Source organism: Strix uralensis, chromosome Z, assembly GCF_047716275.1.
Source record: "Strix uralensis isolate ZFMK-TIS-50842 chromosome Z, bStrUra1, whole genome shotgun sequence".
In the NCBI taxonomy this organism is placed as follows: domain Eukaryota; kingdom Metazoa; phylum Chordata; class Aves; order Strigiformes; family Strigidae; genus Strix; species Strix uralensis.
In genome coordinates this window covers 87,984,902-88,129,080 of record NC_134012.1, presented here as the reverse complement: position 1 = coordinate 88,129,080, position 144,179 = coordinate 87,984,902, and the positions used below count along the sequence as shown (strand labels likewise).

At 37.2% G+C, this 144,179-nt stretch overlaps 1 protein-coding gene across 2 annotated transcripts; it reads left to right on the top strand.

Annotated features, from left to right (window-relative positions):
• The first annotated feature begins 74,586 nt into the window (after positions 1-74,586).
• SLC1A3 (solute carrier family 1 member 3) lies at positions 74,587-143,828 on the top strand. Of its 2 annotated transcripts, XM_074855787.1 has the most exons (11): positions 74,591-74,743; positions 75,693-75,926; positions 76,330-76,604; positions 95,564-95,701; positions 121,940-122,144; positions 123,535-123,577; positions 133,482-133,777; positions 135,431-135,664; positions 138,264-138,458; positions 139,884-140,018; positions 141,271-143,828. In XM_074855787.1, the coding sequence occupies exons 3-11, from the start codon at positions 76,424-76,426 to the stop codon at positions 141,473-141,475; spliced, it is 1,632 nt and encodes a 543-aa protein (XP_074711888.1). In that variant the 5' UTR covers positions 74,591-74,743; positions 75,693-75,926; positions 76,330-76,423; the 3' UTR covers positions 141,476-143,828. The 2 variants fall into 2 exon arrangements, with proteins under 2 accessions (XP_074711887.1, XP_074711888.1); XM_074855786.1 differs by lacking the exon at positions 75,693-75,926 and having other exon boundaries at positions 74,587-74,743.
• Positions 143,829-144,179: the final 351 nt, after the last annotated feature.

Genomic DNA, 144,179 nt, shown 5'->3' with positions numbered 1-144,179 from the left:
TTAGTACAGTTTGTCCTTTGCACAAATTTCAGAACATACTATTGGCTCCAACAATAATTGTGAAGTATTTTTCTTTGTCTACACAATTTAAAGTAATAGCTCTATAGTTAGCTGGTTTAAAATATTTGACTAAAAGTCCCACTGAGACTGAAATAATATTTGATCAGTTTGATCTCTGGTTAGATGAAAGTCAGCTTCTTCTTTCCTAACTCTGTATGAAGAATACTCAGCTTAACTGCTTGGATTGATACCACCTGTACTTATCCACATACACAAATGAGCAGAAAGATGACTGAGTTTAAAAACCAGCTTAAATCAGTTAAAGTGGTGTGGAAAAAGAACCGTCCACTGATGTCAGGAAAAGAGAAGAAAGGGGACTTCATTCCTACTGGAGGAAAGGCTGAAGAAGTGGAAAGAAGAGAAATTTAAGAGCATTTGGACAGCCATTACAATGTAGATAATTAAACAAAGAGAACAATGGCAATGTAACCCAGAGCCCCTGACTAGAAGAAGTCTGAGGTCACTGAACAGCAAACAAATAAATTACAACAGGAAAAACAAGACTTCAGGATGCAATCGTGGTTGCTAGAACTCCTGAACCACAGATAGATACAGTGAGCAGGTACAACAGCCAAGGTGGACAACAGATCTAATTGGGAGATGATGCCAGAAGAAAGAAGAATGTGATGAAGATCAGTTGCACATTTAGAGAGAAGGGAAGGGAGAGCCTTTCAACAGTAATTACTATAAACACAGAAATCTCAAGGTGGTTTTGTAAAAAAAATTTTTTTTTTTTTTTGCTGCCTTTGTACTTTAGAGCCAGAAAGGAGAAAAACAGATCAAATATAGCCAATATTCACAAGACAACCATCACTTGATACCTGTAAGGAAAATTTCTAATAAATGTAAAGTAAGAAGCAACAAGAATAAATAATGAAGCCAACTCTGCATCAGGATCACAGTTTTAAAGTACATACCTCATAATTGAGCACCTCCAGATGAAGCCATACTTTGAAGTTTGGCACACTGAATGTTGTGCCATTTTACAGATTTTTTTGCCTGAAAATGCTGTAAATATTATAAGAGTTTTAGGATGCTTGTGGTTTTTAAGTTTTTTTCCTGATGACTTAAAACTTTTAAACAGCTTTAGGTTCACTATCTTTCTAAAATGGCAGGTAATTAGTAGTTCTAGAAGGAAGTTTTATTGAACATCATAATATCTATTTGTAAATTACTTTTATGGTTCTGTCACTTTTTCAGTCTTTTGTCTCACTAAGAGACTAAATCTGTCAATATAAACATACCAATATGATGTAATGAATTATATACAATTTTAATATATACATTTAAATACAGTGACATTCATCCCTAATTACAAATTTTGTTTTAAAAGGACTTAAATCCTATCTAGTTTGAGATTAGGTATAGAACATTTCCTTTATAAATTATTTAAAGCCTAAAAAAAATTTACTCATAATTATTACAGGATTCTTAACAGCCTTATTACAGTCATTTACTCCATCTGATTTTCCTTGTTCATCTGACCATAATCTTGTCCCTTAAAATCCGAAAATGTTTTTAAAATTCAAATAATAAGCTGCTAGACGACTGTAAACTACTCTCTTTACAGAAAGATCAGTTTTCACAGTATTCTTTTAATCAGGTATTATTCTAACTTCCACATATGTCTTTTAAAATTTACAGACAAAATCCAAATTAGTTAGAGAATGTAAACTGGGCAGAAAAATCATGCGTGAAGTGAGGAACTGACTGGATTTTAAACTGTTCAATGGCAGAAACTGGTTTGTTTTAATGTTAAGAGTTTCCAGAAAGGACAAAGTGTTTCTGGGCTTCACTGAAACATGGTATCATACATCTTTGACATGAAGAAGTAGCATGCTCTTGTATGAAAAATATCCTGGCTTTCCATTCAATTTCCTTCGGGAAGTTGAGGATGCAGTGGTTTATAAATGGAATACAGTTTTAATCTCTAATTTATGTACATTTTACTAATTTACATGAAAACTTCTACAATAATGACCAATTTATTTGCTATACTGCAAGGCACATTTTGCTACTATATTGTCACATTGGAGCTTTAATAATAACTTAATTGCAAAGCCCAAAAGAGATTGGTATTCTCCCCCTTCCAGCAGCCAGAGACCTCCAACCTGAAAAAAAGACATCACAACCACTCTGTAACTGTTACTTAAATTCCTTTAAATGTTTCCTACTGGTCTAAGGGAAAGAAGAGAGCATTCAGATATGTAAGCAGTAGATTTTGTATCTGATGATTAATTGCTCCAACTGCATGGTGAGGAACATGTTATTAAAAATCTGAGCAGAGGAAAGTTGTGCTGAATGATGCCAAGATAATATACTCTTTTTTTTAGTCTAAAGATATATATTATGCTCCCACTGAAGTCAGTGGCAATTTTGACTGTGACATCAACTGGTGCAGGCAGGGTAGGTATTCTGTATTGTTCCTACACTTGTCATTATGAGGGTGATAATGATTATTCTGACATCCTGAAACACAAAACTTTTTTAAGGCTCTGATTTACTAAACCCAAAGAAGCCTGTAGAAAGTAGTATGCAATATATGTCTCCAGATCTCCACATTGTTTCATCCCCTGCAGATGTCAATTTGTATTTGAGAATGCAAGAAAGCACATGACAAAGAGCCTTATACTGCTCTGTGAAAAGGCTTCACTTAATTTTGTTTCAGAGATTGCTGAATTCACCGATCTTATATGAACCACATTTACTGTAATAAATGAAACTCTTTGGACTAAAGTCTAAAGACACATAGTTCAACTTAACCTCTTCACCAATTTAAACTGTTGTACTGAGGAGTTAAAGGAAGCTGGTATTCCTTTCTCTATTCTTTTGCACAGCCAATGAATTCACTCTTAGAAGAATTTAATACTATGATTCTGTTTCCTACAGATCAAACTAAGATCTGATATGAGACTGAAGAATCTCCACAACAGTACCACAAAAGTGACTGGGGAGTCCTCGTTCTCAAGGGAAATGGCAACAATATTTTCAGAGATGTCAAATTTTCTAAATTAATACAATTCAATAGGATTCATCTATTTACCTTGCAACGTGAATTTGGCCTTACATCTGTAACAGGGAAAACACAACTCTAAACTTTCTGACAAACTTGGACCAAGATTCAAATAATTTTTATGCCAAAATCAGATTTTTAGTGAAAGTCAAGAATATTTGCTTTGAGGTTTCTGTCAAAAACATGATGCTTTTAGCTGAGTTTCCTCTTACATTTTTGTTTGAATTCTCAGTGTATGCAAACCTTATGCAAACTGCAGCCAGAACAAAGTCAGAACTGTTGCCAGGAAAAACTGCTGAGTTTCACACAGCTTTAAATATTTTACAAGGTCTAAAGCTCTGTTTGCTCTCATTTGAAAGAACTGTTAGGATACTGCTCACAGTTTGCCTGACCTCAGCCTGTAATTTGGAAGGTTTACTCTCAGGCATACCTGTAACTTTCCACTTCACATTCAGTCTCAACTATTTAGGAAGACTCAGGTGTACAAAAAATGGAAGGAGAGTCTCAGTCTATGTAAAAAATGGCATTTCTTGTTTCCAAGTCACTGAGATATTAGGAAAAAAGTTCTTGAATGCTTACAAATCAATGTTCTAAAGAATAAACAAAGCCATATACTGCATGGGGCTTGATAGCTACCACACTAGTGAACATGATGATCATCACTGTAAGAACCAGTCCATAATGTGTAGGCTAAAAAACTGTATTATCACAGGTGACTTCAATCTGAGAAACATATAAATAATGTCATGAAGTCTAAATGCAGGTAAGGGAGTATATCCACTCCTAGTGTAAACAGAATTTATCCATGTTTATTTTTCCAATTTTTTAATTTTTGTGTGTCACTAATGAAATAGTGATAACAATAATTATCAATAACAATAATTTTCAGTAACAATTTTGTAACTCTAAAGACACTGCACAGATGAAGAAGATCGGGTCAAATAAGAAAAAGTAGCAGTAGTTTAGTGGCAAGGAGGTCAAATTTGAGCAGATTTTCATACTCAAAGAAAACTGAAGGTAATAATATGCATGCACGTATTTATATATCTATCAGCATTTTAAAAGGCTAAATTTTTATTACTAAAAATCAGTGAATCAGCTGCCTGAGAGAAAAATAACATTTTAAGGATATCAAGAAAAATTTGGAAAACAAAGACATTTTCAGATAAATATGACAGCAGGAAGGATCTGTATGTATGTCTGTATCTATATACAAAAATATATACACAAATGGAAGGAAACTGTCAACAAGAAAAAGAAACTAAAATCTGGAAACTTTAGAAAACTCGTAAAGAAACCGACAGCTCTAAGGAGAAATCTATGGTCTGTAGGGATAAGGACAATAACAAGATTGTCCATACATTAGGAACAATGAGTATGTTCCTAATATTGGATATAGACCATGGTCGCACAGGTACAGTAGAATGTTAGTAAAAGACAGCATACTGTTATTATTTCTGGTCTGTATCTGCAGAGGAAAACAGCAGATTATATATTCCAGGAATATAATTATACAATTTCCATGCAAAAACTAAGCAAGTGTATCATACAAACACAAATAGGGGAAAAAAAGAAAAAAAATTTAAGTCAATAGGTTAATGTAATTTGCATAAAAGTTTTAAAGAGCTAGAGAGTTCAGAGTGATCTGAACCATAACTGTTGAATTTCAGTAACTCTCTGAACACTGGAAAAATTCCAGAAAACTGGAAACAAAGCTAATATTGAACATGAATTTAAAAGGTGAGCAGTCCAGATAATTACATATTTATTAGTTTGAGGCTGATTCTAACAAAATCAATTACTGATACATCTTAATTAATACAGAATATTTAAAAGGTACTAAAAATTTGACCCAACAATAGAAACATAATGAAAATAGAATCTGAAAACCCAACTGACCATTTTTTTGTTAAGACTCCAAAATTGGAGTACTCTTTTCTGACATTTTTGATAACTGACTCTGTACTGCACAGTATTTAAACTAACACAAAACTAGGAGTACTGCAAAGGTTAAGCACTGGTTAATTTGAACAATGTGATGTTTAATATGAATAAGATAATTTCCTTCTCTGATGACTGTTTACTGTTATTATCAGTTATTTGGAAGAAAAGGTAAAATTAACGTTGCTAAAACCTGTAGATGACACAGTTTGGAAGACTGGTAAGAAATGATAGAGATGGGTCCCTGCTACAGAATGAGGTCACTTAATAAAATGGATATACTCAAACAGCATGCAATTTAAGACAGTCATGAAGCTCTATATCAAACTACATTACCACATCTAGTGAAAATCATACTTTCAGCTGCTGTGCATGGAAAGCTAATCAGCACAAGTCAGATTCCAGCCACAGCCTTCAATTCCAATTTTGGTATTATGCCATCTGACAGCTAATAAAGAAAGCTGCAAGAAGTAATGCAGCCTTGCAGCTCTGTTGCAACCTGATAGTAAAAACAATACACAGATAGCCCCCTATTCCCAGTATTCCCAAGAAGGACAGGAACAATCTGCCTAGGTTCAGAGTCTTTGCAAGATTTGAGAGGCAAATACATGGATCATACAATTCCTTGTGCCTGAATGTTGTTCCTGACATGGGGAAATAAGCAAATCTTTTCATGCTAGAAAAAAATAATGAATTGTAAGAAGTTATGAAGGACAATAAGCTTGAATCTAGTGAGATGGCAGATGGAAAGTTTGCAAATATGGGAAGACCATTGTCAAATAAGACAGGAACATGGTTTTCAGCATTTTTAAAGGATCAGCTCAAGAAAAAGATGTTGCAGTAGGTAATGCACTGCGTAACTGAGGCTTTCTCTAAAGAAGTACGGTGTAGACACAGTCAAGACCACCACATGAAAGCTTTTCAGAATGGGGTGGGAGGTGACCTTAGCTGGGCCAATACTTTTCTTAGCAAAATAGTGGGGGAAAAAAACAAAGAAAGGTGAAGGAATCATGGGAAATTGTATCTTGAAAACGTGTACTCCTTCCCTTTCCCTTGTTTCATACGTCCAAACTATACATATTTCCTTCCATCTTAGCAACTCCAGGACACCCTTGTTTTCTTTACCATTCTCATTTCTAGTTCTTCTACTCTCCAAATGCAGCAGTGAAGCTGCCTTCTGTTCACAAAACGTCCTGCTAATCATCATGCTCAGAATGGAAATGATTTGCTGAGAATAAAACAACTTAATACATATGAACCACTATTAAGTATTAAAAACTAAAAATACTCATATTTGCCATACATATAACTACCAATCTTATCTATAAAAATGCTGACCTATGTAAAATTATTTCAATTTAAAACAAATCTTTATGATTTTGGTAAGATGCTTGCTCATCATTCAAATTATTATATATACATATTTCTCACTAGAACTGTAAAAAAACCACTTTTTTGATTAAACAAGAAAGATAAGATTAGATTTTAAGAAGCAGAGTATTTACCTTTAGTAAAGTAAAGGTTATACATTTCAACTACCCTAAAGAATTGCAAAACCTCAGTATGTGTAGGGTTAAAGGGTGGAAATGTGCTGTAACTTGCGGTGGAAATTTCCACTGCATGCTTTATTGGCAGAGGAATGAGCTATACCCATGGTAAGGGGGGGTGTGTGTGTCTGGTCTCTTCATAAACACATTGGAATGCTGTGTCACATTATTTTTCCTCTCAGCCTTCTGACTAGTTTTTGGTTTTGGTCTTCCTGAGTTTTCTAAGGTCACAGTGCACACAGATCCACTAAAAGCTGTGGGACATTTGCCTAAGAACAAACTGCAGTATCATATTTTAGCCTGCTTTACTGTTTTCTTATACTGTTGTACTGTCTGTAGTATTCTCCAGTCTTTGTCACCCATTCACTCCGTCATCTTTTTGTATTACTGAATGTAACTTTGCCTTTTTTTTAATTCTGTACAACCAACATTTAACTATGGATATAGGAAAAACTATAAGGTTTTGGGGACAAGAACTGTTCTTCTGTCTGTAAAACAATAGTTCCTGTGCTTCTAAACTAGTAATTGGTTAGAGGATACAATAGGAAAGTTAGGAATACTTGGAGAAAAGTTACCTAGAAAGTCCCAAGAAGCTCAGTACTGGAACCTGAGGTGTTCAATTTATTTGCTAATGATTTGGAAAAGGTCTTGCATAGTGAAGCAAAAAAATTAGCAGCACTGTTATTCACAACAGTCAACAGTAAAGCTGGCTGCAAAAGAACTGCAAAAACACACATTCAGGTGGTGAAAGGACAACCACAAAATAGGAAAGGATTAACAGAAAAAAAAGTCTCTAAATATATTTATAAGCATGTGCTTAATTGAGCTTTTGGCACTCAGGGAATAAAATCTTAGTCAATGTGGATAGTTTGATGAAAATATTAATTTAGTGGGAATCAGAACATTACACAGTGATCTGAATTATTAGGAAAGGAATAAAGAAAACATAGATGGTTATGCCTCTTGTTAATGAATCCTGAATACTGCTCACAGTTCCTTTCTCACTGCTAAAGCGAATATGCTGGAAACAGAAAAGGTATAATGAAACAAGTGACAAAGATGGTGGGAGATATGGTTTCCACATGAAGACAGCCTGAGCAGAATAGGACTTTTCATCTTAAAAAATAAATATCTCAGATGTGACACAAAATCATGATCTGACTAAAAGTAAAAAGAAAATAGAATAAGGGAATCATAGAACAGTTTGTGTTGGAAGGGACCTTTAAAGGTCATCTAGTCCAACCCCTCCTGCAATCAGCAGGGACATCTTCAACTAGATCAGGCTGCTCAGAGCCCCGTCCAACCTGAACCTGAACACTTCCAGGGATGGGGCATCTACCATCTCTATGGTCAACCTGTTCCAGTGTTTCACCACCCTCATCCTAAAAAATTTCTTCCTTATATCTAGTTTAAATCTACCCTCCTTTAGTTTAAAACCATTATCCCTTGTTCTATCACTGCAGGTCCTATTAAAAAGTAGTCACTGCATTATAGAAAGCCACTAGGTTGGTCAGAGAGGATTTGCCCTTGGTGAAGCCATGCTGGCTGTCTCAAATCACCTCCCTGTCCTTCATGTGTCTTAGCATAGCTTCTAGGAGGATCTGTTCCATGATCTTCCGAGGCACAGAGGGGAGGCTGACAGAACAGTAGTTCCCAGGGTCCTTCTTTCTACCCTTTTTTTTTTAAAATGGGTGCAATAGTTCCCTTTTTGCAGTCTCTGGGGACTTCACCTGACTGCCGTGACTTTTCAAATGGAGAGTGACTTGACAGCTGCATCAGCCAATTCCCTCAGGGCTCTGGGATGCATCTCATAAGGTTTATGTATGTTCAGGTTCCTCAGGTGGTCTCAAATCTGATTTTCTCTTACAGAGGGAGATACTTTGCTCCCCCAGTCCCTGCTCAAGGTCCATCCACTCAAGAGGTGTGGCAAGAGAGATTGCCAGCAAAGACTGAGGCAAAGAAGTTGCTGAGTACCTCACTCAGCCTTCTAGTGCATTGTTACCAGTTTGCCAGTGGTGTTCATGGGGGGGAACACTTTCTTTGCCCTTCCTTTTCTGGCTGACATACCTACAGAGGCCCTTTCTATTGTTCTTCACGTCCCTTGCCAAGTTCAGCTCCAGCTGCGCCTTGGCCTTCCTGACCCCATCCCTACACAACCAACAATGTCCCTATGCTCTTCCCAGGATACCTGTCCCTGCTTCCACTGCCTGTGCATTTCCTTCTTGCCCTTTGGTTTGACCAGCAGATCTTGACTCATCCACGCCAGTCTGTTGCCTTCCTTTCCTGATTTCTTACTCATGGGGATCAAGAGCTCTCGTGCTCTATGAAAAGCGCCCCTAAAGATCTGCCAGCTCTGTTCCACTCCCTTGTCCCTGAGGGCAGTTTCTCAGGGGGTCCTGTTGACTAACGCCCTTAACAGCTGGAAGTTTGCTTTCCTAAAATTCAGGATCTGGACTTTACTCTTCACCTGTCCCATATCCCTCAGGACTGCGAACTCCACCAGTGCATGATCACTGCAGCCCAGGCTGCCTCCAATCTTGATGTGTCTGATTAGCTCACTTGCATTGGTGGCCAACAGGTCTGGTAACACATCCCCTCCAGCAGGGCTGTCTATTACCTGTCTTAAGAAAATAGTTATTAAATATTTATCTCAATTTAAACACGAGGGCCCCAATGAAATCACCCATCAGCAGATTTTATAATCTCAAGAGGAAGTATCTGTTCAGTGTAACACACATAACAGGTATTTCTTGCTGTAAAGTGTTGTGGTAGTCAGTATTTTAAGGGATTCTAAAGAAAAGTGGCAAAATGCAGTGAATCCAACGAGCAGGGGTGAAACTCTGCAGCTTCTGACTCAGGAAATACTTAAGACAGAGGATGCCTAAGCAAAAGGTATGCTTCCTCTCACTGAGTCTTCCCCAAGCAGCTGCTGTGGAACCACTGTAGGAGGCAGACTCTCAGATGAAACAAACTTTGGGATGTCCTAGCATGACAAATAAATGTTCTTGACAACACCACAGTTAACAACAACCTGACACCAACACCTAAAAACTTTGAAACCAATACATTTGTAACAAAAGTGGCTGAAGAGCAGGACTCAAAGAGTTGTGGTGAATGGGGTTACATCTGGCTGGTGACAGGTCACCAGTGGTGTTCCTCAGGGCTCAAAGCCAGGGCCAGTTCTGTTCAATATATTTATCAGCGATCTGGATGCAGGAGTTGAGTGCACCATTAGCAAGTTGGCTGATGATACCAAACTGGGAGGTGCTGTTAACTCTCTTGAGGGACAAGAAGCCTTGCAGAGGGATACAGATAGATCAGAGCATTGGGCAGTGATTAATGGGATGAAATTTAACAAGAACAAATGTCGGATTCTGTACCTGGGACAGAGTAACGCTGGGCACAAGTATAAATTGGGAGAAGAGTGGCTGGAGAGCAGCCCTGCAGAAAGGGATCTGGGGGTGCTGGCTGACAGCAGGCTCACGGTGAGCCAGCAGTGTGCCCTGGCAGCCAAGAGGGCAAACCGCAGCCTGGGGTGCATCAGACACAGCATGACCAGCCGGTCAAAAGCGGTGATTATCCCGCTGTGTTCAGTGCTGGTGCGGCCTCCCCTTGAGTGCTGTGGGCAGTGCTGGGCCCCACAGTTTAAGGAGGATGTGAAGGTCCTTGAATACATCCAGAGGAGGGAAGCAAAGCTGGTGGGAGGGCTGGAAGGCGAGTCCTGTGACGAGTGGCTGAGGACTCTGGGCTTGTCTAGTTTAAAGAAAAGGAGGCTGAGGGGCGACCTCACTGCTCTCTACAGCTTCCTGGGGAGGGGAAGTGGAGAGGGAGATGCTGGTCTCTTGTCCCTGTTATCTAGTGACAGAACACATGGGAATGGTTCAAAGCTGCACCAGGGGAGGTTTAGACTGGACATCAGGAAGCACTACTTTACTGAGAGGGTGGTCACACACTGTAACAGGCTTCCTAGAGAGGTGGTTGATGCTCCAAGCCTGTCAGTGTTTAAGAGGCATTTGGACAAAGCCTTTAACAACATGCTTTAACTTTTGGTCAGCGTGAAAGTGGTCAGGCAGTTGGACTAGATGATCATTGTAGGTCCCTTTCAACTGAAATATTCTATTCTGTTTGTCACATACTGAGATTTCCCAAAGGAATGTTAGTAGTGTAAAACATGCAAAAAGAGGGAGATTTTTAAAACATTTAATATTAATCTAGCTCTATTCATCTTGCTATAAAAGGATTTTAACAATGGTATCAGTAAGAGCATAGTTAAATGAATGCTGAGTGACTGATTTTAAAACTCCCATCTGAGCTGCCTGTATCACTTTATGGTTAGTAATGGTTAATAATTATCGTTGGTGGTTTCTAAGTCTAACCAGATCTACAGGAGTGTATAAAGAACCATCTTTGTGTATTCTGAAAGGAAATATGAATGAAAATATCATTACAGATCAAGGACTGTAGATGATAGAGTAGGCTCAGGCTATATGTTAGTTAAATGTAATATGTTTGTATTCTTTTAATTTTGTTTTTTCTCTTTGTAATGTTTCATTTCACATCATTTTTAGGGACCTTGATTTCATAAAATCAGTCTACAGGTTTGAGAATTCAAGAAATTACTCTGGCAGGGTCATAGCCAGAGCATGTGGCTTAAAATTCAAGAGTTCACAAGAAATTTTGAATTTGGTCCAAATGTATTCTAATTATTTTTACATCTACGCTTTAAAAAGTTAATTTGGAAAAAATGTTCTGAACAGAGATTTTCAAAAACAAAATTCACCCTGTAACTTCAAACACAGCTGAAATAAACTGTCAAACTTGCCAAGACTACCACACCTTTCAAACACCTTTCTAATGGAAAAGGGAATTACAGCTATAACCATGTTTCACAACAGCTGGTATCCTTAGAATACTGACTTGAGACAGATTCACAGGTTTCAAATCTACACAGTTTTCATCCTCCAGCACAATCCTTCCAGCTGGGTTAAAGGGAAGTGTGGAACACAAGCCCAACCATTACTAATGTTGCAAAACTAGAAAGAATCTATTATTCTGCAAAAATATAAAGTAAAGTCTACAGCTAGATGGTATCATCTTGGTAAAAATCTGGTTTGGTCGTAGAGGCAGCATGGACTGTGAGAGCTAAAGCAATAACTCAGGATGTGAAGTAATATCAAGTGGATAAGGCTCCAAGTATGTGTTTGAGAGAGAGATATTATTCCTCATATCATTCCTTGGTGTAATTATGTTTATAGGATTAGTGATTCCCTATGTCACATAAAGATGTCTAATATGTTAAAAGGAGCTATAAATCTCATTTATTTTGAGATTTAAAAAATCTAATGGAATGGTGAGAAATGTTTTATACTGTCTTTGTATCAGTAGCAACAAGTTATGAAGTCTGGATCAACGTGCCAAAATTATAAGCCAAGCCAATCAGAAATGCCCAGAGCAGTGTTAAAGGAAGAATTGTCTCCTTGAAGCAAGTCAGGCATAGACTTGATTGAAAGGCTCTTCAAAGGATCATGCACAGATTTCAAACAAACATTCTTAAGAAGAAATTACAGTAGCAAACCAGCACAGCTATTTTTGCTGGATACCCTATATCCTATATCTAACTAAAAGCTCCTGGATACGCATTTAAACAACTTGTACTAATTTCAGTCAGTGCCATTTAAGCAGATGTATTGAAGCTACTGATGGCTACTGAAAACAACATTAAAATTACTATTAAACTACTCATTAATGATAAAGATTCAGACCCTTATTCGTCCTTAGTATTGTTAAATCAAGGACAGCACCTATGAAATCTAGTTTGTCATCTTTCAATTTAAATGAGGGCTAAGAAATAGAAAGCTTACTATAATCAAAGCAGAGTTCGAAAGGAAGCCCACACAATACGGGATCATGAAGCTGCCATTGCTAAATGAACAAAAGATCATGCTTCCAGGGCAGAAATTAAAATGATCACAAAGAGTGGTGTTGCTTGTGTGGTCTCATGTATCCCTGATGTGACTTCTCATCCCAGATGACATGCATCTATACGTGAAGAAGAGCAAAGTAAGATACAGGTTGCCTACAATTTGGCCTGGAAGTAATTAAAATTCTGCAACAATCACACCCAAGTCACAGTTAGGACTTAAACAGACCAAATGAGCTCTCTGCTGGAATCAAATTTCAAAGGAGGTTGTCCAGATAACTATCTAACTTGAAAATGGTGTAAATCTTCTGCTTGGCTTTAGTTCTGTTAATAGGAGACAGGGAAGCATATTTCCATTCTCTAAGAGAATTCGTAGTTAACTTGGTTAGCTGCATGGTAAGGAATAAATTGCCATAATGAAGAAATAAAGCAGCAGGTGAAGGGGAGGTTCTTATTGCTGGTACTCCACAGCTCATGCAGGTCCTTCCCCTTGGAAGTGCTGCATCGCATGGTGCCACACTACACGCTTTTGCAAACAGAACTATCCAGGCACAGCAAGGTTTCTGCTGAGAGACAACAATGCCACCATCAGATTTCTTAAGAAAACTGTACCTGTGGCTCATCAAGAGTTTAGTAAATGTTTTCTAAAATAACACATTGAGCCTTCTGCTTTTACTAATGAGATTTCAAGCCTTCTTCAGGTCACTTAAAATACAGCTATGTCAAGAAAAATAAGGCAGAAATGTAGCAAGAAGAAAGAATTATGTTTTAGTGATGAATGCTACTACTAAACAAAAACTTTTCTAAACTGATGAAAACAGAGGTCAGAAGACAACATTGGATTTCACATCATATTTCTGATGTCAGAAGAAGAGACTAGAATTATTTTGAAATGTAACATTATTGATATAATCAGTTACATTTACCTAACATTGATACTTCAATGTTTTTTAAATTGAGACAAGAACAAAGAATTTGTCATGAGTTGCTGGTGTTGGAAGCTTTACACACATTGCACCTTTCACCTTGAATGTGAATGTGAGAGGTTCGGTCTTTTACAATATCTTCTTCTGAACTGATAAGATTTTTTAAAAACAGCTCCTGCTATAATAAATATAACTGAGATCATGGCAAATACTTTTAAGGAAAGATGCAATGAACAACCAGGAAAAAAAGGCCCTCTCAAAATCAAAGTTTTAAATGAATTGTAAAAATGCAGATCCTAACAGAGGTGCAGTGGCAGATTCTAGTTCACACTGACCTTTTTATCAAAAGGCCAGAGGCAGACAGGACATCTAGAGCTAGGGCGCATAAGAAGGACTATGGTACTTGTGGTAATGAGAGAAAGTAATATGCAGTGGATACACTTAGAGATGACAAATATGGCTACTTTGGATTTGATTTTTTAAATTTTCTAGAGACTAAAATAAGTAATTACAAAAATGCTTTAAAAGGTTACACCTGAGACTCACTGTTTTCAAAAGGATATGAGCATCTGATTTACCTGAAACAATTAAAAAAGGTGCTTAAATACCTTAGAATATGACTCTGATCTCACTGTAGTGACTGTTCAAGTTTTGTATCAGTAGCATTAATATTCTTCATTTCCGATCTGATCACATGTCCTCCAATGAAATATGTCCTAATCCTTTCTATATAAGAAAGGCACTCAGATAGTATCATTTTTTTGTTAATTTAATGCACTCTGTGACTATAACCATCTCTCACATATTACTCACTTTGCATGTTTTATTGTTTACTACACAACTAGAGGACTTGGTGGATGAGGGGAGAGCAGTGGGTGGTGTTTATTTCAATTTCAGTAAGGCTTTTGACACTATCTCTCAAAACGTCATTATAGACAAATTGGTGAAGTACAGACTAGATAAGTAGACAGAGCAATGAGTGAAAAACTGGCTGAACTGCCAGGCTCAAACTGATGTCAAAGGTGGCACACGTCCAGCTGGAAGCCAGTCATTTGACCCCAGGGGTCAGTACTGGCACTAATACTGGAGCGAGTCCACTGAGTGGCCACTAAGACAATTAAAGGATTGGAGTGTCTGAATACAAGGAGAGGCTAAGAGAGCTGGGACTGCTCAGCCTGGAGAATAGAAAGCTCAGGGGGATGTTATCAATGTGTATAAATACCTGAGACTCGGAGGGATGGGGGGTGGGGAGGGATGGGGATGATGAACTAAAGAAGATGGAATAATATTTCTCAGTGGTGCACCATGACAATACAAGAGGCAGTGTGACGAAACTGAAATACAGGATTTACTGTTTAAATAGAAGAAGAAAACTTTTTTACTGTAAGGGTGTTTGAACACCAAAACAGGTTGCCCAGAGAGGCTGTAGAGTTGTCATTCTTGGCAATATTCAAAACCAGAATGAACCCAGTCCTGAGCAGACTGTCTTAGCTGACCCAGCTCTGAGCAGGGAGGTTGGACTAGACAATCTCCAGGGGTCCCTCTGAACCTCAACTATTCAATGATTCTATCATTTAATTCATGTTATAAATTCCTCTAAACAGGCACCTTAGTGTCTTGTATATTAATAAGGCATAACGTAACAATCTACAGAAAACGACTGATTCAATTACACTCTGAACTGATCTAGAGGCTTTCTGTCATGTTTCCCCACTGGGAGACTTGGAAAAGGAGGGACTTCTTCTTTCTCTGATATGCTTTTTTTCAAAGGCTTAAGAATTATTCCACCTGCAAAACATTAACTGAATGAACAACACTCAATAATTTAAAACATCTGCTTTTTGTGAGCAAATCTGAAAAAACAAATGGGAATCTTTCTAATAAAAATGCTGTCTATCAGTGTAATCGTGAAGTAGGCTGACAAGTTGCCCAATTCTTTCATGGCTGGTGCCTTTTAAAACTACTCCCTGTTGTGCAGCTGTTTGCTGAAGTTCCCGAAGTCTGTTTTGTCTTGCCAGCATTACAGTTCAAAGACATGCCATGCAAAGCACAACATTTTTATTACATTAACAATTATCATTGTTTATTATTTCATCTTGCCCTGTGCCAGATATTTCTCAGAAAATGTATCACAGAAACACATGGGCCCACCTTCATCTCATTGATAGTCTTCATGCCTAATATGGCACATTTCCTTTTTGCCATGTTAATTATTCGGTGGTACAGAAACAGTAGCTTCTTGTGTTCATGAAATCACTTCTCTTATCATCTGGAAAATTCAGGACCAGTGCAGCCCTTCTGCCATAAGCAATTGCCATCAGCACACAGAGCTGTAGACTGAAGGGGTAAAAGCCCCTTCCCTGGGATAGAGCAAGAGAAGAGGTTGAAAAGCCCATTCATTCCTCCCTCTCTAGTCCCTGGCTGGTGGCAAGTTCAGCACACCTGAATTATTATGTAACCTGGGCATCACCTTGGACTCAGACTTTGTTCAAGAAGGTTGCACAGTCTTACACTGAGGCTATGCGTGATTGACACTGATTTTTTCTGAGAAGCAGAGATCCTTATTCAATTGTACAGCAAAATTCTTCAAGTTTTATTATCACATTTTTATTAGGGCTTTTCTGCCTTGTCCTGCTCAGATGTATAAAGAAGAAAACTTTTTTTCAACTTGTTACTTTGGCCCTGATACAATCTTCTGGGCAGTTTTTCACTGACACTTTTTTTGTTCTTCTCTAGAAAATACAAGCCATTGTCCTCTTTCCTCACCTCTAAGACTCTTTTGGGTTCCACAGTCTTATCTACTGTTTCCCATTTTTACTGAGATATTGACTTCAGTATTTCATCAACTACCTTCCCTGAAATATCCTGATGCTTATAAGCAACACTCTAAACCAGTCTTCACTAGACTGCCTACAAAAGCATGATAATTCAGTTTGTGGTTTGCTTATCACTGACCCACAGTATCTCAGTGTCCCCTTGTATTTTTATGATGGTAACTAATGTCACTTGTTTTTTATTGTTAGATTTTTGACCAAATAAAATCACACAGTGAATTCCTGGTCCACTGAATGAGGCTTATTGGCATTAAAGTACTGCTGTTATTACTCTGTGAGATAATATGAGTAATTAGGTAATTATAGTTATTAAAACTATCATTATTATTCATATCAAGACATTAAGGTATTTATCTTGCTACTGCGTAAAAACTGACCGCATCATAGAATAACAAATTCAAATACAGACTTTATTTCAGTAATAAATGGGATCCCCTCTATACCTATATCACTGAGAAATACTAGGTTTTACCAGAAGGTGGTGCTTATGTGCCACTAAATAAAAACGATGACATAACTCACATTCAGGCAAGTTTCCCACATAGCAGAACAGAAAATACAACAATCATTTATGATTTCTATGCTTAGTTGTGAAAAGATTGACTGAACTGTCAAGATAAGGAACCAATATCTTTCTTCCACAGGAGATGACTTTTCCAAGTTTTATAAACTGGGCTTTCATCTCATTTTACATGCAGACTGAGAGTGAAACAGTTTTTGTTACTGTCAAGTACAATCCATGCACAAAACAATGAAAAATATTTTTTAATTTTTCTTCTACAAGAGGAGAGCATGTAAGGTGTTGTAAGTATGGATTATTTAACCTTGTAATACTAAACACCTCATGAGAAGCTGCAGTTTTGATAACTGTTTTTTACTATTTTGGATTAAGAAAATGTTTTTTAAAGCCAAAAAGAGAAGATAAAAATCTATTCTCAAAAATTAGCTCCAAAGGGGTTCTTTTAAATTAAGCTGTGTAGTGTCTGGTTTAAGAAGAATCTATAAAGAAACCAATTTATTTTAAACAACATTTTAATTTATGCAGTATCTTTCATCCCATGGGAACACAGAAATTTTTTTAGAGGCTTTGGTATCTAATATTTAAAATTTCAGAAATTCTATTTAGACAGTTTGTTTGTAGAGGTGAGGATTGTATCCTCTCCTGTTATCAGTTGCCTGTAAGTTCTTGAAAACTACCTGTCTTGGTCTGAAACTTTGCTTACTTTGCCTTAAACAAATGGTCTCATTCACTGATATTGAACACAGGACTGAAGTCACAAGAAACCAGAAGTTGCTCTTCTATTATGTCTGTGCCTCCACAGATCTGCTGCTAACACAGCATCTCCAGACATACACAAACTATTGTGGTATCTAAAATGGCATGATGCATAGTAGTGCTACAGTCACCAGAGTTTTCCTTGGCCATATGCCCTGGTTCTTGCTCTGTAAGCGTGTAGCCTTCACTGCAGACCTCTGTGTCTTCATCAAGTCTTCTACTGGGTAAGGGCATTTAGCTGAGTTATAGATTGGATGGTAACTCTGTGATGAATCAGTCAGTTGTCTCTCCAGTCTTGGTAGGGTAGTGTCTGTCTGTATCTTTTGCTCCAGGATGTGATCATTATTTTGTGAACCTGAATTAATCTAAAGCTTAAAAAAAAAATTTAATTTAAAAGTCAGAATTACAACTAAAGGGAAACAGGCTACCCAGTATGGCTGAATAATTTCAGTGTTCAAATCTGAATGTTCATTACACTAACTGCTTTCTTGACAGAGCCTATCGTCTTGATGAAGTTTGCTGACAATAGCGAACTGAGTGGGGAAGTGGACATTTGGAAAGGAAAGCCATCCTGCAGGAAGACCTGGATAGGCTGGAAGGGTGGGCTAGCAAGAACCTTATGAAGTTCAACAAGGACAAGTGTAAGGTCTTGCACCTGGGAAAACATAATCCAGGAGTGTAACACAGGCTGGGATCTACCTGTCTGAGGAGCAGCTCTGTGGAAAGAGACCTGGGGGTCCTGGTTGGACAACAAACTCAATAGGAGTGAACAGCATGCTGCAGAGACAGAGAAAGCCAACAGGATTCTGGGTTGCATCATCAAGGGCATCACCAGCAGAGATAAAGAAGTCATTGTCCCAGCACTTGTCAGGCCACACCTGGAATACTGTGTTCAGTTTTGGTCCCCACTATACAAAAAAGATGTGGACAGGCTGTAGAGGGTCCAGAGGGAGGGCCACAAAGATGATCAAGGGGCTGGGAAGCCTGCCATATCAGGAAGGTCTGAGAGAATTGGGTTTGTTCAGCCTTGAGAAAAGAAGGCTTAGGGGAGACCTTATCACCATGTTCCGGTATTTAAAGGGTGGTTACAAAGAAGATGGAGACTCCCTTTTTACAAGGAATCACATGGAAAAGATAAGGGGTACAAGTTACTCCTGGGGAGATTTCGATTGGACACAAGAGGAGCAATGAGAACAATCAGCCACTGGAATAATCTCCCCAGGGAAGTGGTGGATTCCCCAACATTGGACACTTTTAAGATTCAGCTGGACCAGGTGCTGGGCCATCTTGTCTAGACTGGCTTTTGCCAGAATGTTGGACCAGATGATCCTTGAGATCCCTTCCAATCTGGTATTCTATAATTCTATGATCTTCATACCATTATGTATTGTCACACTACTGGGCTGAAAAGTTAGCCAAAATTCAGGGCCCTTATGGGTTTTTTCCATTAGGATCAGGAATGGGGAATCTGAGTCAGGTAGTCTCCAGACCTATTTACAGAAAAATGCAGGCAAGGTTCTGTTTTCCTGAAGATACTAAAACCAGCAACAGGTAGATTCTTCAGTTAGAAACTGCCCAATCCATAACCCTGACAAGTTTTGTGTTCAGGAACCTCTATCCCTCTTCTCAAGTTCACATGTGTAATTATTTTGCCTTCAATTTAGGTAAGATCTATGCCTATTCTGAACGTTTTGCCATTAGAAGCTACTTTGTCTTGCTGCTGAAGGTGACTGATAGTCAGAGATGGTAAATCCTATCCTAGGCCTAGGAAAAAGGAGAACATCACCTCCATTTCCTTTACATGCACATCTAATGAGTGTAGATACAATACTGTCATCCAGGGTGCTGGCAGCTGGTCCACATTTTGTCCTTTACAGGAAAAAATAAGAAAAGTAAAATATCCTTGAACAATTCAAATGTGCTATCTCAATCTGTGGTATGGCAGCAGAAGACTACAGAGACAGATGGCACTGGTTTGCTTCTTATCCCCACTGCCTGGTTACCAACTGAGTAAGCATCAATCCCATTGAGAGGAACTGGGCATTATGTGGCAGTGAACTCACATCTCTGAGCTGCAAAAGGAGTGAGTGTCTGTAAAATAAAAGCATTTCCAGCCCTTTATTATTTGTTGTATATGCATGAGCAATGAAGGGAGTTATTTTTAAACCTGGTTTGATAGAAAGCCAAAGGACAAAAGGAGTATGTTGCATGAGGAAGAAAAATTACATCTACCAGAGTTGTCCTCAGTTTAGTTTGTTTCCTGGAACATGCTAGTAGAGCTTAAATGACTTTAGGTCTGAATTACATGTACCTAGACCTTGCCCCTCCCTTGTTAGGAGGTTCTTTTCCTTCTCTTTCACCTCTTCAGAACATGGTATCTTGCACAGTTGCAACTGTGCTGTTTGCCCCCCTGAAAGAATACAAGGCTTCCTACAGAAGGAGCCAGTCTCAACAGCCACTACAGATTTTTCGGCCTAATTTCTTGAGGAAACAAGGGTCACAAGATATCACACTCTTTATACAAGTCTGTGAGCCAAGGATTCTCCTCTGTTTAGGCTCTCCAGTATCTCACACAGTACAAATTTCAATTGAACCTTTTCCCACAACACAAACATTCCCAGTATTTTTCTCTCATTTTTTGATGTCTGATAAGGGCTGAGCTGAAAGTGTAACCTCAGCATAATTCAGTTAAACACATACTAACCCAGTGCATACAGGAAACCAGGTTTCACTAGATTCAGCACACACCGAAATACTTCTTGTTCCATGGAGTCACTCCAGTATCTCTGGCAGGGATGTAGTACTGCCTCTCATCCCACCCTTCCACCTGGTGCCTGAAAGTCCTTCAATAACTGTAGGTATTTCTTTCCTGGACTTTACCAGGAAATGTGGCCTGCATGGTCACTGCCCTTTCCTCACAGCTACTTGACCTACCAACATAATGTGATTGTAGCGTTTGTTTCTCTTTAAAAACTTGGACTGGCAGAAATGCACTTTTCATTCAAGGCTTCTAAGGGTAGCTTCTGCTCAGCCACACCTCAGCCAGTAGAGCTGAAACCTCTGGCCAAGAGGTTGGCATAAGGCATTGTGGGACGGTTTTTGCAGAATATTGTTAAACACAACAAGAGCAAAGGCATGTCTATACTGGATGTGGAGTTACTCAGCCCACACAGAGCTGAGGACTTGCTGCCTCATATGTGGCAGCATATTGGGGTCCTTTCTAAGGAAAGATCTGAACTACAGATCTTGATTTTTGCAAGTGTACACCCCAAATGCTGACTAAACCAAAATCACAACCCCTTCCTTAAATAAAATACAATATTTTACAAAATAAGGGCTCTTCCATCCTAATGTACCCTCAGTAGACAAAATTGATTAAAACATCAATATACATACTGTTCTTTCTTTTGCAGGATTTTTTCATCAATAGTTCTGAGAGGCTTGATAGTGCTGTACATCCATGCAACAGCAGCGTGAAGGTTACAAGATTACCCAGTTTTTGATCCCAGTTTGCCAAACACCTACTTCATATGTTTACATGATGTTTTATATATTTTTGACTGACTTTTAACTTCTGGAAACTATGTTTCCCTAGTACTTTTATGGTTATTCTTTATCTTCAAGCACCCTGCATACATTAACTAACATAATCCTCTTAATTAGTCACTCCAGTACTTCTTGTTATCCCGCCCCCCCCCTCTCCCAGAAATGTTAAGGACCAAGCTGAAGAGTTGCTGCTATAGCTTTAACTCCATGTCTTAAAGAAATCAGCACAAGCCTTACCAACATGCATGTAAAACACTTGATTCTACTGCAGAAACATTTGACGTTTCGCATGAAAGCAGTGGAAATTTACTGTACACTGAAAATAAATTTGATAAGACTTTCTTACTGCATACAAAATAATGAAAGAGGTTTTGAGAAAAGCTTGTCATTGCAACGGAGTTAGAGGAATTATAAAGAAAATCTCTAAGAAAAATCCTAGCATTTATAAAAGGTAAACTTTTTAAAGAAATCCTTGAATATACACATATATTCAAGGATTTCTTTTTAAAAATCACTGTTGTATGCATCATCTTTTACACAATACTTCAGTATTGAAAAGCACTGCATTCTGAAGAAATAGGTTCATTCTCTACCCTAATACATAAGATGTTTTCTTCAGAGGTAACAAAAATGAACATGGAATTAAAAGAAAGAAAGGACTGGCTAATCAGGACAGGCAAAGTTACAGGTTTTTCTGAAATTATAGCTTGAGCTCAGGCAAAATGGATTAACCTTTTAAAAACAAAGAGATGGTTTGATGTGGGAGACTTCTTTGAGGAGAAAAGAATTTTCAGAGTAGTCATGTCTTTGGGGTGAAAATGAAACAAAGCTAATTCTAAGAAAAGTTTGAAAGCTGAGAAAAGAAAACCTGCCTATTCTAATAATGTTAAGTGTTGTCAGTGGGAATGTTCATTTTCTTTTGGTTATAAAATTTGGATGAGACTGGAAAATGAAGTGCTTGAATTTTAAGGACTGAGTCAATCTTTACAATATTTTCTGCAATTATGCTCTCCTTGTAATTCTTTCTTGATCTTTATCCTGAGTAATCTTCACATGCGTGCATTGCATTCTAAGTCATTAAGGGTTTTTTTCCACCTTGTTTTGAATGGACCAAGGACCTGCTCCAATAACTGCTGTACTCTCAGTAGTTCTCAAATCAGTAGTTCTCAAACTATTGTTTGCAGTCATCCACAGCGAGCTGGCTTGTCACATGGTGCTGGCTGTAACCTCGTAATCAGAAATAAAAGACACTAAAAAGATGGATTAAATACCTTCCCATGACATGGTGTCAGCAAATAAAACTGAAGTGAAGATGCAGTGCTCTAAGAGAATCCGGAGTATTCTTTGACAAATCTTGGATGCTGGATGTAATTTTGTGCACTGCTTCCCTGGAGTATCAGAACTACTTACCACAGAGAAATCTGTTATGAGAATAATAGTAAAAAGCAGTGAAATCAAAGAGAGGAAGGCAAAATAAAAACAGAAAACTTCAGGAAGATAGATTCCAGTAAACTCAGAGAAACATTAGTTAAGAATTTATGGCAGGCGAGTTCATGGGGAAAAGGAATTAAATAGACCTGGCAATTCCTCAAAGAAATGGTATTGAGGCACAAGTACAAGCTGGCCCAATGCAGAGGAAGGATGGAAAACGTAGAAAGAGACCAATCTGACTAAGTCATGAGCTTGTTATTAGCCTCAAACACAGGAAGAGAGCACAGAGAAAGTGAAAATTAGGTTAGACTGCTAGGGACAAGTATTTTTCAGAAGACACAAAACTCAGGCCAAGGTACAAACAGCTGCAATTAGCAAGGAAGTCCAAGAGTAACAAGAAATAAATATATAAGTAATAATTACATTAGTAATAATAAGAAGAGCAAAGATAATACAGCTTTGCTCCATAGGAGAGATGAAAAGTTACAGGGCTTCAGAATCCACTAAAGAGATCATCTGTGAATAGGAAGCTAATACACTTCATTGAGTGATAAAACATATGACTTTAGCTTAAAATAAGGAAAGAGCAAGCCAGGCAATCTTTAAATATGTTATAAATGAAAGCAGCTTAAAATAATTTTCATATCAGTTTGATTCACTATAAAAACTTACTTAGCAAAATGCCTGATATAACCTCAGGGCATAAGCAGTCCTCTGAGTACTTGTGAAAGAAAACTGAGAGACAAGAAGACTCTATGGAAGGAAAATGCAATACACAACTTTAACAGGAGAGGAGATAGAAAGGAGAATTAACTGTTCAATTACTGGAAAAATCCCACTAACAAACAACTTCCAAACATTGTCAAGAATAACATAAGGAGCAGAGAGTTGGAATCGATGATCCAGCTTGTTCAGCCTAGAGAACAGAAGGTTCCAGGGAGACCTAGCGACCTTCCAGTACTTAATGGGGGCCTACAGGAAAGATGAGGAGGGACTCTTTATCAGAGGGTGTAGGGATAGGACGCGGGGTAATGGTTTTAAAGTGAAAGAGTGTGGATTTAGATTAGATATAAGGAAGAAATTCTTCACTGTGAGGATGGTGAGACACTGGAACAGGTTTCTCAGAGAGGTTGTGTCTGCCCCCTCCCTGGCAGTGTTCAAGGCCGGGTTGGACGGGGCTTTGACTGGTCTAGTGGAAGGTGTCCCTGCCCATGGCTGGGGGGTTGGAACTAGATGATCTTTGAGGTCCCTTCCAACCCAAACCATTCTATGATGATTCTGTGATCCTTATGGGTCCCTTCCAACTTGAGATATTCTATGATTCTATGAAATCATGTCAGGTGTTTTACTATAAAGTAACAGGACTTGCAACTGAGGACGCAGCAGGTAATGCCATGTTTCCAGACACTAGTAAGGCTTTTGACAACTATCCCACATGACATCTTCATGAACAGCTTAGGGAATCTTTTTCTTGACTCTTCAAACAGAGTGGGGGCATAATTTTTTAGAAAATCATACCCAGAATATACTTATTTGTGTTTAGCTGTCAAAATGGAAGAAAGTATTGAGTGGTGCCACGATATGAATGAAGCTCAGCAAGCACGTGTAAAGTACTATTATGAAAGCAGGAGTAATCAACCAACTGTACAAATACCGTACAGGGAACAGCTGGCTAAGGAGCAACTAGGGGTAAATCACTGGCTGAACATGACCCAGTATTGGCTTGCTGTTACAGAAGAAGCAAAGCTCAGACTAGATTACATAAACTGAATATACACCACAAAACAAGTGAAGTAATCTGTCTAGTCTGATCAACACTGATAAAACCACTGGGTATGCTGAATAGGGCATCCAGTTTGGGTCTGGATTCCCAAAGACTTATATCCACTGGTCAGACTCTAGCAGACAGCAACAGGATTTTCAGACATCTAGAAAACATAACGTAAATAAAACATAACCAAAAGAAGACTGAAGATAAGTGTCAAAAATACAAACATTACTGTAAAGAGAAAGAGAATGTTTTTCTCTATGCATGCATGTGACTGTCATCAAGTGATGGACCTGTTTTGATATGTACCTATGCACTATAATTCCCAGATCTTGACACATTCCTATGGTTCCCATTAGGCAACAAAAAAGTGTTGTAGAAGACAAATTGAGGTTGTGTTTATGTTTTCATTACTGTAATGAAATATCATATTATATACCACTCATACCTTCATACTCATCTCCAATTCAGAACTGTCATGTTCCTCAGTTGAAGTAAAGTGCAACATGTATATAAATATTGCTCTCAAATTCTTCATATTTATTTAAAGTTTCTTCACTTTTAAGGCAACATATCACTCAAAATTTAGTAATGCTCTTCTTTCTAGCTTGCTTTCAGGTTCCTCTCCCATACACAGTAGTCACTAAAAATGCCAGCTAGGTACCTTTAATAACCTCTCTTACACATACTTTGAAAGCTTTCTTGAAACATCTCCAAAAAAAATGAGAGTGCTGTTTTCTTGATGTCGTGGTTTGAGCTCAGAGGATAACTGACTATCACACAGCCACTCACTAACCCCTTGTCCCCAGTGCTGAGAAGGAGAAAATAAAGCAAAAGGCTCAGTGGTTTGAGCTCAGAGGGCAACTGGGTACCACACAGTTGCTCACTCCCCCTTTCCTCGCAGCACTGGGAAGGAGAAAGTAAAGCAAAGGCTCAGCAATTGAGATAAGGACAGGGAGGGATGATCCATCCATTACAGTGATGGGCAGAAGACAGGCTCATTAGGGGAATTAAAAAAACCCCATAAATTTAATACAGACACTAAGGACAACAACACTTAGAGAGTAGGGCCGTGAGAAGCATTGTCACATCTTGAAAGCACTTTCCCCCACCCCTCCCTTCCTCCCGGGCTCAGCTTTGCTCCCGATATCTCTACCTCCTACCCCAGAGTGGTGCAGGGACAGGGAATGGGGGGTACAGTCAGTCCCATCAGTTCTTCCACCTTGGGGAGGTGGGGGAACCTTCTGACATTCTCCCCCTGTTCCAGCATGGTCCCCCTCTCACAGGAGACAGTCCTCCACAAACCAGCTCTGACATGAGTCACTTCCACGGGCATGTGGGTCACCCCCACATGTTGCAGTTCTCCCAGCACCAAACTACAACAGCCAAACCTTCTTCCCATGGGGACCCAGACTTCTTCAGGTGCAGTGACCAGGGTTGGCATGGGGCCCCACACAGGCTGCCAGTCACTATCTGCTCCACCATAGACCCCCATGGGTGATGGGGGGGGGTGGCCCTGCCATCTCACCACAGGGTACAGGGGAGTCTCTGCTTCAGCGCACCTTCCCCCACTTCTTTCTTCCACTGACTTTGGTGTTTGCACAGATGTTCTCCTCACAACTCCCACTCCTCCTCCCAGATTCCCCTTCTTAAATATGTTATCACAGAGGTGCAGCTAATTGGCCCACCCTTGGTGGAAAGGTGGCTCCGACTTGGAGCTGGCAGAGTTTCAAGAAGCTTCTCACAGGGGGCCACCATTGCTACCTTCTCCCCTGCTACCAAGAAACTCCTGCCACTCACTCAAACCAGGACATTCCACCCCCCACCGCTGTGAGCCCCATATTTAAGAACTGTCATTAAAACCACATTCACTACACAAGACAATATTCACATCAACACGCTAACAAAAACCAAATCAAACCAAACTTCCCCCCACCAAAATAAAAATAACATTATCACAAGACTGAGATACGATACACAAAATCCATCCCTTGTCCCTCCACCACACACATAAAAACTTTCCCACAGCTAAAAAACAGAAATTCCAAAGATCATTTCTCTAATGGAATTCGGTCCATGTTTTGTTGTTTACCATTCCCAGTTACTATCCTTATGGGCTTGCATTCCTCTGTCCTATGTTGGGCTGCTAAAAGGACTGTTATGGTTTGAGCTCAGAGGGCAACTGAGTACCACTCAGTTGCTTACTCCCCCTTTCCCCTCCGCTGGGAAGGACAAAGTAAAGAAAAGCCTCAGGAATTGAGATAAAGACAAGGAGGGATGACCAACTATGAAAATCCTCGTGTTTAAGTTTCACCTTGGAATGTGACTGGTTGTGATAATGGAAAATTTGTGACTGTCTGAATTCATAGTTTTTTGAAATCAGGTTTATTCACTGGCCAAAGACAATGAACACTCAGGTTTAATGCAAATATAAAGCACTTTACAATACAAGATGAGCTGCTTTTACAACACACTTTTCTTTAGTTCTTTTCAACATGTTCTACAAGGCATTAAAATAACTCCAACAAAACACCATCAAGTAGCTCACCTGTGCAAAACAAAACACATTTTAAGGCTGAAGTCTAACTCCTCTTTTGTATTTCAGTGTGCAAATCCCATTGAATCTCTTGTTAGGAATAATTCTTAGTGTTGTGTTTGGGTTTTTTTCACAACGGAATGAGAGAGAAATCCAGATCCAAGAGACATCACTCTTGCAACCATGAGAGCTGGATTACTTCAGTTTCCAAAACAGCTAGACTGACACAGTCATTGATAAATTACATAGTGGATGCACAGAAAGAATTCTTGGAAAGAAACTGAGATTCATTACTTCTTTGGAATACTATGGTCAGAAATGGTTCATATTTCATAAAGTCGGCAAGAGAATTAATACAGAATAACTCATACTTTGTTTTGCCCACTCAGGCTAAAATGTTTCCTCCTTAAAATGCCAGTCCTAGAACCTGAAATGGATTTGGAAATTGTTTAGAAGACTTTTTTTTTTTTTTTAAAAAACTGTTATTCATTTATTGTCCTGATAAGAAACAGAGATTCTCAGACCTCCTTTGCTACCACATTTTGAAGGGTTAGTTCAGATATCTAACCAGGTACTACAGAAGAATTTGAGATTTCCAGTATTATATAAACTACTACTTTTTTCTGCTGTCACCAGCAGATAGTAAAAATTCAGCTTCTCACAATATAGAAGTGCAAGAGCACATACAAGTGCAGGTACACATGAGAGCAATCATATTGGCACAAGAGCATCATAGAACCCCGTTTATCGCATGAGTGCATATTGTTGTGTTCTTGAGGACAATGGGCTTTAAACACTTACAGACAATACCTAAACAACAAGCTAATGGGTTAGATGCAGTAGTTCTGTATTTAGGAAATAGCTCTAAAAATTTGATTAACGTTGTAAAAATCAAGCACTGAAGAATTAGGAAATTCTCTCTGCAACCTTAGCTTTTACAAGGTCACAGTATTTTCACACTCCATATCCTCACAGGTACCCTGCTTCAACAAATGGCACATTCCTGAACCATCTTCCAGAATGGCAAAAATAGTAGAGAAATTTTGTGCCATTCTGGCAGTTACAATGCTGCTTAAAATAGACAAAGGTATCATTTGTAATTTTTAAAATATTCATGAAGTATCTCTAACATAAACTTGTTCTATAGGTAACATCCAGGCAACTTGATTTTTGTGGTGGCACTCAAATTCTGATTGGATACGATATAATCTATTTTTTTCAATTTAGACCAGTGGTACTTTCATCATGAAGCGATAATGCAGTGCTCACATTTTTTGTGAGGAACTGTACTGTCTTTTCTTCTTCATTTCAATGTGCTTCCTATCTGAGTGCTGTTCTTTCTTTCATGGTGAATCACTTGCAAATACTCTAGCAATGCTACATCTTACAACTAACTGAATGCTTATGCTCTCTCCCTTGTTTTGGGGATCTCTAATTTGCATTTGATGCAAAAGGGATGGCAGTTACTGTACACTCAACTGATTTTTTTTTTAGGACACATTTACTGATTGACTAAGAAAAGGGTAAAATCACATACCTGCTACTAAGCAGGTCCTAATAAAATAAGATCTTATTCTCCTTCAGACATGAGAACAAGCTGTAGCCATTTCTAGTCAACAGTACCTGAAGAGAATAGCAGGACTCATTTGAAGTTTAATGCAGGAGGATCACAGTAGCAAAACTAGTTCCAGTGTGCTGGTCATGTTTCTGTCCTCAGAGTGACCCTGCGGGGCTCCTGTTCTCTGTCTCAGCATCAATGCAGGCAGTCCCCTGAGGACAGACACTCCCTAATCCACCTTCAGGAGGCTAGAAGGATTAAATAATAGATGTAAGATTTATTTACAGGTATCTGGGATGCTGCCAGTGTTACATTTCTGTGCCATCTGGTTCAAAAGGTCTTACAAAACACCAGATGATAAGGCCAGCAATGAAAGGGAGCAATTTAAGTAATTTATCTAAAAAGGAAGGAAATAGAGTTTTTTAGGTCAAGTAACAGTTCCCGTGAAATCAATTGATTCAGCGAGACCACCTATTCGCTCTGGTAAGGTAACGTTAGTTGTTTGTAAAGGTAGCTCTAGAGTGCATTTACAGATTGAATAAGCACAACTGAAGTTCATATTCTATTATTTAGAATTTTCCCCCTGTTTTGATGAATGAATACACACACTATTCCTTTAGACCACAAGTCTTACTCTACCCACTAATAACATTTCGAGGAAAAGAAACACTTCATTTTATCAAAAAAAAATTCTTATATACAAATATTTCTCTTCAACTGTACTCAGAACATCACAACAGGCACAGCAAGTCTCTGAGATGAAAAGAACTGAGTGGTGGTAGAAGGCACATTTGCCGGCACTTTCCATTCTCCTGGCTTTCATTTATGACCACTGCTGGAGACAAGAGTTTGATGGACACTTTTGGTGTGGCACAGAATGGCCATTCTCATATTCTGATGTGGTGATCCTTCCTGTTCAGGAAAAAAGAACGACTGATGTGATTAGGTGCAGTTTAGCAGATGGAAACTGCACTGCAATATGCTAATCTTCAATTCAGCTCAGATATTTGTGTTGCCTTAGCTGTGTTAACTTACTCCCAAATCCTGGTCTGTAAAAATGCAGATTATACATCTGGGAGGCTTATATAAATTCATGACATTGTCATAATAACAGAGGTCCAGCTAGTGGCTGCTTCTACTGTAATTCCATGTGTCAAACCTAACTTGCTATGGGAACATGACTTTATGTCTGTCTGCACAACTTAGGAGTAAAAAAGTCGGTACTACACAGAGCAGTGTTGATTTATTGTGTCTGCCCCTTGTGGTGTCATTTTAGCAACATACTTTTGCTGCACAACTGGGCATAAGGTAGAAGAACAGCTATAGTTAAAGAAGGGAGAATTACAAATTAATCCTAAGTGAAAAGAACTGAAAAATTCCCAAACACATGGCTTACATACCCACCTTTTTCTAAAGAGAATTCTGAGATATTTACTCTATTCATCTACATAGTTATTGAAATAAAGTTAAGATGCGTCTGTAGATATACAAAGTTACTGAAATAACATATTAAACACTGTCCAAATCAGAGATGTTTAATAAAAGTAGGTTAAAGATGATAACATTGGAAACAGAAGACTATTGGAAGCTTTAGAAAGGTAAGTATTGTGAAACTAATATAGGCACAATGCCTAGATTACTGGTGGGTTTAGGAAAATATTTTCGTGTGCAAAAGGAGCATAGTGTTCTGTCTCCTGACTACCATGCTTTAAACTTCCAGCCCACAAACAATAAGAGGAAATAACTGAAGGGTCCTACAGTAGCACAGTTCCCCAGTCTTTTTTTGTCTTGCATCACTAGTGTGAGACTTCCATCATTTGTTTGAATGATGTATTTGCATTGCTTTTATTGCAAGCATTTGCTGCCCCCAAGAGTTGACAGCTCAGTTCCCATGGTACTGTGTACTTTCTTAAAAGAAGTTTCATGTGTTCAGTATCACATATTTCTGTGGTTGCTATAGTAATGAAAGTATTTGTCTTCTACAAAACTGCAAAATGAAAAACAGGGATATAAAAAATGAACACTAAACAGCAGAGTTTTAAGGTAATTTCTGAGGGGGTTTTGGCTAAATTGGTAACTGATATATCAGTGGACTGTACTTTCATTCTGTTTAATATTAGCATGAAACTGAAGTAATATAATCAAAACAACCCCTTTATCTAGACAATAGAAGTTCTGCCTATTTGATTTGTGCATTATTTACACAAATGCATACTTGAATGTGTACATTTGTTAAAAATGTGCCAATAACTGATCAGAAAACAAGTATCTTGTTATTTCTGCATTTTCCTGTACAATATATTCACCCCATTGCTTTCTAATGCATATCTTTATTCTTGTTTTTACTGAGCAATGGCAATGTGGCTATTTACATCCAAAGCTAGAATAGAAAGCAATACCTGCACTATAAAACTAATATTTTTAAGATTAAATGCCCCACCCAGTCTCATGTAAAGAGGGGAGCAGAGTGCCCCTCACCAAAGGTTACTAACCTACAGAGGAACAGAACCAAATGGGATACCATATTTTGCAAGAAATCCAAATATTAAAGGTGGCAAGGAAAAAAAGGACAGGGACACTGACAAAACAGGAGTATAAACCAAACAACAAAACAAGACCTATTTGGAGAAAATAAAAGCTAATCCACTGTGGAAGTGATTCAGCATCTCACACACATACATCGTTACATGCCTTCTATACAAACACACAGAAACACATGTAAACATAGTCCTATACACACAAAGTATAAATGCAGAATATACCTAAAGAGGAATGAGAAAAAGTGGCAACACAGCCAAATCAGAGAACAAATAGGAATTAAGCTATGAGTGTAAAAAGAGATATGGCTAAAAAAAACAGTATTTTTTGAAGTGCTTATACCCAAGTAAGCAAAAAAGGACTATCTACGCTCTGTACAGTTCTATTGCAGCCATACCTGTAATACTGGATTCACCACATTTGTCTGAGTAGCACATTAAATCCTTTTTCATCTCTTGGAAACAGCTTTTTTTCCAACAGTTAAACTCCCAGAAATGTTTTCAATGATCTAAAAATCTTATACTTCATACTATCGTATTTCTATTACTCCAGTCTCAAGGCCATTCAAACCTTTCTGTATGACCACAAACATCAGGTGCCTCCCAATTCTGTGGCACTGCATACTGTTTTATAGAGGTTCTTGCCTTGAGTTTATGGTCTGAAATTATTATGTACAGAGAAAAGAAATTATATGAGAAACTAAATGAAAACTCAGTCCACTGAGTCTATGTGAGTTAACTATAGTGTCATGCAATATATCTGAAACTAAGTCAAGGCATGATCCCAGATCACCAGGGTATCAGACCAATGCCTAAACTGCAAAGCAGTGCTTTGTGTGGGGGATAATGCTAAGCCAACCAATCCCTAACACCATCATTGACATGACAAACTTGATAATTTTTCCTTCCTTTTAATGATATCAATGGTAACAATTTTATTTGCAATAAACATTTGTCACGTATAACTATTATCTTGTGTTGTTTACATATCACAAATATTTTTTCTGCTCATTCAATAATGGGAATCTTGCTCACTTAGTTCTAGAAATTATTTAGCACATACTATTAAAATGCTGTCTGACAACAAGAATTCTTACTCTCCTTGTGTGTTTTCCTCTGGCATATATAGATAATATAATATCTGTTGTTCATTCTTGTTAATTTAACTTTTAGGACACCCATGTGAAATGAAGGGGAGATGTATCACTTTACATATGCAATAAAGTGGTTGAGTAGATACTTAGTAATTCTATGCAATAACTCTTGGGGTGGGCATTATTTCCTAGACTTTCCCTGAAAGCAAATGAGAAACAAACAAGTTCTCAAGTTTCATCATGGGGTTTCCCCTTTTTCTCTTTTTCCCCTTTCCTACTTTTTTTTTTTTTTCAGTTTGCTCTTGTTTGTTCTTATACGTTTTTTAAACTAAAAGAACGAGAATTTTATACCTACGCCACAGCAACTGTGTTAAAGAAGTAACTCACATCATTAATATTTGCTGTCCTTAATAAGGCCCTGAGAGGTACCAAGACAAACTACTTCTTGTCCAGATGCATAGATACTTGTTGAGAGGAAGAGTGAAACACAGAAAACCTGGACACGAATGTTCTTTAACGTACCCTTTTTCAAATCTTCTCCTGTTTTCTCCATACTGCATTATGCTAAAGGGTGCTAACTGTGAAGAATGTGTTATGTATTGACACTCACAGGTCTTCCAAAAAATCATTAATCATTCTATATTGCATCCACCCTTTTGGGGGGAACAGTTCTAAAGATATATTGATATCTTCTTAATTTCTATCCCATTCCCTTTGCCTACCAAGTCCACCACAACTTGAATGGGGTTATCTTTTGTTCTCCCCTTTTCATTTTCTACATATTTTGACTGATAGTCCCTAAGCATATGGTGATAAAAACAAAAACGAAGTAAATTCATCCTCTTGGTTTACTGTCCATTTTACCATTAGCAGCAAAATTCCAAAGTATCAGTCAAATCCCACTGCCTTTTCAGCCCTTATCACTTGTCTTTTTGTTCCAGTCAGACCCATCTTGCTTCCATACTAAATCTTGTCAGATTTCTCTCTCTTGACCTGCAGCCCATGCCCCCACCATTACCTGTACCTTTGATCAGCCGTTTTTCAACATCCATCAATTCTCTCTGTGAACTCAGTTCCATGAAATAACTGAACAAACTGTCACAAAAAGGGAGACTTTCTCAATGACTGCACTTCATTCTCCTCTACTCTGTGCTATGGGCTACATCCTCCTTCCACTTACTTGGCATTGGCACTTGTTGGACCCTTTGAATGGTCACTTTAGTCTCCCAACGTTGCTTAAGACAAACCAAGTAGAAAAAGCTGGGTAGGTTTCTGCTGAATATAGTGTATTAAAGCAGCTAAGGGTAGCATTATCAGTGTCACTCTCATAAGGAACTACAACCTAAATCTTGCTTGTATCTGTCTACCTCAGCATTTTCCAGTCGCATTTCTTATCAGTTCCCTGCCCATAATGTTGTATCATGTGTGTGTTCCACACCCTGTCCCCAATTCAGTACTTAATTCCCCTTGCCCATCGGGCCCTGCAAGTCGATGCTCAGCGCCCCATACTGCCCCTGGTTCAGTCCTTGTCTCCACAGCACTCTGGTCAGGTGTCTTCTGCCCCTGCACTGTCTGCACGAGGGAGCGCAGAAGACACCTGGCTGCTCCTAGCATTTGTTTGCCTGGAACTGTGCTGGCCACAAGCAGCTGGGAGTAACTATGCTGAGAGGTTTTGTGCCTTGGCTACTACACAGCATGCACAGCTGTGTTTTCAGAGTGACGTGTACAGGCTAGCCAGCATGGAGAACTGAGAAAGGCCATCTCCATCAATCTTCAGATTAAGGTGCTGAACTAAGAAGTCTTGGAGCATATTCCAGTGAGATAATTCAAATGTGTAACTTGGCTATGTGTGAGTGGAGCTCCATGGTAATAGCTATAACCACTCTGCCAAACTAAAAATATCATCCTAAAGAGATGGCAGAGCTTTTCAAAGGAAAGGTTGATAGATAACTTTTTAAATTGGAAAGACAAAATTTGAATGGAAGCATTACATACAAAAACATTCCTCCAAATATTCAATTTATAACAGACACTCAGTCTGAAATGTAAAAGCATGAAAAAGTTGTAAGCAACCAAAGGTAGCTTCTTAACACAAAATGTCAGTTAGCTTTCATAAAAGTGCTAACCATCCCTACCTATAATTATTGTTGTATACATTACAGCTACAGGGTTGTGTGTTTTCCTGCAAGTTTATACAAGTTACAGCCTATATCTTGCAAGTTCAAGGAAGTGGATCTTGTGGAATTATCTGATAGGAGAAAATAATTCCACAGGAATTAGTTTAGGCAGCACATTCACATAAATTAAAACAAAAAAACAAAAAACCAAACCAAAACAAAAAAAATTGCAACCAACCATGATGTTTTAAGAAACAGTCAAATTCAGAGTAGAAATCAAGATTATCAGCATTTGTAATGGGACAATATAAGTCTGTGCAGACAAACAGGGAATTTTCATAATTATGAAATTATGAAGGGCCTGAAATGCAAGGACAAGAACTGTAGATGACGGGCAGAAGTTAGCTAATGATGTTATTCCAGAAGGTAAGTAATGTGGTCAGAGAGTGAACTATAAAGATTTCATTAATTACTTTGAAAGCTGTAAAGGGTTATAGTGTGTGTACTCAAAAGGCTTGTTTTACTGCTGAAGAAATCTAGCTTAAAGCAATTTATATAGCATACTAAGATAGCAAGAACTTTACATTTAGACTTCCTGAAAACCAGACTCCTCCAATTTTTAATAGCTGACCTTCAATATTATTTGGAAAACCAGCCTAGCTATGTGAAACGTTGCCTCTCTTTCGGTCTTGCTCCGAATAAAGATTGTTCATCCCTATAGAATGAGTTGATGGAAACTAGACACCAACGACAATATCTTTTGTATAGGCATAAATGAAGGGAGGATTTCACTGACAGATCTCTAAAGGTTTGGATGACATGAGTAGAAGTGAGGTAAGGTAAGGCCAATATTGACTGATTTTGAAACTCTCTGCCAAATTGTTTTCATTCCTGGAATTTTTTTTTCCTTTACCAGTCTACCAGAGCTTTACACCAGCATGGCAAAAAGTCATTCTGTGGAACTGAGTGAACAACTAATCCTTTGGTTCACTGGGTAAACAGAAAAGAGAGCATTTTGGATGGATCAAAATTATTTGTTGGCTAAAATAAAATGCTACCTCTTGCTTTCAGCTGTTTTACCTTTTTTCAATTAAATGTAGAAAAGTGAGGCATTTCAAAACAATAACAAAAATATGAAATACACTTATAAAAATCTGTATTTTATTTTCAAAATTCCTGAAATGACTTGCTGAGTTGGACAAGTTGGAAAAATAATCTCACCTGAGATTACTTTTTTGGATTACGCTTTATTTTCTAATTTTTCCCCACATCTATCTATTTGTTTACTTATGTTTTAAGTCTTGGTTAAGCTGATTGATTGTGATTATTTGAAAATTTACAGATTTAAATTAATTCTATTTGGAAAAATGTTAAGCTGTAATTTCTTTTGCAGCTTTAAGGATTTTGTTCACTTGTACGCAGTGATAAATGTAGTCGATGCAGTCCAAAACAGCAAAAAACCCCAAGAAAATCCCAAAATACAGCAAATTACTGTTAAAACTTCCATTGCATTGATTATGTTGATTCTGTGTATCTCTAAAGACATGTATGATGAATGAAGAAAGTTGATAACAATCAATAGCAGTAGACATTGGTTCTGAATAGTAGCCAGCACTATATGGCTGAACTAGATCTTTTTTTTTTTTGTGACAAAAACAAAAGCTGTATCTTTGTAATACTATTGGTCATGAATTTGATCAAAAAATAAAATGTGATCTAACCTAGTCCAATCTTTTTCCTGTGAAAGTGACAGAAGTGTTCATGTGCCCTACACTTCATTAACAGAGAAAATACTATTATGCATTGTGGCCAGTGTATATACACTGTCTGGATTCTTTTGAATTCCTACTGAAAAAATACAATGATGGAATGAGACACTTCTAGTGTTGATGGGGTTTTTTATTTTTTAAACAGAATTTATAAGAAGTCTCATTTTGTTGAATGTGATAAGATCAAACTACATCAAAAATTTCCTTGCTCACAAGTGCAAAATTTTCTTTCCAGCCAGCACGCAGAAAAAAATCTCTTATGCTCTCCTGCTTGCATCACAGTATGTGTATGTTTCTGTCATCCCTCTGCTCTTTAGATATTTTTCATACACAGACCTTCATCCCCACCTTCCCTTTCATACGTATTGTACAAGACACAGCAAGTACCCAAAATCTCAGTGATCTACAAACAGCTTAGCCTTTAGATACTAAAAAGGCACTCAGTCAACATCCTTCATCTGTCCAATAAATAGCTTGCATTGCAAAGCTTAGCATCACTGAGAAACAACAAGGGAAGCTGGAATCTGCATCATATCTCAGCAGCATTTATGCTTCAAAAATTTCTGGCAAACTTTTCTTTCCTAATTGGGGAAACCAGAGGGCCTTGTTTATAGCTGAATCCAAATCATTCCCCAGGTTTTGTATTCAGATGATGTCTCACTCTGTGTTAGCCATCAGTCAAAGAACAATAAATGTACTTGTTTCCACATTTCAACTGAGTGGGTGGCAGCTAACATACCTATCAGCTTGAGTGAAGTCTGAAACTTCCCTAGATCAAAGATACACTTACTAGCAACCATTCAACATTATATTTTTTTCACTAATGAGCTACAAGCAAAATCCCATCTGCATATTTGACTGTGCTGGAAAAATCACAGGAAATACCTGACAGAAATGCAGACTCAAGCTGATCTAAGTAATTAAATTGCTTTCCTGGCCACAGGAACTTGCTGCAAGACAGGGAGACCCAGAGGGGCACTGAACATCTTGGGGAGAAAATGAGTGACCACTGAAACAGAAGCACCAGTGAGTTTGAGACCAAACTGATGTTTCAGACTGAACTGAGACCATGGAGGCTAAATGGGCTCAAATACCACAGCACATTCAGCCACAGACATGTTGTTGAATGTTAACGAGTGTCACAACTTGCCTGTTGTGGAGCAGCCATAGTGAAGCCCAGGAGAGAAGCTGGGCTGGTCAGCATAATGGTTTCTCACACGACCTCGCTGTCCTTCAACAGGACACAGTGTGATCCAGAAGAAAAGTCCAGGCTGGCCATTGCAGTGGTCCCAGCTGGCAGTGCACACAAAGGGGACAGGGCTGCAGTGCTCCCCCAACGCCATTAGCCCTCAGGCTCTCTGGGAGCCTTTCACGGGTCTCTGCTGAGTCCTCCCGGCAACTGCAGACAGGGTGGAGAATGCCTGGTCCCGATTGGCTCGAATTCCCGCATCCCCTGCCGATTGGCTGTTGTCATGCTCACAGCCTGCCCTTCTGGAAGGTTCTCCACATGTTGGCAAGGTCTCAGCTGAGGGCAGCTGAGTTAGAGGAGGCAGTGGGAGTGATCGCGGGGGGACGGGGGTTTGTATTTTTTTGCTCGCAAGCTTCATTTAAGGAGTGTGGATCTTCTGTGACATGGAGGGTACCTTCATGGGTTTGAGTTACCTTAGTAAATAACTGCCCGTTGTCTGACCCATGGTGACTGACTGCTATGTTTCAAGCTGTTTTATAACTGGTTTAGTAATATTACAATTTAAAAAACAGAATAACTGCATTAAGGTATGCAGTGTATTATGGATGAAGTGGCCTGAGATCCACCTGAGCACTCAACCACCTGAACATTTTTTTCCATATTTGAGTCATATTCAATAGTGCTGTTACACTTTTTAGATAATATTTGGTATTTAATCTATATTATGAGCCTTATGTTCAGTTGTAGAAAATACAACATAGAAACAGTCTGAACTATATTAATGCTTTTTGATTGCTGTGTTACTGTATAACGTATGAAAATTTTTCAAAACAAGCTACAAAATAGTGGGTAATAAATTGAAATTCCTGCCATAGGAAGGTGAACAGAAAGCTCTCGGACCAAGGCTCAAAGCCAGACACTGTACTTCCTGTCTTTTAGATCTTCTAACATGTAAATCGACCGTTACAAAGAGGATTAACTACTAGAAGTGTATGACTGAAGCCCAACATTCAGCCCTGCTCTTTATTTGCTGCCAGAGCAGACCAGGTGTCCAGAATCCTAATGCTCGGCTCTGCAGTTGAGGTTTATATGATCTGCATACTAAGCACAAGTTACCATTGTTTTCTGACTTTAATTTATTGGTGGCCTTAACAACTGGCTATTTTACTGCTAATTGTGCTTAAATTGCTAGTACAAAATCAAACAGCAATTGGGACTCTAAACACGCACTTTCATGAAGTACGGTTATGTTTTAAAACTGTTTATTTTATCAGAGAATTAGATTTATGCTCAGAACCTTCAGGCTTTCTCACAGAAAATTACCTTGTGGTATTTTAGTTATGTTAATGGCTTAAGCTTATCATGATTTTCTTAGAAAAGCTTTATAATATGTACTAGAAGTGAGATGATGGTGTAAGAAAGTGTTTAAGTTACAATAATATAATCACAGGTGTATCTGTGTCATTGCAAAATGAAGCCTCAGGCATTTGAGAATCTCCCCTCTTAGCACTTCTTGCAGAAACAGGCTCAAGTATTCTGACAAATTCCATTTTGGAAAATCTGTCTTATTTACCAAAAGTCACCAATGGCTTTAGTTTGTATTTTAAAGTATATCTTGTCCTGGTGGCTGTGGGGCAGAGCTAAGGGCTGACAGGAACATGGAGTCCACCATGCCCAACTGCAGATCTGGATGTTATTCTGGTACAGTCCATATCTTCTAAGAAATAATTTCCATTTGGAGCAAGTGAATTTAAACTACATCTTGCCAAATATTGTGGGATCTGTCTTGCTGAAAGGCACTGTGAAATAATAATAGCTAGCTTCTCTCCCTGGAGTTCAGAGCATTTTACAGATCTAGAACAGTGTTTCTTATTTTTGTAGATGATAAAACAAGCACATTTTCGTAGATGAAAAAACCTTCAGATTTAAAGATTGTAAGTAACTTATCCTGGGTCACACTAAGCACCCCTTGCAAAGCTCAAGGCAGACACTCAGTCTCTCATTTCTGTGCTTTACTGGAACATATCTATTGATGCTCCAATAACAAGATCATCATTTTTCAGTAAAAACTGAGGGACATCTTGACCTACACAAAATACAGGGGTTGGCACATAACTCAGAAACAAGATTCACTCTACAGACAGTAGGACTACATGTCTGCTCTTCCAGGGCCTGGCTTAAATTTTCCACTTCAAAATACTGTCCAGGCAGAGCTGACTGGGTTTTTGTATTTCTCTATGTTTACCACATGTGCAGTTGCCCATGATGAAAGTATAATTTCTAACGTTATGGGACTGTAAGGTCAGAAGAATGTAGCGAGAACTATGGCAGCCATATAGTCAAATCTTGATTATGTGTGAGTAGTTATTTGGCTTGCTCTGTACCCAACCTTGGCAAACAAGCTTGATTCCTTCTGCTATCTGAATGTCAAACACTTACATTTTCATCCTGTGAAATACAGTCATGATGTTGCCAGCCACAGAATAGCCTGTGATGCTTCTAACACCAGTGAAATGCTTGGAGTAGAAGAATTGACAAAATTAAAATATAAACATAAAATATAACACTGAGGAAAAAAATACTAAAACCAAATTGTATCTCAAACTCACCATCATAAAAGTAAAATCCTGGTTGCAACTGCCACTTACAAATTACAAAATACTTTAGAAGGATATATTAATTAAAGTCTTACAAACATTAAACCCGGGTTGAAATCTGTAAACATTGGATGGGTTTTAATATGTGATAAGCAGTAGATTTAAAATTTTCTGGGAAATACATAAGCTCAAGTACACTCTGTTTTTTAACTCCCAGAACTGAAATCCTCCCAGAATGCATTGGAATCTCTGTAATTTACTTGAATGAACGCACCCACTGCTGAAATGCAGACCTTCTCCTCAGCCCCCTGCCCCATGAAGCAGCACACAGTAGTTGTTTCATGCTGTACAGCAAAGAGTGGGAAAAAATGGTAGGGTTACTCCAACAGATAGTAACCAGGCTGGATTTTCTTTTCTTTCTTTCCCTTTTAACCTTGGCAAAGACACAAAGGTAACAACCCTACTTTTAAGAATAGTGCTGTAAATATTTTGACTATTCCAATGAGGGCAAGAGCTTGATTTCATACTTCCTTCAAGTGGTACCAGCAGCTATTGTGCTATAACATTGCTGAGACAGTACGTAAGATAATACCTAGCACAGAGAAACTACTATGAGCTGAAATACTAACGTGGTAGCAACAGCAGCAACATTTTTTCCAAGCTATGGCATTCAACTATTGAACCCATCAGAATAATTTGAGACCTGTTTAGATTACAAACTGACATGGGATTTGGTTAGTCTATGTAACACTTACAGCATTTTCTCCAATGAGAAAGGGTTGAGCAGCTGCAAGGTGACACTTTAAACTGTGTTATTGGAAAATCACATTCTTGCTGCTACTCCACTTTCAAAAGGAGAAGAATTAAACCATCATTATTTATAAACCCTGACAAATGTAGAGTACTGAAACTTTACCAAACTTTTAACTTTTCAAGATTCTTAGATATTTGTCTTTAGAAATTCGGTACTGTCATGTGACAGAGGCTTAGCAGAGCTCTACTTTCTTCACAGTCATTCTTTTGTTGGTATCTAGAGCTGAATTAAGTTGTAAACACCAACTTATGATTCTTTCCAATATGTTTAAAGTGTATTGTGTGTAAATAGAAATGAGGAAAAAAGTCTGGAACAGGGATACAGTGATTCAACCTGCTAAGATTGAAAAATACATTTATTTTATGAGCCCTTAATTTTAAAGGTCATATCCATATGTCATATCTGTATATCATATGTCAGGAATTGTACCGTTTGTCAGCCTGGTCTGCAGATTTGGGAAAAAAGGTTAGATTGTCACTCTGGCAGATACACATATACATATATATACTTACATTTTGACAGAGTTGTCACTTTTTCTGTTCTGTGTTACTTACTTTCACTCTGAAAACCCTAGAGGAATCTCAGCTAGTGTTTGGATTACTTGCTAATGATTCATGTTAAGTTATGTGGAAGAGATTTCTGTCCTTAGAGTAATACACATTTATGCAACACTTCCGATTGGAATGGAACTAGGTGCTTTTCAAAGATCCGTGAGCAGAGGTGAGGAAGACTTTTTATTTTGTTGAAGAATAAGGCACAGAAAGACTGTATTTTCAAAACTTTCCTAAATAGTTGTTAAAGCTTCATTTTTCAGAAAAATCACTTGAAATACTTATAGTTAGAACCTGATGCTGAATTTCTCTATCTCATTGCTTTGTTTGAGAGGTAACTGTAGATGCCCAGTCCTTTTGAAAAATCAAAAAACAACTTTCTCAAATGATCTATAAAAATGGTGGGCACTTTTGAAAATTTTGAGCTACATGATATCTCAAAAAATACAGAGGAGTTCTGTGAAATATTCAGGATCAAAACATAACTCTTCTGAGTACAGTTCCAGCCCCAGAATTCTCCTCTACTGCCTGTTTGTTGCTCCCAAAGAGCTTTTAACTCTGCTCTGTGGTGGTCAGCAAAAGGTACAATGCACTTCAACATGCAGCCCAGCTGCTTTAGCAAAAGGAGTCACTCCTTTTCATGACAAATTTGGCATTTTACTGCTGAACAGATTGGGTGAAGGGGCTTTTCATGAACAGTTTAAGTAAGGAGTCAAACAAAGAACAGAAAGTATATTTTTCTGAACCTATCAACCCACTTTTGAAGTTCTAGTTCTTACCAGTCATTTACTAAAAGACAGTCTTTCACATCTCCTTTTTCAAGCCCAGCGATAAAGCCAAGTCTATGAATATGGAAAGTTTAATACTGCATTAGAAAGTGGTCTGAAATAACTTTAACAGGAAAGCATCTGGCTCCTATTTATGTTAGTGAGGCCCATATGCGTGCATCATAAGCCCCAAGTAATTTATATGGTTGGGGTTGGTCCATGTCTCATACAAAGGAATAAAAAGATCCTCACTAAGTAAGAAACTTTACAATGGAAAATTTACTCTCTAGCTTGCACAACCAACACTGCTAGATTTCAGTGGGAATCATGCATTCATCCACACATGGAAGAGTGAGAAACTGAGAAGAAAGCCCAGAAACATAAACACCGACTGTCTGTCTCTGCCTATTCAAGTATAAAGACTTATATTATATACTGGTCATCTAAATAGAACACTAGAGTGAGAATAACTTTATATAATTCTTAAACAAAGGAGAAATAAATACAATTAAGACTGCAGAGGTAAAATCTAAGTTTATTAGGGGTCCGTTGGATCCTAAGCTATATACTTATTTGCATTATAGCTATAGCTTCTATTTCAGAACGAACTAAGCTGCTTATAGACATACAAGAATGTTATAGTTTAAAAGCTATGAAATACTCAGTTCCTGCTATTTAAAAGCCCGTGCCTCAGTACTAGAGCTCTAAAATTCTGTAGGGGTGTCTTTACTCAGGGGAAAAAACTCAAGAAGATTAATTCTAAAAAGTCCATTAAGTTCTGGGTTACAACAGTTGTAGGTGCTAAAAATGTCACAGATATCTAGTCCCTTCTGTATCTGGGTGGTTATTTGATTATTTAGTTTAAATATCTGCAACTCAAGCAAACCATGTTATTTAACAAAAATTTAAATTTTAAATTTTAGTTAGCTCACATATTCAAAATCTTTGCTGTCATGGGATTGAACTTCTGTTCATTATCGGTCCAGAAATCCCCAAAATGTTTGCAGCGTAGGTCAGATAAATTCAGTTTAGAAGGAAACAAGAAGGGAGCTAAGCTCTCTAAAGATCTCTATTTCAGTCCCGCCCATTCACTACCCTATCCATACATCTAACTTTTTACTCAATTTAGCACCAAAGTTAGCACTGTAAGCTTACACCTCCTGTTACTCTCTGTTTACTGAAGTCATAATTTTAAAAGGGAAACACCTTATTTCCAGAATTCTTCCCTCTGTGTAAATACTATTTGTGATAGGTTATTCACTAAGTTAAAACTAATTCTTCCATTTTCACAGCAAAACCAGTCTTTGTGACATAAAATAAATGAAGCCACCTATGTTAGAGAACATAAAGAAATGTTAAGAAATAATCAATCCTAAATCCTTTCTCCTCCCTTCAGTATGGTTTCTCCATCAGTGAAATGAGTAAAAGATAGAGTTGCTTTGTGAAATACTTTCAACTCTGCAGATGGGAAGCACTACATGAGACTAGGTATTATTTTTTTTTCTAACTAATGTTAGTAATATTGAGTAAAATCTACATTTTGGGAGACTAGCTTACACACAGAGTTTTGCTAATTTAGATACCCTACAGAGATGCAGGTAAATGTAAATATGAATTTACTTTGATATGTCCTTTCACATCATAACCTGTTCAAGTAGCTATATGGTATTTGACAAACTGAGCTTACAAGCATCATTCTTTCAAACTCTAATAGGAGACAGGATTCTGGATGTGTGATGAAAAATATTAGACAGTCTGAAAAGACATGCCTGAAAATTTGAAACCTTAGGAAAATGTTTACAATAATCTGGATAACACATGCAATACACATGTACTTTTTCACTGTACACATGTCCCCTGTCATCACTCTTTGCCTTAAGATTGAAAATGAAGACCTAATAGAAGTTTCCAGATTTTCATAGATAACATGGGGTTAACTGTACTTAGAACATTCCTGTACTTAGAACATTCCGGGAAAACTCTTTTTATGTCTTTTCCCTTTGTTCAGATATCAAAACTCTTTATTTAGTCCAACCTACCTTTCACTAGAAGCAATCTGTCTTTTCATGTCTGACTTACAGAATAAAATACCAAATGCTATAGCAGTGAAAGGAGTAATACTAACCTCTACAGCAGAATATAAACCAAAACCGTAGTGTCTCTTCATATGAATGTTAATTTATGAATACTAATTAATTTTAAAATATTGTCATTCTTCAAGCTTTTAACATCTTCTATAATACATTTTCTTAGAAGTTTTGGTTTTTTACTTTGGTGTTTTGTTTTTACACATTTGTACAAAAGAAATGTAGTAATCACTCAGGTCATAAGTAATTTGCAGTCCATTCTCTTGCCTAATTCTTTCCACCAGGTTGACACTAATCTGTGGACAGTGCACATGAAAGTGTAGCCCATCAAGTTAGTGAGTAAAACTGAAACCAATCTATACCCTTTACTGGAACTGGCAGCTATAAATTCTGTGAAGACTCAATTACTGTGACTTTGTTACAAGTTTCAAGTAGTTGGCTACTGTGCAGGTGTGCTGCCTCAGGATCACATGTGAAACCAAAATATAAATCAAAATATTGTAATTCAATCACAAGGTTTCAGCCACTCCATCTCTTTAAAGATGTCAAAACCACTACCCTTGCCTTAAGCATTTTTTGTACCATTCTGTAAATTTGCTGAACATACTTTTGTCTAAATGCACATAAACTGTTCTCTCTAAATTAAATGAGAAACTATAAATAACATACACCTCGTCCCAGATTCAAATTTAATTCCAGATTCAGACTGCAGTTAAATTTAGATTTATTTCATGAAATTATTTTGATTAGCATAATATTTCATGCTTTATTCTTTCTGAAGATCAAGAAGACTTTTTGAGAAGGCTGAAGAACCCACAGCAAAAAACACAATGCAATTCAAAAATTTCCTGCTAGGAATTATCTATGAATGACAAGATATTAACAGATTTGTTTGTTGTTTCTGATATTAACTGCTCGGTTATTCATAAAATTACAGATTTTAAACTGATTTTCCACATGCTTCTAGTATTTCTTCACTAGAATGATTTTTATTATTGGCTGGTACACAAACTCACACTGAACCATTTCTGGGTGGCTATGTATTCTACAGAAATGTTTTTAGCAAGCTTCATGAATATTATGGTATGTATACTAGGGAAAAATTAAACTGATACGAATCTTCTCATCACTGTCTTATTTTCAGAAATTTTCTGATGAACAAAGCAAAAATGTATTTCATGTGCCTGTCCAAGTAAATAGTACTCCATGACAGATCAAAAACTACCTTCAGTATTGTATCTGCTGCATATTCTGTGATACTTGCTTTATGCTACGCTTCACAGAAACATAGCGTTTCCCTGCAATCTAGTTTACTAGTAGACTGTGCTAGTAAAGGATGGAAACAAACCTAAACAGAGCTCAGCGACATACTGTCTGAGGCTGCCCTGTGGCAGACCAGCACATATTATGTAAAATTACTGCAGGAATTCAGCCAATGAAATGGTTTGCCTCCAGCTTCTGAACATGACTGAAAAACCATAAAAGGTAGCCAGAATTAAAGAGGAAAATGAGACAGGTATGTAATTTCCTTATGTGCTCTGAGGTACAACAAATAACAACAGAAGTGTGGGCATGTCCTACAGTAAACTTTGTTGCACTAACATTTTAGTAAATGAATAATACTGATAAGTGTTAGCAGAATTTGTGTCCTCCAGCAATACAAAGTCAACAATTTACACCTATTGCCTATTAGCTATCCAAGCAGTCAGAGATTACATTTTTATGCATTATATCAAGTGTAAGTCACTTGTGTGGGTTTTGGGCACCTCTCTGAGTGAAAAGTTTTACAGAATTTTATATTCTTGTAGGAGGCCTTGAAACCATGTATGTAAATGGATGCAAAAATGGGCAAGCAAGGTTAGCCTTTATTAGACCAACTGATAAAGGTGGAAAAAACAGACAAGTGTTATCCTTTGTTACTTTGGGTTTACTTATTTTGAAATTATTTTTACAGAACTATATCTGTTTCACCCTACTAAATTTGATGATTTTTCCCTTGTAGTTTCTCTTTTAAATAACTGGGCTTTTTCTGAGATCTTGGTTTCAAAATTAAATCCATTAAAGTTCCAAAAGTCTCTCAGGTAGAATAGGACATGTAGAAATCTTTGCCTATGTTGGAATTGTCCAGATTTCTCTTTATAAAACCACTACTACTAGCAAGTCAGAGCATGTCTCCCATTTATGTCCTGACTTTTTCAGTTGCAGTTTCATTGCAGTATTCTGCAAATTACCCTGCAATGTCAGCCTCATGATTGATTTCTTTAATAACTTTGTATGGAAGATTTTCATTTCAGCATCAGCAAAAAAACTGGGACAGAACCAATCTCTACAAGTAGCACTAGCACTCAACATTAATATTCAGATTAGTGGAAAAATAGGGTCAGCTTCCCTTTCTTCAATGAAGTGTAGTTCTGAGAGTGGTAGCTCTTGTTCCTGGCATACTGTAATGATTTGTTGTTCCTTTTAAAATACACTTCCATGTAGACATACTTGTCTGCATTTTGCTGGTAAAGTGAGCACAAGAATCCACAAAAGAGGAATTAAGGTGCCTGGTTCACACATCTCTTCCTTTCCACAGAGGGTATCCAAACTGAGCAGCTACACAGCTCTCTTTCAGCCCCAGCAAGTCAGGATGCTGAAGGAAGATGCATTGTGTCAGTATTTTCAGGTGCAGCTGTGATCCTTTGTAACTGACTTTTTTTCTTTGAGATTCAACTGGCTGTTGTTCAACAATGAACAAGTGTTTCATACAGATGGCTATTATACCACATTATATTACATTATTTTATCTTTGATATAATAAAACCTTGGGCATGGGTTTTGCATTGATAAAAATTGCAACTTCTGAATGTGAACTTGAGAATGTGGACAAATCATTCATGCACACGTATGGGCCTATGTTACCCTGTCACATAGCAAAAATGGAGCAAAATCATGAAGTGGGTTCAAACAAATATTATTTTTGTCTCTGCATAGGTACAATACAGACAAGCCTGAGTGGTAATTCCAGAAAAATGCAATAGCAGAAAGTGTAATTTTTTTGTACAATGACTGCAGTTTTTACTATACTCCAATAAAATGAGACCCATCACCTGTAACTGAATCCTGTTACTCACAATGCCCCAGGAAACATCTGCTCATTTTTATGTGCCACTTCAGGATGGTGAGTACTCATTTTTAAAAAAAAAAAACCACGCTTCCTTCATGCTCTGGTAGTGGCAGGAACTGCCCACAGGGCTGGTGTTTGTGCATCCTACCACTTTCAACTTTCTGTCAATTCAATTAGCATGGCAACGATGACTGCTATGGCAACTCTTAATGAACTGCAGGAAGGGAAGGGAAGGGAAGGGAAGGGAAGGGAAGGGAAGGGAAGGGAAGGGAAGGGAAGGGAAGGGAAGGGAAGGGAAGGGAAGGGAAGGGAAGGGAAGGGAAGGGAAGGGAAGGGAAGGGAAGGGAAGGGAAGGGAAGGGAAGGGAAGGGAAGGGAAGGGAAGGGAAGGAAAGGAAAGGAAAGGAAAGGAAAGGAAAGGAAAGGAAAGGAAAGGAAAGGAAAGGAAAGGAAAGGAAAGGAAAGGAAAGGAAAGGAAAGGAAAGGAAAGGAAAGGAAAGGAAAGGAAAGGGAAGGGTGAAAGAAAAGGAAAGAGAAAAGAAAAGAAAAGAAAAGAAAAAAGAAAAGAAAAGAAAAGAAAAGAAAAGAAAAGAAAAGAAAAGAAAAGAAAAGAAAAGAAAAGAAAAGAAAAGAAAAGAAAAGAAAAGAAAAGAAAAGAAAAGAAAAGAAAAGAAAAGAGAAAAGAGAGAAACGAAAGAAAAGAGAAAAGGAGACAAAAAACCACATCTTCCATTGAACTGCAGGGAGATAAAACATTTTTATCTTCAGCTCACTTGCTGCAGGACCAGATTCCATTCCTCTTTCTAATTCAGTCAGTTAAGGCACAGGACTTGTTATGGAGAATAAAGCTATCAGAAAGAATCAAGCTATCTGAATGTACCCTGTAAGCTTAATTACCCCACTTCTGCAGAGCTCTTTTCAGCTCTCCCTATACTGCTGACTGAAAAAACTTCTTTTAATAGATTTTAGTTTAAAATCAGCCATTATCACTGTTCTTACAACTTACATGATTCATACAAGTACATAAGTACCAGACAATTCTTAGTTTATTTAGTTTCAAAAAACTCCTGTACAAACTCTCCAGTGAACTGGGCAAGTATTTTGCAGAGGGAAGACTGAGATACTAGACACTTGACTGGCTGCATACAGTGTAATGAATTGCATTCGACAGAAAAAGCACAATACCACTTTATGCATGCTCTTAGCCATGGCAAATGTGAATTAAATGCATTAGCTTTTCAACCTAACTAGGCACTGATGGCTTTAGGTTTTTTATACATTATGTAGTAAAAACAAAGTGTCCTAAAAAGGGTCAACATCCTTTAAGTTATGTTCACAGAAATCCTAAGAGGAGGGTGAATATTAAGTCTGAGTAAGAAGGCAGTTTGAGGATAGGGCACCACATTCTTATGAGCTTTGAAGAGTGGAAGACAGGATCCTTCTGAAAGAACACGGTATCTCAGTGAAAATCTTAAGGGTGTCCAGGAGGTAACAGGATACTTCAGCTACCTGCATGGGCAAGTCTGGAGGCTGTAATATGTGAAAGGGAGATCTTTAGGTGAGTAGACTAAAGGTTCTTTGACATCCTTGTGACAGCAGGGAAAGTACCTAAACTCCAAAATCTCTCCCAGAAAGTTTGCAATGTATGATCTCTCTTGGATACAAAAACAGTGGGGTTTTTAATCTACCAAACAGAAAACCAAGAAATGGCAACTTTTTGTCTTCTCATAGCCATTTTCAAGAAATCTTTATCAGGCTTCCAGAATAAGTAGCACAGGAGTATCACACAAAGCTATTTCTAGGAGTAGCATATGCAACTATTAAGAATATCTGTTTTTTAGTAGGTCTCAGTCATCAGTCTTGGAAAGAAAATACAATTATAAACTAAAGAAAGAAAACAACTTTACGACTCACAACCACTATTAACAATAGTAAGCAATGGTATTATAAGGAGTCACAGAATTGCTTACAAATACAGTACTCTTTGAGTTCTCTAGGATGTCAAATTACACTGCCCAAACAGATGTTTTCTTCATGATTTATTTTATTTAAAGGAGCTAATGTTGCAAGAATAAGATGCCATATAGAAGTCTAAAGAGAAACCTTCTTCCTGCAGCATTTTAAATCCCTGAATATACATTGTCATTACACATAAACCATGTAAATTAAAACTTGTGTAAACATGAAACAATTTTACTGTCACTAATACCTACTCAACGCTCAAAAGCTAGTGGAATCTAGTTAGACAAGATCAACAGAAGAATAAAGATGTTTATGTAAGAGCTGTAGCCTAATGTACGATGACTAATGTCTGGATGGTGATACAGGAGAGATTTAAGGCACAGAATTATGAAGGAGAGTGACATTGTTTTATGGTCATGAACGGGCATTATAGTGAAAAATCTTCATGGAAGTAACTTTGCTATGGTCACAGAAAACATCTGAAATACTAGGTAATACACTGTAGGAGGCTGACCTAGATCCTTCCCTCTGCCTGCTCAGTATATATGAGAAAGCAGTAAATCCACATCATCTCTTTCCATCTTGCAGAGAATTTCTAAAGCTGTAAAAATGGGAGTCCTTTGTGGAGCAGACCTATCAGCAGAATGACTCCTGTGCCTGTTTGTGCTCTCTGGAACTCAACTGGAGGTGTGGGGGGCACAGCGTTGCACAATCTCCATTGAGTCTTCTGTCTGTCCTTGGACATCTGCCATGTTTGGGGAATAAGCACTGTTCTCAGTTTTTTCTACCAGGGACCATCCCTTCCCTACAATCCCAAAAGAAGGATGGTTCACCTATGCACATCCCATCTCAGACTCTCCTATTCTGGACTTTCTTTGTAAGGGGATCATTTAGGCAAAGTCTCTGTTCTGCATCTCATCTTTTAATTATATCTAGCTGTTCTCCCCAGCTTGTATATTGTACCTTATTTATAGTTGGCTCCTATGAAATTCTTTAAATGCTTTATGTTCATCACTTTCTTAATCAAAAGCATACTACTTACATATATCCTAGCTGCATTAGTATGATAGCCACCACTACTAAACACACACAGTCCAACATTCTAGAAGGAAAGCTTGTGTCTTTCCAGCATAATGCTTTTCAGGTATTTTAGGTACTTTCTGCCTTTTAGAAGCTCTCATAAAATAAAAGGACAGGTTGTTAGGTAATACTTGACATTTACCCCAGGAACACAACACATCAGAGGCCAAAACAATAACTGAAATTGGGAAAGTACCTGTGGCAGAATTGGTTCCAAGACAGTGTAAGAGACAGAGAAGACAGTCGTTACTCTGCACCTTCTGCCTCTGAACAGCTGTTATGCTTATATCATTTCATACCAATAACTACCAGTGGCAAATACAGTAGCAAATCTTTCATCTTCCTATCAAAAAGAGATCCTTCCAAGGGGTACTGGTATGAGAGGGAAAATCCAGCTCTTTATACCCAGGTTTTCAGAATGCTTAATTTACATGGAACACCGGTGCAAGTTAATTAATTACATAAAATTAACTTTTTTTTCAAAGCATTGTGACCAAGAGTGTAATTTTTATGTTAGTATCTTTGTAAACAGGAGTCTAAACTCGGGATTTATGTATAAGACTCAGGAAAGCCATTTATTCCACATGTATTTATAATATGCTGTTAGCAAAAAAGCAAACAAACCAAAATCTAGTTGAGAAAGTAATATATTCGATAAGAAAAATCAAATTATGTGTTTATATATTATATATAATTACTGTATTATATCAGATGATGCCATATACTGGTATCAATTGGCATTGTTCCAAACCATAGGCTTATTTCAAGAACTATTCTCTGAAAAACATCTTTAATGATGTCATGTCTGAGCTGGCATGATACAAATTACCTGAACTTCTTTACAGACAAAAGTAATAACACAGAAATATTCCATTCCTCTTCTACACACTCACACACAAACAAGTCACTAAAGGTTTGGAATACTTTCTGTAATCTTTCCTGAGCTGTCCTCTAATCTCATTCATTGAGTGAGATCCAGAAAATGAGTTTGGTATTGAGATGTTTAATGCTTCAGCTCCTAGAAGTTAAAATCCAAGGTGCTGATAAATTCCCTAAATAGCGAGTGGGAGGGAGTTACATATCTAGACAACAGCCAGTGTAAGGAGGAGGCAAAACCTAATCCAGGTGGGAGGAAATGCTAAGGAAAGGAGTGGTCCGGGATGCTGTCCCTTGCCTGTCTGAAAGCTGCAGCTGTGAAACTTCAGAGCTCAGAGCCCTTGGACACATGTTACCACTGGCACTTACGCATTTGCTTGGGGATCCATTTCCAAACCAAGGAGGTGACTGAACTGAAAACTTGCAGTTTTGTATGCCACAAAGTTAATTCTCAGCCAGATCAGTCCCCAAAACTGACCAACTGTTTAGCTTGGCTAGTATTCATTCTGGCAAATAAGATTTTGGGCAGCAGCTTGAGCAAAGGCTTAAAGAAATCAAGAAACTGCAGCTTAAGGATATTGTATAATGGTGCAGCTAAGTGCATCTAATAGCTGAATATTGCTAATGGGCAGAACAGCTCTCCTTTTGGTCCCTGTCAGTATGTTCCTACTCCTTCCCTTGCACTAGCAATTGTGATTCTTTGACACTTCAGTGATCTGGGTCAGGAAGCTAAACTGATTTAAACTAACGTTGCGGAGGGGGAAAGCTGCAGTCCCATCAGATCTCACCACTGTCTCTGCATCCACTTAGATACTATGCAAAAAACTGAGGAGTGTGATGGGGGTCAGAGAGTTGAGGTGAGGGCAGGACGCACAGGGAACAAAATGGAGACAGGCTGGACTAACTGCTACAGCAGTCAGAATTGTTTCATATAGATGTTAGATCACTTCAGCTGTTAATAGCAAAAAGCAAAATCATGCCTTTGAGTACTGGCACACAGATCATTGTTTTCCCCTAACAGTGTAAAAGAACGTTAAGTAGGGACTGATACTTTCACCTTTAACACAGCAGTCTAGTGATTTGACCATTTTCCTTGTCATTAGAAAATGTTGGTTGTGTTCAACCTCCCCCTTGTGAGTTTTTCAGTGATGATGGTTTTTGTTTCTTATTTTGGTCTTACATCACACATGAAAGACAAATGTGAAATTAGCACATGATATGTTTATTTTGGAGTATTTTGGTCTTCATAGAGTCAGTAAAGATATCTAAGTAAAGCGTTCTACTGTTCATCAGAAGGTAAATGAGGTAACTACAGAATCATGTGGGAACCAGTAATTAGATTTTTTTAATGTATATGCAGTTAATTCTGTAAAGATCAAAGCTCCCTCTGTAAAATTATTTCACTTTGCATTGTGCTTTCTATAATGTTTCACTGTTTGTTCTGTATAGAAGTACAGTCTGTCCCAATACAAGAACAGATACATTTAAGCAGATTTTTTTTATTCTGTCCACTCCATGCAGTACAGCTATGACCTTATCTTCCTGTTATTTGGGCTCTCCACTACTTTGGATACACAATTACCTGAATAGTGAGTACAAAATAGCATTTCTTTTTTCACCTTCCCTCAGTTTTGCAACTTAATATGCAACATTAGTTAACGCAAAAACCGTTTCTCCAGGTTTTAAGGCATTCAGCCCATTGCCTATTTATTGTTAGGAGTCTTTATAGACATCCAAGTGCTAACAAATGCAAAATAAAAGAACCTGTTTTTCATGTTGCCAGACCAAAGGAAAAGCAGGGGGGGAAAAATTGTTCAAGATTCTCTAAACTTCATTGAGAATGTGATTTCTAGTAATATAACAATGGCTGTACCGGGTCAGGCTGAAGATCTCTCTAGCACAATATTTTCTTTCCAAAAAGAGGATCCTCAGGGAACAAAAGAAACATCAAAGAACAGAGCAAGCACACAGTGATTTCCCCATATAATCACCCAGTGTTACTGCTTTATACTTGCTCCAAGTGTGTTTTAGGATTATTCTAAAACCAGAATACCCTAAGGCTGCACCATGAGCAGGGGTTTGTTTTTTAAGCAAGTCAGGAAATTTTCAGGATGTTCAACCCTATAAGGTGAATATTGGTGGTGAAATGTAGGACTCTCAGTGAGGTGTCATACAGAGAATCTGTGCTTCAATTATGAGACTAGTAATCAAAAAAGCCCTTCCAGTCCTCTGGTCATTCAGACCAAGAAATTATGTGCATTTTCCCCCAAAAGGAACACAGCCTGTGTTCTAGTAGGAGCCAGGTGAAACTGGTAATTTACCTTGAACTTTCCAAGTCCTAGGCTTAGTCACAGACCTACCTTAGTGGGAGGAAATCTTACAACCATGCTTGGCCAAAGTTGCTATTTACAGCTTGAAACTGAACTGGTAACCTGTTGAATATTAATTTTATTAAACAACAGCTAACTGCAGTTTCATATAACTAATGAAAAGATGGGAGAGTATAGATTTTATACCTGTACAGAACCTCTTCGTGTACAAATAGCTAGCAGAAGTCCATAGCAAATTCTGTAGGAGGAAAGAAGCCAGCACACCCCCTCATTCCAGGGTCTGCAAAAATCTTTCATAAACTGTCAACAGAAGAGAGACAAAGAGACAGCATCTAATTTGCTGTATAGTGGCAGACTCAATAAAGGTCGATGTTACCTAACTGCTGTCTCCATTGACTCACTGCTTTGACCAGTACAGTTTTTTGTTACTATCCTGAAATTTTACCCCCAATTTATTTTATTTTTCCAGAGCTTATGGTAAAGCAAAAAGCTCTGAAAGACTGCATGAAACCTGAGGAAGAGGAAGAAAGGGAAAAGCAGCATAAAGGTCATATAGTGCCACAACAAAACTCTCATCTATACAACTAAATGTCCATCCCTCCTAAAACAGGGCAGTAGAACAGTCCCTGGCAAGTTTTACATCCTGACCTGTGCCCAACCACAATATATGGAAAAGCATTAGCTGGTCCATACCAAAACAACACTAGCTAACATGTTTCAGTTAAGCAGAATGAACAGCTACAGATCAGTGCTGCAATTCATACCACAGCTCTGCTCCATGTATTAATATAGATGTTGTGATACCAATGCAATAATTTATATTATTAAGTTCTAGGCAAAAATAGAAATCCAAATTTGGGGGAGATGTTCCTAGCACTTTAAGACTGTATTCATGATGCATTGACTTAGTGTAATAAGCATGAAAACTTGTTACTGCATCATTTGTGGAGGTAAATTTAAGCAGCCTCTGTTGCACTATGACAATAAACATATAAAGATGCAGAAGAGAATTTTAATTTTTTCCTTTTAAAAAACCCCAGAAATTTAGAAAATAATTTCTGATGTCATTCACAATGGTATCATGACCAGTACCAGAGAAATTTTCTTGCACATGTGATGTTCCTCTAATATTCTCTACAAGTAAGTAGAAATAAACCTCTATAACTACCTACTTAATTCTCACCTTGTACTTCAGCTTAATTTTGTACAAGTTTTCATTGAGAAAAACCTTTCCAGGTCAATTTAAATTTATCCAACTGGGATTATCACTGAAGACAGGTTTCACTGGATATATTGTATCTCTGCTATCAAATCTTTTTTGTTATTTCAGAAACAAACTGACTCACTTTTTTTCTTCCTCACATATTTGCATTGGTTTAAGTTTACCATCATTGTGAATAGATACTGTTATAGTGACTGATATAGTTATGTTGACAGAGAAACTAACATCTGGAATGCAAGAAGAAAAACACCACTGCCCTGCAAGATCTGAGTATTTTTTGACACTGCACGATCAACAGTATGTCAACAAAATGACAGATTTGTGTGATTTAAGGCCTTGCTGCTCAGGGCTTTGTCTAGTCAAATTTTGAATATCTCCACTGATGGAAAGACCACAGCCTCTCTGGTCCCCTTTCCAAAGTCTACCACCTTTGCAGTAAAAAAAATACTCTCATATGAAGTCTGTTTCCCTTGTTCCAACTTGTGTTCATTGTCCTCTTGTACTTCCATTGTGAAGTCTGAGAAGACCTCTGAGAAGAATCATAGAATATTGGGTTGGCAAAAACACAGTCTAGACAAGATGGCCCAGCACCTGGTCCAGCTGAATCTTAAAAGTGTCCAATGTTGGGGAATCCACCACTTCCCTGGGGACATTATTCCAGTGGCTGATTGTTCTCATTGTGAAAAATTTTCCTCTTGCCTCCAATCAAATCTCCCCAGGAGTAACTTGTACCCATTATCCCTTGTCTTTTCCATGTGACTCCTTGTAAAAGGGAGTCTCCATCTTCTTTGTAGCCACCCTTTAAATACTGGAACATGGTGATAAGGTCTCCCCTAAGCCTTCTCTTCCCAAGGCTAAACAAACCCAACTCTCTCAGCTTTTCCTCACATGACAGGTTTCCCAGTCCTTTGATCATCTTTGTGGTCCTCCCTCTGGACCCTCTACAGCCTGTCCACATCTTTTTTGTATAGCAGGGACCAAAACGGAACGCAGTATTCCAGATGTGGCCTGATAAGTGCTGAGTAGAGTGGGACAGTGACTTCTTTATCTCTGCTGGTGATGTCCTTGTTGATGCAACCCAGAATCCTGTTGGCTTTCTCTGTCTCTGCAGCATGCTGTTCACTCCTATTGAGTTTGTTGTCCAACCAGGACCCCCAGGTCTCTTTCCATAGAGCTGCTCCCCAGACGGGTAGATCCCAGCCTGTGTTACACTCCTGGATTATGTGTTCCCAGGTGCAAGACCTTACACTTGTCCTTGTTGAACTTCATAAGGTTCTTGTTAGCCCACTCTTCCAGCCTAACCACGTCTTCCTGCAGGATGGCTTTCCTTTCCAAAGTGTTTACTTCCTCACTCGGTTTGGTATCATCAGCAAATTTCATCAGGCAACACTTGATCCTATCATCCAGATCAGTTAGGAAAATATTAAAAAGAGTCTGCATCCATCTTCTCTACACCCTCCCATATCTGAAATATTTGAAGACAGCAGTAAGATCTGCCCGCTTTTGTCTTCTCTTTTAAAGGCAGAAAAATCTCAGTTCTCTCCTCGTATGTCATATGCTTCAACCCCATGACCAGCTTCATAGCTCTCTGCTGGACTCACTCTGGCATGTCAATATCTTTCTTGTACTAGGGAGCCCAAGACTTGATGCAGTGGTCTGACTGAGGTATCACTAGTGCCAAGTAGAATGGAAAACCATGTTCCCTTTGACCTACTGGCTACACTCTAAAAGTCATCTTGTTAATGTGGTTGGCCTTCTGTGAGGGCACACTATTTTATCTGTGAAAATACATTACTCCTCACAGAGGTGAAGGTACACATGCACTGACACTGAGTTACAAGGCCAGTATAAACAAAGTTTCTGTTTTGATTGTACACGTAAATGTATCATCAGGCCTTTCTTATTCAAATTTCAAACAAAATAATTATGCATCTCTTACACTTTATTGTCCAGCTTAGGAGACATTCTCTGTTCAAGATGGCAACTTACTCTTTAGCCCCTAAGGGAAAAATAATATAAACAGTATTTAATCCCAATGAGTAAAGAGTGCAATAGGAAGAAATGGTTCCAGGGGAAAGATGTAATGAGAAGCAGCAAGGAGGAATAATGGCATGGGAAGAAAGAAAGAGAGACTAATGAAAGGGCAAAATGGGAAAACGTAGGAGAAAGGGTAAAAGAATTATTGTAGAAGTGAAAGGTAGGGAAGAAATAATCTTTAGTCTTTATCAGCATCTGGAAAGTCTGGCCACACTAGCAAAGGCCTCTTCTCAAGCTCTAGAGCCTAGTGCTAAAACAGACCCTACCGACCTCCTCTTTCAAACCTTTTTAAAGTTCTAAACACTATAAAATCTATCCTAGTGTTTCAAATAAACTCAGTGACTGCTTGCAGTGCGTGAATCCTTGATCAGTCTTTTGGCTCTGCATAATCAACTTGCTGCAGTACACTGAGACTCTGGCATTGTTTCTCAGTGGCCAGTGCCAACAGCAACCTGAGTTTCAACCATTTTAAATGTGGAAGGATTAAGAATTTAAATCTAAATCCAGTGACTTGTTTGGCCTGAAGGGACATTTTTATGCTTCAATTTTATTTTTTAACAAAAACACTCATCAAGTCTACCAGTTGTCCCTAAAACTTTTCTGTTAATTTCAATTTTCAGCTTTCAAACTTTGTGTTCAAGCTACCCCTCCTATTTTTTAACTATATGCCCCAACAGGATCAAACAGGGCATTTTTGTGTAATGAACTCTTTTCTCCATGACCACAGCTTTCACTGTGGACAGCAAGAACGTTGCAAATAGGGCTTTATTTATTTATTGTATTTGTTATATAACACCCATCCCCATGTATCTGGCTGCCCTACAAAAGTTAAAGACAAGAATAAATAAAATAAGGCTATACTCAGTGACCAGAGAGAAACAACTGTCCTGCCAAGAGCCAAGAAAAAACAACTCAGAGAAAAAGAGCTGTTGAGAAAATCAAGATAAAATGATCAAAGATGTACTGTCCGGAAAGGTCATCAGAGTTTATTATTGAGGCTTTTGCATGCCCTGTCTGCTTGATTACTGCATATAAGCATTTTACAGTCAGCCCTGGAGGCTAATGCAGGTGGAGATGATGTGCAAACCTATCAATGGAACCAAAAAATGATCTGCAGCTGTCCAAAAGTCACAGCAGTGTGAAAAAAAGAAAGAATAGTGACATTCAACTGTAACTGCTTAACAAAGATGAGGATCGTTTACATTCATTTGTTAGAGTCATCACCATAAACATCATGTAAAATTTAATGTGATTGCATACCAGAAACCAAACAAAAGGAAATTGAATTATCTCTACTTCTAAAAATAAAAGTCATTATCAAAAAGTACTGTAGAAGAGTAAATTTTCCATAGCACAAAAAAGGACAGCAAAATTCCAGAGAATTCAAAGAAATTATTAGCATTCCATTTCTCTCCAACCCTGCTGGGTCTCTTATATAGCCATTAGTAAACTGTATTTGAAATACGTCACTGGACAAAACAGGGCAGAGAGGGAGGGGTTGTTCGTTACTCTATTTGTTGAACATAGCAGAATCCCAAAAATGGTTAATTTTGAACCCCAGCAGTACAGACACATGATCTTAAATTCTTGGACAGTACAAATGCCAGCCAGATCCTCCCAGCTTTTTAGTCATTATGACTATATGAAGATGTTGAACCCTGCCTGGAAGACGTACAGACAGGCTCAGTTTACCTCTGAGCTGAATTATGTCATTCGTACTACTGGGCACGTGATGGGACACTTCTCTTCTTTTGCTATTGCTTTTTCCTCACATTCCCTGCTGATCTGGTACATCCCACTTGTGATACCTACTCATACAGCAGCAGAATATGAGTATTTTAGGGCACATATAGGGTATGTGTCCCTTCTGGCTGCAGCTGGGCCAGCTCAAACAGCTACAACTCCTGTTCATCCCTGGCTACTCACTGGTGCACCCCTTGCAGTGTTTACCACACTTCCAGTCCTGCCAGAAGAGCTTCTCTGTAAGCACCTCCTAAAGCATTTCAGACAAACTGAATCAAATTCACAGGATTCAGTGGGAATCTTACATGCATGTCTAGTTCCTAAATAAATCCTAACAGTTCAAAGCAGCAAGGGTCCAGGCTAATTTATAGTAAACCAAATACACAACATCGTGACACCATAAATAATAACTGTTGTTATAAGAACCTTATATTCTCTTCTTTTTCCCTTTTATCACCAAAATCTTAAGCACAATTAAAATTCCTTCTATCATGATATTGTGGTTTGGAAAACCTTCCTCTTAAAATTCCAATAAATAATTGGAAGTTACTTTATCTTCCACCAAATTCCTCCATAAGGCCTCAAGCTCCTGGCAAATTTCCAGCTATAAAGATTTTGTGGCTGTTTCCCATCCCTGTATTCCTTTTTATGCTATTTGCTTCCCAATCTCCAGACTCATAAAAGCAAAAGAGTCCAGAATGCATTCCATACAACTCAGACAGCAGGATCAACTCCCCAACGAATCGATTTGTTTGGTACAACCTACCCTTATTCTGTGTCTTCAGACAGAAAGCCCTTCAGGGCACAGTCTGTCTCTTTTCTGTGCTTAAAGGACACAAACCACCCAGCCCTCCTGGGAACCTCAATGCTATCTGGATTCTAACAGATGCTTTGAACTCCCTCCATTATCAGGCCATCCCTACAAGACATCGGGCTCAGACTGCTGAGACTCTTTTACATTTGTCATCAGACATTACATCAAAATACAAACGAATGTACATTTCTTCTTCTTTTAAAAAGACTCCTTGTCCTTGTTCTCCCTCTATGTCAGTCCAAGCACAATGAATCCATCCCTTACAATGTCTGAATCTGTGCTCAAATTTACTGCACACAGGACCCTGTGGTTGCATGCAGCCTAACATGAGCTGGCCCAATAGTCAGAAACCGAAGTTCTCAATACACAGATTCAAATATGGATTTTTGAACATGCAAAAATTGCAGATACAATAGTCATAGTGGTAAGTACATGGAAAAAAATGCCTATGAGCATTTTGACTCCACTGTCCATATGGAGTTACGAAATCACCATGCAAATACAAAAGATGCTTTCTAAACTGGTCATCATGCTAGGCCCAAACTGAACATGCACAGAGACTGAATTACATCTTGTCCATGAAGAAAATATTGCTTTTGATCACAGGGTTGAGGTTTTTGGCAGGGTACCAGGGAGCTCCCAGTGTGGCTGCCTGTATCACACAGAAGTGTATATGGCTAGAGGGCAAACATGAGATTCCCACTGTGCCAACATATCAACCTTTGTAAACACAAATATGGAATGAAAATAAGAAGTGGCAAGACTATATCATGCCAGCGGTACATGCTGTATTTATTATTCTAGTGCATATGTTCTGAATAAAAAGATCTTTGTGGGGGTTCCACTGCCATTCTGCTTCAAAATCAGGCATTTCTAAATCCACAACAGCTGATGAGAATACTTTTCAAGTTGAAAAAGATCCTACATGGAGAAATCTAGTTTTAAAATATCTCTTTTTTTCTTACTGCCTTTTTAGTTTTTGTTTTCTCACAATGCTGTATTTCAAATCACTGTCGGTTATTGAAGTGTATCCAAAGGGCACCTTTGCAAAGGACAACAGGTCTCCCAGCCTCTTCAGTGACCAACTCCCTGCTGTTGAGCGGGTTATGGAAAAGGTGCATACTGTAGGAATAGAATTTCACATAACTATCTGCAACAAAATAAATTTTAATAATTTGAATTGTCTCTTTACAGTTATAATTTAATTAGAAGTTTAATTTGAAACAGATCTGAGGAAAAGAAATAGCTTTCTAAAGTTGTTTTGATTGTTCCATTTTTAAATTTTGGTAGAAGATATCATAATTATGGGAAATAATGGCATAACTGTTTACATCCAGTTTCACTCTTTCAGTTAACTTACATTGAAGTTCTATACGAAATTTCTTCAGAGTAGCCCTGGGAAGGAATTCACAGCTCTTACTGTAAGGTATGTGAAATGTCATTTTTAACTCTAAGTTTGCCCAAAGACTGCACGTTTTTCTGAAAACAAAACAGCAAATTTCTATACTTCACCTGAATCACAACTTTCACATTCTTATGTGCTTGGAGACTCTACATTTTACTCTTCATTCACAAAGAATCCACAGGCACCATTGGAATGAGAGCTCTGCCAGGGGTAAGGCAGCTTCAAGATCAAAGTGCAGATTTATCAAGAAAACAATGAAGAATAGGAAAACAACACCACTTTAACTATACAAAGTCATTGTACATTCATACCAAGAAGATTTCACTCATTACCACATTTTTGAACAAAAGGAAGAGGCAGGCATAAAGAGGAACGGCAGAATGATGTTAATGAGGTTGCAGAAATGTAGCTGAGAGATTTGTCCCTCAAGTTTCATGTGTGTAATATAATCATTGGTGGATTAACATGCTGGAAGTGGGAGGTTTGGAAGCTTTTCTGAACCCAGAAGAGTGTCTGGTTTAAAAGTGGTGCTGTAGGTATTTGGAACAGTCTCCCCCAAAATTTTCTGAGTACCTGTGACAAAAATATTGTAATATTAAAATTTTCTAATAACACTTTGTTTTAATCTTGGTAGAATTTACAATGAGAAAAAGAAGGAGTACCTACAGGGAGAAGGGAGTTAATGTTTTCCTGTCTGCAAGACTCTTGTTCAAATACACTACAGAATGCTATTCTGATGGCACCAAAATACTGCAAAAAACATTTTCCAAATTATATGATCAGGTCAGTTTAAAAGAATAAGCTGCAGTGCAGGAAAACTATAGAAATAGTATATACAGATGGTCTTAATGCATTTATTCTGTGAGGAATCTTTCTAAGACTTTTTTGCCCCAAATCCATCAGTCCAGAACTTTGCATATTTGCGGATCAGATGTGCAGTTTGCACAGAACTCCTATGATTCAAAAGTCACTGCATGTACAAACACAGAAAAAAGCCAAGGAATTATCTTACACATATTTTTTAAAAAGAAGAAAGCATTATTGGCAAGGAGGAGGCTCTTTTTGCATGTTTGTTTAGGAAAGGTCAGGCTGTTTGTGATCAAATTCAGGCAGCAAAGGATATTATTAGGATAGCAAGAGCAGGCAAGATGCAAACTACTCAGGTCTGGCTGCTCTCATTAATTCCAAATAAAATTGTGTCTACTTTCTCTGCCTTGTGGTAGAACTAACATTCCTGACCAGAGAGTGAAAGACTTCAAAGATCTTAGCATGAGAAGAATAGTTTTTAGATTAACACATATAGCTTATTAAAATATTCAAATCTAGGTTTAGAACCACAATGTTTGTACTCACTCTATGGCAGCTTCCAGATTTCACTGAGTATTTCTCTCACTCAAGAGCTATTTGATCTGTGGATAATGATAAAGAGGGGCAAGTAGAGATGTAGAGTCCCCTTAGCATTTAGCCAGTTTCAGGAGCAGGAGCAGACTGTTGACTAGAAAGATGGTAGCCAGGTACCTCTTTATTTTCAAAAATGTGTACAAGAACCTGTTTCGTTAATTGTTGAGCATATGAGCTTAATACCTACAAGTTCAAAGAAGTATACATTTCTACTGACAACCATTTTCCAAAGAAGCTCTGACTCTCAGCTGCCTAATAGGATTGTGCTCACCACTGCTGTTTGTGCTTTCTCTTGCTCTCTCTTCTGGCAAACACACACATCAACAACTACAGCCTGTCAATCCTGCAGCCTTGTGTTTGTAATGTGCCAACCTGTTCGGCGTAACTTCTCATTGTCTCTTCCACCTCAGCTATTGCTTTGGGCTGCAGTTCCTGTTGGTTCATAAAGGAGAATCTGACTATTTCTTCATTAACTATCTTTTTTAAAATCAAAAGCTATGACATTAAATTTTTCTGTTATTATCATAGCAAACGCAGCCATTTTCTTCTCTATGACAAAAAAAATCAGCACTTGGCATTTACAAATGTTGTAGTTTCAGCCCAGATGATAAAAACCTATACTAGCTAAGGATATTAAATAATGAATGAATAGACTTATACATATAATCAACTGGTTACAGCTTTCTGGAAGATATACTGAATTGGCTTTATGCATGACACCAAAGCTGGTTTTGAAATGAAGTTCATCCAAAAGACATTTCAAAAATTACATGAATGACATTTGAGAACTCTTAAGACTAAGTCTTTGAGACGAAAGCACTTAGTATTGTACTCAAGGACTGATACACAAATAAACAATGAATAAACAATGGGAAAACAGTGTTGTGAGTGTCGGTAAACAGAACATATGCTTAAATATGCTCCTTTGCTTCCCTGGAAATATTTGCATAACCTATGCCAGTTAATTTCATAAGATGGGTGAGACCATCAAAGGCCATAGCTCTTCCAAAGGGTCCTCTTCCCTCAATTCTGCCCACCTTTCTACTCCCAGCAGCACTCTCCTGTCTTTTATTCTTACCTGGCTCTGATGCTTGTTGGATTCTTTTGTGATTTGATACAAGTTAAAAAGCAAGAAGGAGTTTTGTAACAGGAAATTTCCTAAACAATTTGTAGATCACTTTGTAGCCCATGTTATATTCCAATAATCTCACTTGTTGGTCAAGGATTCATTCAAAAGCCACATATAGCTCTTAATACAAAATTTTTTAGGCTCATAAAGGCAAATACAGATGTCAGAAAAGTCTTCTCTTCTGTGGACTGTTCCTAAAAAGTAATATGATCAAATGGCCATCTACAGAATATTCATGAGGGTAATGGTCTTTTTTAAAGATCTTTTCTTAAGAAATATCCAGAGAAATTTGTGGATACCTTATCATGTTATCTCAGATTGAAGACTCTTTGAACACAGTCAAAGATACTGACTTATATTAATGCCAACCAAAATCATAAGCTTTTATCTACAAGGGATCTTAACATTACAGTGTAGGAAGATGTTAATTTATCTGTACTAGGAAGAATGGATGGCTTTTGCTATTTTTCATGATGCTTAAAAATTACCTCAAAACCTTCTCACTCTCATAGTTAATTTAGCATCTAGTGGAAGTTATTAGAATAATTTCTCTCATTTTACATTTAAAAATTAAAAGTTCATACCATGTAAGTGTTGAATAGTATACTTATAAACAGTTTGAATAATTCCAATAGTTAGCCCCCTGGTTGAATATGTCTCATGTCTTGTCAAAATAAAAGCCTATATGGATAACTTACTTCAAATTTTCAGACTGAGCATGGTTATTCAGACAGAATTACACTTGTGTGGCTGGTTCATATGACATTTTCCATGTAAAGAACAAAAGTTGCATCATATATAAAATATCATTGCCAGTATTCCACAGTAAATTGAGATTTCATCTTACTATTTGATTTTAATCAGCTTACACAGAAATTTTATACTTGTTTTCTTTTTTAGTAATTACTCTAAAATCATTATTTCATTATAGTAGTTACTCTAAAAGTCATTACTTTATTAAACTCAAATTGCTGTAACCAGCTACAGGTTTTAAGGTTCAAATCTGAAAAAAAAAAACAAAACACCAGGAAACACATAGTTCACTATGTTTTTAATAACACTTTCACAGTTCCAGTTTCCAAAATATCAACCAAAACAAAACCCATTTTCCCATGTTGGGCTCCTTTTGTGGCAATAATATTTACTTACATATATTATGATACCTAAAACTTACTGAATGTTACTTTGTCTTCAAGAATGACCTGCTATGTTAAAATGTACCTGACTGTTTTATAGATAACTTTACTATGGATAGCTGTGAAGGGTACATGCTGTTTTGCTATGAGTGAAATTCCAAAGTGCCACAAATGGTAATTTCATTTTTTAAAATTTAAAAATAACTTAGTAAAATAGCATTACTATTACTTACAATGTCTGCAGCAAATAAAAATAAAAAACATGAAAAAATAACTGAAAATGTATGTTTATTTTGCTATACTCTGATGTACCATAATACAGAGTAATATTTATAGTCTGTTACAAATAGTATTTTCAGAATGACTGCTGGGGTTCTATGTTACATATACACTATACACTTTTGTACTCTTCCTTTCAAAGTTTTATATACGTGTTTATTTTCAGAGAGGATGAGCATGTCAAGGAAACCAAAGAAATATAACATGCTCTAAAACCAGTTTTCTTTATAGAGCTGTTCTGCTGAGTAAGAACTGAAGTGTGCAATTTATAAAAAAAAAAAAAAAAAAAAAAAGAAAAAAAAAAGAAAGAAAAAAGAGAGAGATTGTAATAGAAATTAGCTTGCTGTGTGAAGATTGCTATGCATCCTGGGTGCTGAGACCTCAGCTGGAAGTGATGTATGATAACTCTGAAAATCCTGTTATATTGTACTGTGATAAATGAATGAAGAGAATAGTTCTGAGATCTTGAGACTGGGAGAGGCTATTATCATGTACTGATGCCCTACTGTGAGAACTGAATATGTCCATTCTCCAGAGCTCTTATCTGAAGCACTCAGAAAATTAATAGAATTGTAAATTTTTCTAATAGTGCTGAGAATTCCAGAGCTGAAACCTCCCTCTGGAAAGCAGGTTAGTAATAAATTTCTTAAAAATTAAAAAATCAGGAGGAAGACCTCTTGTAAGCCTCTTCAAACAGCTTTCTTATTATAATCTACATAATCACAATGAAAAAAAATAATATAAAGGTTAGAACATACTGATAAGCTATGAAAAGAGATGTGATAAGTCCTTTTACATTTACTAATGTGGTTTCAGAGGGAAACAGTTCAGAAAAGTCTGACACAGAAGAAAAAAAAAAAATGTGTTTATATTTACCTTTCAAGATTCTATGGAAATTTTGGCCTTTATGGAGATTAGTTTACTGGAAGAAATTTGAGGAACCCAATATTTGGGATGGGAAGAAGGCCTGTGATTACTCCGTATCAACCACAATAGCCAACATTATAGTCTGGTAGGAAAAGGTTAGCTCTGTAAAAAAAAAAAAAAAAAGTACCTCAAAAAGCCATTAGAAGTAAGTAAAAACTCTACAAGGAAAAGAACCATTAGCAGAGACCTTTCTCTTGAAGGATGACAGGTGTTGGAATATTCTATATGTATGCTGTGTCTAAAAATGATCTTATACAAGAGTATGATAGGATACCTAATGGGGAAAAGGAAAGAACCAGAATCCCAGAGAAAGCAAAATCTTGATTGATTACTGGTGATGGAAAGCTGATACTTAGTTGATCTGCATTCCAGAATACTGGGTGAAATGCCTTTCCAGGATTATCTAAAGATTCCTATTTAATAAATTCCCCACTAATACATCCATCCAATACACAAACTATGTGCTTCATGACTCCTATACTATGCTGTCATTTTTGAGGCTTTGAGGGGCTTGTATTAAACATCTACATTTTTAATGCAATCCAAGGGAAGTTCTGTGGTAGGTAGAGCGCCACACTTTCTGGATCACTGCTACCACATTTTACAGAACAGTGAGTTATCTGTGGAAGATGGGACCCATTGTTACAAATGGTTCCTGGAGTTTCTAGTAATGCATATATTAAGGGTTATGCTTCATATCTGTCTAAAGTATGATTTTGTAGTACACTGCAAATGTGTAAAAAACAGTCTCTTATCAAAATGTTCACAGAATAAACATTAAATACACACAACCTACACAAGCATTCACATCAGTGGACTTAGTGGGAAGTGAAATTAGTAGCATTTTATACTTCTTTTGCACTACATTTAGAGAACCTTTAGTTATCAGAGGTAAAAAAAAGGAGTGAAGCTATTCACACATCACTAGTAAAATGTGAGGAATACAAAATAAAAAAATTTAATCTGAGGCAAAGCATATTTGATTTACATGGTATTCACACAGGGCCATCAAAGTAAAATATTATTTCTACAGTTCAAACAAGACTTCAGCTGTTCTAACTGCATTTTATGTGCAAACAGGAATTGTGAGTTTCATTGTTACTGAACCATTGCTGACTTTAGTAGCTTGTGATTACACAAAGTTCACATATCTTGTTTTAAGCTGTTTGAATACAGCATGAAAAAAAGCAGCTGAATGTGATCGTCGCATTTCAGTCATCTCTTATTTTATTCTCCTATTTTGAGACACTGAATCACTGGAATTCTCTCTTTAATAACTTACCAGGAACTTGATCAAAGAATTAAATGCTTTCATATTCCTGTGCTTAGAGGAAGTCAAGAATAACAAATACTTTTCAAGAAATATTCAGATTCAGAGAAAATACTGCTTTAGGGATACTTTTCCCGAGATGACACATTCTCACAGGTGATGTGTTTTTAATGTTTATGCTAAACCAAAATTCCTGGCTAATTCTACAAAGAATTTGATAGTGATTTTACAGAATTAATGAATCATCAGGAAATTAATATCAAAGCACAGCTGACTGGGTTCCTATTCAGCACTTCTGAATCACTGCTCATTGAGCAAAGCAATCACTGGACAATGGGGGTTTTGCCTGAGCAAAATGTGAGTCAGGAGACCTGGACTCCCATTGTCTTCACTGGGAGTTTTGCCTGCATATGGAGTGAGCTGGGACTTCTGGTGAATGGGAGCCATTCACAGAGCAGCTAAGTAAAGCACCCAATACATCACCATTTTGAAGTTAACACTAGGTGGTAGACATAACTGGAAGAAATACAGACATTTTTAGAGCCATGTGAAAGGCTTGTATAAAGCAGCACTTCAAATCTATTGTCTCTTATTTCCCCATTGTTTTGAAAGGTATCTGGCTGTTCACACTGACATTCTCTTTGGTTTAACAAATTAAAATAATTTCTATTTTGCATGCAGTCTGTAGGTGAAAGAGAAATACCTGTTTGGAGGGTAAGAGTTGACATCCTTGCAGCTGAAAATGGAAATCTGTCCATACCATCTATCAATGTTTAGTTGGAGGAGGGAGAGCTTTCTAACTAACCAGTTCTCAGCATGCTGCTATGTAAGTGCATATCCACTGATTTACAGAGATATTCCCAGCTATACATTTGTGATACGAACTCCTCCATGAGCACGTCAGTATGAGTGAGACCTTCAATCCCATTTCCCAAACCAACTGAGAACACAGGGAAAAGCTAAACTTGAAAAAGGAGATAGAGAGAAATAAAAAGAACAAAATAGCAGGACAAAAAAGCCTAGAGGGAAAAGAGAAAGAGAAGAAAGAGAAAAGGAGTGTTACAGACTACACACAGAAGGAGCACAAAATAAGGGATGGTTTGGAATAGGTGTCTCAGAACCAGATAGGGCCAAGATCTAAGCTTCTCTCAAAACTTGGATTCACTGATTCAAATGAATACAAGGCCTGTCCTTGATCATTTTTCTCTGACTCAAAGGAAAGCAGTGGTGGGCTAAGGAGTGAAAAGGGAGATACACTTAATGAAAGTAAGGGGACAAGAGGAGCAATGAACCTGCAAAAACATGGGGAGTAGTTGCTCAACCAAGGAAAAGAGGACAAGGGGGGAATATAGCACTTTCTTGAGGTATCAGTTCAGAAGGGAGCAGAAGGGATGGAGTAAGTGACTGCATGAAAAAGCAAACCTGATATATATTATATAGTGAATCTGGAAATGAAGGATAGGATACTATATTGTGGCTGAAATATTGGATTTATATCTTTCTTTTAACAATTTCTGGTCTGAATGAAAAGGCTACTGTTTGTGTTCTTTCTACAGATGCATTTGTAATGTATGTCAGAAGAGCTTTCATTGTATGTCAAATAAAGCTAACTAAAAACAATGTACAGCGTATCAATCCCTTGAGTTGTTACAGAAAAGATAGTTTTGAAATGTGGACTCAACACATTTTTGTCTCTTGATTTTTCTTAAATTTTAATTACAATTTTCTGAATTTCTTTTGTACAACAGTAATATTCATATCCTTTTAGATACTGAGTGAAGAACCTAGTCCTTCTGAACAGAACAAATTGAGCTAATATATCACACCAGTGGTATGTCATCTTTCCTTTGAAACATACTTGTTCACCCTGCTATCTAATGTTTAATTTTTCTATAGATCTGATGACAGGTATCTGATCACATTTCAAGAAGAACAATGCGTAATAAATATTAAAGGACTGTTACTATTTTCTTTTAAGTAAATCACAGATTACCAATGAGTTCTGTGAGCCCTGGATCCCAACAGAGGATGGAATTTCAGAATGAAAAACACAGCAAGAAAATAAATGCTGACCACCACACAGCCTGAGTGTCTGGATGCCAGGGATACTATGAAACAGATATTTTGAGATCTTCCATGGAATATTAAGCAGAGATCATCCAGAAGAGCCTAATGACTTTAAATCATTTCAGACTATGTGGACTGGAAAGACAGAAGCAAAGAAGACTTTCTGCCACTCTGTTTTCTAAACCTGATGCTGCTTTTTCCCTTGCTGAAAATTTGCATGTTTTCTCAGAGGCTGTTTCTTTCTCACAATAAACAATACAAAGCCCTTCTGCCAAAAAAATGTCCAAATGCTAAACAGTTGCTATTATAGTCATTATTATAACAGCAACTTTGAGCTGTGTGCTTTTAAATTATAATTATTTTTACAAAAGAGTTTTATGTGACTTGATTGCAGTAATTATGATTCCATAGTAGTAAATGTGCATTTAAAAAGTCACGTTAGCTTGCTGCTCCAAATAAACGAGTTTCCTTAAATGAACTTCATACAAATGAGTGGTTTTCATATTTACCACACTTGCTATGCTAACAGCACACTAGGATATATTAAACAGCTGATAAATCATTGTTTCATTCTAAAAATAACTATGGACAAAGACGTCAAATGAAAAGCAATGCTTTATATGAAATGTGTTTCACACAGATAATACCAGATTCTAATTCAGAAATGTGCATTTCTTTTTAGTCTTGTTTCTCACCTATCTGCCCTTGCTTTGTTTAAGGAGATCATGTCAAGAAAATAAAGTGATGAAAAAGGAAAAAGGAATCTGAGACCATGTGTGTTGTACAGGTTAGCACATGTACTAGCAGTAAGCCTGTACCTTGTGTATAAGAACGTCCAATATAAAGAGTGTCACAGGATCCAAGAAATGGGCTTCTTCAACAAGCAGTCTGGTAGGAAAATAAAGACAGAAAAAAGTTCAGCCAGTGGGACACCCACCAATGGTGCTATTATCCCAAATTAGGACCTATGTGGGATCATTGTTACCGTGACCAGCAGGGATTGGTGGTCACAATTTAGAGTGCCCATGATGGTGTGTACTTCCAGCTAGAGCTTCCACAGGGGACTCTCAGTAGCTCAGTCAATTCACAAGCTACTGAAGTTTACAGCTGATCAGAGAAAAGGTTTAAAAAAAAAAAAAAAAAGAAATCAGGAAGAGGAAACAGAGAGGGACCTGAGACAAAGAGGTAGCAAGTTTCTGGCTCCAATGCCATACTCTTTTGTAACTAGCCACAATGCTGTATTAACTTTTCAGATGAACCTGTCTGTCTCTCGGCACCCATTTAAGTGGTTGCCGCTAGCTGTGGGAAAGCCAGTGAAGCCAGCTATACAGTGGTTTAGATCTGAAACACTATCAGCTATCGATTGGATCCCATTAGATTTCTTACAATGACACAATCCCATCCTATCTCCCATCCTTCCTAGACAACCTTGGCTATTCTTTGGTGAGAGTTGCTCCATTGTACATACAGAGATTCACATTCTTGATAAGACAGTTAGGGGAAAAGTTCATAAACCACATCCTCTGCTGGTATAACTTCATTTCCCTTCCCCCTTCTCCCAAGAGTGAGTGGGTGATCTGACGCCCTGTGTTGAAAGGAAACAAGGTTGTCTATTCAGCTGCAGTCAGACATACAGTTTGTGTTAAGGCCCAGACAGCCCATGATGCTGAATGGAGATACTAGAGGTTCATGTTTCTCTGCTGGGAATTTTCACAGAGCAGAAAAGGAATGCCGCGTTTTTATTATACAACTTCCGACTGACAACTGACAGAGCCTGAAAGCATAAAATCACAATTATTCTCATGGCACAAGACCTCAAAATGTAGGAAAAAAAATGACCAAGAGTATTTGTTGGCTGGCCTGAGTGAGCAATGTTAAGACTGTAATGGGATACTAAATAGAAATGTAGAAACAGATCACTGAAAATCTGAGTCCTGCTGATTAGAATGGCCATTACTACTAATCATTCTGCTTAATCCCAGGCAAAACACTTTGTTTTTGAAATGTTCTTTTGATGCAATAGTAGCATTTTATATTACTAATTTAATCTTTACTATCAACTGAACATTTTACAGCATAATTTTTATTAACTGAGCTTGACCAATGATTTGCAATGTATCAAAGATAAACTCAAGTTCAGCATAACCAATAGACAAAGTTTCCTACTAAAAGTGACCAACAGCAACATGCTTTGTTTCATATCAAGATATGGACCAGATTCCTTTAGGAAAAATAAAACCAGATAATACAGTCCGAGCAGTAACAGATGTTTGGGCCACAAAACAAGGTTAGAACTAATTCAAAGTAACACTATTGCAGTGCGTACACTGCAAATGTCATGTCCTCAGTACCAACTATGGATCTACAGATCTTTTCCTGCAGCTTTTCATATTTACTAACAGAACATAGCCTATGTCTTTTTTGATGTGTGTAAAGCACATGTAAATATATAAATGACAGCACACTATCTCTTCCCACTGTCTTCAATAAAACAATGTGATAACTTTCATTGCATCAGATCTTAATAAAAAATAAAGTATATTTTTCACATTTGGCTGGCCAAAACTGAGGTATTTGTCAAATCCCACTCCAACAAATAGATTTGAAAAGAAACAAACACTAAACATCAATTTCTCATACTCATTTTAACATGCTCAGAAAAGCAAGAGCCAACCAAGTATCTCAGGAAAAAAACCATGCCATGGTCCTGCAGAATATTCAGGAACCTAAGGGTGTGTCTTAGCTTTGCCAAGTATTTGTTAACTTGTATGGACTAAATTTGACCTCTTAGAGATTGTTTCTTCATTGGTACAACAGTTTATAATGGTAATTAACAGCTCTAAACTGGATTGGAGCTTGCAAAGGAGTCATATATATTCTGACTTTTTCCAACTTAATTGAAGACTGGGGACATACTGACATACCATTTACTGTGAATAAACATATTCTTTCACAAGAATTTTATTCCAATTTTGCCATTGCGGTTTCAAGAATACTTTGCTGAGCTTCTACCTAAAACTCCAAAACTTCAAAGATTCAGTCGCTACTAACTTATAATGCTGATTTACTAATGTGAACACTGAGTTACTTAGAAAGTTAGGAAGCTTATTTCAGCTGGGATCCATGAACTCTCATACTACATTTATGACTATATGGGAAATTAAATGGTTGTACAATTTGTTGCTTCATTTCCACTTGTTGCATTTGCTACAACTGACTTCCCTGGGTTTTTGTCTGATATCTCTAGTCAGCTGAAAATAACAATACTTTATGTTTGAACAGCAGCTTCCACTCTAATACCTTTACTTATTCTACAAAGGCACTCAGATACTTTGCCGACATGCAAAGTACATTTACTGACTGATTTTGTTAGCCACAACCAAACAGGGCTTGAGTTTACCACAACACGTGACTTCAGCTGACTGAATCCACACTGCCTGTGAGGACAAGGTTCAAGTTAAAGCTGGTCTTTACCTTATACTTGCATTTTCCTGCTTTGCAAGCCACCTGGTGCATTGTCAAAGAAGGGCTGAAGCTGAAACTCAAAGCACAAATTAGAGTGATGAGCTAATATAACAACACAGACAGGCTCATCACGGCCTTAGGTCATACCTTGTTGATTTTTATTAAAAAAACCCTGAAGGATGTAGAAATTATTTTGTCAATGTAAGATTTGTGGTAACACCAATGACTGCTGCTCTGATTTACTCTACAAAACATACCAATGCTTTTGTATATTCTTAGTATTGGCTGATCCAATCGAAACTCCACAATGTTTCTAGTAACATTCATGTTTTAGGTTGTTCTTCCTAGAAACTAATAATACTACTGAAAACTACAGATAGAAGCACTTAGCAGTAACATTTTAAATTTGTCCTAGTGCTAGTGTGAAATACTGTATACTAAATCTGTTAAATCTATTGTAGATGTAAAAGGAAATTCCAGTCCTTTGCAATTTCATGTATTGCAGGGTGACGCTGTACTATAAACTGTGACTCATTTATTGTTATCCAGGGATATCTAAAATACATGTTTATTGTAATATAAGAAAGGAAAAATACAGAAAGAAAATTTTGAACAAGAACATGTTGCCAAAAAGCTCTTAATGTTCTGGTTTTCTAACAGTGTAATAATATCTGTTGCTCACTGACAGCTAATGAAAGTATCACTGCTGAAGTTAAGCTGAGGTGTACGACTGCTTATTGTCTGTTTTCATTTTGTCTCACTGAATAGCTAATTCTCTCACATTATTATCCTCATTTCTCATAGACTCCATTATTAATGAAAGCATTAAATGATGACATACTTTTGGATCACCTTATCTGGGGCCTGACCTCTATCCCATTAAGGCAACTGGCACATTACTATTCATATGAACAGAGGGTGGAATGAAGTCCTTATCTGGGAGGTTTCACAGAAAACATGCCATACCCCAAAAAGAAAGATCAAATAAGCAGATCACTAAAGGCCAAATGTCAGTTTAGAGGTCAGTTCCCATCTCCAGGCAAAATGGTGAAAGTATTTAAAAACTGCACCAAAAAAAATAAGAATGAGATAGACATTTAAGCTACCAGGTATAAGAAAATATAGCATGTGTTTCTATCTTTGCAACACAAGCTGTCAACATTTTTTCTGGTTTTTTAAAGACAATTAATAAGTTAATTTCGATGCTTACTTTCTAACTTCAACACCTAAGATCAAGATTCCGCGGTACACAGTTCAATCTCAAAGCTACATTACTCACGAGCAAGTTTGCATTATACTGTAGGATTATTTTTCTCTACATTATACATCATTAGTTGAAGCACATTCAAATTAGAAAACACTTTAGGAAAACCATTACTGTGACTGTGTGGAAGAAACACTGCTGTTGATTTTATTTCATACCTAATTGTTTTTTGTGTGTCTAGTACATAAGATTATTTCTGTACACTTAAAATTACTTTCCAGGAAAACAATATTAAAAGCTGCATCATGTGTAAACAAACTTCTTAAATTATATGCTTAGCATAAATTTATATAAATTTCCATTTACACTATTTGTTCATCTTATAAGGAAATACACTTAAAAATCACAGAAAAGATGCACTGAAATATAATTATTGAATATTTTAAACTGACTTTACTAACATTTAAAATGAAAGTGCTCCTCTAAAAAGTGAAAGGTGGTCTTTGGGAATTCCCCTGACTCTCCTCTGCAAATATCTTTTCAATAGTACAAACTTTCAAATGCTAAAAAAACTGAAGGTCACTTATTTTTCAAAAGTGGATTCTTTATGCTTTACCCTTCATCATTCATTCCATGTTACTGAAACAGGCTGAATGGGGCTTAGTACCAGTGAGTTTAAATTGCTAAACAAGAGGCAAGTCTCATCATGTGTTTTGAATATCTACAAGAAACATACAAGAAATTATAGCTGATTATGTTTTTCTCTGTTCTTGATAATGCTCCAGTTGCTTCTGAAAGATATGTCTGGTTCCCCACCCTGGGAAGAGTAGATCATGAATAACTGTCTTTAAGAAAGAGAAAATACATGGTAGCCTCACAGCATGTCTCTTTTTAGAACTAGCACGGTCAGATATTTTACCATTTATTTTAGAACGCACAGGAGTAGTGTTATATAATTATGTTTAGGCTTTTCAGATTTCCAGCCTGGAATGTCTAATGAAGAAGTGCTCCAGCCTCCCCTGCTCTGTGTGTGTGTGTGATCCTTCAATTCTTCCTGGGTTCTGATTTTGCATTTCTAACGAAGCTGAACTGACAAAGCGTGAAAGTGGTCTAAAAGGAAAAACAAAGAAAGTGACCCTGCTTTCACTGTGCCAAGACTAATCAATATTCCAGAAGCTCAGCTTTCCCCTCTCTTCTGATGTGTTTTTATTTTTTTCAGAGTTGGGCTAACAGTCTCCTCCCCTTTCCTTAAGTTACAGTGATAGTAAGTTGCTGTATTCCGGAGCACATGCAGATTGTCAGTTTTCTCTGTCTCCCTCTCGTTCAGCTCTGCAGCTCTGTTGTATTTGCTGGGAAACCCCTACCTTAACTGCCACCACTGTGTTGTTAGAGTACTGAAGATCTGAAAAGGTGAGCCGATTGTTTCATTTGGTGGGTTTTTAAGTATGAAGTCTTAATTTTTCAGTCTCTGCCTTTGTATGTTACTTAATGTAATGATCCTTTTGTCTGTATCCATGTTCTTTTTTGATCTTAATGTAAGTTATAAAGGACAGATAACCTGCATTAATCATCTTGGAATGAAAAGGGACTGTGAATGAATCTTTTTTTTAAACAACATACTAAAACTAGTTGTTCTGAAAAAAAACCCTGTTTGCACACAGTAGTCATGTCCAAGCTAGAATACTTACTAATTTAAATATCTAGCTCAGTCTCAGAATGTTTCCACTCTCTAAAGAAGCAAAGCATATAGCGTTCTATTAAAATTCAGAGAGGATATTGCACTAAAGTGCCAATCTTGAAACATATGGTAGAAACAGTGATTAATCCCATCAAAATAAATTTGTTACAACATGGTATTTCCTCTAAAACGTGATGTTTGAAAACTCTGTGAATTTATATTCTAAGTGCTTCCTTAAAAAAAGGTACTTAGGCACTAGATTTATTAGAAGTCAGATGTTAGAGTTGGACTGTCTATAAATGGAGAGAGATTTCAGCGGAAGCAACTAACGCTATCCATTTATTAATTTCTAATTTCTTCATAAAAACATGCCTGTGTATTAACTAAGACTTCAGAAAATGGAATTCCCAGTCTGGAAAATACCTTTGTACAGGCTCCACTATTAAGTATATTCATACCAAGCAGCCACAAAAAAAAAAAAAAAAAAAAAAAAAAAAAAGACCTAATGAGGACGTTTAATATTAAAACATCTTAAGGTTGATTCAGTGTGTGATTTCTTAAAAATCAGATTATATCCCCATAATTGCTGTCAAGCCAAGCTAAGGATTACTTTGCAATGTGAACTTGTATTACAGTCTGAAGCAACAAGCTAAGTGGGATATAACTTCTGATGTTTTACAGATGTGCTCTGAATAGTTTATACACTTCAAAGATGAATGTTATCAACATAAAACTGTCAAAGGCATATCTTCTAAATAGAGGTTGAGGGATAAATAAACTATTCCTGCTGCGCTTTGCCATGTGAAAAGGAGGAATTCAGCCAATGCATTCAACCATTTAAAAACATCTGAAATGCAGAACATTTTAAATGTACCAGTTCAAGCAAAATATTTCTCTCCAATGGTCAATGTGAAGGTGAGCTAGAATTTTTTTCAGATAATATGGGCCTGCTAAACAGATGAAAAGCAAGCCTGAGAGATAGTTTTAAACATTATAGTACCTTGTGCTTCTATGAATTGTACTAATTTTACATTACTATACCACTAACAACTGCACAAAAAATGTTACTCCTAGATATTGCAGCATGACAGGAATTCAACTTATTTTCGGAAGACACAGGATACATATCTGATCGGTCCACATAATCCTTCTTTCAGAGTTCTTTAACAGTCATTGAGGCTATGTATCAAAAATAACTTAGTTATTAGAAATAATACAAGTTATACTGAAACATGAAGACTATTTACTTCCATGTAAACATATGGCTAACCATTCCTTTAAAATCTTATTGCAACATTTGATATTTCTTGTCTTGCAGATTTCTCCACTACCTGCCACAGAAAAGAGTCTTCCACTTTTCTGAAGGGATATTGACAGAAGTTAATTATAAAAGAAAACATTCTGCAAGACAGATGACTAAAGGCAACGGAGAAGATCCAAAAACTGGAAGTAGGATGGAACGTATTCAACAAGGAGTCCGGAAACGTACACTACTGGCAAAAAAAAAAGTGCAGAGCATAACAAAGGATGATGTTAAAAGTTATTTATTGAGGAATGCCTTTGTGCTCTTCACCGTTGTTGCTGTGATTCTTGGTGAGTAATTTGTTCAATAGGAATATTCTGTTCTCCAGTGCATTTGACAATGACGATTTGCCTGGGTGATTTGCATTACAAATGAGATCCCAAATTCTTGTACACTGATAAGAATGTTCTGGCTTGGAGAGTTTTGGCTTTGACAGCTGCATGTTGAAGTTCAGGGAATAGCCATTTTAATTTATTCTAGTATTCCTGAGAAGAATTTTGGTGAAGAAAAACAGCTGTTTTATGGATCCTTTGCTTAAAGAATCAGATACAATAACTGAATTGAATGTTTTCAATTAAATCTTTTTCCATCATAGCCAGCTGCAGCAAAATGCTTAGGCTGTAACTTTTATTTACCTAATCTATCAAAAAATAACACCTTATAATGACAACCAAAAGTCCTCAATGAATGACATTAAGGGACATTTCTAAGCAAAGATATATATTAGAGCCTCAATCTTTTCAGTTTTCCCTTAGTAAATTCAAACCAGTCAAACCTAACTACAAGCTTATGCTCTCTCACTCACAATCTTACACATGCATCTTTCACATGCAACTGGGGCAACAATGGCAATGTTAATTATTCAAAGGACGGCAAGATAGCACCTGATTAAATGCCTTTTTAGAGTATATGGAGAGGAATTCAGAACATCAAACAGCATTTAGATTTGGAATGTGCCAAAATGTAAATTTAAAATATTGCTACACATTTTGAATTTACATTAGAAAGATACTCTTCTGAGAAAAACACAGGTTTTTAAACAAATTTTCCTTTATGTAATTATTTGATCACTTTTGGTAATTTAACTATAGATTTTCTAAATGACGCCATACATGTCATGAAATACCATTCTTTATAGTGTGAGCAAGAACATTATGGCTTTACTGTACTTTCAGTTTTATTTTCTAATTAATTTAAAATATAAAAGTGTGAATCTGCTCATGAAAACCCAATGTTAGCACTTAAAGATAAGGGTATATATCCTACACCTGTGTAGGCCTTAATGTACTTGATAGTGCTGTTCCATATAAAGCTGTTTACCATGTTTCTACAACTTTTTTAGGAATTGAAATTTTAGGGCTTTGTCATTATTGTTGCTTGATACCACACCTGCAGGATTATTTTAAATTAATTTCTGGTTTGACGGTATTTTTCTGGGAGACAATTATCCTAATTCACATATTGGTAAAATAAAGTACATTGTCGCTATAACAGAAATGTCAGTCTCTCATATTTATCAACAGTATTTGATCACAAGTGCTTTTAATTCCTAAATAAGAATTTGTTCTGTGCAAAAGCCCCATTAATATCAGGAGTAAAAAATTTAGGCATTTTATCTACAATGGTCAGGAAAGGCAGAACAAATTAAGGAGGTTTTGAAACACTGTCCAACCTCAAAGGAACGCAGTTCTTAGATTTTCACTTGTCTATACTGCATAAGATGAATGCGCTCTTGTAATTTTTTCACTGTCATCTAGCTCCAGTGTGACTGCCATAAATCTGGCAATGTGAGAACAGAAATGTAGGTTGGACAAGTGTTTTTAGTGTTATTGCATGTTCCAATTAACTTTAGACGACTAGTGACAAACGTCTGCCCACAGCTCCACTACCACCTACAGCAATGGCAGAGTACCAGTAAATCTGGAACACAAGTTGGGGAACTAATGAAAATGTGCAGCCTAGGGTGAGCCAGCTCCTCCAATTCTGCTCATGAACCTATAGACATATCTGGTGTAATATGTGAAAAAAAGTCTTCTCATTACTATGACAGAATACTCCAAAAATTTCTCACACTTGTTATTTGTGGTGTAATTTTACAGTACATATATACAATTAGAACAGCAAGTTCACATTTGGGAGCTCATAAAAAGGTAAGGGGGTTTTTTTTGAGAGTTTGTTGCTGTTGTGGAAATATTCAGAATTAAGGAACAGTTGGCTAAAGAGTTTGGAAAACAATCAGTGGTTGAACTCCATCTGTGTAGTTTGGCAAGGACTTAATTGTTATCATCTCTCAGTTGTTCGGTGATCTGTGGAAAATCAGATGGTGGGCTTGATACCTTTCCTAGCAGACAGTAATCAACATTGCGAAATTAACCCACCAATTAGCACTACTGTCTGCCTCATCAGAGATGCTTGGATGTGAGTGTAGGTGGAAGCCAAACTATACTCAGACCAGGGTGGAATCATTTACAAGAAATTCTTCTTAATGCTCTCTGTAATCTAAACAGAGAGATGACATCAATTTTTAGGGCTGTCAGTCCAGCAATTTTCATAAGCACTAAACTCAGGAAAAGCAAAATTCTAGCTTTAAAGAGACCAACATTTCTTCAGAAACATTTCTTTCAGGCCTCTTTTGCCAAGGGACTGACATTTAATAGAGCGTTTCTGATTTCTTTGCTGAGCAGGATTGATGCTGGTGGAGGTTAAATGGATAGGATCATATGTCTTAGCCCAGTTTCAGGACTGTAGTTTATAATAGGCACTTGAGTTTGTGTCTGTGGAAACATCCACTTTGTTATGAAGTGGGTAGCTGCAACATGCATTTGTTTGAGTTGCATACTGATATTTTGCAGACAGAGTAGAGATTTTCTAGCATTCACGTGATAAGGAGAAATACAGCCATTTACTGTAACTTCTGCTGTTACTCTGATTCTGAAGTTAATTCTAAACTGAATCCACTAGCTGCTACAATACAAAACCAATTAATCTTTAAAAACCTAATGATGAAGATGCGAGAAGTTGTAATTCACATTGAGGATTCCTTACTGCTATTCTCCACTTCCCAAAAACCTCATGAAAGGTCCTCCTGACTTCACACTCTGCATAGGTAGGATCTGTCTAGCATATCATCATTATCACTGCTGTTGCTATTTTTAGTGAAATTTAAACTGCTTTCAAGCCCTTTGAGAAACTTTGAGAAAAGCATGGTCAGTAACTGAGTTATGATGCAGTTTTTCGGTTTCTTCTGGTACACCAAGAAATATCAGATTAGTTTTCTGCAGTGGATCTTGGCAAGAGGCGATAGATGAGAACAATTACGTGAGGCGAATCTGAGCAGCTGACCACTGGTAAATTCAGAGTGTCACGATGACCAGGAGCAATTTAAGGTAGGCTAGGGGTCATGGTGGCTCATAGAAAATCTGCAGGAAGTCTTACAAACTTTGAAGTGCTAGCCAAATTACTGGCAAAATCTCAGGCAGTGCCCTCTCTCCCACGCTATTTAGCTCCATCATCCTGTCCCCAAAATGCCTTCTTTTCAGATACCCTTCCTTCAGCAGACTGTCTTGATTCTCTGCTACTTACCTCCCATTTTCCAAAAATGCCACAGGAGTCTAGACTTTACTCTGGCAGGACTCCTAAATGCCAAAGAACCTCCTGTGGATTCTGAACTTGTGCTGAAGGAAAGATCGAGACACACAGAGCTGATGAACAGAGATCCTGAGAAGCTGTTCACAGAGAAATACTGTTTTAATGAAGGTTCAATGAAGTAGAGGGAGGTTGTGGAACAAGTACTATAAAAAGCGGTTTCTGCATAGTCATGAAGCCATTATAGCTCCAAACTGTTAGCTAAAATCCTCTGTGCACTGCCAAAGTTATATGCTGCAGTTGTCCATTGGGACTTTCAAGGAGGATGTAGGTCCAGTTCTGCCTTCTGGATACCTGTCCACTGAAGGGAGCACAGGGCTGGCTGTGTCATTGAACCCAGTCTTCTGTAATTGCAGGCAATCTCACAAGGGATGTAAAATGTAGATAGGACCATACAACATTTGTTCTACAACAGCATGCACCATATATAAGATTCTAAAACTTTCCAACTTCTTTATTAAAAAAAGTAGTTAAAAGTACAGGAAGAAGACAGAGGCGATTAAGGCATTGCCAATGTCCCTATGTCCCTGAAAAAAACAAAGTGTTAAATAAAGCCTGCAGATGATTCTTTATAGAAAGGTAAAAGGCAAAAGCCCCACAAAAACCCTAAAATATCCGAACAGTGACAAGCTGCGCAGAGTAGCAGATGCTCCTATCTCAACAGACTCCTGGTCTGAAGAATAGTTTAAAATAAGTCCCAAGAGCTACAAGGCTATAACACGCAGGTAGAAAGAACCCTGGGTAACGCCCACCTCTTTTCTGCTACTGGCAGATACTCTGCATCCACTGAAGGCTGAGGCTGACATACCCAGAGAAGGGTATTTGACCCCATTACACACTGACAGTGAACACGATGACAGTCCCTAAGGCAGTCTTGGTAAAATTTGCATGAGAACAAAGCAAAAATCCATCACTATAGGAGAAACAGCTGTGAGAGGTGAGTCCTAGGTGAGAGAATATATAAAACATAAAGAGAGAAATGTGATACCAGACAAAAAGATTAAGATATATACAAGAAAATCAAGATAGTTTGGGGACAGGTAAGGAGAAATTCTATTTATGCTGAACTCGGAGGCTGCCTTTGTCCCAATGCTTTCCTAAAGAACCTGCCCGGGACAATTGCTTTCTGCATGACAAAACCTTCCTAAGTAAAATTGCTAACCAAAACCTTAATTCTTTTTGAAGTTAAGAAATAGTTCTAATTTTGGGGGGAAAAAAAAAAAAATGTAAACAGACACTGTAAGATTCAGAGTAACACTTAAAAATTCAAAAGAGATGATCCTTTTCACCAGAGAGAAAAAGTATAGAAATACAGAGAACTTTATTTCTGCTAGTAAGTAGCCAGTAATAAAAGTCAGACTGTGAAATATGAACAGTATGCTAGTTTAGCAGTTAACTTGCAAAATAAAATCATGTTAATTTATTATCACAATCTTAATTTCTTTTTGTACACTCTGGTGTTACTGAAATGAAACAACACTGGTTGTTGAACTGCTGTATGTGCCCCAGAGTAGCAACAATAAACTTGGCTAATTTTTGAATCATAACTGTGCATTCTGGAGACAGCAGCTGTGCATATATGCACAGTAAAGATACAAAATGTGCTAAATATAGACTTGCTACCTTCTTATGTGCTCTAAATTACCAAATCAGTGGTGCTCAAAAGCAGTATGTCAGAGTGGTCATAAAACAGTCTAGAGAAACATACATTCACTGCACTCTTCATACAGCTTGTGAAAAGGAAGGTATGATTCTCAAAAACTCTGTCTAGAAATTAAATTTAAATTTATTTATGTAATACCACTTCTTACAAAGCAGATTTCAGGGCTATCCTGGGTAGAATGCAGGACAGTAATCGCATGAGATATTTAGGATATTTATGTGGTTTCTCAGAGATTCTGCAAGAAAATTCCCTGAATGCCAGGAGAATATGGCAATCATGTTATCAAAAGATATGTTACAATGGAAACAGTGGTCATCTGAACGAATGTAAAAAAAAAAAAATAATAATGTGTTGAGCATCAAAGGGGACTAAAAAGACATTTCAGCATCAAGTGAACTAGTATTAGGGCTCGCCAGTCCCTTCCACTTTTCAGTAGGTGTGCACTGTAGTCACTATGGTGATTGCAGAGCAGCACAAAATTATAAGCAAGGTGCCAATGATTTGTATGCTGAGTAAATGTTTAACATTGTTAGATCCTTACTAGCACCCTAGCTATTGTAAAGCTAGAATGAGTTGTCCTCTGCACTGGAATGCTTTTGAGTTGGCCACAATGAAAGTGTAGCTGAAGATGGCATGTTCACTTGTTTATGAATTCCTGAAACTTTAATTCATGTGGTTTAAATTTCTCATACAATCTCTTGAAATAAATAGGCATCTAAAAGTTTCCAGGGATTTTATGATATAGAGGAAAAAATGTTTTTATAAAATACTTATATTTTTAGGTGAATCAAGATAAAGTGCATCTAAAAAAAGTACAAAGAAATCCAATATTAATGAGAGGTAAATAAAGAAATTAGATCTTCTGGATGTTAATAAGACTACTGAAAAAATAAAATATAAATGCAGGCATTGTGATAATTTGTACTGTAGCATTGACTTCTAGGTCAGCACCTGAGAGATACCGACTTTTTTATTTTTTTCATGCCTTATTTAAAAAAATCAGATGTTCTGGAACCACCAACTGCATAAAATAATCCATGCAGTTACATTAGTTGTGTATATCCTCTGTCCATCCTCCCAATTCCTTCCGTTTACTGTGCATTCCCTTCAGATTTTGTATTTCATTCAATTTCAGATTATAACTCAGTAATGCCCTGACTACAAGAAAGACATTGAGGTGCTCAAGCATGTCCAAAAAAAAGCAACAAAGGTGGTGAAGGGTCTAGAGCACAAGTCTTATGAGTAGCAGCTGAGGGAACTGGGGTTGTTCAGCCGTGAGAAAAGTAGGCTGAGGGGAGACCTCATCGCTTTCTACAACTACCTGAGAGGAGGTTGTAGCGAGGTGGGAGTTGGTCTCTTCTCCCAAGTAACAAACGATAGGACAAGAGGAAATAGTCTCAAGTTGCACCAGGGGAGGTTTAGGTTGGGTATTAGGAAAAATTCCTTCATTGAAAGGGTTGTCAGGCCTTGGAACAGGCTGCCCAGGGAAGTGGTGGAGTCACCATCCCTGGAGGTATTTAAAAGATGTGTAGATGTGGCACTTAGGGACATGGTTTAGTGATGAACTTGGCAGTGTTAGGCTAACGGTTTGATTTGATGATCTTAAAGATCTTTTCCAACCTAAAGGATTCTTTGGAATTTAGCATTTTTTGTCATATGTTTCTCAGCATATTACAGTTCAGTTCAGTCTGGAGTTTTGGAGAAATAAGGCAATGTAAGTGATAAATAAAAAGAAATAATAGTAAGGAGCTGAGATTTCTTCCTCCCACACTAATTTCTCCAACTGTGTTGTTCATAGCATATGTTGTGGTGTTTACAATGGATATTATAAAACAACTAGGCTCCTGACCAAGGTGTTTTAAATTAGTCATTGATACAACAAAATACATGGTATAGAATAGCAGAGAAACTAAGAAAAATAAATAAAGAACAAATGGAAATTATTCCAGAAAAATTTTACTAAGAGCTGGATTATTCCATTTCTTACGTCAACCCGTCAGGCTTGAAGTTGTACTGACACTGTACTTTTAATCAACAGGACAAAACCACAGGGTGTGTAACTTTTAAAAATCCATACAAAATAAATTTATTTTGATAATAGGTTTTGTAAGGCATTTTTTAACAAATGAGGAAAATAATAGGTCCTGTGAACTGTACAACAGTGAAGAGGAAAATAGTTAAAACAGGAAAAGAGGCAAAGAAAACCAGAATGATAACAGGAGAATCAGGAGGATAACAAAGTGTTACTGTTACTCATATTTTCTGGTTGTTCTCCCATGTTCTTTCTCTTAGCATCAGTTACATTCACCTTTTGAATTCCTGTTCAATTCTGTATATTGAAGAAATGCATTTTCATGTTCGAAATTTGACATGTCTAGGTATTTTCTGTTAGCATGGATAGATCATAAATGGAAATCAGTTTGACAGTTACAAAGTGTGTGCTTGGTTTTTACCATTTACTGCAACTTGGCATAACTGAAAATTCATTTATTAAAAAAAAAAAAAGTCTATAAAAGATGAGGCTTAAGTGTTAAGCATTATTTTCACTGAAACATAGCCTCAAACTGGCTCTAATAAATGCTCTGGTTTTACCATTCACAAGGACTAAATTTAAAAAATAATAAAATAGCCTTTATATAGAGGATTATTAATCAGGGAATTCCTGAGAGGACTAACCAAAGGCCGTTGATAAATAAGGCTACTGCATATATCTTGATGTCTTTTTAAATCATTTTGACCTGGGAATACACACATTAAACAAACATGGATGTACAATCTAGTCCTTCAAAGCCTAAAGTATAAGCAAAAGGAGTTGTATGTGGAATCCAGATCTCAGAGCTCTGTCTTTTTAGTGCATAAGTGAGAGCTAGGAGACTCAAAAGAATAACCCCACAAGTCCACAAGCTAAGCATATAACTGCCTAAAACTTGCCAGGAGAAAAACAAACAAACAAACAAACAAACAGGTTTGCATTCCTACTCCCACTCATTTCTGAGTGAGTCAGAACCACACCAGATATTTTCATCCAGTCAAGATTCAGAAGCACAAAAGCCCTCACCTTGGGAATGGTGTCAGCAGCGCCTGAGGAATTGGCTTACTCTTTTCCTTTCAAAAGGCAGGTTACAGGAGGATGCAATTTCACCGTTCCTTTGAAAGCTGTGTTATCAGGCAGAAGGAAATGGCATGACTTCTAAAGGAAAATACATATGCCAAGAGAGAAAAAGGTGGCATCAGGTTTTAACCTAATGGCTAAAACACTCATTTATAACAGGGAGCCCCAGGCTCTGAGCAAGAACAGGAACACAGGGCATCCCAAATCCAGGTGATTCTCTGTGTGTGTGTGTCAGTCGTGTGCAGTTTCTAGACCCTAGGATTTATCCTGGAATTCGGCAAACAGATGTTTAGATCATGGGAATTCTGAGAAAAATACAAGCAGAATAGTGAGAAATTAGGGGTCTTCCAAAACAAACAGAAGTGCCCATTAATTTTATAGATTTCCAGAACTAAGCTTTTTTATCTAGAAGGACTTTGAAGGTCACAGTTTGGACTCAGGTACTTACTATGTAATTAAGTATTGTACCAGGTGCCAGTTTCTCTTTGCCATTTTTGTGACCTTTAAGATAGGAAAATTCTGTGATTCTGAGTAACACATAACAGTAAGAGAGGTATCATAACCTATATGGAGGCTACATCTAAACTAATCCTCTATGCTACATATCCTTCAGATGAGTTAACTCACAAGAAGTTAGGCATAAGAACTCTTTTTAATCAACTGAAATAAAACACTTTTGGAAATTCATATATTGAAAGAGACTGTTGACCAATAACCTAAAGAGATGGAAGGTTCTAGTTATAAATATTTTCATAGTCATATTAAGGTTTTTAGGGAAGAAGTACCTCAACTAACAAAATCAAACGGGTAGGGACTGAAAGCATTCTAGCTATCTTTTTAAAAAGATGGTAACAAGATTCCATGAATTTCAGTCATGAACCTCATTTCCTTATTGAAAGAATTCATTGAATGATAAATCAAACATAAATAAAGGATTCTGGTAATGCTTATACTGATATGGCAAAAGTCTTGTATTCTACAACAGGTAATGCTTCTTCTCAGTCTTGTCCAGGTTGTTTGCATGTGTCAGCAAAACACTGGATAAAAAAGACCCTTTAAAATCTTTTAACGAAGTCTTCCACGTGAGTTATGTTCCATGACCCAAACAGTTCTGGCATAGGCATATCTTGATTCAATAATATACTTAATCGTCAGTGGCAAACATCTCAGTTACAGATTTAGACTATCAGCACTAAGCTAAATTAACAGGTGGTTTTGTAGGAATGAAAAATTGGGCTAGCTCCATAGATACATGAATGCTTAATTTGAATGTCCACAAATGATGGTGTAAATCAAGGAAGTCAAGTCTACAATGAACTGTTTTGTAGTGTATGTCTAAGGTGGAATTAAAAAACCAGACAACTGTCAAGGTATAACCTCAGGCTCTCTGCTAAACTACACCAGAAGTTCTTCAGAGCAGAGCTCCATTTTCTGAGCGTGTTTGCACAAAGTTCTTGGCACTGAGAGATCTCAGTCTCATTGACTGTGATTCCTCAGTGTTACTACAGTGTAGGAAAGACAAAATAATACAGATGGGCATATGAAACTGTAGTAGAGAAAGACAGAATTTGGAGCTGTTAAGGACTATGTCAGCTTCCAGTTGAGGAAAAACAGAAAAGAAAGAAATGTAAACTCAAGAAAGGAACTATGTAAACTTTAAGAGAGCAGCTTTCTTATCTGTTGGGAACTATTGTTTATGGGAGTAAAAGCATAACATTAGTCAAGAAGGTGAAGCAGCAAAGCAAACCTGGGCATGAAAAAATAGCTATTGCAGTAATTTTGTAAAGCACCAAGTAGTACCATAATTCCAAATAATGCTTCACAAAATATACTCTGGCATATATTGTGAATGCCTGATCTTTTTTATATGTATAGTAAGAGAGAATTCCTGAATTTTGATGGAATTATTTGTTATTTTTTGCATCAAAATTATTTTTTCTATAGTTCAGAGACTAACACACAAGTGCACAAACTAGGAATAGTTTGTCTTCCAATAAAGTCTTTTGTCTGAGGATGAAATCAGGAATAATGTCCCTATTCCATCAAGAACAGTCTACTTCAGTGCCAGCAGTGAAAACTTCCTCATTCCAAATCCTCTTCAAATGACCTGCAATTGCTTGTCTTATAAATAACAACAAAAGAAAAACCAAAGGTGAGAAATAAATACAGAAATAGTTAAAGGAAGACAAAGAAAAAAATTAAGAAAAAATTTGAAGGCAAACAGAGAAGTAGAAGTTGGATAAAAAGAGAACACTCTTTCTGACATGTTCTTAAGGGAAGAAAATTGCCTCCTAATTGGGGAAGGGCAAATGAACCAAATAACTCAAGAGAGAAGGGGAAAAATGCATGAGTGTAACACTGGAGCCAAGAAGCAGCAAAGAACAGATTTCAGTGATTTTTTAAGAAAACTTTTTAACAGCACTCAGATGCTTTTATATCCTCAGATTTGGTATAAGAAATGTCCTGGTTTAGGCAGTACCTCATAGAACAGTGATTTTACTCATCTTTAGTTACATCAGTTCTTCCTTACAGCTTCAGACTCCCCATTCCAATCACATGCCTTCTGTCCACAAAATCCAAGGAGGACCTGCTATATTTTCAACTAAAGAAAACATGCAAGTGCCCAACTATCATTATAAAGGTGTTTCAGGAGTTCAGGCACCTCCACAGTTAGGCAGTGGCAGGCAGAGATTCTAAGTGTCTTAATTTTGAGCTGCGAATGAAGTGCCTGTGTATCTATGTTAATCTTCCTCTAAATGCCCATAAAACACATGAGTATTATAAAATGCCTCTGGATGTTTGCAAATTGCAACTGAATAGTGATGTTTGAAGTCCGGTGTGATTATTTTGGGAGGTAATAGCTCTCACCTGATAAAGCAAATCTTCAGGGTCAGGTTCAAGAGACAGGTGTTCCTGACGCACTGTGACTGCAGCACTGCAGCTCTGTCTCTCTTAAATATAGCTGAGAGCACCACACCACTCTCCTGACCCCTGAGCAAAGGTAGCACACAGACTTCTCTTCCGATGCAGGGAACAATTCTGTGACATCAGTGCAACTCTTACTTCATTATACATCTGCTTTTCTCTGGACATGTCTCTTTTTACAGCCTTAGAACTCTGTCCAGGTGGAATTGGAGGCTTTTTTTGCCTGATGTTTTCTGATCTTTCACAGTTTAACTGAGGCAGGAGTTTCACCTAAACTGCTCGATGTCTGGAAGTCTCAGAGAGCGCCAGGTGCATGTATGCATGCACAGTAGACTCCGTAGCATGTGGGCAATGACTTTAGCACTCCCAGAAAATGTCAGGCCTGTCACAGATCGTTATGTGCCATCCAGGACTACCATGGCTGGTCCATTTGTGCACAATAAGTATAGTGCATCCTGACTAAAGTAGATATCTGTTTTATATACAGATAAATCAGGTAGTTCATTCTTCCCAACAGAATTGTAAAGTTGTAAGGAATCTCTTTGCTGCTAAAACCATACCATACCACAATGTATCACATTATGGATCTCCTGGACCCCAATCATGTCTAGGATATCTAGCTCTTCTATGGTACTTCTCCCATGACTCCCCTCATGATATCTCTCAAGCAAAGGAAAGGTAGCTATTTGTGTCCAAATTAACCCATATTCCACTTCAGTATAGCCACCTATAAGAGCTACTTGGAGCACAGGTCCTTAAGCGCTCTACTGCACTAGCATCACCTAGTTAAAAGAGAAGGAACACATCACAGAAAAATATATACACTTTTACATGTGAGATTCTCTGCTGGGTCTCTGTCAGATGAGATCTGTAGAGGAATAACAGCTAGTTTATTAAGCAAATTGATACTCTATCTTCTTCAGGTCTGAAACAGAGAAGCAAGTTCATGTGGAAAATTCTTGCTCTAAATTCAGCATCAGAAGAGAATCAAAGGAATTTTAAGCCACCTATTAGCTCCAATTCTGGATTGCCATAGGAAGAGTAACTGATAAGTTTGTTTAAGTGTATGTTTCTGTGATTAATTAAGCCAGTCCTACCTCTGTCTCTGGCTGCAAATTTCCACCCCCAAATGTTTTCTTTCCTCCCTTGCTACCACACCAGCATCACCATCACCAAGCACAGGATGTAAACCTGTCCAGGGAACAATCTGGCAGAAAGCTAACCCAGTAAAAAATAGTTTCTTCCTGGTTTAGCCACCAGATGATCTCATCTCAGTATCTGACAAGTACAAGTACAGTGAAATAAGGACTTCAGATTTGTCTAGTTTGGAGAAAAGGAGGCTGAGGTGTGACCAACCTCACTGCTCTCTAGAGATTCCTGAGGAGGAGAAGTGGAGAGGGATCTCTTCTCTCTTGTATCCATTGACAGGACACATGGGAATGGTTCAAAGATGCGTCAGGCGAGGTTTAGACCAAACATTGGGAAGCACTTATTTACAGAGAGGCTGGCCAAACACTGGAACAGGCTTCCCAGAGAGATGATTGATGCCCCAAGCCTGTCAGTGGTTAAGGGGCATTTGAATATTATCCTAAATAACATGTTTCAACTTTTGGTCAACCCTGAATTGATCAGGCAATTGGACTAGATGATAGTTGTAGGTCCCTTTCAACTGAAATCTATTCTATTCTATTCTATTCTATTCTATTCTATTCTATGCTATGCTATGCTATGCTATGCTATGCTATGCTATGCTATGCTATGCTATGCTATGCTATGCTATAAAAAGATCAGCTTAAACTGTAGTCTCTTTCTGGCTGTAGCAATTTGGTGCTCTCCACAGCATTATTCCTCTCAGTTCAAAGCCATATATGTCCTTTCTTACCTTAGTTATTTGCCTACCATGGGACTGGGACAAAAGAGACTGTAACTGTCTCTCTTTGAACCAAAAGCATTTCTCCTTTTCTGGAATGAAGACTCATAAAGTGCTTTTTAGGTTATCTCATCAAATATATTTTGTGTGAAGAACCTTTAAAGAGGGTCATAGTCTTACACTTTTATGATAAAAAAGGTCAAAGAGATGTAATAAGGCATCACTGATGACCGCATAACACAAGAAGTAGTTCTCAAATGACTAAAGCATAACTCTGTTGCAGTCCAAGAAAAAATGAATTTAGTAAAAAAAATAACTAGTTAGCTAGTAAACAATAATTAGCATAATAAGAGCTAATCTTTAAGATAAAATTAGTAAAAGTAACAAAAAAATCACACACAAAAAAAGACTGCTGCAGTATCAGGTATTGAAAATTTAGGTTAGGTACTTAGTATTTAGGTTCAGCAAAATGCTTTCGAAGGGAACATACCTCCCCAGCTACATAAGGAAAACCAGAAAGTAAGGAAGGAGCAAGTGATATACAAGGGGGTAAGAGTGGAGGAAGGTTCAATATAAAATTATGGAGGAAAAAAAAAGACTAAAATCAAAAGCATGCAAGTGAATTGGTGAGTCTGTGGTTCTTGTGGCAAGCAAAGAAAGAGATTAAGAATGACTGTGATTTTGTCAGCAACCTGAAGTATTTCTTATCACTAGAGAAGTTATTTACCTGTTTGTCTCAAGTAAATACAGTTGCAGCCTTATCTGAAACTGGTTGTTAGAAGAAAAGGTGTTAGAACAAAATGGCAAATTATGCAGAAACAAATGACCCAAAGAACAAAAGGATTCATTCCAGACCTCTGCAGGAACATAAGAATGAAATGTTGTGCAGCTAACAAAAATATACAATGTCCCATTAAACTGGTAGGAGCCTGATTCTCTCACTGGCTCTAGCCCAATTTCTGTTATAGAACAAAATGTTATTTGCTTGCTGGTTGCAAGTTTTCTGGAAGAGAACTATTAACAGCTGTTACTTCAGTGCACTGTTCTACCTAGTTTAAGGTATTCTTTTCCAATTTTGAAGTTTTCTATTTCCTGCTGGAAAAGAAAAAATAAGTCTGTGTCTCATCCATTAAAGAAAAGGATATTGATACAGACCTTATTTAACAGTATTTTGAGATTTACTGGTAAAAAGCAGAGTGTATGTAACTCTTATTGGTGTGTTCTGTTTGAACTGGAAGCACTAATATGGAAAAGGCAGCTCTTGCACTGTCATTAATATTCTACCTAGTAATTTCCTCTTGAAATATGCTTGAGTGATTTTTTATCAATTAAAAAGTAAACCTGCTAGATTTTTTACTTTCTGCATGAAAAAACAACAGAGAGCATCAACTTTGTAAAAAATATTAACTCCAAGTAATAGCATGGTCTTAATTCCTGTGTGTTTCTGAAATAAGATAGAGACCAGAAGCTCCTAAGGATTAATTTTAAAAACTGAGATTTACTTCACTTATTTAACAAAACTGCTGCTATTTTTCACTTAAAAATATCATGGCAATTAGGAGCTTCCTTATTCTCTTAAAATTATGAATTATTTGAAGTAGTGAGAAAACCCTATCCTCTCTATTATTAAATTTTTACATCTAATTCTTCAAAGTAGGCCAAGGAGGAAGAAAGACTTAAGCTTCCCTAAAGTTCTTGAGTGAGCATTTTGATCTGGGTAAAGCTGCATCTCTCATCTTCTAAGAGTTATGGTTCTTTTTTTTTTTTTTTTTTTTACTGATGCAGTGTTTTAAACCCATGTGTAGGTGTGCAACCTATTTCATCTATGCAACACAAAGAATCATGTGAAACAGCTCTCTACCATTATGAGACCAAGGCATTTTGTAATACTGTTAAGAGCTTCATTTTCTCCATTGAGGATTTTAAAGTTCATTTTCAAATTCAATTTGGGAAATTATATATAAGTTGATGATACTCTGGTAGATCACTACAACAATTTTTTTGTAAAAAACAAATTGAAAAAAAGAATATTCATAACAAATCTATTCCTAAAAAACTGAGTATTACAAAAGTGTTAATTTTTGGGTTGCTGCTTCAGACTCTCATTTTAATGCCCACTTCATCACACTTTGATGCTAAGCCATTTAAGAAACTTTAAGAAGGTTGTATGTTTCTTAGCAATTACAGGTATACCCATAGTTTTTAAAGCCTGACATGAAAACTTCATTATTTCCATTTTGGCACTGCAGCATCTAGAATTGAAAACCCTAGGCCATGCATTAATGTCTTCCTAATTTAGGAATCAGCAATCCCAAATCTTATCTGCCATTTTTGCCATTTCCATCCCATTCCCACCACTGTCAGAATTATTTTCACCTTCTACCCCTTTCAAGTTTTAAATCCTCTCTTCACTGTATTCATACAGATTGAATTTTATTTTTGAACATCTACACTGGTATAAAAATCCAATAAAGTGGTTTAGTTTGAGGATTGTTCTGATTGTCATCAGGATTATCTGCAAGTCAAGTTTTCTACAAATCTGACTATATCACTGACAAGAACACCTCAAAAATCTTTTTATAACTCGAATCTGATTTGTTTCTTCATTAGGAACTGTATAAATTATTCAGCAATATGGTTCTGTTATACAACTATACACATGTATAGAATTCAGCTCCTTAACTAAAACAAGCACTGCTGATTTTTGTCCAGAAAAAGCCTAACAAATTCTGTCGAGAAATCTACTCTTCCCTGCAGCACAGAAATGGTACACCATCTATCATTTGAGAAGTCGGGCTCTGATAGTGTCGATTAGTTGTTCTTTTCTGTTACAAAGGGTAGACAAAAACCTGCACAACAGGTTGTGGGAGCTTGTTTCACAGAAGGTTTTGTTTCATTACAATTTTCAGAATTAATCAGAAACTTGAAACTTTTACTGAGAAAGGCCAGCTCCAGTATTTGATCTTCTCAGTCTTGATCATGGAGGGTGCTAAGCACTACAACTGTAACCACACACACAGACTTGGATGTTTGTTGAAATTCTGCACACCTTCCAGAGGTTTAGTACCTCCTACCAGGTCTTAGTTCCTGATTTTATTTTGATACTTTGTCATTGTGTTTATTTTTAAATCATCATTGTATGCTGTTATCTCACTATTTAAAACCTGTGAATGTTGGTTCTGAGAAGTTAAATCAAAGAAGTCAAAGCTACCTTGCCAAGTTTGACTTTTTTGTTTCAAGTTCATAATTTTGTTAATAAAACTTTGTCAGACAGGATGTAATACTCAGTATCTAGCTATTTAAATGGCACAAAAACTAAAGTTTCATCTTCGTTTATTTTAAAATCAAGAGAGACTGGTAAAATCATGTTGTTCTGCTTTCATTATCTCATACTACAATGAGGAAATAATTTGCTTAAATTCCTTCTTATGCTGCTAAGATTATTATGTGAACACAGTTAATTTTCAGAAACATCTGAGAAGCAGCTACTACTATACCTGTTTTATAAGTAGCAAAACTGAGTCAGAGAAAGGTTCTTGTGGCTTAGGCATGACTGCATATAAATTAATAGCAGTGCTGAGATTAAGGCTGAAGAGTTAGTAAGTATTGGGTGTTGGCACAGTTCACTAGAATACACTACCAGGGCACATTTTTTCCACATCACAGAAATTCTTTTTGTGAACTGCAGTGCTGGGCAACCCTGTAATTATGCACAGAGCAATTTAGGACAAAAAAAGCAATAATTTTTGGCTCAACAGGTTTACATGGAACTTCAGAAACTTACTCTCACTACCAATAATACTCATTCAAACAGCTGTCTACTCAGGCCCTGATTCTCTCTTAGGCCACTTTGTGCTGCTTGGACAGTAGTGGACCAGATAATTGAGCCCTTATAGTATAGCGTAAGGACTAGTTCTTATAGCAGCCTCAGAGACCCTTACTAACTTCAGTGAGGCTTTGTACTAGTGCACAGATTAATTCATGTGGAACTAATTGCAGAACTGTGACCTAAGAAACTGGTCTAGCTCTATTTGCTTGTTATCCAGTCGTCAAAATGTAGTGCTCATTAAGTGCAGAAACAAAGGGTCCAGATGGATTCTTTATATATGAGAAATGTTTCCCATATAAAAAGAAAATAATGAGTAACACTACAGTGGAATTGAAAACCTTATTCAAAAGAAGGGAAATTCTAAGGCAGGTCTTTTAATCAAAAATAATTCAGAGGCCCTTCCTCTATGTATTTTATGATCTACTTTACCTAAAAAAAAAAGTCATTTATGTAAAATGTACTTTGACTACCTGAGTTTATAGAATATGAATGAGACTAAAACAAATGCCTTTGAGTCCCACCACTTTCTTTCATAGCGTGAACTCCATGCTTGGTTCCAGTTGTGCTCTAATCACTTTTCTCCCATTCCATAACACAGATTTTGTGTCTTACAAAGGACACTTATGGATTACTCTAACTTAACCAACCTGCTGAAGTCCCTAACAGTATGAGCAGACAGACAGGGGTCACTAACAAGAGAGTTACAGCTGTTTCCTTATGTCAGTAAATGGCAATAAGCTAGTGTAGGAGGTATAACAGCTCGTAAAATTTGGCATGAAGATAATGAAGATACTATCCACTGTATGGATGTACCAATCTAAAAACTGATTAAAAAAAGAGCAAAACCACAAAGAGATTAAGAATTGGAACTAGCAATTTCCAGAAGTGTTCAATGTTACAGCATTTTCAAGTTCTAACATGATCTAGAAGTGCGCTTGAATGCTCTGCTGCCTAACATCACTGAGGATGCAGTTTCATTAAGTCTGCCTATCTGCCAAAAAGGGCAGTCCCACTCCTCTCCAAGGCAAATTCCCTTGTGAAAGTACCAACACTTGTGCAGCCATGCAAACAAATTACCTCAAGGGAATTGACCTGGCTGAAAATTAACCTGGTAAAATAAATCCTTTTTGCAGCAGGATCAATTCTCTGATCCAACTTTCTATACAGCCACAATTAGCATAAATGCTAGTACTAGACAGTAGGGAAGAACATGGAGTCAGGAATGGGAAGAAGGGACAGTTGAGTTTCACCATCTCTATGGTTAATGTATTACAGATAAAGTCATGTGTTGCCTAGTTGGATATAGAAGATCTACATCAGATAGGCACCAAACCATTTAACATTCAGTAAATTGTAACTGGTTATGCCAATTAACCAAACAATTAACCAAATAAGCAAATAAAGCAGTTGGTGCCAACTACAGAACAAAATCTACAAAGTTCTAGCTGAGAAGTTTAGGTTGCCACACATCAACCCGTCGATGGCTTCCATTTGTAAATATATCTCAAGCACCATTTATCTGTTCCCAGCAAGATAAATGGATACAGGCACTCCCTTACTCCACTCCCTCAGGCAATGGAACCCACCGCACTTAATCATCCAGTAAAAGCTTCCAACCCCGATTAGCTGCCTCTTTGCAAGTGCCTGTGTTTCTGAAGGTATGCATGAGTAAAGCTACTTACCTCCTGACGCTGTTTTGCTGTGTAAAGACCTAACCACAAGGGGATTCTCAGAGACGTCTGTCCTGTTATCTCATGCAATCTGAAGCACATCTACAGGATCAGGCACCACAGAGTAAACAGGCATGGACAAGACTTCTGAAGGTTGGTAGCTAGTGTGTATATGCATTGCATATATGATTACACTCAAAATCCCAGAATTCAAAGCACTTGGCTGCAGTAGCAGGGACTGTTGCTTTTTCATTAATGCTCAAGATGTACCTTTTACATTATTAACCCAGATTTAAAAAAACAGCAGCACAAATAGCCTTCTGAATCTGTTACAGTGAAAAATAATTTAATGGCTTCAGTAGGACTACCCATAGCAGTAATTGATATTTGAGAGAGCAAATCAGGAGTGCAATCTGGGACAATAAAACTGCATGTTACAATCAGACATGTTAAGTAACTACTATACAGATGTTCATGTTCAGATGTTACTGCTATTTTTGAAGAGTAAGTCATGATATCTTTTCCCCCTCTTCAGGTGTAATCCTTGGATTTTCTCTCCGATCATATAAGATGAGCTATCGGGAAGTCAAGTACTTTTCATTTCCGGGAGAACTACTCATGAGAATGCTGCAAATGCTGGTCCTCCCACTAATTGTATCCAGTTTAGTCACAGGTAAAAAAAGAAAGAGTTTTTTTGTTCTTTTAAATAATTTGATAAAGATGTACACACTAAATCATAAAAAATAAACATTTCATGTCCTAGAAGTGTTATAATCTGCAGAAATACCTTTGCTGTTGCTGTTTTAGAGACAATGTAACAAGAGGTTTGAATTAATATACAAAGAAACTAAAAGATGCTTTTCCCAGTTTCAAGACAATCTAATTGCACAAGTTACTATATATAGTTGCTACGAAGCTGACAGTGTACTCCACTTTCTCCTCTTACTTTCTGAACAGATATTTCCTCCACAATGTCTCAGCGTTATCAAAGATAATGTATCTCAGAAAAATAGTTCCAAGACCCAAGAAAGTTAACATTATTGATCATGGGCAATAACCTATGCCTGTAAACTCAGATCTGTAAAGCATCTGTCTACATTCTAATCTTTTAGCAACAGATTAGGAAAAATAGCGATAGATGGAATAGATTGGCTAGTTTGGAAGAAAGATCATTCCATCAGTTCTGGTTTCCTGTCTTCTGGTCAGAAACTCTCTTAAGCTCCAAGCCCTCTTTACTAAATTATTCCTTGAGATAGAGACATAGCAATTCATTTCTTATGATGATGTATGCCTTGTCATTCCACTTAAGTTTCACAGAAGAGCTCTCAGATCTTTTATGAATGTTCAGGATACACCTGTGATCTATTTATCCTATTAAGTATCTAAAGAAAAGAAAGCATAGACTTTGGTCTACCAGCAAATCAGTGGTACAGCTTGGAGAACTTAATCAAAACTGCCCACTGTGCACAGTCCTAGGATTCAGAGACTATAAACTGTTCCCTATCTCATTGATTTTCAAATACTTTAAGATCTCCTCTTGTAATTGCAAATGAGCATAGACTCCATCTTCATAGATACCAAAGATAGTATGTAAGTATGTAAGCTGTTAATACAACGGCAGAAAACTAGGATATTCATAGTTACAAAATCATTTGCCTTCACATATTTCAAGGAGAATATTATAAAATAATATTATAAAAACACATATTATAAGGATACTGAAAGCTTAATGAACACTGAAACTAGACAGAAATTTATAAGTCTTGTAGGGGAAACAATCAGAGGTTTTACCAACCAGTGTATAATTCTGTTACATGTCATATCTCCTTGCTGTCTTCTTTCCCTTTCACCTGCAGAACTCCCCAGGTTGGCTGGGTACCGATAGAAGAACCATTAAAAGTAGAGACATTTAGCCTTTTTCAGTGTCAGCTGAGACTGGCACTGCAGCTCCATTTTGTAGGATAGGTTATTTCAGGAGAATTTACTTGCTCAGTTCCTCGTAATTCTGCATCCATATTGGTTCTCTGAGAATGGTCAAGGTAAACCAAGAAATTAGGTAGATCATCATATACAAGGATTTGAATTCACTTTCAAAATTTTAAGTAGGAACACTTTGTTCAGGTAAAGATCACCTCAGAGTGAGGTGATCACCTTTGATCAGGCAAAGCCACCTCAGAGAGTCATGAGCATCACAAGGATTTGGACTTGTGATAAAACAAGCTCATTTGCTGTATCACCAGATCTCAGTAGAGATTTTGTGATATACCAGAACAGTAAGTTTCCAACTAATTCTATTCTGGAAGGGATCTTCAGTCTCTGGATTCAAACAATACACTTCTTTTTCGATGGCTTTTTTTCCCCTTTAAATTCTCTCGAGCCCTTTATCATTTTTATTTTAACAATTATTTCCTTTATTATATAGAGGCTTTTGGCAAAGAAAAATCTTATCTATCTATAAAATTTGTCTTATTATCATACAAGTACCTTGTAATATTAAATGGCTTATTCTTAGCTTCCCTTTGAAGTAGAGTTGCTAATTTTCAAGATTAATTACAACGTTTTAAACTTCTTTAGTCAGGCAGGGAACAATCAAAGAAAACTCGCAATTCACAAATGACATTTCATTCTTTTTAAAAAATTGTTAAATACAACAGGACTATGTCTTTTTTCATGGGATTAAAAATCATTTCCCAGTTTACTGCTAAAAACTGTGGAAAAACTGTTTTCTACACTGAACAATACCTCATTTAGCATATAATTTTTTTTTAAAAAAGATGCTCTTACATATTTGTTGCAGAACTCTCATACTCAAGTAAATATACAGGTATTATTGAATATCTAAGTAATAATGAACCATAACCTTTACAGGTGTACTACTATTGTGCAGTTTTATAGATGCTACTGGTTTCTTTTCTTTCATACATTTACACACAGAATAATTCATTGGATAAAAGTCTTATGTTTCTCAAGTCAGTCTTAAGACCACTCTCGGCATCCCTGAGCCAAATCTCTTACTTCCTGTATTTTGTTTGGCAAAGCAAAGCAGATGCCTCTTAACTAACCACAAAAAGATTCCTACAGGGTCTTGCACACTGATAATATAATCACTTCTTCCAATTGTAAATTACCTGAATAAATATTTTTACCGTTTGCAGGCATGACAGTGTCTCCCAGATATGATATTCTGGGTTTCTGTTTGTATTTATGCAAGTGTGCTCAACATAACTGGTTATGACAATTTCAGAACATATGGACTCTGAGGTATTAGAAATAGGCTGGGGATGATTACATTCCTTGGCAAATTTTGTGACTGTCAAAGAAATTAGACCAATAAAAGCAAAGTAATAATTATAGAAGCTACGGGCTGCTACATAAATGAAAGATAAATTGAGGAAGTGAAGAATTCTACTATACAGGTAAATGGTTCAGGCGGTTATTCACAGACTCTTCAGAAAATAAACTGTAAAAGGTGAAATCAACCCAGTCGCATTTCTCTATAGCCTGTTTTGGTACTTTCATGAAAGAAACAATGCAGAACCACATTCAGAGGTTTCTACTCATATTTGCCTTATGACTTAACATTATTGCACGTGGCTTAAGCAGGTATGCAGTTTTCTCCATGAGATTCTATCCACTGATATATATGTTACCAGGCATGTACTAACATCTGCCTGGGAGAAAATAGAGGTTATTTGCATACCTTTCACCATCTTTTACTGTTTATAGGAAAATATGATTATATGAATATCTGTATTCTTTCTTTTCTGGTTTAGACACAAATCCAACTGCATACTCTATGCTGGTCTTTATGCTCTACATTCTTTCAGATGGGAGAACTCCTAAATCTGCATCTCCAATTAGTATCTCTTTCAAAGTCAGAGGCAAAATCAAGGCACAGTATATGGCAGGCAGCATAAATAACCAAAGAAATAGATTAAATTCCCATTTGGATTATTTTATGGCCAAATCTGAGCTGAATTCTTATACAAACACAGGGCTGACAATTTTGCTCCATTTCTGTTTTGAATTTGCTGCAGTTATAGGAGTTCAAAATATTTTACTCCTGCTTATTTAATTATAACTTGAAGCATTTGACATAAACAAATAGCTTGGCATAATTATTTTAAAATAGCATCGACCCTAAATGATATATAATATAAATATGTATGCATATGATAACAACTCATCATGAAATAGACAAAGACTGCAAGATTCGCACCAGCATTAAAAGCACTATGTGTTAACATTTTTTGAACTGTTACAGGAAGATCATAACAGAATTGAAATTCCAGCCCTTAAAACCGGCCCACAAGTTTTATCTGCATGTTTCAGTTATTCAATTAATATAAGGGCTTCAGAAGAGGTACCTTTTCTTAACCAATCTATATATTCCCTGAAATCACATTCACAAAAACTATTCATGACCAGTCTTTATAAAAATGTAGTTGGAGCATAACATTTGTGACAGATACTAAAGCTAGAGAAATTTTATAAGGGTTATTTGAAAATATTTTGCACAATTCTGGTCATAGCACAGTTTAATAGACAGACTACTTCTTCCCCAAAGTTTTGAAAGCCTGGAATCTAGATGTACAGGGACATTAATTTTAAATGCAAGTAAACTAGGATTAAAATCTGTGCATTTCTTTCAAATATCTTTGTCTGGTAAAGTATAGGAAAGCATAAAAAGCCCAGTCAAGATCTGAGACTAATTTTCACTGCACATTGCAGAAACAGTAAGAAAATACTTTATTTGCTGACATAAATCAAGCTGGGGAAAGAGAAAGGGAATGTAGAAACAGTGAAATAGTGAAGTCTGCCGGCTCGCCAAAGAGTACACAGCAGGTCAGCAATAATAGAATCAAGCAAAGATCCCAATCATGAATACCAGTACAATGCACTCTGCATTGTACGCAAGACGATAATGCTTGTTCAAACTGTTAATGGGAATAACACTGGTATGGCACAAATGAATCTTTAATCACACACCAGGATTTTGTGTGCAAGATTCTGTACAAACACAAAGACTGTGAATCTTCTTACACAGAAGGTGGCTGTATAGTAAAACAATTCAGAAGAATGAGTATGGAAGGTTTACCTCAAAGAAGAAAAACATCTTAGTATGTAGTCTGTAGTATGTCTTTGTTTATATTCACTCCCCTTTCTAATTCGGATAATGTCATGAATGTCTTTCATGGATTCTGGAAGATACAGAAACTTCCCTGCCTCTGATGGAGCCTTTCAATAACAGACTGCAACACTGACAACTGCAGGAGACACAAGTGACTTTCCTTTGGGCAGACTCAGAGACACAAGGTTTTGTCCCCAGGCTTTTTTAACATGTTCATAGTATTCACCACTACAAAAAACACTGAAAGTGTTGACAATGTGCAGAAAGCTGGAATTTCCATGTGTGGATGTCTCTTAACTAACCTCAGATGTACACACGATGCTTTTGATTTCAGCTGTCAAAAGCGTGCAATGAATGGTGACAATGTCAAAAACAAGTAAAAACAAAGGCACACAAAGTGAATCAAGTAATAAAACAAAACACAAGAAGAGATCACAATTAACATCCAGTTTACAGATGCAGTTGCATGAAATTACCTATAATGAAACAGGGTAAGATTCAAAGAAACAGCTGAACTTGAAATAGTCTCCAAGCCACTCCCTTATGTAAGTCAGGAAAAACACAGCATCTGGATATGAACAGATCCAACTGCTGAAAAGCCATATTTTGCCCAAAGCAACTTATGGATATAAAGTGTGGCAAATCAATGCTGTGACATGTTGCATAACCTTAGGCAAATCATATTTCCCTTTTGTATCCTGGTTTTCTTTCTCCTTTCAAATGTAGTGCTGGTGAAGTTTTTTTATAGCTACTAGGCAGAAAAGATGACTATATATGATGGAAATTTTAATGAAGACGTGTAGATTAAGTTGTCACAGCTCAGCAGATGCAAAGTATATAGCTATTTTAGTTATATCACTGTAGAGATGGAAATAAACTTAAACAAATAATTACAGCAAGAATGATATATGGAGCCATCAATCTGAGACAATTGCTGCAGAAATATTACACCCAAAGTTACCTTAGTGACTGCTTGCAGCTAGCTATGCTGATATCACTGATAATAAGATATGCATAAATGGACAATATTTTTTCACTAGATACAACTGTTTAAGAGGAATGTGTTGGCCACGAAGTTAAAAAAAATTCTCCTGAAGTTAACATATGGTGTGATGGACCCAAAGTAGGTTCTATGACAGGGAACTGTGATACAATGGCACAGCCTCCCACATTCAGATAGCAGCTGTACCCAGTCTTCTGTGAAGACATAATTCTAAAACATACTACAGTCTCATGTTATTAAATGTAAGAAATTAGGTTTTATATTTGCCTTTCCAATATTTGGAATGAGGCAGTAAATGAGCCATCAAGTGTACCTGGATACAAATGCTATTAAATCTTATCAAAACACCTATCCTCTCATAAATTATTAGCATTTTCATTTTGACAATTGTAATGTCCTTTATTAATATAGAAAAGTAATAGCAGTAAACATAAAGGGCCAGAATTTTTAATTTGCTCATTCTAACCCCTCACATCAGAGCACACAATAGGAAGATCTCATAAAGAGACCTGTGCATTATCTCTTCAAAAAAGGCTGCGAATCCATCCTGTGTCTAAGTTTGCGAAAGCAAGAGTCACACTGCATGAAGTCTCTACATAGTTCCAGTGTCCTCCTGTCTACTCACAGACAAGTCTATCGTGGAAAAAAGGCTGTCACTTACTACAAGGTCTCAGGTGCTGTCTCATATCAGCCACAAATGTTTATGGTAGTTTCAACAGATGGAAGGTCTCTCCTTCAGCAAGATTCCAGAAAGGGGAACAAATGCTGTGGAGCCACCATTATCCTTCTCCCAGGAAGAAAAAGGAGGGGCCTAGCAGTATTCCCTTTAATTCACTCTGGCAGAACAGACCTAGAACCAGTGCTAGTGCAACATCTTGGGTACTCACAGTAAAGCTGGAAGCCAAAAATATTAACAAAAGTCAGTCTTATTCTTCTGTGTTTCAGTTTAAGAAATATAGCATTCCTGATTCAGTTCATATAGTTCGTACATGAAAATTGAGAAAGAGTTAGGTGGTGTTTCGCTCAATTTAACTGGTCACCAGAGCAATGGACCCATTTTCCAAATTCCAAAAACTGGAAATTTTCTGATTTTCCAAAATTCTAAGATTTTTGCATGTCCTAAAGAAATTATTTTAGAAGTCAAAATAATCAAAACACATCAAATCAATATACTGATCTCGGTTGACTCTAGTTATAGGCAAAAAGAAGAGAATTGACAGATTCTCTCTGAGTGAAGCACCTTTTGGATTGCCAGTGTATTTGAGCTGCGTCTATATTTGTGTTGGAAGCTTTCTACAGAGGAACCCTGTAGATATCTCCTACAGTAGCAAGCCTGTTATGAGTAACCAACCCATGAACATCCTTGGAGTGAGTTACATTTTTTACTTATGTTTTTCTTTTAATACATAAAATGTTACTAAAAAAGTAACTTACCTTCTTTTTCAGGCAACTCTTCCATCTTTCTCTCCCACCCAATAGTACACAAGCATGTCCATGCTGTAAAAGCTGAATTGTATGGCAGTTTTAATTTTATGAACTTGTACACTTCGTGCTCCCATCACTTTATGCACTCATATAGGTATTTACATATGCAATTTGCATAAACGGATGACAGTGCTATTTAATTTGAACATCCAAATACTTTTTTCCACAAATAAAGGAAAACTCATGCTTTGTTTTGTGTGTGTCCAAGACCATGACTGGCTAAAAATATGGGCATGCAAGTTACTAAGTTTCTAAAGATCCAGTCTTGTAAACATCATTTCCTGTAGGGATAAAGAAACAATTGAAGAAATATTACTAGTGTTGATCTATGTTGTGTAACAAATTTCATCTCAAGGTAACATGTTTACAGTAGATTCCAGCCAACAGCAGCTAAAAGTATACAAACATGAAACTTTATACGTATAATTACTTTAAACACCTGTTTTCAATACCTGTATTACTGTATAAAACCAATGTCTATCGAGTCTGGCATATAGCCTCTAATAATTGTTATTTAGACTGGCACTCAGAGATGAAAAAATTGGAACCTTTTTACACTGTTCCACTCCACAGTCTTTAAGGGAATGTAGGCAGGATAAATTTAATAATTATGTCATGTAATCTAAACTATTCTGGACAAAGCTTCTAAAATTTTAAAAAATGAGTTTAAGTAGCAGCAGATACATTTTGAAAAATCAGGAAGAAAAAAAGGTAGGTTGGAAACTAGTCAACACCTAGAAACAACAATTTTCAAGTTGAAACACAAAAAAGAACTATGTGCAGATTCAGTGTGTGTTGGCAATCAGCTTGTCTTTGATTCCCTGAATACGTTTCCTGAACAAGTTTTTGCACAGAAAGTGCTCCAGGAGGAAAAAAACTACACCCAGTTGGAAGTCAGAAAGCATTGTGCAAGGCATGGATGTTAGAAAATCATAATGAAATGTCATACATATTTGTACAATAAATACAGCTTTGGGTGGAACCTCTTACTCAGAAAGTGCTATATGTCTTAATCTATGCAAATACTAAAAGCAAGGAGCTACAGAAAGGATCATAAAATGAAAATATAACTCACCTCTGAACCATTTCTGAGACAATTTTACAATAGGAAATACACAGCCATCTATTTTGACAAGAGCCTACGGAAACAATTCTAAGTGAACCGAGATCCCACTAAAAATGAAAATGAAGTAAGAGCAGAAATTAAGTTCCTGCATATAATGACACTCTTTTTATACTGATTATAACTTAAAAAAGAAAACCTAAGCATGATATACAACATCCAAAAGCAGAAAGTATGCAGCAGTGTAGTTTTTGAAGTCTTAGTCTCTGCAAGCAGCAATGCACAAATAGTAAGGGTGTTCAAGGACAAAGTTTGCAATAATTAAAGACAACAAAAACTAAAAAAACCCGTATAAAATCATTCAAGTTTGCTAGAAGCCCTTAATTAAAGGCTGATTTAAATTTCATCGCAAAATGTAGGTTTTCTTAGTGCACCACAACTTTTAGTTGTTTCACAAACTATTGAATAATAGATTGTTATACACTTTTATTCAGTTTACATTCTGCATGGAATTCCAACTGAGTTGATAATAGGTAACAACCTCCCATCTGCAAAGCCTTAGTTTTGATTTTTTATCCTAGTTCAAATGCATAACATCAAGACTTTGCTTGCTGACAGGCAAATCACTGGCAAAAACTATTTGGAAGAACACGTATGAGGTAAAGCACCTTGCCTGAGCACTGATGGACTGTTGTAAATCCACAATCTCTTTATTAACATTTCTATTTCAATCAAAGGTAGAAGGACTAAAAATATCTTAGGGATAACTAAAAACAATTTTTCCAGTTTAATGTGAAAAAATATGAATTGGTTACAGAAAACCAGCACACCTGAAAATTAAAAAACTCAAAAATATTACAAAATGTAAAATCAGATACATGAGACTGTAAATGAAAATGACTTGGGTTTGTATTTTGTACAGCAAAATGTTTAAAATGCAAAACCAAGTCTCCTTAGCATTTTGGGAATTAGGACACTGAGAGCAAGTATTTTATTCAGGATATTGAAGACTGAACCTGTAAAGAACGGTGTTTTCAGTAATGAATGACTCTGTGATAACGTGACAGATGAACTAGAATGGTGCCAAATGCAAAGTGATACACCTGGGAATGGGGAATACACTACACCTATACTACACCTAATCACAAGCTCTCAGATGGCCATTAGTACACAGGCAAGAGTTCTGACTCACTGTGAACAGTCTGGAGAAGGTGACGGGGCTTATTAGTGGAATGGAGTTCTAGAAAAATGCAAAGAGGGATTAAACAGACTACAACTTTTTGTCTTGAAAAAGACACAGCCATAGAAAATCACCATAAAAGTCCACAGAAATAATGAATTATTTGTAGAGGCTTAGACGGAGTAACTATTTAATATTGTATCTCATAGTTATTTTTCATAATAAAGGAAACATGGAGTATCCAATGAAATAACTAGGGATTGCATTTATAATAAAGAAAAGGAAGTACTTTTTCACACGGCACACAATTAAATTGTGTTGTACAGTACTACAAACCAGTTAATAGTTTCAAAATTAAACTAGAGTTTACAGATACAGACATTGTTGACTATTAAAATTGGGGAAGTAGCAATTTAGGAAGACCCTAGTCCCTGCCGGTGGCTAGATGCAGGGAGGGCAAGCAAGGGCAGTCAACACTATCTTTTCCTGTTTCTCATAGTCTTTCAGCAAGAATCTGTTAGGTAGAGCTGAAGACAAAGAAATGGGTTGGTCAACCATTGGACTAATTTCCCACAGGTTTATGTTATTGTTGCACTCTATAGAATTTCATATCAGATTGAAGGGATCTCTCTGTATTTACCTCTTAAGATTTCACCTATCAATTGCTCTAAGGCAATGACTACTGTCAACAGTTTCAGCTCTCTGTCACACTCCTGAGAGCCAGTTCAAAACAAAGAAAAAACTATTTCAGGATCTGAGAATCATCTCCAACAAATGTAAACTCACTCAATTGACATGAAATTAGACTTAAAAATTAAAGAGATAAGGCAAACCATATGTCAAGAAAGAAGGAAAGAACTATGATACAACAACATTATCAGTAGCTCTTAACATGCCACTCTTGGGAAGTTGACAAATAACAACAGTGTTGTGTTGTATCAAAGTATGAAAAAAAAGCAGCTTGAAAAATTGTGAAGAGTTACACCCAGAGATAGTTAGGTATACAGAGGATTCTTCAGGCTTTAACAACTTTCACTTTCCTACTCCTTTCACCTCTTTACCTCTAGCTTGAATTCTGTGATCTGCATCCCCATTTCCTCCATTGTATTTGCTTCTTTGTAAGTTTTTCTTTGCTATAACTGCTCATGAAGACCTGAAGAATCTAATCAAGAAAGCTCCTGAGGCTGCATTTAGGGGACACTAGAAACATTACTTGGGAGTACTTGCACACCAGCAGAAGTAACACATATCATCCTTTCACCAATGTTGTAAAACCTGAGACACAAAGTACTTTCTGAATCACTGCATCAGCTACACAGATCATTGCAGAAGGACCAACTGCAGACCAAACCACGCGCAGAAGGTGGTCATCTTTCATGAAGAGGAGACTGTAATGTTATCTTTAAGTCTCCAACCCTTGTTTTCACCCCTGATTTTTTTTCCATGTTTTAATAATGGGCAGTTCTTGACCTAGAATATATTATTTCCATTTAATTGTTAAAATTAATTGCTGGATCTTCTACATGCTGTCCTTCAGCCATGTTTTTGGATTATAAACTTCCATAAGGCAGATCCATCATTATCATCATCACTGGAGGCAGAGATACTTAATACTTGTCTCTTGATAGCACTGCTGGATGCCCCACCTGAGTTGTGAACAATGGAGAATGAGGAAAGTCACTGTGCACAAGAGCTGCAGGACTCAAGCCTTGGGTCTGGGTTCCAGTGAGAGGTTGAATAGTCTGGAAGAGGAGGAAGGCTGCCCATCTAATTGTTCATCCTAATATCCGGCCGTATGACACAGCTCTCACTGGTGATAGATGTTTGGGTGGAAAGTCTCTCAATGTGAACTTTTTCAGACTTACACAGTCAGATCTGGTTTTCCTCATGCAAGTGAGCCCAGGGTGCTGTTACACTGCTGAACTTTGATGCAAAACTGTTGTAACATACTACCAATCCCAGAAATGACTGGGTTTTCTGGTGATGGCTTATTCTAGAAAATTGGTTTTGGCTAGGTTTGGGCATACTCTGCCACTTCTATGCCTCAGATATTTTACTTGAGTCACCCTCAATACATACCACAAAATACATACCACAGCAAAGTTAATTCAATTTACTTAAAAGCCCATTTATGTGTCTCTGGAAGGTATCAAGTGCCATCTGAAATCCAGAAATGGTGAAAAAGAAATTCCGATGGGCCACTACCTGTTCTCAAGGTTGGCCTTTCTTGAGTCTCTTGTCTCAGTGTTTCTCAGGTCAACAAAGTTTGTATATTTAGCATCTTTTATTTTGGCCAAGCATTTATCATTGTAAAGCATGGCATTTCCATTTGAAAGAGGAACATGTGCAATCAGCTCAAACACAGATTCCTCAGAGGTTTGCACACTTAGCAAAACAGGGAAGTTTAGTACACCACAAACTTTCTGTTCCTGCTACTGTGAAGATAGTTGTATCTAGCAGAATGGCAAGAAAAACACCTAGGATGGCAAGCTCTTAAATTTTGGTTCCTTGGCTCACAAGATACAAAAGTTCCATGTGTTCCTTCTACTGATAGTCTCTTGAAAGGACCTTTTTCTCTGCAGGAGACTATCAAAACCAGATATACTAATGTTGATCAACAAAGAGAAGTAAAAGCTACTACGATACAGAAAGACTTGTGCAAAAAAAAAGTCTCATTATTTATGGAGCCATTTCATGTGGGAATGAAAAGATAAAATTCTTTACAGTTTCACACAATTGAATAGCAATTCAGTTCTAATACTGATTAAGAAACATGCAAATAAGGGGCTAGTGCTCGACTCTCACGCCAAGAGAAGTTTTCAGATCTTAATGCTATTCTTAAAGACCCATCATCTCTGGAAGTCAAGTATCAAAGCAAATTAAATTCCTGGGCTCCTTGTTGTGAAGAAAAGCTCAAAAACAAATCCTGACTATATTCTGAAAACTCAAGAGTCACAGAACAAAGAGCAATTATTTGAAAAAATGTTGGGATTTAGAGTATTCCAGTATTCCAGAGAGCATGACTGGTAGTTCCTGAGTAGTTAGAGTTATCAGATCTGGTACTAATCCTTAAACATTATTCATCTTCTCCACTGAAAAGTTTGAAGGGCTTCAAGTGTATCACAAGTTGTGAAGAGCTTTTTGGACTAAGTACATTAACACAAACATTTATTTAGATGCCTCAGTTAAACACATTTTTAGGATCAGGCTTTGTTTTGTAATAACTACATGCTTAAACAAAATTAACTTTTTCTTTACAGATAATTGTATCTTTCCATTCTCAGACAACTATACTGCTAGCTCCTTACTGGTGGTAGATAAAGAAAAGGAAAAGTAGATCATAGTACTAGAAATATACTATTTGCACTAGAATTAATATACTGATGCTGATTCTTTTCTCCATAAAAAGCTTTCTTATTTTCTCTCTACTCATATGCAAAGCTAAATACTTACTTTATTCTCACATTTCACCACCCACTTCTAACTTAGATCTGAATATTTAGATAATATCAGAGATTCTCCAGTGAATATAGTTTCTTTTCAGAGCTAGAGAAAAAAATAGGTTTTGGTCAAGAGTTCACCTAATGAATGGCTATTTCACTAATGAATACATTCTTGCACTGAAAATCAGCTTTGTCCAATATTTACAATTGCAGTGTGTCTTAACTCCCCAACCCCTGAAAACAAAGTTAGAGAACATCAGCTTACTAAGCCTGGCTAATATCTGCCACTAATGGCAGATAAAGGCTAATGAAGCTGTGCAAAAGGACCACATCCATAAAGAAAATAAAGCTTTCAAATTCAAGATATGATGTTTAATAGTTCATTAAAAAGTAAATAGGCTTATTTTCTGTTCTGCAGAACATCACAGTTTAATAATAACAGTGATCTAAAGAAAACATCTTCTCTTTCATCCATTTAGTTAAAATCCACTGATATTTTCTTTGGTACCTCAGACCTCTCACAGAAATTCGTATCTTCAATCCTGCCTGCAAGTAGATGATGCCCAGATGGCAACTGTATAACACTTGAATTGTGGAAGCCAAAACCTGTTTTTCAGCTGTACTTAGAACTGTAACATCCCAGAAAAGAGCTGAATAATATTATTAAAAAGCATGGATTGCTACTGTCAGAGGAAGTCTTAACTTCTTTCCATTGCCTCCTACAAGTCTGTAAGGTGGAGAACGGCAAAGCAAAAAATGTACTGCTTTGATGTTTCAAGGCTGTAACTGAATCAGTGACCCAAAGTTCAAGAGGTCACCGAAACAAAGGAGAGAAAAGAAGGAAAACAAAAGCCTGTTCACATGAAACTCCAATTCCACACTTTCGTAATGAGTTCTCAGAACAGCCTTAACATCGTTACTGAATTGTGAAAACAACCTCCAAATTATGATGACAATTTAAAATGTAATAAACTAATTGCAGCTAAAGTAATGACTCTTTAGTATTCATATGGCATATTACCAGAGAACCTTAAATTCACACATAGGAATTTTTTTTTTCCTAAAGTTGGTTTTATTGTTACCCATTAAACTACTGGGGGGATTTAGGGTGTAATTAAATTATTATTTACTCCTATGGTTCATGAAAAAAATGAAAAATGTTTCTGATGTTATGCATGAAAATGCTCTTGTTTATTATTATTAATTTATGGATTATAAGTAGTGTTTAAAATTGCCACTAGTTCATAAATTTAAAAATGTCTATACACATTTTTTCAAATTATGTCTGCATCAGATCCCATACTCTTTAAATAGACTTTGCTATACTTAATAAAGGAAGTCTCAGATTGTTTCTAGATTCTTTACTAATGCAAGATTCATTTTTTGATGCCATATAAAACTTTATAGGCAGAATTTTTCTTATCAAATCCAAGTTAATGTGATTCTTTGAAAAACTAGGATCTAAAAGTACCCTGTATTGTCAGATCAGCTACTGTTCTGTAATTTCTAATGCAAATAGTGACTTAAGAGACACCAAAATGCTCCATACATTTCTTTTTGACACAGACAGATAATACTGTGTAGTGGTGCATCTTATTTGTACCTGAACTATCAGAGGGACTGAGGCCTCACTATACCAGGTCCTGCACCAAAGTCAATACAGTATTGGGGGTCCTGTCTTTCAGGACAAACTTCCCCAGAATGAGAAGATATTATGTCAATATTGCTGGCTTCACCATCATAGATAGTTAACTGAGCTAACTTTATATCAATATGGGAAGCAGGGTAACAACAGCAGCATGGAGCTCCATTCCAAGTGATTCAAGTTGCTTCATGTGAATGCAGACAGCACTACAACTTGGCAGAAATTAAAATTATACTTGAGGTGTGAGAGGACAAAAGTCAGCAAACAAAGTGAATCCATCAAGAACAGCCCATGGAAGCATACAAAGCATACATACTGTTGCAAAATAGTACAGACTGAAAAAATGCATGGCACATGGGAAGGACTGTAATAAACTAAAAGGATTACAAGAGCATGTAAACACTAGCAGAGTATGAGTAGTGTAGACAAAAAGGAAAGTGACAGCTCCATCAGCAACTCGGATAAATTCTCTGAAAGATCAATGGATAAATCAGCAGCAGATGAATGAAGTGCTAGCTTGAAAGCAAAATGAAGATTTATCACTTTTAAGTTGGACACAGATGCACCAATCAGTGTCGGGTCACTGACAACATTTCTAAAAAAAAAAAAAAAAAAAAAAGAGAGTAATTTTGATTATTAGTAAACCTGTTACAAGAATAGATTGTAGCTACTGAAACAACAAAAAAAAAACCTGCAGGAATCTTTAGTGAGTAGGCAGTTACTAGAGTAACTTCAGATTACTTGAAAAAATCATCTTGTTGAATATATCTAAAGGCAGTATCACACCGTTCTTTTTCAAATTACCTTAATATTGCTGAATTAGCAAAGTAAGATGATATCAGGGTTTTTTAATTTATGCTAAAGTTAAAATTCCAAGCAGAATCCAAAGGCCAAGTTTTACCAGATGCATTAGTAAGACACTATCATTAGTTCAACTCTTAGTTGAGTCACAACCAACTGGGCAAAGCTTCTTTCCAAATGATGGCTGTTGCATGAATTCTATAAAATTAGTGTCACATTCTAGTGGACAACAATCCAAATAAAACACACTATCACTGTAATAGAGTCTATTATTGGAAGTTTTAGTGAAGAAGCCAAGAACTGGCTGGCCAACAATTTTGGATCACATTTTGTGTAAGAAGGTGATGTCTTCAGCACAGAACTGTGACAAGTTACAAGTCAGTACAACTTCATACCCCAAATCCCATGTCATTTTGCACACAGAGAAATGTCTCTATCTTATTTTAGACAGGCAACCTTAATTTTCCATTCTTTAAATCTTGCACCTCACTGACTAGAATTATGTTCGTTTAATTTTTCTAACAATTTAATAGAAGTGTCTCTTCAGACATCTGTTATGTACTGACGATGTAAAAGCAAATGCATTTTTATGTTAGACTGCATTACTAGCTATTGCTCCTTTACAGATACCTCTGATCTCACATCTGTAGTCTCATGGATGTCACACTATTTTTTCAGTAGCATCTAAAGTAGATCAGGAGTGATTTAGCATAGTAAATAGTTTACAGCTTCATCACATGGTATACAGCCAGTCAGATAACAGAAGCACTGTACATTTGTGGAATGTTGTTTAATAAGTGCTGCACATACAACAACATGTCCGTGAAGGACTCCAGGCACAGTCTTCCAAAACTCAGACCAGCATTTTAGCAGATTAAAAGCTTCCACATGTATTTTAAGAAACTGCATTATGAATTTTTATGGAGCACTAACTAATGTGCTTAACACCAGCCAGAAGGCAAAGGTATCTTTATTAGTGGGAACTTGCCAGGATGCAGTCTGTTTCATGTTTAAAGTAGATATTTTTGGCAGTGTGTTCAGAATAATTGAAAATTAATATTTTCATCCTTGGGGAATAGGGTTGAAGTCTTACAACTACTAGCATATTTATTTCGGTCTTGTAACAACATGTCCTGTAGGATTCAAGCTAACAATGTGCCTTGGCTTATCAGTTACCACAATTAACTTTTTTCCTAATTAAATTGAAATAATTTACCACATTACATTATGCTTTTTTCTCAAGCAAATGTGCTCATTTTTTCACTCATGATACAGAAAATAAGGAGCTTTATGCCCAACAGAACAATCCTACTCCAGGAAAACTTAGTCCAAATGTCTGGGCATAAAAGGGTGTCTTTTTAGAATTGCACTGTGCAGGTAGCAGCAGTGTTTTGTTACCAAAAATTGTGAGCTGCTATTTTCTGTGTTCCTGGGTCTCTGATTCTTGGCTTGAAGACAGTCAGTTCTTTGTATTCTGTTATTACAATGAGGTAACCAAAGAAAGAGAGTCTTGGTTTGAGACTGTCAGCTGTTACTAATCACTGCTCCATGGCTTGCTGTGAATCCCTGCTTGCCTCTCCCTCCTGCTCTGCTTAGCACACATAAAGAAGATAAATTGCTCCCTAGTTTCCCTTCAAAAAGCATATTGTTTGGCACATTCCAATACTGTGAGCAAAAGATGGAATAATGCGAAGAGTTAAATGGGTATCTAAACAGCCCCACAGCAGGGTCCTTCTCAGGCAGATGTGAGTTTCAGGAAATGTACTCTCCTACTGGTTCTCCAAATGTATTCTGTTATATTACAAATCTGAAAAGTAAATCAACTATACTTTTCAGAAGAGTAGAGCATATTCCAACAAGAGGTTTCCTGTAGTAATGCAAAGCCCACTGACACTCAATAAATGCAGCATCTAAGTGTACCATATTTACATATTTCATTTAACTAGGAGGTGTAATACTTTGGTATCTATAAATTATTTAGCAACAACAAGCACAATCTGGGGGCGTTTATGGAATTCGTCTCTGCCCTCACTGACTGACACTGTCCTGACACAGAAAAGAATTTGAAAGGAAGAATCATAGAATCATAGAACAATTTAGATTGGAAGGGACCTGTACAGGTCATCCCATTCCAACCCCCCTACAATCAGCAGGGACATCTTCAACTAAATCAGGTTGCTCAGAGCCCCGTCCAACCTGACCTTGAATGTTTCCAGCAATGGGGCATCCACTATCTAGGCAACATTTTCCAGTGTTTCACCACCCTCATTGTAAAATATTTCTTTCTTATATCTAGTCTAAGTCTACCTTCCTTTAGTTTAAAACCATTACCCTTTGTCTTATTGTTACAAGCCCTACTAAAAAGTCTGCCCTCATCTTTCTTATAGGCCCCCTTTAAGTACTGAAAGGCCACAATAAGGTTGCCCCAGATCCTTCTCTTCTCCAGGCTGAACAGCCTCCAACTCTCACAACCTGTCCTCATAGGAGAGGTGTTCCATCCCTCTGATCATTTTTGTGGCCTCCTCTGGACCCACTCCAACAGGTCCATGTCCTTCCCATGTTGAGGACTCCAGAACTGGACACAATACTGCAGGTGTGGTCTTGTGAGAGTGGAGAACCCCATCCCTTGACCTGCTGGCCATGCCTCTCTTGATGCAGTCCAGGATACAGTTGGCTTTCTGGGCTGTGAGTGCACATTGCTGGCTCATGTCCTGCTCAACCCATGTGCAGGACCTTGCACTTGGCATTGTTGAACCTCATGAGGTTCACACAGGCCACTTCTCAAGCCTGTCGAGATCCCTCTGGATGGCATCCCATCCCTCAGGCACATCGACCACATCACTCAGCTTGGTGTCATCTGTAAACTTGCTGAGGGTGCACTTAATACCACTGTCTATGTCATTGATGAAGATATTAAACAGTACTGGTCCTAGTGCAGACCCAAGGGACACCACTTGTCACTGATCTCCCTTTGGACGTTGAGATGTTGACCAATCAAGTTATTTGTGCATGGAAACAAGCAAAGTAAAAAGTGAGCAAGACTCTGGAATAGTATACCATTAAAATAGGGTAAAAATTGCAACTGATCTGAACCTCAAACTCAATAAATTTCTAACCAAGACTATAATATATTTGCCTGCTGTATCAGAATGCTATATCGATGGCCCAGGAAATGCTTTCCAGCATAGATTACTGTCATAATTTTTTATAAGATAACAACTAATCTTGATGCAATGAAACCAAGCAGAGTTTCATGAAGTGAAGTTATTCCACTGAAAGCATTATCTGTGATGATTAACAAAATAGTCTTTCATTATTTGTGGTTAACTGAAAGGTAAAAATTACTGTAAAGCCACTAGGGATTATTTGGGTCTCTACCATTTACACCAGTGATGTTCTGATATTATCTTACCCTGGTTTCACAAACATTTTCCTTCTAATGAATAAACTGTGCCTAGAAGAGTATGTGTTTGCAGTCAGTTACAAAATATTTTCCCTTAACAAGAATTAGAAAGTGATGAAGGAAACGTATTTGAAGCTAGCACACATTACATGTTTGCTAGCATATTTTTATGCTGTTTCCATCAAGAAGTATGGAACCAACAGAAAGAGAACAATGTTCAGTTTGCACCACTTTTGCACATACAAATGCTTTCAGAATCACTGCAAGGTATCCAGCATCCACATTCAGGTACATTTCAAAACAAGCTCTCCATGAATATCAGAAATAAGTACATATGGCAGGATTAGGTTAGCATCCTCTAGAAAAGGTCTTTTTTCGTCATATACAACCTTTCTCCTCACTGTGATAGTGGAGAATCCACAAAGGAAGGTACATCACTTTCTTTAAGTGCTTATGTGGACTCTTCCACATGTTAAGTCCCACCTTTCTGTTAAAGTCTGTGATTTCTCTGATTCACTCATGCTGTGAGATTTTTTCTTACATGTAACAGGAATATGTGTGTATCTTCATAAGGGTGTATTTTTATGCTGATTTTTTGTGAAGGCAGTGTTGCTTTGAGTAGCTGTGTCCCTCTAGAGCTCTCCTGAGCCCAGGTGCTCTTTCACACACTCTTGTCCTCTCCTAGTCATCAGATAGTGGATAGTGTTTGCTCAGCTAGCTGGTAAGAACAGAGACAGCTTAAAGATAAGCAGGGGGAAGTAAGAAATGCTTAATTTGCTTTAGCAGTACTGCCACCAAAGAGCAAAGGATGCAGTTTAACAATACAGCCAACTTGAAATAATGGCAAACTGCTGCCAAAATGCTAGTTTTCTGCCCCTGGACATGCTCTGCTTCTGCTTCCCTTGTAAATGTTCTGGTGTTCACATGCAACAATTCTGAGATGATTCAGAATAACAAACTGACAGAAAAACTAACCATACAAAACCCAAAGTTTTCTGGTGGCAAGGGATGGGGCAGGACTACAAAGCTGTGGTGCGGGTCTAGTCCTTTAGGAGCCACTCTTAGCCATTTAATTGGCTCATTGAATTCCATTACTATATCCCAGCCACGGGTTTCATTAGCCAGCTTGACTTAATCACGGTCACATAATTTTGGATCAAATACAACTGCTAATTTTCCTGTGAGATATTTGCCCAGCTACATTTCAGACATGTATTTTATGTGGTTTCAGGAAGTCATTAGCTGTATTGATTAATTAACTTTGCCAATGCATATGGTTATTTGAAAATGTTATTTAGCGTTTCTGATTGCAATTTTATTCTCTTACTGCTACTGCTATTAAAAGTAATAATCTAGAGTTCGGACTAATTTTGGACCTGATCTTGTGAAGGGCTCAGTTGTCAAAGCTTTAAATATGATTTAACTTTTGTTTTCTGGGAAAGCTCAGCACCACTCAGGACATGCTCAGCAGCTATCAGAATAAAGCTCTACAGCTTTATCATGTTAATTAAACTCAGGCAACACTTCCATTGTCTTTACCTAACTATTGCTTTTCCTTACAATTTTTCTGTCAGCATATTTTACCATGACCTTGCACAGTGTTACTCATTTCCACAAATCCTCATCAACATACAAAAAAGGGATTGTTCTCATGGTCTCACACTGAGAGTTTACTCATCACACAGTGCTTAGTGGATGCAGGGGGTTGGGAGTAGCCCATTTAATACTGCTTCATTAGGAGAGTGAAAGACAACCTTAAAGAAATAAAATTAGGGCAACACTCCTGAGTCAACAGTTGCCATTATTGCTGTTTCACCATAGGAGTCCTTAACAAGCAACTGCAATTTTCTAATGAAGATCTCATAAAAAATAAACAGGAAAATAATTAGCAATAAAAAGATGCTCTGTTCATAATGTTTTGTTTTTAAAGACTGAATCCAAAACACCTAAAGGAGATTTATATAAAAATCTACATTAGCAAGAAAGTGCCATCAATTCAGTTCTAATGCATTGAATAAGGAAAGAATTCATCATGATTGTCCTCTCTTTTTTTATTTCCAGTATTAAATATGCATGTGGACCAGAATGCACAGTTTGTTCTACACACTCATTCGGAACTGGTTCATCATTTTATATATTTGCAACAACATATCACTACATCTCAGCAGGATTCTGACTTAGAGGCGTTCAGTCACTCGCCTACAGATGGTAGCCTCCCGCCAGTGGCTCCTCAGCCAAATGCCTGCACCAGGGCTCTGAATCTGCAGTTCCTCTCATACTGAGCAGGATTACTACTATCCTATGAGGAGTGGCTGAGGACTCTGGGTTTGCCTAGTCTGGAGAAAAGGAGGCTGAGGGGTGATCGACCTCACTGCTCTCTACAGCTTCCTGGGGAGGGGAAGTGGAGAGGGAGGTGCTGATCACTTCTCCCCGGTATCCAGTGACACGACACATGGGAATGTTTCAGAGCTGCACCAGGGGAGGTTTGGACTAGATATTAAGAAATATTTCTTTACTGAAAGGTTGGTCAAACACTGGAACAGGCTTCCCAGAGATGTGGTTGATGCCCAAAGCCTGTCAGTGCTTAAGGGGCATTTGGACAAAGCCCTTAATAACATGCTTGAACTTTTGATCAGCCCTGAAGTGATCAGGCAGTTGGACTAGATGATCGTTGTAGGTCCCTTCCAACTGAAATATTCTATTTTATATTTAAAATTTTAATCTTTATGCATCAAAAGGAATTTTAAAGAAACCTAAAGTTAAAAATATTGTGGGCAGAATGTTAGATTCTCTTGTTACAAACACAAGAATATTAGTATAGGAAAGCAAACATAAACTTCCTATTTTTTTCAGAAGTTTTTAAAGGCCAGCAAAAAGACTTCAGAACAGGGACTTTCAATATGAAAGCAGTAGATGAGCACACCCTCTCCCCCGAGCAACAGTCTTGCTTGCTCTGACAAATGACAAATGACAAACTGAATGTACTCCGATCAGTCCTAAGCAGTGACTATTTTTTTTAGGAAAAGCAAAAGAAAATGAATCTTGCTACTTGTCAAGTTCTTCAGTGGCATACTACTTACTGTTCAGTGTGAAGACAAAGATGCCATTTAAAAACTGCTAGTTATGGGCCCTGATTCGGCAAACCACATTAGTTAGTGATTAACATTAAGGACAAATATAAATCCAATAATGCATTGCTGACTAGGAGTTTACACACAGAAATAGGGCCTCAGTCATACCAACTGCTGATTACTTATCATTGTGGTAAATATGCATATTCCATCTAATTGTATAAATGTCTATATTCCTTCTTTCCCAAAAAAACCCACATGCAGAAACTCTTAGGTACTGTAACAGGAAACTTAGGTATGTGCTTAAACTCAAATCTCAGACTGAAATACCTCATAATTTATGACTTGAGGACATAGGACTGTTCTGCAAAAAAATCAGTTGATGCAGTTGTGCTAATTAAAAGGAGAAAGTGTTCTGAAGTTGTAGGACTTTTTAGTATAAGCTCTGCTTTTTGGCTTTTAAAATAATTCCTTGGAATTCATTTTTTAACAAGCAGATCCAAAGTTATTATTGGCTCAAATGCTATCTAAAGAAAACATGTTTAGTATATTTTACCTTTGATCTTACTGAGGAGACAGTATCACACCTCTGCCTTAGTGTGCCCTAGTATAATCCAAGATTACACATAATGTACAGCATGCTTTCAATGTCGACAAAATTAAAAACAATAGGAGCAGCTCTGGATTTCTAAATTCTAGAATTCTGTATAATCTAGAATAACAAGTACAATATTAAAAAATGTAATTGACACAAAACCAGTCATAGTATTGCAGCTATTCAGGAAAGTTGCTGCATCATTAATTCATGTTAATTTGCAGAACCACAATCAAGTCAGGTGAACAATCAGAGCTATCAGATTAACAATTCAGAATTTTTAACAAGTTCCCCTAATTAGATTTTATCTCCTTTTTCCTGCATCCTTTCTCTCTCTTTCTCCTTCTCTTGCAATTACATTGTTACTCGCTTGCTGCCTTTCCTACATCCTAAAATATTTTCTTTTCTTCTCCAACACCTTTGCTAAAGAACAAGGTAGTGCTTTGCTTTTTTACCCTGACTCTCTGGAGAAGTCCTTGTCATGTCTTTATTTCACCCACAGTGTGACTGATTTCTCACTTACTCCTCAAGAGAGGGAAAGAGTAGGAGAACGGAGAGGACCTGTCTTGGTAAGGGCTTGGGTTTGTTTGCAGTTTTATGGGCTTATGCCTGCACCCTTCTTTCTTCCTTTTCTCCCTCCCTGCCTCCTTCCCTCCCCATCAATACTTAAAAAATCATTTCCATTCATGTTGTGTGCGCACACACGCTGGGAGAAATTACAAGTGCTCTGCTCCACGTTGCCTTGACAACTTCAAGGCATCCCTGTGTGTGGGGACCGGTGGCACAGCAAAGTTTCCCAGGCCCCCTGGGGAAGGGGAGGGGAGAGGAAGAGAGGAGGAAGAGGTGCTGGAGCCAGCAGCCGTGTGGAGGAGAGAGCAGCAAGCAGGATGGAAGGGGCACATACATCTCCTGTGGGACAACGGGAGTTTTGCTGGCTGGCTGTGAAAGGACACACTAAGGATACAATGGTCTGTGACACATGAAAGCTTTGGAGGGAACTTTATTGCTTCTCCATTAAGGATCCTTCCAGAGTCCCATTCAGCTCTAAGAAATCTTGTCAACATCTTAAAATGCAAAGAAAACAAATCCCTTCATTTTATCATGTTTTAAAAACAGATTTTAAATATTTTTTTAGATAATTCCTGTTGTTGGCATGCAGGAAGCTTTTGCAATTTCGGCCCTGGACAGTACCAAGTGTCATTCTTGTGAGCTCCCTGAGTTCCCATTAACTTCAGTGGGACGGAAGGCTGCCCAGCAGCTAGCTTCCCAGTAAGGGCTCTCTGAGGTGAGAACTTGCTTCCTCCTCATATAGCTTTTGTTCATACTTAGGCCTGTCATCCCTCTGCTTTGCATGCTTGCCATGATATATGCCACAAGTAGTTACAACTCAAGAAGAGAGGAATTGCTATTCCCTTCTTTCAAGCTGAGAAGTCATTTATATGATAGCCAGAGCAGGAAGGAGACGAAGCAACCTAAAATAAGGGACCATGTAGTCACAGCTGGCGTGCATAATAGCAAACCAAACTGGAAAGCAGCTTGTAAAGAAAAGAGCATGACTCTTGCTCCCTGGCATATCACTTGCACATGGTTCACCACTCAATCCCAGAATAAGTCCAAGAAAGAGGCAGGATCACAAGCCCTAATCCTTAAACACAGCAATTTTTAGTGGTAAGATGTGCCCTACACTAGTGATTATGGAGTGCAGGAGACTCAACATAGTTTTGAGCGTGGACTACAAAGAAAGATGAGGCTTGGTTAAAGCAGTAAACTTGTATGCCTGTGAACCCTCTAGACCAAGAGTGCTCAGCAGCTGGTCCTGAATCTATTACCTAGCAAAGGTAGGATAATGAGAACTGACTTGATTTAACATCTGTGCATTTCCAAACCTTCCTACCAAACTATATAGATTAACCTTTTCATGCTCAGGATGTAAACCAAGTTTAAAGCTGATCTTAGCTAAAATGAAAAATAAACAGCCCATTGTTACTACTTTAGAAGTGGCAAGTATGAACATAAAACATCAATTAAAGTATACAAAGATAAAGTTGCCTGGACTAGTATGCATGCATTAATTTTTCAATTTTTAAATTCCACTTTAAGTTACATACTGATATTTTAAAAGTAAAATTTGTAACAAATGCTATCTGATATAAACATCATGCAACTCAGTAGCAGATCTGAAACTATTAACTTTATTTTTGTGCACTGGTTAACTATATTTGCATTATTTTGCATTTGCATTATTGTGAGGACTCTAAAAAAATAATTGATCCTCCATCCACCGGCAAGAGGGCTACAGGACTTACTTCCTGTTTGTAAAGATAATAAAACTATTTATTACTTGGCAGTATTTGCCATTTTCCTCACAGAATTTCAAAACATAAATGTAAACTTACCACAAGCATTATCATCCAATTTTACAAATGGAAAAGCTGAGCAGAGAAATGAAGGATCAAGTGCTCCAAATGTTGGATTCCCATTGTCAGCTTCTTACTGTGCCAGTATCACTTTGTTCATCCACTACAATGGCACATGTAAATCAAACAATTCAGGGTGCAAATCTAGTGATATCCCTTTGTATTTCATTTTGTGCATACAAATCTTACTGACTTTAATGGCTTCTGCTGAAAGGACAGGCAAATGCTGGCTGAAATGAAAGGGTAAGTATGAAGCATGTGATTGGTTTTATACTTTGAAGATTTGATCAGAACCTGGAACACAGCCTTGATCTCAGTTACGCCAGTGACTAGAGTACTTTCACTGTAACTCCAGCAGCACATACTTCCTCCTTTAGAAGACAGAATTATGATATATCTACAATTATTTGAGAAAAAATTTAGTTTTGCCAGGTGATGATTCCAGTTTTATGTTTCCATATTATTTATATTCATGCAGTCCTGTTGCCTTATTTTAAATGCTTTCTCATCTGAAACAGGTACCCAGAGCAGAAGGTGGTCAACTTTCATTATATTTTACATGTTCAAAGATGGCATCTAGATAAATGTGTGGGAAGTCTGCAGAAGTCTGAATTAGGCAGTGCCATATAGGGATCTGTAGGAGGAGATAACAAAGCAAAGAGATCCTTTCCTGACTTCTTTTTTTCATTCTGCACTTCGAAAACTTTACTCCAACAAGAAGCATCAGTACATTTTTGAGACAGATGGTGTAGCCCTCCAGATGAAGTGTGGGGAATTTATTCACTACTTGAAATTTTAAGGAGAAGGAGCAAAGGGGCATTTTAAGGAGAACACTAACTGCACCTGTGTGGAAAGAGAAAGAGCATTTCCATTTCTGACAGTCCTTATGAGACACTCCTTCTCAGCAATTCAGAGGTCTTTCCCTGGCAGAACTGCACCTTCATTTAAAAAAACACAGAGCAGCCCTGCTGGTGCAATATGTGATGAACAAACACTTTAGCAGATGCCATAGTGAGCACCCTAGTATTCACATTAGACCAGATGCATTAAGACAAGCCAAGAATTAGGATTAATGTTTTGTAAAGCTTATAAAAGACTCTAAATGCGTATTCATACAATAGTAAGGATTTTCTGAAACAAGCTAACAGCATTTAATCCATTTTAAACTCCCATGGCTTGGGGCAGAGGTAAACTAAGGTCATTCCATTGGGGATTGAAGAAAACTCTTCATACACATTAATTGTAGCAAACATTATCAATATTACTTGACAGTACTCTGTTTTCTTTCTTACTATTACAAATTATGTGCAGCACATTTCTAAGGCACATTTTTCAGACTATGGTAACTATGCTAACCAAAACCCATGAATTGGCTCACTGGACTACAGGGAGTGCCACACTGAACCAGACCAATAATCTTTGCTTCTAACAAAGTGTTAACAAAGCACAGAAAGTTGTAACTCTTGTAACAGAAAATTACGTAATAACAAGTATTAGGAGTGGGAGGGGAAGACAATGGCAGTACCAGCTGCAAAAGAGGGCCAACTTACCTTGGGTAGCTTTAAATGTACTGGTCATCAAAACCCTTCCCACAAAACCATTTTCATCATGCTGAGTTTATACTCTTTATTCACAACTATATGAGGTGAATGTCCTTGTGCTTAAATTTACTAGGAATTGCTGCCCTGGATAGTAAAGCATCAGGAAAGATGGGAGTCCGAGCAGTAGTCTACTACATGAGTACTACAATCATTGCTGTACTGATTGGTATAATCATTGTGGTCATCATCCACCCTGGGAAAGGTACTAAAGAAAACATGCACAGAGAAGGCAAAATTGTGCAAGTGACAGCAGCAGATGCCTTTCTTGATTTAATCAGGTATGGCTATGATATTGCACATTTTCTGTACCAATAGCAACGACAGTAATATTTAGATTCACACGAGAGAATTTCAGACAGTGACTGTATAAACTAGCCAACTTTCTTTCGGTTATGTGATACCAATATCTCTAACTCGTACAACACTACAATACATGGATTTATTTTCAAATTAAGCTGTTGCAAGGGAAGAAACTGCTTTTAATATTCAAAGAAAGATTATTTCTTTCACACACAAAAGAAAGACTTCTGTTCTGCTATCTGCATGGGTCTTTTCCCCTCCCTTCCATAGCACAATCCTTATTACCAAATTCCTCTGCTTTCCTTTACTTCCAACTTTCAACAGTTTTCTCATTTCACTTGAATTCCTGATTTAGTTATGTATTTAATTTTGAATTGTAGCTGCCAATCTGGGTACATCTACTCAACTTGTTAAACTGTATGAATGGGAAATAAATTCCAGGAACAGACAAATAAAATGTTTGAAATAGAGGGGCACAGATATAAAATCTTGTTTTCTCCTTGCTCAGAGAGTCTACAATGCCTCTTTTATAGAGCTAATATGTCACAGATGTATTCCAGGGAGTAGGGAAGCTGAGGTTTTGAACTCAGGAGCTTTTCCACAGGTAAAGCCACCAAAATTTTGTGGTCCACTAACCCATTTGGAGAAGCCAGAGACATGGAGAAAGGCCTCCAAGAGTCATGCTGCCAGGAAGGGGGACTTCAGAAAGACCCATGAAGAGGTTTGCACTCAGATTCCTCAAGATTTATTCAGCTAGGCTGCTTCTAATTCCCTCAGAAATGTCACCATTCTGGAAAGAAAAGAAACAAACCCCCATATGTAACAAGTATACACACACATATGTCATTATATATGTATGCGTTATTATTAAAGAATATTCAAACTTCAGAAATATTTATTTCTTAATCACGACAAGACTCTAAAACAAGTTATAAATGTCATGATGTACTAGGCTACATGACTGCAAAAACTGTTTTAGAAGTAGAAATGCATTAAATATTAATAACTTCTTTATTAATCTGGATTCAGAAAGCATTAATAAATACAAAATTTAAAGTCAGCACTGACCAACAGAGCTTTGTTCATTTGGTAATTTAGCTAATATTCTGCTCCATAACCAGACCTGCTATACAATATTTGATAGAGATTGCAATTGCCAGGATCTATCCAACCATATCACATTTCATCCTGTTAAAGCTAACCAGGCCAATGCTATATGCAAAGCTCTACTCACTGTATACATAATTATATATTTGTCTTAATATTCCTTTGAAAATTAGCTGGTCAATTATTTTATTAAATGTTCCCCAACTTAAGATATTACTAGAGTCTTATAGTTTCTCATATTATTTTCTTTCTTTTTCACAGAAATATGTTCCCTCCAAATCTGGTGGAAGCTTGCTTTAAACAGGTAACAATGTTTCATTATTTCCAACTAAAACATAACAAAGTAAGAAATTGAAATGTAATAGCATTTTCTTTAGGAATATCTTGTACCTTTACTTACAGCAGAAATAAATCTTCTGTATGCTGCCAGCTGTCAAAAAAAACCCAAATGAAACCAACCAAATCTGTGCTTTGTTTTCAATCATATTGTCTCAGTATTTGCTATGAGAATTGAAGAAAACACACCTGGCACAGCAAATAAAAAAATAAATTTTTTCAAAATGTCAAATTCATAAGTCTACAGCAAGCTTCACTAAAGTCAATACATAATTTACTTTTCAAAAAGAGTGTTATGTTAAATTGGGAGATACTGAGATATGCACCATCTGTACAAAGACTAGAAGATATTCAAAAATGCCATAAGAGAAACATGCGTAGGTTCAAAACAGAGGAAACAATTTTGTGGACATCAGTAACAAAATCAAACTAGGGGACTTCCTGTCACTTATGGAAGGAGTGCATAGGAATGCTCTTTCTATGTTGTTTCTCAAATTCCTCTATCATTAGCCTGGGCTTAATTTTAACTGTTGTGTGGAGAAAATAACAGTAACTAGTTACATTCCTTTTTTAAAAGGAGGACATTATCAATTCAGTGAAACCTATAATATGTATTTCCATAATCTAATTGCTTCACACTGACCCCACAGACAATCTTGAACTGATATTATTTACCAGTTATTGCTGTAGCAATAAAAAAAAGCTGAAATGTGGAGGTCAAGAAGCAAGAAGATGAAGTAGAATCTTTCCAAAATCCAGCTGAGTTACATCTTGCAGAAGAATTGAAAAGAAACAGTAACATTTTCTTTAGTTATATAAACAGAGGCCAATAAAAACCAGTGACTTTCTACATTAAAGATCTGGTCAAGACTAAAGATAAACTAGACCCAGGTCCAAAACCAACAAATGCTATGCCTCTGTTTTCAGTAAGGATGATGATGAACTCAGGACAGCGATGCAGAAGAGCAATATGGAAATACAAAGGTCTGTATCTAAACTAGAAAACAAAATTCAAAGAATTCAATGTAATAAAGTCAGGGAATGATACCATCTTTATCTCAAAATAATGAAAGAATTAGGGCATAAAGTTACATATCTAGCAACAAATATTTTAATAAATCTCTCAAGTTGGGAAGTTAGTATCTATAACTGGTGAAAGCAATCACAGTTCCTTTCAAATTGCAATTTCATAAAGATTTGGGAATTGATTTAAGCAGTTAGCTTGATCTCAGTTGTACTCCAGTATATGAGTACCTTGAAGGAAAGAGTAAAGACTTTGTAATAAATGAAAATGAAAAATACATGGGGAAAAAAAATATAAAGAATAACACAGGTTTCTGAAACATAGATTATATGAGAATAACCTTCCACAAGATTGCCCGTTTTCTTATTTTCTTCTTCCATGTTTTGGGTTTTCTTTTTTACTACAGAAGTGCAGTGGATCTAATCTCTTTGGAATTCTGTAAAATAAAGTTTTTTAATATGAGGGAAGTGGAATAGTTGGGCAGGTGTGGTGGTTTAGCCCCTGCCGGGGTCTGAGACCACGCGGCCGCTGCCCCTCCCCGACAAAGGGAGTGAAATACAAAGCCCCAAGACTGAAATAAGGAAAGGTTTAATACAACAGTGCAATAGCAACACAACCAACAACAACAATAACAATAACAGTAATAGTGATAGCAATTAACAGAGCAAAATAGCTACCAAATACAGCAGTGGGCAGCACGATGTACAAAACCACGAGTGCACCGCGCTCCGCGCCAGGAAAAATGTGACCTGCCAGGATGTGACGTCCGCATGGTATCTGAATAACCCGGCTAGAGCTCCCCCCCACTGCTGGGGAAACTTACCCCTATCCTGGTTAAACCAGGACAGCAGGGAAAAAGATTATTGTAAGAATTGTAAAATTTGTGAAGACAGCAATGGAAGTTGCTGAAGGACTGGGTGTACCTCAACTGATATTTTTCTGAATGACATTGCCATAAAATGCACACAATGAAATTTACAGATGACAATTCCAAGCATTTGGTATCAAGATATCTAACAAATCCCAAAGAAATTGGTATGTTCCTGGCACATTATATTATAAAGTCACAACAACAAAGTGAATTGGCTCTTGCAGACATTGGCATGTTAGGTTATCTCCTTGTAGCTCTTCATCACATGTTAAATAAAGATTTAGAAATTAACAGTAATTTCTGCTTTGAGATGGGAAGTCATTACCAGAAAGAAAAAAAAAAAAATTAAACGCCCTCTAATACAGCTCTAGGAGGATATATTAGGTGACATAACTGCAAGAGAGGAAATAAAGCCAGAGGAATATGGCTGTCTGGAACACTGAATATATTCCGGTCATTACATTCATAGGAAGACTCATGCAAAATGAGCACAATGGAAGAGTTGGTAGGATTATCAAAAGAACACAGTGTATAAAGCAAAAAGAAGCTTGATTTTAAAATTATTTTGGCACAAAACCCATAGTGGGAACAGAGCTGTATAAGATAAAGAAAAATGTTTATACAAGAAGAAATGGAAATAATTATGACTGAATTTAAAGTGGGAATTAGTAAGGTTTTAAACCTTCATTACCTAAAAGGTGAGGTCCTGGTAAAAGCTTCCATTAGGAGTCATGGGAACAAACTACATCATCAGTTTTCAGATACAGTTTGAAAATTTCTTTTGCTGAAGAGTCCTACAGCGACAGAAAACTTGACTCAGTGTCTAGCAGTCCTAAATGTATGTTCTTAATTGAAGATGTCTTGTAGAGTCTGTTTACATTAAGCACATTGTATTTCTCATGTGCTTTACAGCTTAAAGAGATTTCTGAAAAATGGTTCAAAAAGCAGGAAATGTTTAATTATTTTTTCTGACTTTCAGCAGCAGCTATGCTTGCTGAAGCACCAGGATTTTAAATCTGTCATACTGTGACTATTACCTTTTAAATCAGGTACCACAACCTAGATTTTTAGGTATAAGTTATTTTGTTGTAGCAGATTTGTTAAACTAAAAACATCTTACAGGAGGAACAAGTATGTGTAAGATTCATAAGTATCCAGAAGACTTCATACATGTGACTCCAAAACTTTATTTTCAAAAGTTTACACAGCTTTTTCATATGTTTCTCAGAAGATTTATGAAGAAGGATGATCCATCCGGCACTAATCTGGTTCTGTAACACTGTGTTTTCTGGCCCAAACACAAAACAGACTAATTCTTATACTCATCCACACTCAAAGGCTTTGCACACCTGGAAACCGTCACTGGCATATGCACTCCACATTCAAATCACATCTTTTGATATATTAGGTGCTCACATTCTCTTATAGCATCCTCAGACAAGTTTCTTTCCTGACAGAAATCTGCATTGAAACCCACTGGAAGGTTTTTCTTTCTTTCTCACCATGACCAGCAGACAGGTTCTCTAATGACTGTGTTAGTACTCACAGCAAACTTTGAACTTGTTACTTTCCCCATCAATAGCAAGCACTTCTCAAAGCAGCTCCACTAACACACAGGACCAACTATAATTTCCAAAGTTTTTAACTTCAAAAGATCAACTACTACTCAAATTTTGTAACACCAAGACATCAAAAATTGTTCTTCCCTTTGCATAATTCATTTTAGTGAAGTTAGTTTCCTGGGTGTGGAATTGCTCTCCTGCAAAATGAAATGGAGCTGTGTGGAGAGGGTAACCAAGGCGGGGGGGGCTTCTAGATGGAGTTGGGAAAGCTTTTATAGTATTGCTTCTGGGAGAAGAAGAGTCATGAAGGAAGACTGGGACCTTAGGACTTATTTAGGAAGGATCTTCCTAAATTTTCTACTGTTCTTCATTCAGTCTTCTGGCCCTTTTGATTCCCTTTCTTGTTCTTCTTTCCCAGCAAGTCTATGAGGCAAACAAAGCTGCCTCCTCTTGGTTCTTCTCCTCTTCCTTCTTCTTTGCACATTTTATTCCCCAGAAACAGGAAGAGTGGTCAAACAAAATGCCCCTTCCCCTCCAAAAAGGACCCTCCATTGTGGGTCCCAGAAGCCAGGAGAAGTCCCTGTAGGAGAGAAGGAAACTCCACAGAAAAGCTAAGGAAAATCTTTCATTCAAACCTTTCAGCTGAGGATCAGTAGAACCATTTCAGGCTTATCTGGAGGCATTCAGTCCCATGCCCCAAGAAAGTCTATGGGGACAAAGAGCCACCCTTGCCTAGCAGGTCAAACTATGAAGAATAATCTGGAAAAGTTTGGGCTTTAGTTTCACTCTGTTCTTCACTAGTTACTCCCTCTCTCCCTGTGAAAGACCAAAGTCCTCTTGGCACCCTGTCTCTATCAAGATCTCCTCCAATTAAGCCAGTGGCAGATAGGGATCACTGGAAACAGCAGATTGTTAATCCAAACAGCATACTTTCTGTTCATGGTTATTTACAGATCATAAATGTTGCTACCATCACTAAGCACTGATCACAGGGGGCTTTTGTGATTTTTATCAGTAACAGGAGAATCTGAAAAGACTGACTGAAGATAAATATTCCACATTTAGCTAAAACTAGATTACTTTGTTCAAAATTTTCTCTATACCACTACACTCACCCCCAGTTTAGGGATATCTAAATAAATCTTTGGATTTATCTTTCGGCTCTGGCCATTATCTCTTCATTTCTCTTTCTTTGCTAAATTCAAAAATGCTATCTAGCCTGGGGCTAGGCAGTCATAAGCAGTCTGCTTGTTAAGCAGATACTGCTTCTTGTTAAGCAGATACTGCTTTTTAACTGCTTGTTCTTTGTGCTGTGCTGTGCTCTGGGGATATATCAAAAGACAAAAGAAACACAAGTGAACCTGGGACATCAAGAGAAACAGAATCAATCTAACAATTTCGGGAGGGACATTCTGCTGTGAATAGGTGGAATTTGATGCCAACTGAAGCTTAAAGAACTGCAAAGGTGCATCTGATAACTGCATTTCTTCTGAGCTATTTTCAATTAAATATTCTTTCCTGATCTCATCCTTATCAAGGGGATTGGAAGTGTTAATCACACATCTAGACATGAATGCTAATATATGATGTCTATTCCTCATGATAATTTTGGCTAGTTAAGATATATTTTAACCTGTGTCATCAGCTCTTCTGCCGACAATTTTGAATGCTTTCACACATGTCCAGATGGAAAGGAAAGACAAAAATAATTAGGAAGATGAGATATTACTGCCTTTTTTCCATTTTTTTAGGCTTGCATTTAAGCAAACTTGTTGCTTCTAAAACCATCATCCACTGAAAACTACATCATCATACAGACTTAGCACAGACAGTGCTAATTATACTATCTCAGAGTACTGACAGTAAATTATGAGTTTTCAGAGCAGTTACTCACGCAATTACCTTGTCTGCAAGTTAACCACTGGAATGTGCTTCTGCCATGTGCTTCTTAAAAAGTCATGCAATATATTCAAGTCAAATGACTGTGGGTATCTTGTACCACTAATGAAAACAAAATAATAATAAAAGTGTAAACAACTAATTCATTATATTATGCAATAAAGTAATTATATTGTCTGTTTCATAATGAGATCACAATTAAAATTAAAGTTGTTCATTAGCACTGTGTGTTGTAAAAAAGTCCAGAAATGCCATTATTTTTATATTTTACTTGCAGATAAGGTTGTTCATAGGAAGCTATTAGTATTAATAATTTCCAAATACCTTGCTCCTAATCTGTTCTCTATACATGAACTTAAGGAAAAAACATGAGACTTGATACAGAGAAATGATTCCTTATTTTAAGACTTATTTACTTATAGAAAACTCCTTACTTATAGCAAGTTATAGTATTACTTCTGGTATTTTTAATATTGCTAAGAATCCTGCTTTCCCAGACTGTTCTGTGGAATTTTACCAAGGACTACTGTGTCCATCAAAACAAAGCAGTTTACTGTGAAAATCTACCAAGAACTGCAGTGTTCAGCAAAATAATTATGCTTTTGTCCTTGAAGAACAGGTGTACTCTAACTGGTTGGGCCTCAGTAATGAGTAAAGATAGCCATAAACGGGTTGTAGAAGTCTCACTCGTTCCCTTAAATAAGATAGGATGAGTAAACCGGCTGAAAAATATTTTTTGTTGTTCAAGAAATTGGCTAAGAGAATCTGCGCATGCTCTGAGGGAAAAACAAGGTGAGAAAGACTACGAGCCTTCCTCCCGAAGACGCCCCCCAGGAGGCAATGCCCAGGTGCAAAGAGAACATAAACTGCTGGCACCAGCCTTTCAAACTAACCCAGCCTTACTCATGCATATGTATGTTTGTGTTATGTAATCCAGTGAATATGTATATACGCACTCTATAATTTTTTGGTAAAAAGTGCTGTGGGTGTGCAAGCTTTGTGGAGAAATCCCCTTGCACCCCGGCCGGAGTAAAACATACCTGCTTTATAACTCTATTTGAGTTGTAGAGTGTTTTCCACGAATCAGTATTTTGGATCTAAAATCTTACCAGGCAAAAATACATCTGCCTGGAGACAAAATGCACCAAACATCCTCAGAAATGACAGGACTTCAGTGATGTTGTCTAGCCCACAACAAATTATCAGTGTAGGTGTATGGACTTCTAATAAAACATAACCATCTCTTCTGAGACCCTTAAGCCTACAATCTGGTATACGAGCAGTTTTTCTTTGTCTAATTTCTTCCATTACTGAATGTTGCAAAAGAACAAGGATCTGCAGAATCACAGTGTGATATTAAAATGTCAGTTCAAGCTATGTGAACAGCTGATAACTCTGATTTACCACCAAGATAGAGATCTGCCTGAAAGTAGGAATCTCATAAAAGCTCACAAAATGATCTTTTATCACCAGTTTCTCTGCAGAGCAGTAATGGTCAACTCTGATATTACCTGACCTATTTCAAAATCTTTCACATTTTCTATCATCCTCAAGGTGGTCTTTCATCCTGTCACTTCCTATAAACAGCTGGCTTTTTCACCATTCCACACACAGAAAATCTGTTTCATGGTGGTGAAACAATCTTCTATTTTGCCTTTAGTGTCATCTGAAAAAGCACTGACAAGAATTAAGCTCAACCTACACTTTTTTCTTAGTAGATTGCATTTCCCATATTTGGTTTTCCTTAATTTCTTTTGCTTCACCAGGAACCTTGTCATGATTTTTGATAGACAACTTTGGGCATAAAAAGACAAACACATGCACAGAATTATCCTTAACCTCATTTAGCAAAAATGAAAGAAAGGCTTTCTTTCTGACAGCCCCAGGGCAAATAAAGTTGCTCTGATTTCTGTTCTCAGATGCCCATTTTGAACCTCACTCTAAACAAAATGTTTCTCTGTTGCTCTGGAAGGTGTTCTAGAAAGACTGTTCTTCCTAGTAACATTTCTGAATACTTAAGTCTGAACAACAGGGTTAGTCAACAGATAAGATCTACATCTCTGTGTACCAGTCTAATAGCTGAAATGGAAATGGACTTTGCTAAGTGAGGTCCTAAAATCCCTATTATACTCCTAAAGAGACTTAACTAATAAAGAATTAAAGGTATCTGCCTGCCTGGACAGAATTCCAGAATCAGCACAAAAAAGAAGGAATATGCTTATTACAACCTAAAATTATTTCTAACGGGGTTTTTTAAAGGTAAGAAATTTCATATGATTGTGCTTTCTCCCCTGTAGGTGCCCAACTTCTTTTCAGTCTCCTGTTGTAATTTTTGAGCCCATGGCCAATTCCAAACTAATTTGCCATTCCAAGACAAATCAAGACTGTGCTGCCACTGAAAGAAAAGTGGTTTACAACTTATCTCGTGGCCTGTTCCAACAGGCAGCAGCCAACCAGCCAGGCAGCACACATCTAACACTGTCTAACAGCTGTATCACATGTTGCTTTGACCTAGTCAAATAGGTAGGAATGAGAGAAGGACCTGAGGGCAATGGAGGAGAATCGGGAGTAAGTCAGTTATGATGTGTCTAAGGAAAGTAGGAAATTACTAGGAAATCTGGTAAGAAATTAGGTTTTCATTCCAGTCCTCATTAAACAGCTTGGTTTTTTGTGTTTCTCTAATCTGTATGTCCACAAACCCAGCATAATTGCATCCTTCATATATTTGAATTAAAGAATTTTTGCCTAAGTTTTTTTTCTACTGAAAAACAGTAATAAAAATATACACATAACACATTTATCATACCTGTACACATTAAAAAAAAAAAAAAAACAAAAACAAAAAAAACCCCAAAAACCCCAAAACCTGAAAGTTTTTGATGTACAGCATTAGACAGTATTTTAACATTCCTACTAGGACCGAATTAAAAACTCTTTAGTGAGAATTTATAGCAAATTTCCTTTTCCACTGTAATATCTCTCTGTCACTTAAAGAGACAATCCCATCCCTCCTTCCCTGGCTGTGTGGTTCCCCTTTCAGTGTTTTGTCCTCTCTGGCATTCATCAGTCAGTGAGCTGATTCACCTTCATAGTCTTTACACAAAATGGCCACTTTTTTTGCTTGGTGAGTTTTCTGCCAATTTAAAAAGGAGAATTGGCCTACTGAGAGATCAAACTAGAACTGACACAGAGGAGAAATTATCACAGGTTGGATGTGAGTGGGTGAGGGAGTAGAACTGGGCTTTTCTGTGTCAGCTTACTGTTCGAACAGCTCAGCTGTCTCCTCTAACCACAGCCCAAATCTTAAAACATTTTAGCAAATTTAATTTAAAACTCAAGAATATCTGACCTCTGTTGAGATTTGTTCTGCTACCTCTTATTCAGAAACTTTCCATAAATCTCCTGTAAGCAAGTTTTATTTAAAATTCTGAGAGACATAAAGCCTTCAGGGGGATACAGCAAATATATAGAAGGAGTGCAAAAAACTATTCAGGTGTGGAAAGTAACAGAAAATTAGGTCAGTGTTGATAAATGCTGATACTCACGTTTCCCATCTTACTCATAAGTACCCCATTTCACTCACACACTTTTGGAGTACACAACAGTCTCCAGATATTACTCATAATACTACAGCTCCTGGATCTAATATTTGTCTTTTTTTGGCAGACCTGAAGGAATAAAAATCCAGAGTTGCTGATTAACATTGACACCAGCATGCCACTGCTTTAATAGGGTATTTAGTGTCCTGACCGATATTAGAAACATTTTATTAGTGATATTTAGTATTCTTTGTGTTCAACAGAATATAATCAGTTTAGGGCTGCAGGACTTCTTGAGCCCAGCCAGAAATATTCAGGGTTCACACTGTTCTTTAGAAAAGCATTAGGTGGTGAAAGACTGGTTTTCAAGATAGACATTTAGGAGCATATTGAGATTTTGAAATTGATTTGCCTGTTACAAAATGGAACCATTTAAGGTAGAACCCTTTTTTAATTAAGAAAAGTGGTGATTTGCTACTGCAAAGCATAGAAGACTAATGACTTTGCCATAGCAACGGAAAAAACAGGTATGTTATATTTAAGTTACTTTCAGTGTAATTTTTTCTAATTCAAAAAGATGAAAAAGTAAGGAAACTCCAAAGCACTAGCCAAAAAAGACCTGTTTATTTAACAGTTGGAAATATGTTGTTAGGAAAAATAGCAATTTATAAAAATGCAAACTAAGAATCAATAGTTTTGTCACAAAATTCATAAGCATGACAAATGTGTGTCTTTGATTTTGACATATTTATGAGAAAATGAATTCTGGAAGCTAAAGGTGAAGATTTAACTCTTGAAGTTAATATGGATTTTTGTTGCTTTCAGGAAAGCCAGGTTTTCATCACAGTACATTTTACAATATTACACAAAGAATTCAAATGTCCTACAATAGTAATTAATAATTTAATGTGTGATTTTTACCTTTGTTTGCTATAATTCACAGAATTCCTATCTTTCTTTTATTTTTGTTTTAATAGTTCAAAACTAACTATGAAAAGAGAATGTTTAAAGTAGACATTCCATCCAATGACACATCCACAGTGGCTTCCATAATAAGCAATGTGTCAGAAGCAATGGAAACCCTCACCAGAATGAAAGAGGAAATAGTTCCTGTTCCAGGTTCTGTAAATGGAGTGAATGCCCTTGGCTTGGTGGTTTTCTCAATAAGCTTTGGCCTGGTGATTGGAAGCATGAAGGAGCAAGGTCAGGCATTAAAAGACTTCTTTGATAGCCTTAATGAGGCTATCATGAGATTGGTAGCTCTAATCATGTGGTAAGTGCCTCTTTGATAAATTCCATTTTAAGTTACTAATGATATTTTTTCATCAGAGTCAGGCACTGGATAGCAAGTGTTTGGCAGGAAGTCAGACAATAAGATCTTAACTACCGTGTATCTTTTTTCATGAATGAATCCAAGAACTGTAATTATGTATGTCAGTAATTTTCCCGAACACACCTACTGTTTCACTGTGTTTAGCTTTTGACATGAGAAAAATCAGGGTCTTTAGCAGAACTTGCTAAGCTTATAGTGAGCCATTCTATATCTTCATGAAGATGGCAATCACATGTATGCTATCAAAGTTTCCATATATCCTAATCTGACTTCACTAAAGGAAACTGACAACCTTCTCCCATAATCTTATTTCTACACAGCAAGACCTTGTTATCAATTTCCAACACAACTGGTTCCTGCCGTTGTGTAGTGTATACATATGTCCTTCATTGCAGCTGCACTACTTACACATACACATAATTTTCCTACTTTCTTTACTGTTGTGTTCAGTAGGGAAATAAACCCAGTACCTTTTCCCTCAAATACTGGGTATGAAGTCTTTTAAACAATGAAGATTCATTATTTGTCAAGTAGAAGGTTAATTATGAAAATAAATTATGTCCTGTTGCTTTCTTTACTATAGAAAACAAACAAATCAATTCCAAAAGCCTGCCCAGGAGCATAGGCACATATGTTGCAGTACTAGATACAAAACTAAAAATAAGTACATTTTTTCCAGCACTAAAATCCTATTCTGTCAGGAAACATCTACACAAAGCAAAAATCTTTTCTTCTTCTTTAAAAGCATGCTTAAGATGATAAAGCAGTGGATGAGAATTGTTACTTCTGAGAAATTTCTACAGGGATTTGATGGCTTAAAGTGCAACTGAGATATGCTGGATAAATTTTGTTCTGTGGTAACTTATTTTGAAAAGACAAGTGGACATTTACAGAAATAAGGCTGTACTGGAAGTGCAGCTGCAGCTGAATTATGTTAGTTTTATGCCTAGCACTAGCTCTTTCTTCATCTGTAGCTGTGCTTACCAATAGGAAAAAGCAGATCATACCACCTTTGCTGCTGCCCCACAATGCAGATAGCCTCTGTCAAAAAGATGGCCTCATGCTGAAGTTTTATCCAGTGCCTCACTGGATAAAATGGGCCATGGTCAGAAGCAGCTTGAAATCATTGGAAGTTATCAGCCTTCTGTGTGGGTTCCTTCCCCAACAACATGGGAAACACCACTGGTGAGGAAATAGAACTGGGCACTTGGCATAGTCTACAGCTATGTCATTTGAGCCTTCGTTCACAGACAGGATTATAAAATAATTGGCTAAAATAGCTTTTAAATGACACTTGAATTCCAAAGGGAGCTCATCTCCCTACATGTGTGAAAGGCATGCTATATACATCTTGAAATCCTTACCAGATCCTGAATCCAATGGAGCTTATCAGAAACTTTCCCTGCTGTGACTTAATCCATCTTGAACTGTTAAGAGTTAAAGAGTTAAATTCTTGTACTGCTTCTGAATACTTAGAGTCATCCTAACAGTGAAATCCTACATTCGTGCTTGCATATAAACACAAAAGGTATGGATGGGGGAGTGAATTTCTACTTTGTTCTGTACAATACTGATTTGATTTCTTATCTGCAGGTATGCTCCGCTTGGAATCCTCTTCTTGATTGCTGGAAAAATTGTTGAGATGGAAGATATGGGTGTGATTGGTGGTCAGCTTGCCATGTATACTGTAACAGTTATCATCGGTTTGCTAATTCATGCTGTCATTGTCCTACCTCTTCTCTATTTCCTGATCACTCGTAAGAACCCTTGGCTATTTATTGGAGGCTTAATCCAGGCATTAGTCACAGCTTTGGGAACATCTTCCAGGTATAATACAATATTTTAAGGCCATTTTTTTTTTATAACATTACTGGTTGGACAAACAATTTTGCCTAATGTAGTCGGTTAACTCTGTATTCAAGTATTCACCTGGGCACTTTATTTTAGTTCTGCTGCTCTCTGATAGAGATAGCTATTATCAATTGACTTGAACTCTATTTTCTATAAGAATCCCTGAACAGAGATGAAATGAGTCTGTTTGGTGATGCAGACTGTATGGCCAGCAGCATTGTGACTTTGATTAGCCTTGGTGTGTGAGATTTTTGAGTAGTTTGTAATGGTTTGCTGGTAGAGGATGCAGCTGACAAGGGATATGCACAGCAAAATGAAGCAGCAAACAGGAAAGTTCAGAGGAGATTCTGAGAGAGCTTGAGAGCCCTTATTGGCAGCTGACGCTCTGTGCTCAAAATTGTGATAGCCAGTGATGGATATACAACCTGCCAACAGAAATGCCACTTCTGTTCTTTGTTGATGAAGTCATAGGTACGTCATATGAATAAAAAAACCTGTTTGCATCTATGATGAAAGGAAACATTATTTTAATCAAATATACATTTCTATACCATATGACCTTTCAAAAAACACCTTTCATTTTAATAGATTTTAAAAGTGTCTTCTAAAGACAGATGTTTTAAGTCAGACATTCTGTATTACTGAATTCAAGTCCCTGGTGTTTGAGATTATTTTGAAGATCTGGATGAGAAGCTATTGTGACCACTAATGTAGAATATGATTAAGTTTTGTATCACTGAAAAAGCTCTTGAGGACTTAAAAAAATTATGACAGTATATTAATGGGAAGAAAGGAACAATTACTAATATAACATTTGATATTTTGATGTCAATCCTTGCAAATCTGTGAAATGCCTAAAAGGGAAATTGATGAATAAAGGTTTTCAAAAGAAGATAATAAAACTAATGCAAGTCAACATAGTTTAGAAGAAAATAAAATGAAACTACAACTCTGTTGGGTAATAGTAATAGTGTTAAGAGGATATGTTCCCGCTTTTGTAAGACATTCCACTTGGCGCTGCTTAAGATTCTTGGTAAGAACCTAGTTTGATGCAAGAGAGCATACTATACTGCAAGTGGATTTAAAAGCTGTTTAAAATTCAACTACAAATTGGCTGTCATCAAAGAGATTTTTCTAGCAAATCTTCCACAGCTCTTCTTTACTTTACATTTTATCAGTATTTTCTTTTATCAATATTGATAAAGTTTTCAAAGACATGAAAGTCTGTTAAGTAGTTAGCAATGAAGAGGTCACCGAGACAGAGTAGTCTGAATTGCTGGGTCTTGAGAAACCTCTTTACTTTGGTGTGATCAGATGTAGAGATACATCTTTAAGAACAAAGAGCCCAGGCAGCTCTTATACCTTACACTTTCTTCTCAGAGGCAGTGTCTCTGAAAAGGAACTTGGCATCATATGGGCTGAATGGGCACTCCTGTAGCATATGAAGCCAAAATGTTCAGTTGGGTTGGCCTTTAAGTGAAATTATCATTTATATCATATTTGGATGTAGCAGCAAGGGAACAAGATTAAGTGGTGTACAGGGCCCAGCTGGGACAGTTAACTGTCTTCATAGCAGCTCGTATGGTGTTTTAGATTTGTGACCAAAATGACACTGATCACACACTGATGTTCTAGCTATTGCTGAACAGTATTGGACAGTGTCAAGACCTTCCCTGTTTCTCACCCTGTCCCCTCCAGTGATCGAGGGGTGCACAATAGGCTGGGAGAGCACACAACCAGGCAGATGGCCCAAATTAAGCAAAGAGATATTCCATGCCATATACATCATGCCTAGCAATAAGAAGGAAAAAGATGGGATTTTAGGGAGGCTAGCCTTCTTTCACTTGGGAACTGGCTAGGCACTGGTCTACCTGTAGGAGGTAGTGGGTGATTGCCTTTGCATCATTTGTTTTGTTTTGTTTTCTTTCTCTCTTCTTCCACTTATTCTTCACTTCTTAAACTTTTTTTTTTTTTTTTTTATTAATCTCAACCACTGTGTTTCCTTGCTTTTACTGTTTCTTTTCTCTTTGCCTGTCCCACTCAAGCTGTGGGGGCAAGTAAGCAAGTGGCTGTGTGGTTTTTAAGTGCCTACTGGTGTTAACCCACAAGTGGTAAAGTAATATGACCATCCATCAGAATGCCAGCAAATAAATAAGGGAAAACATGCTGTTTCCTGAAGGCTTGAATAGCTCAATTTGTATAACTTCGGGAAAACAATGCTTAGGGATGATTCAATCATAACTCCATGACATAAAAAATGAGAAGGGGGAATTTTTAAATAGATTCCTCTGCCTAGCAGAAAAATCTCATGACAAAATACTGAAGCTAGACACATTCAGACTAGGGACTACATAGAGAGTGACAGTAATTAACTATTGCAAAAATTTTCCAAGAGCATAAGGAGAATGTCCATCATTGGAAGTGTTTAAATTCAGCCTTCACCTTTTTTAAAGAACTATTCTGGTAAATCACATAAAAATTAGACAGAACAATCTCCCTTGTCATCACAATGGGTGACACTTTTCATTCCCTCTTTGTAGAATTTATGTCATATATTACCTTCTTTTTGTTTCAGTTCTGCAACACTACCTGTTACATTTAAGTGTCTAGAAGAAATAAATGGAGTGGACAAACGAGTTACAAGATTTGTACTCCCAGTTGGTGCTACAATTAATATGGATGGAACTGCTTTATATGAGGCTTTGGCTGCAATTTTCATTGCACAGGTTAACAACTTTGATCTGAACTTTGGGCAGATTATCACAATCAGGTACAGAAGCCATTATTACCTACATCTAATAAAAGCACCTTTGTGATGACTCCTTCTTGCTGTTATATGTGGGATTAAACAAAAGCGTCTAGAGCTAAAAACAAGAACTGCTACAGTAGCTGAATAACTGTAATGAATTACATCTTCTGCACAGAAGAGGCCCCCCAGCACATATTCTTCATTAGGTAAACCTTCTAAAAACTGTAACATGGCACACCTATCACTACCCTTAGTAGAGTCAACAAGAACAGTTTTTAATTACTTTTAAATTTTCTTAAAGAACTCATGTAGCTGTTGGGAGCTATAGGCTTACAATCAGTACCAGGTAGTTTATAATGCATATAGAAAGCAGTAGCATAAAAGTGTCACAGTGCTAATGCTAGGAGAGGTAGCGTTTTCCTAGTCCTGATGGTCTCAGGATACAAGTAGAGCAGTAATACCTTTCATTACACCAGCTGATAGAGGTAGAGAAGGTAGGTATGTTTTCAAGAACACAAGCCTTCATGTTTGAAATAGAACAGGAAACAACCCACTAAGTACCATTCATAACTGATCTGTATTAACTTCATCATGTTACACAAACAGTTTAAGAGAAGAGGGTGATGGGTACATGTGCAGAAGAAAGAAATGTCAGCAAGGGAACAGAGGGACACTGTAGGACAGAGAAACATGTATTTATCTTTCAGGAACACTGAAAGTTCAGATATGGTGAACTGGGAATTTAGAAGATTTTCAAGCAGAAGTGCTTCTCTATAAAACCCACCAGCTTAATTCAATATTCATTAACAGAAGGCAAAACTCTGCCTTCACACGATGAGGCAATATTTCCACATTCATTAGCATTACAGTTGCTCCCTGCCAAATCACCTGACAAAACAAATTCTTCCTAAACCAGGTGTGAACAAGCATATTTCTATCAAGTTACTAGACTTTATGATTCAGGGTTTCTGGCAGCTTTCTCTTTTCTGATGGCAGAATGCCAACTGCCAGAGGACAGATACTTCACCTTGCATGAAGTTATGGTGAGATGGATACAGAATAAAAGTTCTTGTGTTAGATCTGCCAGGACAAAATTACCTCCTCAGATTTTTTCTTTTAACATGTTTGAGCTTGTGGAGTGAGTTTGTTCAGTGGGTGGGGGCATGTAGCTATAATGTTTTTGTCTGGCCCTCAGCATCTAGTAGGGGATTTACCACTTAACAAAATCATGTTTCAAGGGTTCTGGATAAAGGTTTAGTGTAAATATTTTGGATTAAGATCCACACTCCCCTGCAGCTAAGTGTTCAGATAAGGGACTGCACTCATCTTTTTATTTACTACTGAGCAAATGTCTTCTTGCTTCATATCTGTTTTTAATGTTTGCCAGATGATAAGGAGAGTTTATTACGGAAGTCAATTAATCACTCTTGCCATCTCTTTGCACAGCATCACAGCTACAGCTGCTAGTATTGGGGCTGCAGGCATTCCTCAAGCTGGACTGGTCACCATGGTCATTGTGCTTACATCAGTAGGTTTGCCTACAGATGATATCACTCTTATCATTGCAGTGGACTGGTTCTTGTAAGTATTTTTATGGAGTCACTAAGGGCTTAGACCATATTTAGAAGTGCAATAGCCATGAACATTCTGGCAATACTGCAATCAGTGGTGTACTTCTTTTGCTGTGGAAGGCAGTGGAAAGAAGTGTTAAAAAGAATCAGAATTTCTTGTGATTACGGTATTTTCTTAGAGCAGATGGTGAAGGGTGTTACTTAATGATGGGTCCTTTTGCATGCAACAGTGTTACTTAGAAACCTGGATCCTTAGGTACTAAGAAAACTTTCAGATACACTGTAATTGCTAGCACAGAATTGCTTTAGTCTTCTGGTTTTTTGTAGAATGGCAATGAAAACCTTTCCATCAGTCAGGCTCAGAGCTGGTTCAGATCCAATCCAGTTCATTGCAGCCCTGCTGACTATCTAATCTAGAAAAGGTTCATATGTCTACCCCAAGGAAGCAGAAATGAAAAAGTTGTGTAACTCTCTTATCCAGCCACCACAATGTATTGCCCCTCAGTTTTTCCATTCATCTGTCTGTAGAAGACTCACTGACACCTGTAGATATATGGGGAAATCGCTTAGGTCCAGGAACTAAATCAAAAGCAGAAGGTTTCCTCTGATCTTTATTTCATCTAATGCCTATTAATTATAGTTTCCAGAGGCTTTTATCTTTCAGTCTTCTCAAGTGATCCCTGCAAGAAGTTGCCCATGTTGTTATCAGAAGATAATGTCTTCAAACAATTATCTAACCACATGACCACAGCCATACATAGGTGGATGCTTATCGAGTAACAGTACCAGTCAGTCCCTGTCAAGCTGCCTCCTACGTCTTTGGGGTGGAGCCCTCTAAGAGGGCTGAATTGTTGTAGTTTGATTTTAATTATTTCAGCACAATTCCACGCTAAATTACTGACCATAGTTTATGGTCAAGAGAGAAGTTACCCTAACAAGGTATATTCTCATTGGCTTACATGTTTAGAGGATATAAACCCAAACCACCAGAGGATAGAAATGCCTCCAAGAAGCATCTGCCATATGCTTCCTTTGTCATACTCATCACACAGCTGTTTCTTGCCAACACATTTTGTGACTCCCAATTCTAGTATATTTGTTAATTTCTGTAGAATATATCATGGTATTAACAGTTCAGATAAATTAATACACATAAAATAGCTGAATCATCTACTAGCTATTTAAAGGTCATTTTAACAACTAGTCTGCATGTTTCCCTGAACAAGTGGTAAAATCAAGGCTAACTTACTATTCCTCCTTAGGGATCGTCTCCGTACCACCACCAATGTCTTGGGAGACTCAATTGGAGCAGGAATTGTTGAACATTTATCACGGCATGAGCTGAAGAACAGGGATGCTGAAATGGGTAATTCTGTGATAGAAGAGAATGAAATGAAGAAACCGTACCAACTGATCTCACAAGAAAATGAGAGTGAGAAACCATTAGATAGTGAAACCAAGATGTAGGGTAAAGAAAGCATGAGTTCAACACTACAAGTGTGAAGAACACACACTTTTCCCAGCCATTCATATCCTGAATTCACCAAGTTCACTTATTCCTTGATTTCTCCCTTTATGCTAGCACTGGAAAGAATTAATGAAAATATATTCCAAATTAGCAATGATCACACTATATGTTAGCTTTCCACTTAAAAAAAAAATTAACAGGCAACAACACTGGTCCTGATAGACGTGTGCTAACTAAGGACAAAAAAAAGGGGATTGTTAATTAAATAAAAACAAAAATCAGTGTATATGTTATTCAGTCCTGTGAACGTATTCTTTTCTTTTTTTTGTTTTTTTAATGAACTGGAAAGTAGAAACAGATAACAGAGCCTGAAAATGGTTTTATTTTTTTAAATACCTGTTGCAAAATTCCTAACATCTATATACAATCAATACTTCTAACTTGATAACTGCATCCAGCTAAGTAAATTAACAGGACTTTTGTTCTTTTATCTGATTTTTTTTCTCTAGTTTTATATCATTGTTCAAATACTAACAGGACAATAAAAAGGACATTAACTGAAAGGATAAAAAGGGGGAAGATATATAAATAAAGAAAAAAACCACCCCAAATCAGCACTTTTATCAGCCAAGTTGAAATAGTTCTGAGAAAGTTATTTTGTCTAGACACAGTTTTTCGCATTAGCCTCAGCTGATCTTGACAAAAACTTAGCCTAGTCAGCTCCCGCTGACTTGCAGAAATTTGCGTATGTATGTATGTATGTACCTCCAATCTGGATTTGCCCCCTTAATTTCAACATCATAGCCCAGTTGAACAATCTATGTGTGTGTTTGTAGGAGCAAGGCCCTAGGCTGTATTGACTCTGGGACAGAAAATATGTCTTCACCTCTGTTTGGAAAAAATCCATCATGACCTGGGTAGGCCAACTATCTACTTAATAACCAATTATAAGACTAGAAGGCAGTGTCAGCCTTCTGCAGAAGGTGCAGAAGGGCGGGGTGCTCAGATCTTAAGGGGACTGGATTCTAAATCTGAATCCCTGAGATCAACAGAAGGTTTTCAGATTGGAAATGTCACAAATGTTTGGTCATCTCACCGATAAGTTTCAAAGCTATTAGCTGGATTTACATTTTTCCATCTGGAGAAGAGGCTCCCTATCTCAATGTGAAATTTTTAAATCCTTTTGTGTTTATCAGTAGCATCTCAAAAAGAAAAGATAACCTTTTAGAAAGTAAAACTAATGGGTGCTTTTTTACTTTTTACTAGGGAAAATATATAAATTACAAAATAGTAAATATTATAATAAATGGTGAAATTTTAAATAGAAAGGATTTTAAAACACAATATCTTGGGTTTCTTTCAGGGAATACATAAGGAAAGAATGAAAAAAGGGACAGTGTACTTGTAATCTTGTGGCTTTTTTTGTTCATTTCAAGATTATTCCCTGATTAAGTCTTTTTCTAGAAATATAAATTATGTGTTTTTTCCTTTTTGTCTTGTATTATTATAGAGGTTAAACTGGAAAGGTTTACAATGCAGTTACAGTTGGGGATTGAAAAAATATTAACTGACAGGCACAATAGTATTGAGTGATCTTTTTTATTAAAGTGTTCTATTGTCTTCTATCTTCCTCACCCTACCAAAAAATTCTGATGCTGGAAATGAAGGATTCCCTTGCAATGTCCCAGCTGTCACTCAAAAACATTATGTATGTTGCTTCTGTCACTAAAAGAACATAAATATGGTGTACAAGTAACTGTAGTGAAAATGTCAGCATGCTGGTTGGAGGCTTTTCCCAGGCTGAACTGGTTTTTTTAGGACTGAAAACTCCTGACCAGTTGAGTAACCCAGACAATATGAGCAGGAACTCTGCAGTGAGTGAAGTGAGCAGAGTATTGAGCAGTCAAACAAACAAAGCTCTAGATGAATCTCTGACTAAAAGAAAACAAATAGGAGGGGGTGCTGCCAGAATGCAAATCTAGGATACAGACAGGCATTTTCTGATATGTAATTAGAGATATTTTTATATAGATACTGTATTCAGAATGTGTGTATAAACATTAATTGTAGAATTTATGGCATAACAATTTAATTTTTTGTTAAGATTTTGTCTAGAAATACATTGCAAAGACAATGTAAATGGCTGTCTTTCTATGACATCAGCTGAGAAAAATGAATTGTGTCACAAAGAATGTGATCTTTTTTTATACTAACTTTGTTTCTTATGGAAATCAGGTATTATAGAAAGATTCCCTTCCCCGTCCCTCACTGGTTCTGCATTGGTATGCACCCAGAGTGGATTGAGAAACATTACTTTGTAGATGTATTTTCAATAAAAATAGTTTTACATTACTGCTTTTTTGTGATTTAGGATTTCTTTCAAAGGTTCTGTAATAGAAGCTTCACACAAACTCAGAGCTGACAAACTCATAACATGGGATTTCAGGAATTCCAGGCCATTTTATACAGCAGGGTTTTGATATAGCAGAGTCTCCTCACTTCAAATACCTACTTCCAGTTTCATGATCAAAAATAAATAAGTAAAGGGGGAGAAAAACATGAAAAATTAAAAGAGCCAATGTTCATCCTGCTTAAGTTCATTCAAATTCAAGTATACAAATTCATACTGATATCTGCAGAACACTAAAAAAAAAAAGTATTTACATATTCATTCATTCAGCTACTGCAAAGCCAACAGTTCAT

Coding starts and splice junctions, on each gene's coding strand:
- SLC1A3 (XM_074855786.1), top strand. CDS start 76,424: ATGACTAAAGGCAACGGAGAAGATCCAAAAACTGGAAGTAGGATGGAA. Junction 122,145..123,534: donor GCCTTTCTTGATTTAATCAG/GTATGGCTATGA, acceptor TCTTTTTCACAG/AAATATGTTCCCTCCAAATC. Junction 138,459..139,883: donor GGGCAGATTATCACAATCAG/GTACAGAAGCCA, acceptor CTCTTTGCACAG/CATCACAGCTACAGCTGCTA.